This window comes from Sarcophilus harrisii, chromosome 1 (genome assembly GCF_902635505.1).
Source record: "Sarcophilus harrisii chromosome 1, mSarHar1.11, whole genome shotgun sequence".
Taxonomy (NCBI): Eukaryota; Metazoa; Chordata; class Mammalia; order Dasyuromorphia; family Dasyuridae; genus Sarcophilus; species Sarcophilus harrisii.
In genome coordinates, this window is record NC_045426.1 from 288,957,123 (window position 1) to 289,101,301 (window position 144,179).

Sequence of the window (144,179 nt, forward strand, 5' to 3'; positions counted from 1 at the left end):
CTACTATTATTCACTTATCCACAGTTCTGGAAACTGAGTCAGACAGATGTTTATGTGACTTGCCTGCAGTTATTTAGCTAGGAAGTGTTTGAGGTCATATTTAAATAAAGATTTCTTCATTCCCCATGCAGTTTTCTACCAACTGCACCACCTAACTGCCTCTTAAAATAGTGTTTTGAAAATCTTAGTAGGGAATCTTCACTTTAGGTTGGTGAACTTGTTTTTTGCTTTAAAGTACTCTAATATCTAGAAAAAGGGAAATTTAACCTGGAGAAAAGAATAATCATTGTTTACAAGTATCAGACAGGATTTTCATGTGGAAGAGGGATTAAATTATTTTGTTTGGTCACCGATTTAAAAAACTAGAAGAAGGAGGTTTAAGTTATAGAGAAACAAACTTTGATTTGATGCTTGGATTCAATTTTGCTTTGTTGCTTTTGCTATTTTCTGTAATCATTATGTATTGTATTATGTATGCCATACTTTTGGTGGTGTTTAGAAAAGGACTAAGCAGATTGTGTATTATTTCTGCATCATTTTAAATAAAGACAAAAAAGTCATGTATTTGTGTGTAATAGGAATTGAGAGTTACTGAAAACTATACTGTATACTACATTCTTTACCATGGAATATGTATACTCTTGCTACATACAACTTTATTCTTTTATTCATTCATTACCACAAGAAAAAAAGAATTGTGAGCATCTCTATAATTTTCTATTATGGGAAACAATTACCATACTAATTCTTTCAAATAATATGTTCTCCTGCATGTGGCTAATTAAGGTAGCAATATCACTAAATGTAAATGCTAGCACATATCCCTTTATATGGTAAATGCGTTCTTAAGTAGTTGTATGTCATCATATTTTTGAAAATTGATTTTTAAAAGTGCAATAGAGCATTCGATTACTTAAAAGAATTCTATGGTGAATCTTCTGTGAAAATTGAAGATTTCTTTTTTTAAGATTTAATTTTTTTCAATTAAGAAAAATCAGTGGTCTTTTTCTCTTGCATGGGAGTGCGGGTTGGGGAGGAGAAATCATTGTTAAAAAAAGAGAAAAATATGTGTAGTCAAGAAAAGCAGATTCCATCATTGACTATGTCAATATACATATATATGTATATGTATATACATATATATTTCAATCTGCACCTAGTGTATATTGCCTTTTTTAAAAAAGAGGAATACCTACCATGCTTTATTATACATCCTTTGAAAATGTCACTGGTAAAAACTCCTAAAGTGAGAAGATATATCCTTATCATTTTATGTTAGGATTAAAACAAATATGATGGATGTTTTCAAAATGGATTATATATTGCATAACAAATTAGGAGAATTCAAGTCTACCATGTGTAGGCCACATTAATTTTCTTAATAGTATTTTTTTCTAAATATATGGAAAGATAATTTTCAACATTCACCTCTGCAAAATCTTGTATTCCATTTTTTTTTTCTGTCCGTTCTCTCTCCTTCTTCCTCCAAACAGCAGGTTTAATCCAACAGGTTAAACACACATAGTTCTTCCATACAAATTTCCATGTTTGTCATTCTGTGCAAGAAAGATCAGATCAAAAGGGAAAAAAACATGACAATGAAAAAAATCAAACAACAACAAAAGGATGAAAATACTATGCTTTGATTCACATTGAGTCTCTATAGTTCTCTTTCTGGATATGAATGGCAATTTCCATAATGTTTATTGAAATTGTCTTGAATTACCTTATTGATGAAAAGAGCCATGTTCATCAAAATTGATCATTACATAATTTTGTTTTTATTGTGTACAATGTTTTCGTGGTTCTACTCACTTCACTTAACATCAGTTCATGTATGTCTTCCCAGGCTTTTCTGAAATCAGCTTGCTCATCATTTCTTATAGAACAATAATATTTCATTATATTCATATGATAAGGTTGAAGTAGCAATACCTAGTTCTAACTAAACATGTGACAAATTCACAATGTCTATTCTCTTTGCCAAAAGGCAGGTTTATTTAGGGGAAGAGTTTACAGACAAAAATAAGAGGTAAAATAGACACCAGGACAGACAAATATGAAATAATGTTGGGAGAGCATATAGTTAGCAAGGAAAAAGACAGGTACCCCTGGGGAACTCAAAATTAACCAGTGCAAAGGTACTCCTTGAGGTGGAAGAAAGATGCCGTTAAAGGGAAGGCACTATGAAGGAAAGAGAATTACCTCATACTTCAGGACTTAGTCCTGAAGAGAACTTAGCTGCCCACCTTAATTTTCAAGATGAATCACATGAGGAAAGGAAAGAGAATACCAAGCACCTTCCTTAATTTTTTAAAGTAATAAAGTAGGAAGAAAACTTCTGAGAAATAAAAAGAGCAAGAACATTTTCTCCAGCACGAATTTCAAGGTCATGATCCCTTTGGCATCCCTTATTTGTTTATTGTGTGGACATAATGAGATCACAAAAAGGTAATCCATATAAGTACCTTTCACAATAGTAGATGTTATTAAATTCAGGAGTTTATGTAGGTTTAACATAAAGGTTTAATAACCATTTGGGTTGGTGGGAATATGCAATATGCATTGTGATGCACTTTTAAGTTAAATCTTCATTAACATTTTCTCCATCAATTTCTTAAGTCACAATCAACAAAATAGTAAATCAATTGGTTCTCCCAAGAACTAAAGTGGCTTTAGCATCTTTGAGTCCCATGCTTCAAATGGTTCAGTTAGATTATGTTGCTACACAGTATGTATATATGTTAGAATTTGTTCAACAGTGAGCCAAACAACCAGAAATTTCTATTGTGTCAATGACATTGATTTAATTGATAAGAATTAAATATAACTTTAAAAAATATGACTATACTTATATAGTCATTGCATGAAAGCAATCTCATAAACAGTTTAATCAATTGTATACAAAAATGGATGATAGTAGACCTAACGCTATTTATTGATTGATTATGGTTAATTAATGCAATAGGAATTTAATTATTTAACAATCTAAATTCTCAAGAATTGGGAGAATTAGTCTGTAAAGGAACATTACAACTGGAACTTCTGCTTTTAGTTCAGCAAGCTCACAGATGATTTCTACCTTCCATTTCATCAGTTTAATGAAAGAGAATGTACTTTTACACTGGGGAAATGCAAACTACTTATTTTGCAATGCATTGCTTGGACCTAGAGTTTGACCGTGAAGTCAAAAATTTCATTCAGATGATTAGGGTGTCATGGCCTACTAGGGGATATGTTCTTGCTTACTGGGTAATGTTTTAAAATGTATGATAATAACAAATTGGGTGGGGGAGAGGGAGAGCAGGCTGAATAACTTCTGAGATCAGAAGTTATGCAGTACATTTAACAATCTTGAACTTCTCCCTGAAATAAACATTCACCTTTTTAATATCAGAATTATTCTTGTGATGCTATTTGACTATGAATAATGGGATATACAGCCTCCAGTGATCCAAAATTAGAGGTGTCTCATGGAGTAATGGAGAGATGTATGGAAGGTTTTAAGTGAGCTGCAACATACTTACCAGTGATAATTTATATGCAAGAAATGACATAAAAGATACCACTTAAGAGATGTATGATCAGAAAAGGAGGTGAATGACTCCTGTAATGAGCATGGCATAACAAATGGGTAACATATATACCTTGTTTTTATCTACATAAAATCACACCAGAAGGCCATCCACACTTTGCAGAATTTATGAAAATACATAAAGAGTCCCAAAGCAAGAGCAGATATAAATTGATTAGTAATATGCACCATTTGAAGAAGCACTCATAATCAATGAAATCAGAAATCCTGCTTTGTATTGAATAATAATCATCAAGACAACACTTCATGTTGATAAAACACATTTGGAACACTTTTTTTTTTAACACTTCAAGGTATATAAATTGCTTTCATGACAATTCTCTGAAGCTGAGGCTGGGAGGGGTAGGATTCACTCAAGACCACACAACAAATAGATGTCTGAACCTATACCTGACCACATACTGTCTGAATCTAAGTTCAGTGCCCGTATTATGCTAGGATGCTAAAAATCCCATGGAAGCCATACAGGTGGTTTAGCCAGGCAGCTTGCATGTAGTCCAGGGGAGTGTGCAACATTTCTATAGCCTTCACCGGTAGTTTGCCATCATTTTCACATCAGCATTATAGATATTTCTGAAGGTTGTGGAGAAGAGTAGCAATACTCACTCTTAATCTATTTATTTTCTCTAAAGTCAGATACCATGGGTAAGTTTGGTGTCCAGGAATGGCTCTGGGAAAGATTAAATAAATTCTCAGGAAGGATTATGTCTTCAGATTATTTTGTATTCCTCACAATATTTTATAAGATAATAGAGGACAATCATACAATCATAGTGCTAGATCTTAGAGTTCATAAAATTAATTCTCTAATTTTTTGAAGTTGTAGTGATGAGATTGAGGTCCAGCACCAAATGAGGTTTGGCACCAAATGATGAGGTTCAGTAGCAATTAATTCTTAGTGAGGTGCAAGGCACATATGAAAAACTCACAATGGCTTCCTCTTAGTCAAAAGCTACATTTAATTACAAGAAGAGATCACAGACAAAATAAAGAGGTAAAATAGACACAATATTGTGACTACAATACAAATAGTGACAAATATGAAATAATATTGGGAGAGCATATAGTTAGCAAGTAAAGGGGTTTAAACAATTAACAAGGGAAAAGACAACTTTCCTAGTGGAATTCACAATTAACCAGGAGAAAAGGAATATATCATGAGGTGAGAATATGCCACTGACTAGCAGGCTAAATATATTGAGTAGTTTAGCACTCTAAAAGATTAATTATAACAAGGAGAAAGCACCATGATGCTTGAGAGGGAAGGGGAAAGGAAAGACACTGCAAGACATGAGGGAAAGGATGAGAGGAAAGATACTATGAGACAGAATGTCATGGTGGGCTAACCCCAAAACAGATTTAGTAAAAATGGCTTAGGCTATAGGCAGATTTCTAGGGAAATTTAACCTCAGGGGTTTGACATCAAATTGGCTTTCTGATTGGATATAGTAAGATGGAGTTTCCTAAGATCTTCACAGGGATGAGATTATAAAGCTGATCTGATTCCCTTCAAGGCCCTTCCCTGCTTGTCTCGGAGTAATCTTACCAGTACTTTAGGTTTTCTCTGTCAACTCCATCTAGTGACTCATCATTTTTTGATATTATTTTTGTAATAGTGGAGATTAGTACAGGGTCAATTTGCTCTTTATTGGGGGCCCACTCAAATACTGGGTAGTATTTTGTTGGGGACTATTCACTCCAACAATCAGTCTCCCCCAAACAGAGTCCAAAGCCCTTTGACGTATGGAGTGATGGTCTTTTATTGTTTATATATTTTTATTTTTAGAATATATTTTTATATATTTATATTTTATACATATAATATATATTATATATATATATATATAATATATATATATTTTTAAAGAAACGTAAAAATAAAATAAAAAACCACACAGAACATTGTCATTGCTCAACAGAACATCATGGAAGATTCAAAATACATAATAATAAATTTCCAGGTCAAGAAAGGGATCCCTGAAGCTGCTTAATATAGCTGTTCAGTGCTGATCATTTGAAGGTGAACTGACCGAAGCCTAGAAGAAAACAAATTTAATAGAGAAAGTCTTGTTAGTTCTGTCAGAATCTAGTTTGGCCAAAAAGTTATTCCCCACTTGTGGAAGCCCATGAGGTTGGGCAGGGGGAGCTAGAGAAAGAGAGAATGCTTAGAAGCAGACTCCTCATTGGTTATGGTTAAAGGGAATATGATCAATATTTTCTACCATCTCTGAAGATAAAGTATGTCAGGCAGAGCAGATAGCTGTAAGGAAATGGATGGTCATCATTTCCTTTAAGAGAGACTACATTATCTACAAGAAGAGACCTTGCACTTAGTTGATAAAGAAAACCCAGAAGTAACAATTAAAAGGAAAGGGGTTGGGATGGAGTCTTCAGAGATCTTGGTTACCAGAGACCTCTACCTGGGTAGGACTGCAATCAAAAATCTATTAAACAAAAGGCCTACTTAAGAACAAAAGGTCTACTCCAGGAATCTTTTTCTTTTGTTATTCTTTTTTTCATAGTATTTTATTTTTTCAAATACATGAGAAGATAGTTTTCAGTATTCAACTTTGCAAAACCTTGTACAATAATCTTCTTCTTAACAGATCTTAGTTCATTCAGTGGCTATGGATACTAATTATCTGTCAAAAATCAGGGCATTTGAAATAGACATACCAGTTTACAAAGGAGTGGTTTGTATAAATAGAGTTGCTGGATGTGGATATACACTTAGTCTGTGACTACTACAAATAAGCTATTTGTAGACTGCTGTAGTTAAATTACCCAGAGGGTAAAAAGAGTATATTGCTCTTTTTGCCAGGGTCTGTTATAGGATGGATTTGAAGAAGCCAATATAAATTGCAACTTCTTTTATGGTTATATTAGCTTGGTCTGTGCATATAGACAATATACAAGCAGCTTAAATAAAATTGATTTCTACAATGATGTAACAAAAAACTCAATAAGTTACATCTTCTAAGAAAACTACGCTAAAATTCTCTTCTTTAGAATAGCAGCTAAGTCTCACAAGTAGTTAGAATCAAATAACTAATATTCTTACATTTTGAAAATTTTAATATTTCTAATAAGATATATGTAAATTTATCTAGTAATAGGCAGGTGACTAGGCTAAATATTCATTTACTCAATGATTTACACATTCCATATGGAAAAGTCATTTACTTGATGACTACATATTTTCAGATAGAAAACCACAAAATACTTGCCACTTGCTCTGAATGTAGAAATTTGCTACAACAGAAGAAAAAGGAAGGATGTGATTATAATAGGACAAAGCATCCTTATCTCTGTTTGACTTCAGGTATGAATCACAAATGATGATCACACATGTCATAACAACCCCCACTCTTCTACCCCCATTGCCAGGTCAGGAATAACTGGGTGGGGAATTATACAACTGGGAAATCAAGTTAGAAGAATCTGACTTTAAGGAGAGCTCAAGAATCATCCTTCAGGGGCAGAGCCAAGATGGCAGAGAAGACACATGTGTTATTCTAAGCTCCCTGCTACCCTTACTACTAATTACCAATTTCAGTCTCAGAAATAGTGCTTGACTGGTAAAATCCAGTAATACTGGGAGTACAACAAATTAACAGCTGAAGATAATGTGGAAGATCACCAGAAAAGGTTTGTCCTGATCAGAGGGAGCAGGCTAGTGGAGACAGGGAGACAGAACCAGAGTAGCCTCTGAATAGCACACTGAGCGGACCAGGGTGGAGGCCATCTCTGTGGCTGAAAAATTTTCAGGGAGGACTCTACCATAGGTTGGCTACTCTGCTTTGGTTGCAAAGCAATAGATGAGCAAAGAAGTTAAAGCCAATGATAGAGTGTATTCCAAAAAATGCCAGCATCTAATAGGATCTGACTACACCCAACCAACACTGGAAGTGAGTGACTCAGCACAGACCATAGCACATCTATGCAGCCACATTCTGCAGCACAGGGATTTTGCCTGAGGCAATCACACTTCTGCAAGGCAGGGGGACTCAACCTGGGACAATCACAAATCTGCACAGTGGAAGGCCTCTGCCTGGGGCAGACAAATCTGAACAGCAGGAGGGCTCTGCTTGGGACAATAGAATTTCCACATTGTGGTTACACTTCCCAGGGCAGAGACATTTCTGGTGTGGTGCTCTTCCCAGGGCAGCTGCTGATACCCACAGTAGGGTTCTGCCCAGGGCAGTGACACTTTCCCTTCTCAGCCACTAGTCCCAGGGCAGCTGTGGATCTGCACAGCCAGGGTCTTCCCAGGGCAGAGACACTTCCGGTGCGGGGCTCTTCTCAGAGCACTCTCACATCTCAGTCAGTCTTAGGACAGCTACTGTCCATATATCTATCCGTGCTCTGCAGAGGAAGCTGGTAACCTCCTTACTCTGAAGGCCCCTAAGGGCTTTAAAAAAATGAGTAAAAAAGCCAAGTGAACACTAACCATTGACAGCTTCTATATAGAAAGAGAGCAGGTTTTCAACCCCGAGGACAGTCTCCAGACAAAACCTCAAAGGGGGATGTAACCTGATCCCCATCACACAAGGCTCTTCTAGAAGAAATTATAAAAGAGCTTTAAAAAGAACTAGAAGAAAAATGGGGAAAGGAAAGAGAAGCTCTGCAAGAGAATATGGAAAAGGCATACAATTCACTTAAAGAAAAATTTGATAAAATGGAAAAAGAAAACAACTTCCTGAAATGTGAATTGGAAAAGGTAAAGAACTCCCAGGGAATGTAGGGAAACAGAATTTGTGACTTGGAAAAGATAAAGAACTTCCAGGAAAGCAGGATTTGTGAATTGGAAAAAAGAAAATAACTCAGTAAAAAAAATTTAATGGAATGGAAAAAAATTCCATAGAGCAAAACACCTCATTTAAAAACTCAATTGGACATATACAAAAAGAAGCAAAAAAAGCTAATGAAGAAAATAGGTCATTAAAAATCAGAACTGAACAAATAGAAATGAATGAGTCATTGAGACATCAGGAAACAGTCAAGCAAAACCAAAAGAAAAAAGGGAAAAAAATAGAAAAAAATATCAAATATCTTCTTGAAAAAACAACAGACCTGGAAAATCTAGGCGAGATAAGTTGAGCATTATTGGACTTACTGAAAATTATGATTGAAAAAAAAGAGCCTAGATACTATTTTACAGGAAATCATCAAAGAGAATTGCCCAGAGGTAATAGAATCAGAAGGTAAAATAGGCATTGAAAGAATTCATCGAACACCTTCTGAAAGAGACCCTAAAATAAAAACTCCAAGGAATATTGTGGCTAAATTTCAGAGTTATCAGACTAAGGAAAAAATATTACAAGCAGCCAGAAAAAAACAATTTAAATACTGAGGAGCCACAATAAGGATCACTCAGGATCTAGCTGCCTCCACATTAAAGGATCAAAGGGCCTGGAATCTAATATTCTGAAAAGCAAAAAAACTTGGAATGCAGCCAAGAATAAATTACCCAGCTAAGTGAGCATATTTTCTTCCAGGGAAGAAGATGGTAATTTAATGAAACAGGTGAATTCTATTTGTTTCTAATGAAAAAACCAGAGCTGAACAAAAAATTTGACCTCCAATTATAGGACTCAAGAGAAGCAGAAAAAGGTAAAAAGAACTCTTGAGAACTGTATTTCTGTTACAGTGTATAAAGAGTGCATGTATAATTGGATTTTACTTATATAATATTTTTTTAAAAGGGAAGTAGAAATGGAAAGGGGATAATATCAGAAAAAGGGAAAAGGGGAGATAAAAAGAGGGAAACTACATCCCATGAAGAAGCAAAGGAAACCTATCATATCTGAGGGAATTTAGGGAGGGGAAGGAACATTGTGTGAATCTTACTCTCATCATATTTGGCTCAAAGAGAAAATAATTGACATATTTGGTTTACAGAGAAACTTCTCTCACCTCATTAAAAAGTGGGAGAGGAAAAGGGAAAAGGAAAAAAGTAATAAGGGAAAGGTAAAAGGTATAAGAAAGGGGAAGAGATTCAAAGGGGGTGGGAGGGATTCTAAAGAGGAAGAGCTGCATGAGGCAAGTGGTGCCCATAAGTTTAATACTGGGGAGCGGGGTAAGTGGAGTAAGAAAAAGTAAAGCATAATCTGGGGATAATAGGATGGCAGGAAATACAGAATTAGTAATTTTAACCGTAAATGTGAATGGGATGAACTCTCCCATAAAGCAGAAGCAGATAGCAGACTGGATCAAAAGCCAGAACCCTACAAAATGTTGTTTACAGGAAACACATTTAAAGGAAGGTAATACATACAGAGTAAAGTTAAAAGGCTGGAGCAGAATCTTTAGAAACATGTTTCAGGTGAAGTAAAAAAAGTAAGAGTAGCCATCCTTATCTCAGATCAAGCAAAAGCAAAAATTGATCTAATTAAAAGAGATAAGGAAAGAAACTATATCTTGCTAAAGGTTAGCATAGACAATGAAGCAATATCAATACTAAACATATATGCACCAAGTAGTTTAGCATCCAACTTCCTAAAGGAGAAATTAAAAAGGTTGCAAGAAGAAATAGACAGCAAAACTATAATAGTGGGAGATCTCAACCTTGCACTCTCAGAGTTAGATAAATCAAACCACAAAACAAATAAGAAAGAAGTTAAGGAGGTAAATAGAATATTAGAAAAGTTAGGTATGATAGATCTTTGGAGAAAACTAAATGGAGACAGAAAGGAGTACACTTTCTTCTCAGCAGTTCATGGAACCTATATACAAATTGACCATATAAAGACCTCAAAATCAAATGCAGAAAGGCAGAAATGGTAAATGCATTCTTTTCAGATCATGATCAAAAACTACATTCAACAAAAAGCTAGGTGTAAATAGACCAAAAAGTAATTGGAAACTAAATAATCTCATCTTAAAGAATGATTGGGAGAAACAGCAAATCATAGACACAATAATTTCACCCAAGAAAATGACAACAATGAGACAAGAACACCAAAATTTGTGGGATGCAGCAAAGCAGTTATAAGGGGAAATATTATATCTTTAGAAGCTTCTTGAATAAAATAGAGAAAAGACAAGATCAATGAATTGGGCTTGCAACTTAAAAAGCTAGAAAAAGACCAAATTAAAACCCTCCAATAAAATACTAAACTTGAAATTCTAAAATTAAAAGGAGAAATTGATAAAATTGAAAGTTAAAAAATTTGAATTAATAAATAAAACTAAGAGTTGGTTTTATGAAAAAACCAATAAAATAGATAAACCTTTGGTAAATCTGATTAGAAAAAGGAAAAAGGAAAATCAAATTGTTAGACTTAAAAATGAAAAAGGAGAATTTTCTTTCTTTCTTTTTTTATTTAATAGCCTTTTATTTACAGGTTATATGCATGGGTAACTTTACAGCATTAACAATTGCCAAACCTCTTGTTCCAATTTTTCACCTCTTACCCTCCCACCCCCTCCCCCAGATGGCAGGATGACCAGTAAATGTTAAATATATTAAAATATAAATTAGATACACAATAAGTATACATGACCAAACCGTTATTTTGCTGTACAAAAAGAATCAGACTCTGAAATATTGTACAATTAGCTTGTGAAGGAAATAAAAAATGCAGGTGGGCATAAATATAGGGATTGGGAATTCAATGTAATGGTTTTTAGTCATCTCCCAGAGTTCTTTCTCTGGGCGTAGCTGGTTCAGTTCATTACTGCTCCATTGAAATGATTTGGTTGATCTCATTGCTGAGGATGGCCAGGTCCATCAGAAAAAGGAGAACTTTCAACCAACAAAGAGGAAATTAAAGCAATAATTAGGAGTTACTTTGCTGAACTTTATGCCAATAAATTTGATAATCTAAGTGAAATGGATGACTAGGTTCAAAAATATAGGCTTCCCAGATTAACAGAGGAGGAAATAAATTGCTTAAATAGCCCTTTTTAAAAAAAAGAAGTAGAATAAGATATTAATCAAGTCCCTAAGAAAAAAAATCCCCAGGGCCAGATGGATTTACATGTGAATTCTAACAAACCTTTAAAGAACAATTAACTCTAATACTATATAAATTATTTGAAAAAATAGGAAATGAAGGACCAAATTTCTTTTATGACCCAGATATGGTACTGATACCTAAACTAGGTACATTGAAAACAGAGAAAGAAAATTATAGACCAATCTCCTTAATGAATATTGATACAAAAATCTTAAATAAAATATTAGTAAAAAGATTACAGAAAATCATCCCTGGGTTAATACATCATGACCAAGAAGGATTTATACCATGAATGCAGGGTTGGTTCAATATTAGGAAAACTATTAGCATAATTGACTATATCAATAACCAAATTAATAAAAACCATATGATCATCTCAATAGATGCAAAAAAAGCATTTGATAAAATCCAACTATTAAAAAAGTTTGAGAGTATAGGAATAAATGGACTTTTTCTTAAAATAATCAGTAGCATCTATTTAAAACCATCAGTAAGCATCATATGTAATGGGGATAAACTGGAGCCATTCCCAATAAGATCAGGAGTAAAATAAGGTTGCCCACATCACCGTTATTATTCCATATTGTATTAGAAATGCTAGCCTCAGCAATAAGAATTGAGAAAGAGATTAAAGGAATTAGAGGTGGAGATTAGTCCAGAGACACTCATTCAATTCTAAGATTCACTATTCTGATTCCAGCTCAAACTGCACCCAGCCCCCATCAAGAGCTGTTAGCCTAGGCTTCTATTATGAAATGAGCTAACTTGGGACTCAGTCCATGCAAAGGATCTAATATGTCTTGCTATGCCAAGAAGCCTCTCTCTCCTTGGTATAAAGTGGCAACCCTCTGTCCACTGAAATGATATTCTCTTTCAGCATTATCTTCTCTTTATCTTTCTCACCTATTTTCCTAACAAGACTTTATACCTCTCTGTTGGGATTTCTCTGCTAGAAATTTTACTTCTCTGTCAGGACCTTGCCACCAAGGAATTCAGTCTTTCTATTCATGCATACTAAGGCTGACTTCCCAATGGCAATAATAAACTTCTTTTACCAGTCTAGCTTTTTGATTTCGTAAATTCCTTTATGGAGGACTTCTATGCCACCAGAAGGGGTTCCCACAATTCCCTGCCCTGGCCAAATCCTAGGAAAATCCAGGGGAGCCAAACCTCTTCATTTGGTTCCCTGAACCTCAAACCTGTCTCTAACCTTATCAGGAATCAGGAGACCTAAACCTCATCACTTGGGGATGACAGTCTCATTCAGCCCTAGTACCAAACCATGGATTCATTTGGTCCCAGCATAATCTCTCCCTCTCAAATAAAATATTAAAAATCTCTAATCTCTATCTTGCCTCAGTTTCTCCAACATTACAGCATGACGAACATGGAAATACAGTTAGAAAAATTACACATGTTTAAATTCTATTTAGATTGCTTGCTGTCTTGGAGAGAAGGGAAGGAGGGAAAAAAATTTGGAACACAGGGTTTTGCATGCGTGAATACTGAAAACATGTACATACATAATACATGTATTTGGAAAAATAAAATAAGATTAAAAAAAGAAAATCTACAAATATAGTCTTTTAAAAACTAAATTAATTTAAAATTAGCCTTTTAAAAATTTTAATATTGAGAAAAAATTTAGAACACAAAATTTTGCAAGGATAAATGTTGAAAACTATCTTTGCATATATCTTGAAAATAAAAAGCAATTTTAAAAATGATGCTTATGTAATTTCCTTTTTAATGTCACTTTCTTTATGTATCCCCCTTTGCCCTTGAGTAGTATTTCAGTTTCCTAGTTTCCCTAGCTTCCTTCAAATTCATAAATTTCTTTCCTACTTTCTGCAAAAAGTCTTCCCCAATTTTCCTTAACCTTTTTGCCCTTCCTCTGAGATTATCTACAATTTATCTTGTATTTATCCTATTTATACATTAGTGTTTGCATATTGTCTCTTCCGTTTGACTATAAATTCTTTAAGAACAGGGACAGTTATTTGTATACCTAGCCTTAGTATGAAGTCTAGTACATATCAGACAATAAATGCTACTTGACTCAAGAGAGCCATCTTTTGTAACAATAGGTTAACAGAAAAGGAATCTGATAGAAACGAAATATTTCACACCTATGGCCCTCCTCCTCTGAAATGGGAGAGGTGCAGTTCTCATTTCTTCTGTAATCAGCAGTCTTTAGAGTTGCCAGGTGACACAAGGTGAACACTAATTTGGTAATAAGGAAAACGAGTTCAAATTCGATTTAGACACTTACTAGTTTTGGGACAAGTCATTTGACCTCTGTTTGCCATAGTTTTCTCTTCTGTAAAATGGGGCTAATAATAGCCACCAACTTTCTAGGGATGTTGTGAAGGTCGAATGAAATAATAATTGTAAAGCACTCAGCACAGAATAAGTGCTAAATAAGTGCCTGTCATTATTATCATTATTATTAAACTTTAATTCAATTAAATAAACACATATGCTAAGTGCCTGGCAATATGCTAATCGCTGAGGATATAAAAGAAGTCAAAAGGCAGTTCCTGCCTTCAAGGAATTTACAATCTAATGGTGACTAAGCGATTTGTCTTTATACAGCTTGTATGTCAGAGGCAGGCATTTCTTGCTACAAGTAGAGTTCTGTATACCTGGAATCCTCTACGCATTTCCTCCTTGAGTGGCTCCATCTCAAAACAAATTTTCTCATCTGCCTTTGTTGGAGCTGGTATCAGACCGCAGTTTCCTACGGTAAAAGTTCCTGCTCTAATCTTGCCTAGCTAGCGCTGCTGCGAGGCTCTTTGGGATTTGTAATTCGGTGCCTTGGCGCACCAGCCACAGCAACCCCCCCTTTCCCCGCCCCCTTTCTGTTGCTATAGAGACGAAGAGACACTGCACTGAGACTAAGGGTTCCAAGCCGATCTATGAAGAGGGGAGATGGGGAGCGAAAGAACACTGTAATCAGAACCTCGCTCCTGGCCAGACACCAGTCATGGGGACCCCTAGCTGCCGCGGGTACTTGGAGCTGGGCCCCACCGATGTCTTGGAGCGCAAAGGTTCCCTAACCATGCGTTCCCACCACATGAAGTACTCGAAGCCGGTCTTAATGCATCGTTGGTAAGGGCCCCTTCTCCTACGCAGGGGATGGGTTACAGAGGGCTCTGCGCCCCATTCCCACAGTCCGCATGGACACCCCTTCTGTAGTTGCTTCATACCCTCTGCAGGCGTTTGTAGAATCGCAGAACCTCAGAATTAAAAAGGACCTTTAGGGTCAGTTCAATTCAGTTCCATTCCCTTCTTTTTTTTTCCTTCTCCATTTTTTCTTCTTCCTTACTAAAAGCTTCCCCTGTCCTTCAAAGGACAGATAGAATACAACAGAGAAAAGGGTTCTGGATATGGAGTCGAAGAACTTAGTTTTGCTGCACAGGTTCTCCTAATAATTACCTCTGTATTTGGGGCAAGTCAATTTCGTTTTCCATTTAATTTGTAAAATAAGGTGTAGTGGACTAGATTTATTCTTTAGGTCTGTTTCAGCTCTTATCCTAATTGCTTTCAGAGACTTTCAGCGTTGAAGGGAACCTTCATGGATTTCTTCAATGGTTCCATTCAACAAAGTTTAAGTTCCATTACAAATATAATAATAATAATAATAAATTTTATAGCCCTGTAAGATTATAGAACAAATTCCCGTGAGTTTTTTCTTAATATCCTTGTGTCCCAAGGCATATTCCTCTACTTCTCAGGCTCTAGACACTTTCTAGTCTCTGAGACTAATTTTCAAGAAGATGAATACCTGCATTAGTAGAAGGGGTTTCCTTACCCAAGAATTCTCCTGTACCAGTAAATCACATATCTAATACCTATCCTCTATTCATTCCTCATTCCTCCCCAATTTTGTCTAGGCAACTGACTTGAAGAAAAGGTGCTTAACTTTATTAGTAAAGACTGTTTCCTCTTAGGGGCTGGGGGGTTTCCTTCTATCTATGAAATCACTGATCCAGTCCTATGCCCTTTTCATTTCTCATGACAAGAATGAAGAAGGGGGTGGTGCTGTTATGCCTTAGTTTCCCTGCATTAGTTTTCCTGAATTGTTCAGCCTCAGTTTCCTTGAATTGTTCTGTTTCAGTTTCCCTGAATTGTTCTGCCTCAGACGTCCTAGTGGCAATTAGGAATGAGCTAATTAGGGCTGGGAGCCCTAACCACTAGCATTCCAAAGAGTCATAAACCTCCAGATGGCTTATCTCAACATTTGGCCATATCTTCAGACATTCTGGCTCTTAGCCTCTTTATCAGAATTCATGATCCTTTTTCATCCCCAATCTGTCAGAACCAAATTTATGGTCCTTTCCTGGAAGTTCCTGCTCACCAGTGCTCTACCCCCACCTTGTCTTTGTTTCCCTAATCACTGGGGCCCTATAAGAGTCTCTGGAATGCCTTGCTTCTTTCAGATACTTTGAGACAAGAGTCCAATCCAGCTGGCTGAGGTCAACATAGATCCTGTTTTGCCCCCTGTCCAAACTTTCCCTCTAATAAAATATTAAAAACTCTCTAATCTCTATCTTGCCTCAATTTCTCCAGCATTACAGTGCCAATATTAATATCTTTGTTTTGCTGGAAGAGGAACACGAAATTCATGAAGGCTTAAGTAATTTGCTTAAGAATATATAGCTAGTAAGTGACATTTCTGAGATTTGAATCCAGGTTTCTTGACTGTAGGTCCAGTATTATTTTTTTAAATAAAACTTTTTATTTTTGAAACATATGCATAGATAGTTTTCAACATTCACCCTTGCAAAACCTTGTGTTCCAATTTTTTTCTCCCTCACTTCCCCCATTTCCTCCCCTATAGTAATACAAAAATGTTAAACATGTGCAATTCTTCTGTACATATTTCCAGTTATCATGCTGCCCAAAAAATCAGATCAAAAAGGGAAAAAATGAGAAAGAAAACAAAATGCAAACAACAATAACAACAAATGTGAAAATACTATGTTGTGATTCACACTCAGTCCCCACAGTCCACTCTAGGTTCAGATGACTTTCTCTATCACAAGACCATTGAAACTGGCTTGAATTATTTTGCCGTTGAAAAGAGCCACGTCCATCAGAATTGATCATTGTATAATCTTGTTTTTGCTGTGACCATGTTCTCTTGGTTCTACTCACTTTACTTAGCATCAGTCCATGTAAGTCTCTCCAAGACTTTCTGAAATCATCCTGCTGATCATTTCTTATAGAACAATAATATTCTATAACATTTATAGACCATAATACCATAATTTATTCAGCCATTCTCCAACTGATGGGCATCCTCTCAGTTTCCAGTTCTTTGTCACTACAAAAATGTCTGCTACAAATATTTTGGTACATGTGGGTCCTTTTCTCTTTTTTATGATCTCTTTGGGATATAGGCCCAATAAAAACACTGCTGGATTAAAAAGTATACAGTTTGATAGCCCTTTGGGCATAGTTCCATATTGCTCTCCAGAATGGTTGGATCAGTTCACAACTCCATCAACAATGTATTAGTGTTCCAGTTTTCCCACATCCCCTCCAACATTCATCATTATCTTTTCCTGTCATCTTAAACAATTTGAGAGGTGTGTAGTAGTACTTCAGAGTTGTCTTAATTTGTATTTCTCTGATCAATAGTAATTTAGAGCATTTTTTCATGACTAGAAATAGTTTCAATTTCTTCATCTGAAAATTGTCTATTCATATCCTTTGACCATTTATCAACTGGAGAATAGTTTGTATTCTTATAAATTTGAATCAATTCTCTTTATATTTTAGGAATGAGGCTTTTATCAGAACCTTCGGATGTAAAATTTTTCCCAGTTTACTCATTCCCTTCTAATCTTGTCTTCATTGGTTTTGTTTGTACAAAAACTTTTTAGATTAATATAATAAAAATTATCCATTTTGTATTCAATAATGTACTCCAGTTTTTCTTTGGCAACAAATTCCTTCCTTCTCCATAGATCTGAAAGATAAACTATCCTTTGTTCTTCTAATTTGTTTATAATATCATTCTTTATGTCTAAATTATGAACCAATTTCGACCTTATCTTGGTATAGGTTATTAGGTGTGGGTCAATGCCTACTTTCTGTCATGTTAATTTCCAATTTTCTCAGCAGTTTTTGTCAAATAGTGAGTTCTTATCCCAAAAACTGAAGTCTTTGGGTTTTGTCAAACACTAGTCATTAACTATTTTGTCCTATGGACCTAACCTATTCTGCTGATCAACTACTATCTTTTTTTTAGCTAGTACCAAATGATTTTGATGTCCAGAACTATTGACATAATTCCTGTTCAGAAGGAGTTTACAGCCTTGGGGTGAGAGTGGGGAGATAAAATATATATACAAAGAAGCATGATAAAAAAAATCAATAGATTGTGATGAGGGCAAAAGAAGTGACCTAAGAAAATCTAAGAAAATAGTGATCCTTTCAGATGGGGATGGGGGAGAAGCAAGAGGGATCAGGGAAAGTGTCAAGGAGGAAGTAACTAATAATAATAGTGTTTCCATAGGATTTTAGGATCTGTAAAAAGCTTTTCACATATCTTATTTTATCCTCATGACAACGCCAACAAATAGGGGCTATCATTATTTTCATTTTAAAGACAAGGAAACCAAACCAATGTAAAGATTAAATGACTTGTCCAGATCTTACAGCTGGTATCTGAAGTTGAATTTGAACTCAGGTCTTTCTGAGGTACAACATTTCCCCTTAATCTTAGTGCCTTCCCTGGCTCTCTTCAATATTGAGATAATTCAAACCAGTTCCACTTGTGAAGTGATGAAGAGAGCCATCTACACCCAGAGAAAGAACTGTGGGAACAGAGTGTGGAACATAACATAGCATTCCCACTCTCTCTGTTGTTATTTGCTTGCATTGTGTTTTCTTTCTCAGTTTTTCTTTTTCTTCCTTCTTGATCTGATTTTTCTTGAACAACAAGATAACTGTTCAAATATGGATACATATATTGGATCTAACATGTATTTCAACATATTTAGCATATATTGGACTACCTGCCAGCTAGGGGAGGAGGTGGGAAGAAGGAGGGGAAAATTTGCAACAAAAGGTTATGCAAGGGTCAGTCCTGGAAAAATTACCCATGTATATGCTTTGTAAATAAAACGCTTCAATAAAAAAAATCTTAGTGCCTTCTCTCTAAGATTATCTCAAATTTATTTTGTACGTCTATTTTGTACATAATTAACTTGCATTTTATTTTTAAGACTCTTTTTTTGGGCCTTTCTTTTTTGCCTTTCTAGAACTTTACTCAGTGCCTGGCCCATAGTAGGTGCTTAATAAATTTTGACTTGACTTGGATGAACTATCTAATAACAAATGATTTTTAGATTTTTAAAAAAGAAGTGGAAAAAAGTAGTCCAGCACAATGAACCACCACCCCAATTGGGTCTGCCTAATGCCAGATTCATCTTTACTACTGAACCAATTGGCTAGTCCCTGAGGTAATCTTTAGAGGAAGAGAGGATGTCAACAGGCAGAAATCCTGAAGGGAATGGGTTCTTGTTATGGACATGCCAGAACTGATGTGCGATATTGCTACATATGTAGTCTAGTTTGCTTGAAATTATGGCATAGATGAAGAATAGGACAGAATGATATTAGAAAGATAGATTAGAGACAGATTATAGTCTTTGTTTTCAGTTTAAGTTCTAATATAATAGGGAAAAAAGACATGCAGATATAAATATAATGCAAGACAGAGCATTAGTTGCAGGAATAAAGACTTTTAGAGTTGATTGAAATAAGTGATCTCTAAAATCATTTAATTTAACACCCTAATTTTGCAGATGAAGAAATTAAACCCCTACTGTTTAAATGACCCAGCGCTGTGTGATTACTCTTAGAAGGAAGTGACTGTTTTCCTGAACCATATATTCTTTTCACAGTCACAGGATTTCAATATAGAACAGGTGAGGATAAGATAAATGACAGATGGACACATCTTTGAATGGTTAGGAATCATTTGAAGGACCAGGTAGGTGCTTCAAACATTTTCCATAGAAAATTATGTGTGCTGATCTGCCCTGAGGTCATTAGAGATCCCAGTCTAACCTTTTCATTTTTTCATTTTTTTATTATGGCTTTTTATTTACAAGATATATGCATGGGTAATTTTTCAGCATTGACAATTGTAAAACCTTTTGTTCCAATTTTTCTCCTCCTTTCCCCTACCCCCTCCCCCAGATGGCAGGTTGACCAATACATGTTGTATATGTTAAAGTATATGTTAAATACAATATATGTAAACATGTTAAATACATACATATATACATGTCTACACAATTATTTTGCTGTACAAAAAGAATCGGACTTTAAAATAGTGTACAATTAACCTATGAAGGAAATAAAAAATGCAGGTGAACAAAAATAGAGGGATTGGGAATTCTATGTAGTGGGTCATAGTCATCTCCCAGAGGTCTTTTGCTGGGTGTAGCTGATTCAATCCATTACTGCTCTATTGGAACTGATTTGGTTCATCTCATTGCTGAAGATGGCCAGGTCTATCAGAATTGATCATCATAATAGTATTGTTGTTGAAGTATATAATGATCTCCTGGTCCTGCTCATTTCACTCAGCATCAGTTCATGTAAGTCTCTTCAGGCCTTTTGAAATCACCCTGCTGGTCATTTCTTACAGAATAATAATATTCCATAATATTCATATACCACAATTTATTCAGCCATTCTCCAACTGATGGGCATCTACTCCGTTTCCAGTTTCTGGTCACTACAAAGAGGCTTGCCACAAACATTTTTGCACTTGTGGGTCCCTTTCCTTTCTTTAAGATCTTTTTTGGGATATAAACCCAATAGAAACACTGCTGGATCAAAAGGTATGCACAATTTGATAACTTTTTGAGCATAATTCCAGATTGCTCTCCAGAATGGCTGGATGGATTCACAATTCCAACAATAATGTATCAGTATACAAATTTTCCCACATCCCCTCCAACATTCCGCATTATCTTTCCCTGTCATTCTAGCCAATCTGACAGGTGTGTAGTGGTATCTCAAAGCTGTCTTAATTTGCAATTCTCTGATTAATAATGACTTGGAGCATCTTTTCCTTTTCAGCTTTTCTGAAGAGAAAATCAAGAAGGCTGAAGTGCAAGACTTGCCTAAGGTTCATCAAAATGGATCTCAGGATCTGAGACTTGAGATTCAATATTCTTTCAACTAATTAACATAATTAGTTATGACATAATCTTCCTACCATCCAGATGCCTTGTTACCCTCCTTCAGTTCTATCCTCCTTCACCCTACTCTTGCTTGCTAGAATAAAATATAAACTTCTTAGACTAGAGCTACAGTCTGACACCATTCTACCTTTCTAGCTTTGTTACTCTACTCTACTCTGCTTCTTGTATTTTATGTTCCAGTCAAACTAGACTATTAATTATTTCTAGATCTTGCCTTGCTTCTTCCTGCCTCTAGGCGTTCCACTACACCATAGCTAAACACAAAGCCCAGAGTTGCTGGGATGCTTTTGCTGATTCCCCCCCCCCTCCAATTGTGAGGGCTTTCCCCTTCCTCAGGGTATCTTCTGTATTATTTTACGAATGATTTATCCATCTCCCAAGTGAATGTAAACTCTTTTTAAAAAAAATTATTATTATTATTATTATAGCTTTTTTTTTCAAAACATATGGATAGCTAATTTTTCAACATTGATCCTTGCAAAATGTTCTGTTCCCACTTTTCCCCTCCTTCCCCCAACCCCTCCCCTAGATAGTAGGTATTCTAATACATGTTAAATATGTTAAAGTATATGTTAAATACAATACAACATATGTATACATATTTATACAGTTATTTTGTTGCACAAGAGAAATAGGATCTAGAAAGAAGGTTAAAAAAAACTGAGAAGGAAAACAAAAATGCAAGCAAACAATAACAGAAAGAGTAGAAATGCTATGTTATGGTCCACACTCATTTATCATGGTTCTCTCTCTGGGTATAGCTGATTCTCTTCATTACTGAACAATTGGAACTGGTTTGAATCATGTCATTGTTGAAGAGAGCCATGTCCATCAGTATTGATCATCATATAGTATTGTTGTTGAAGTGTATAATGATCTCTTGGTTCTGCTCATTTCACTCCTCCACAAAGCCTTCCCTGATGCTCCAAGTGAAAGTGATTTCTCTCATCTCTTATTTTCTTAATATATTTTCACTAGATCTTTTTTCTGCCTTTAGGGTGATAGGGTTTATCATTCAAGATCTTAGAAATTATCTTTGGTTTGTGACTAGGACTTTAGCGATCATTTGGTTCAATCTTTTCAATTTATAGATGAGAAACTGAACAGTGAATTTTGATCTAAAGTCCCACAGAACCGGTATTTCAACTCAAATCCAGTCATTTTTATTTTGCTTTGTGTCATTATTTGTGTGTGTATGCACTCATATTTATACAATGCATATATATAATTTATATACACACATTTATACACTACATATGTAAAATGTTTATATATATGTTTATATATGTATACAAATGTAAAAAATATTTATATCTATACTTACATTTATATGTAGATATGCTTTTTATTTATGTTGTAAACACCCTGAGTGCAAGGACTGTGCTTTTATCTTTGCATTTAGCATTTACCAAAACCCTTTGTGTTGGTTCGTTGGTTCGTGGTATTAATCAGAACTCAATTTCTTGAATTTGACATCTTTTCTCAATACTAACATCCTTCTTTATCCTGTAGGAGATTTAGCACTTTTCCTTTCTTAGTCTTCTCCCTATGAAAACATAATTCTAAAGGTAAGCAAAAAATAAAATATGATCATCATTTGTTTTCCTTCTTGTATTGAAGCAAATTTTAAAATTTGGGAATTCAACATATCATAAACAGAACTCAGAGACAGTTTATCCCCAATGTCTTGGCTTCTTCTTTCTTTTCTTTCCCCTGATTCACTTTATGTTCATTTCCCAGATGGAGCTTTCTTTCTTCTATCCAAGTCTGTACCAATAAAAGAATGTTTAAATTGATTTGACAGTTTTGACTGTCATGACAGTTTTGTATTACATATGTTACATATTTGCATATGTTTAATGTGGCAATGGGGCACTTATGTTTTAATAGGGGACAAATAAATCTCAAAATGTAAAATTTAAGACATCAGGAGTTTTGTGGAATAGGAAGTTTTATTTTTTTGGAGGTAATTAATTTGTTGTTATCCAGTCATTTTCAGGCATATCTGATTTTTCATAACCCCATTTTGGGATTTTCTTTACAAAGATACTGGAGTGATTTGCCATTTCATTTTCTAGCTCATTGTACAGATAAGGAATTGAGACAAGCCAGGTTAAGTGACTTGCTTAGGATTACACAGTGTAATTCAGTGTAATTCAAATCTGAGACCAGATTTGAACTCAGCTAGATGAGTCTTCTTGAACCTGGGTAGATGAGTGCAGCATGCTACTCACTGTTCTCCTTAGCAATCCTAGTACCCTCAAATTATACTGGGTAAGGTATTGTCACTTCATAAAATTGACCTTGGCAAGAGATTGGAAATTTAAGTATTTTGAAGAAGTTAAAAGCAGCTCAACTTCCAGGACTCCCATTACCTTTAGGTGGATTATGCCTTTGGGTACAATTTGAAAGATAATCCTCTAACTATTAATGGAATTATAGTACTTGAAGGTCCATTAGAAATTCCATTCTTTGGTTTAATGTTACTTTTAACAGTAAGATTGCTGTTACTTTAAAATAGATTTTTTTTCTTCTTTGATATCTAGAGAAAGTAGAAAAAAAAAAACAAACAACTCAGACAATTCAAAATACAAGGAGAAACTTTCTCTTATGCCTGAGTGTACTCCCATAGATGATTGCTATCTTTTGTTTTCTTTTTTTTAATTATAGCTTTTTATTTATAAAACATATGCATGTGTAACTTTTCAACACTGACCCTTGCAAATCCTTCTGTTCCAAATTTTCCCTTTCTTCCCCCCCCCCCCGCCCCAGATAGCAGTATTCTGAAACATGTTAAAAGATATGGTATACATATCCATACAGTAATCTTGCTGCACAAGAAAAATCAGATCTAGAAAGAAAAAAAAAACCTGAGAAGGAAAACAAAAGTGCAAGCAAACAACAGCAGAAAGAGTAAAAATGATATGTTGTGGTCCACACTCAATTCTCACAATCCTCTCCCTGGGTATAGATGGCTCTATTACTGAACAATTAGAACTGGTCTGAATCAATTCATTATTGAAGAGAATCACATGCATGAGAATTGATCATCATATGGTCTTGTTGTTGTCATGTATAATGATATTCTGGTTCTACTTGTGAAACAATCTTTGTTTAAGATTGATTCAACCTATCTTTGAAGAGGATTCCCCCCATTAAAACTCATAGGTAATCAAGTACTTCAGATGAGTGGACCATTTTTTAAGTCACCTCGTAAAGTGTCAGTACTATTAAAGGAGGGAGGGTTAACATTACTATCCAGTCTGAGAAGGGTGTGAGTAGAAAGAGAAATAAGAAAAATCAACATTGTAGAGGGCCACAGATAGTAGGGGAACTCTGAGTAAGGTATAAGACCCTTCAGCCCAGAGGGAAACTGCTGACAATGTCTGGATGCCTCTTATCTCCCCTTGGGGGCATCTCAGCCTTCTTGAGAAGTCAGGGGGTGTGATGACCTGTGTTCTACTTGAAGCAAAGAGGCATCTAAATAATAATAGCAAGATGCTTATGTGGCCCATGCACAGCATCCTATAGTTGGTGAATGCCTAGTATAGTTAGCACATGCGCAGTGTGTTGTAGTGATGTAATTGTACTAGGGTATTTAAGGCTGAGAGAACTTGAAATAAATGGCTTCCATGTTTGACCATTCACGTGGGTCCCATCTCTTCACTCTTCTCCTGAGATCAAGGACTCAGGCTGATACCAAGATCTTATAGAGAATTAGTCCGGACATTATATAACATGAAGCAATTAGGTCTCTGGAAAAGGGAAAAAGGAAAAATAGTGAAGAAAGGGGAGCTGAGAAGGCATAAAGGATCTATTTCATCTACTTTTAATTATTATGTAGCCCTAGGTCTGCTTACCTCTTAAAAATTTATTTAGTTAAAATTTTTCCAAATTTTCTAATTCTATTGTTTGTCAAACCACCTGTCTCCAAATTTTCATTTCTAGTTTGATAATATAAAATAAAACATTTATGTTTTTATTGTAGGAATATTGCTACCACTTTTGATTGGATTAATCTGCATTACTTAGATTATATCAATAAATGAAAAGTGAGGTGATCTAGTTATCTAGATTATTTGACCCATTATCAGTTTTATCATCTGGAAAATTTTAATTGAAAAACTATTGTTTTATCTAGATTTATCTGAATCACATTGCAACTACAGAGCTCAGATAAAGACCTGTTTACTCTCTGCCAAATTGTCTCTGACATCAATCTTATTTTTTTGTCAGCTTTTGTGGCCATTCCTTTTTTTTTCTCCTAGAAAGGAGAAGTCTCTCTTTTTGCAGGGGATTTTATATATGGTACATTATTAGCACATAACAGAAACATAAGTATTTGTTAATTGAAGCATGACTTGTTTATTGTATCTTTCATTTCACTCTATTGACTTTCTCCAGGGCACTAAGGATCACAGATTTAGAACTGGATTTGTATTATTGTATTGAAATATTAGTTTTCTTCTTACTAAATATTTATGTAGCTCTTTGAGATTTATAAAATTTCTTTTTCAAAATAACCTAGTGAGGGAAGCATCATATATATTAATGTTCTTATTTAGGAAACTGAGGTACACATAGGTTAAGTAATTTGTACATAGTTACATAGTTGGCAAGTAGCAAAGTCAGGATTCAAATTGTGGACCTTGATTCCTGTTCTCTTTTCACTAAATCAGGAACTGTGACATTTCATTTTTGTGTTCTCAGTGCTTAATATAGTAAATATATTGAGCATAGTAAGAATTCATAACTGTTGACTTTAATCAAATATGTTATTTCTCTGCATTCATTAAGCATATTTAAAAAACACATTTGAACATACATAACTAATGTATATAGAGCAACTAAGGAGTTGTTATTCTGGGATGATTATTTAGATTGTATTTAAACAAATGAAAAGACTTTTCTGGAGAGCTGACTGGTTACTAGGCTAGTAAAGAGGTTGCCACGCCATCAGATTTGAGCTACAGATTCTCACACAAATGTACTCTGTCTTGTAAAGTTCTTGTGAGAATCAAATGAGATATTTGTAAAATGCATTTAATTCAGTGCCATGTATATTGTAAGTACAGTGTAAATACCTATTCTCCTTCCAATATCTGATGACTTTACTAAGCATCTCCCACACAAACTATTTTTTATGGTAAATGTAATCATCAGCATGGTCTCTTTGTAGACTCAGTGAGAAAGAACCTTTCTTAAAGGCTTTTCTCCCTATTCATTCTGATCATGGAATGATAACATCCAGGAATATTTGAGTTTTCTCTCTTGAATTATCACATGTTCTTATTTTTCCTGTTCCTTCCCATAGTTAAACCTGTACTTGATTATGTGTGATTATAACTTTAAGTAGAAAGATCTCATATGAATTTCCATGGAGAGAATTCATATCCTAGCCTCCATAGTGACATTTACAGAGACTTACAAACCAAATTTAATTTTATGTATTTGAGATTTCATATAATTTTGTTTTTCTACCCAAGTTCATGTTCAATACTTTGAGCATCATAATATTTTCTATAATATATAGGAAATGGAAATATAAAGGGAAAGGAGGAAAATCTTTGAAATATTATGATCATTATATCATCCCTTTTACATTTCTTATTTTTTCACATGAAATTTTCCATAAAGTGGAAATGGATTAGAATCAAAGGAGAAAGGTTACATTTTTTATGTTGCTTCTAGACTTCTGTCATACCTTATTGCAAGTCATACTCATTTAGTATTACATTACATTCATAGTGAAATCAAAGATGTGTGGAATATATGCAAAATACTGATTCAGGTTATTAGGGAATTATTTATTGCTCTGCAGGATCTTGAATTTTTATACATGTAGCATCATGTAGTCTATATTAAGTCAAAGTTTTCTCTAGAGATTATGCTTTTTAATACTAAATGGAACTATTTAACAAGTAAATAAGAAAGTCCCTATCATCAAGGAGAAAGCATGACTGATGATCTTCCAGGAATCGTCCGAGTCATTAGTCAGGAGAATAGACCTTAAAGGATCTGGATTCTCCAGACCATAAGATAGTAGTGGAGGAAGAGATATAGTATATAATATAGTAATATCTGACTTTTAGAACTCAGATATCTGTATATTGAATCTTAACCTCAAAAGGCCTTTGTACTTTGTACATAGACAAGAACCTTAGAACCTGAGTCTTTTTATGTACACAAATATGGTTCTAAAAAGTCTGGTTATCTGATTTCCATGCCTATAACAGATTAGAAGCAACACAGTAAGAAGGAGTAATGATACACACACACACACACACACACACACACACACACGAAACAAACAAAAACAAAACATAATTGACAGTTAATTAGGTTAATAGTTCCACAGTAAAAGAAGGGATAAAAAACCTTATAAAAAACAGATTCAAGTATTGAAAATCAAAGTAGCCTGGGATGGATATGACTTAGTATATTCTGAATATATAGCATAGGAATGGATTAACTTCAATTAAAAAAATTCTTAATTACCTGCTGAATGTAGAGCTCTATATGAGGTTGGAAGAAATACAAACTTCAGATAAGATATAATTCTTGTTTTTTATATAATATAGGGGGTGAGAAGCTAGGCATAGAAAATCACAATAAGTATGACTCTGAAATCATTAGGAAATGAGAGGAAGAGAGAAAGGAAGGAAAGGAAAAAGAAAAGAAGGAATAACAGACTAAAAGAAGGAAGGAAGAAGGCAGGAAGGAAAGAAGGAAGGAAGAAGGAAGGAAGGAAAGAAAAAAGGAAGAAAAAAGTATTAAGTATCAACTATGTGCCAAGTACTTAACACATCTTGTTTACTCCTACAACCCTAGAAGGTAGGTGCTTTTTAATCCTTATTTTGTGATTGAGTGAAAGGAGGCAAAGAAAGCTTAAGATATATCTGATGCCACATATGAACTTACGTTTTCTATATTCCGGGTCTAGCTCTTATGTGCTAGTTGCTCTTAAGATAGAATCTGGGATTTTCTCCAGTACAGTACACTGGTCTATGTTTTGTTTTGTTTTGTTTTTTTAATCTAATTTTTTTATTCTTCATCATACATAATTTCACAAATGCATTTCACAGTCATTTTATTTTAAGGCCTTTAAGTTTTCATAAATAAATACAAGAGACTTTATGATCATTCTCCCATGACAATATTTTCCTCTCCATATGGTTTTCTTTTAGGACATAAACATCAAAAGCTTTTCTGAAAACCAGTGACAAAAAGATTCTTTGATCATTATATGTGAGTTTACTTAATTTAAATGAAATTAGCTGAAGTAAAATTCTCAGATTTATATTTGAGAACTGAGATAATTAAATATAAGAATGTACTATAAAAGTTAGTGACTTACAATCAAGTCATACATTCAAATAGATCTTTTTTCTTCCATCTCTTATTTTTAGAACTTTTTCCTACTTCTGATGTCATTTTTTAATTATGACATAGACTCCTACAGGATTCTCTACTGCTTCTCTTCTTTCCTGCAAACTTTCCACCTACCTTTCTGTGGTGAATAGTGGAAATCTTTGGTGCGTCCATCAGAGCCACTACCATACCTCCATGTCCCAAACTCAGTGCACCTTTTGGGTTAGACACTTATTATAAATAAGCTTTTGTGACCTTGCATGGGAAGTTAAGCATTCATTCCTTCCATAAACATTTATTAAGTCAGTGAAGTTTTACAAGTTTTCCCAACTTCTCAGGGTTATATGGTCAAGATTGGTGGAGAAACAAAGAGATAATTTGTTACTTCTCACAGGTCAGTGTTTTGTGTTCTCTGACCATTATTATTGTTGGAGGACTGAAGGAAGAAAAAGGTAAGTGGGAAGAGAACTTTATTCAACCATATTGCAATTTTATTGGACCTGTTTTCAGAGAAATAAGGAGCAGTTTTCATGACTTTGGCTGGATTCTGTGAAACAATAATCTGTAAAGTCTTCAGAGTTCAAGCTTCTTCACTATTGGTCATTAACTTATCATAAACATCATGAAAAAACAAAAAAACAAAAGTGCCATCAAGTTTATTCATGGTCTGAATTTGAGAAAAAAATGCACTTCTATTTTCTCTAATCTCTATCTGAAGTTTAGCATTTTTCCCATTATTTTAAAATAGCGTTCTGAAAAGTAGTTCACAAAAAAGGTTAAAATTATGGCTCTAAAGCATGCTGTGGGTGAATTCAATAGGTTAAAATTCATTCAGGACTTTTTATTAAATCTTTTCTATTGCAGGGCTTCTTAAATCTATATATGGGCCAGGAGGGAATTACCAGGAATGGGGGAAAGAGCTAGAATTGGCCTTAACACAACTTGTAGGAAAAATAATCAAGTAAAAAAAAAAAACTTTGAAGAGAATAAAAATCAAGCAAAAAAAATCAAACTAGAATTAAATGATGCTAACAATATAAATTAAGAAAAAAGTCAAAGTATGACCAATTTGGAGAATATAGTTAGAAAATCTGAAAGAATAGTCAACCAATAACAGGCTTAATATTATACAAAATAGAATTATAACCAACACAGAGTCATTAGAGAAAATATAGACCCAGAAAATTATTACCTCCCAAAATAGAATCCAATAGTGCTTCAGAGAATAGATCACAACACAACAATTGTAGTGTTGTCTACATCTTCTAAACAGGAAAAAAATAAAAAGAATATGAATATAATAACATTCCAGAAAATCAGCCAAGAAAATTTCTCAGACATAGCTAAATTAAGCTGTGATATACAAATAGAAAAAAATCTCCTGATAAGAAGGATGGTGAATACAAGATCAAGCACTCCTTAAACATATTACAATTAAATTCCAACATTGTAATGATATTAAAAAACGACCATGATATACAAATACTGGCTGAATGAACTATGGGTGTTTAGTCTGACAAAAAGATATGGGGTGGTGGCATGATAGTGATATTCACATATTTAAAGAAGTATAATAAAGGATTATGAAAAAGGAGGGATTTATAGCTGAAAATATCTAAGACAAAGGATGAAAATTGTAGAAAGGCATATGTCAGCACAATATAAGGGAAAAAAATCTGAACAATCAGAGGTGTCCGAAAGTGTACTGGTCAGTGGATTTCTTATTTTCAATGGAATTTGAATGGAAAACTCTCTTGCTTACTTTAGAGGAAATTCCATGGCTTGGACTAAAAACCTCTGAGGTCTTTTCTAACTTTGAGATTCTGTGATTCCATTATTCTGTTTGTGGTAAACACTGTTTGCATTTATGTCTCAAGGAAAATTATCTTTTCATACTGAATTAATGCAAAGTGATTTTGAAAGATGAGTGGGAATTAATTAGGTGAAGAAGAAAAAAAGAAAAGTCATATAAATGTAGGTAATAACCTTAAAAAAGGCAAAGAAATGAGTTAGCATGTTTTGGGAACAGATATTAGAAGACTTTGGCTAAAATGTGAAACGTGGAGGAGGATAGACAGGGGAGTAATTTGAGATAAGGCTAAAAAAAATAAGATAGTAGGTTGTTGTAATACAGGAGCCACCTCTCAGTGACTCCTGGAGAGCTAACTCAGACTTGTAGAATGGTTCTCTTCATGTGAGAGGATGATGATGATACAAGGAGACTGAGAGGCAGTTGCTGTTCTCTGACCTCTTCAGTGAGAGACTGTTGCATTGTCTGATCTCTCTCCTCTTCCCTCTGCCTCCAATTTATTTCATTCCTAGTCCACAAGCAACACCTGTGCCAGTAAAAGCTGCTTTGCAACTCCTTCAGATGTTATGATCCATGGCTGTGGAAGCTCTTGGAGAATTGACCTGCCCTTTTACTTAGGCATAGTCCTTAACAGTAGGGTAATATCAGGTTTTGGAAGATCTTGCAAAGAGTTTGAATTTACTTATAGGAAATAAGGAAGCATGGACAGCTCTGTATAAGCGGTATTCTCTTGGTAGTATAAAAGATGGGTTGTAGTGGGGAAAGGGTATTGATGGGAAGACTAGGAAGTTTTGTCAAGAGTACAAGCAGACGGTAATGAGGTTCTCCTTTAGGGTAATGGCAGTTGGACCAGAGAGGAGGTGATAAAGATATGAGAGATACTGTAGAGATATGTGATGGCAATGTGAGAAAGGAGAGAAGGACAGATCTGGAATTCTTTTGGCTATAGGGGTGATTAAAGAGTAAGAATGACACCTAGGTTGTCAACCTAGATGATTGGGAGGATAGTGTTGCCTTTGACAGCAACAGAGAAGTTAAAAAGTGGGGGGAATTAGTTCAGTTTTGGATATGTATGTTTAAAATACCTATGGGACATCCAGTTCTATATGCCACATAGGCAGTTGAAGATGCAAGACTAAAGGTCAGAGAGGTCAGGCTGGATAAATATATTTGTGTGAATCATCAACAAAGAGATGATCAAAGAAGTTCCAGGACAAAACCTTATAGAACATCCATATAATCTGGATAAATTCAGCAAAGGAGAGTGAAAAAAAGTGGTCAGATAAGTAGAAGAACTGCAAAACAGTAGTGTCATGAAAACCTAAAGAGTCAAGAAGAAGGCGGTGATCCACGGGTTTTAAATATGGGACACTGGATGAACAGTAGTGCCATGAAAATGCTAAAGTATGATTGAGAGACAGATAAAAGAGAAAAGATAATGAGTCTGTTTTTATGACATGTTGATTTTGACCTTTGCAAATGCTTGGAAGTGGGAGAATACAGGTAGTAAGGGAAAACTACATACATTTTGGCTGGAACACAGAGCTTGGGAGTAGCAGAGGCAATGACTAGACCACTCTTTTCTGGGATTTAAGAAAAGGAGAGATGATACTATTTTGAGAAATAAGCAGGAGAATAGGAAGAGTTGTGATTGTGTTTTTTTTTCCAGAGAGGAGAGAGACTTTAATATATAAATATATAGGCAGAAATGCCAGAACAAATAGAAATAGTAATAATAGCAGAAGCATTGCCACCAGTAGCAATAATGATGACAATAACATTTAATATATATTATATTACTCATATAATATATCCAGACATATCTCATTTTATTGCACTTTGTTTTTATTTTTTTATTTTATTTTTACAAATAGAGATAACCCTGCTTTAGGCAAATTTTTGGCACCAGATTTTCAACATGTGCTCACATCAGTCTCTTTGTCATATTTTGGCAATTCTTTCAATATTCCAAACTTTTTCATAATAATTAAATAAGTTATGGTGATCTATGATCAGTGAAATTTTATGTTGTTGTTGTAATTGTTTTGGGATGCCATGAACAGAACTCATGTAAGACAAATAGCTTAATCAACAAATTTTGTGTGTGTTGTGATTGTTCCACTGACTGGCCTTTCTCCTATCTCTCTCTTTTGAATCTCCCTATTCTCTGAGGCACAACAGTATTGAAGGATATTACATAAACTTAGTTGATAAAGCAGTTGTGGAACTTGAGAGGATTGCCTCTAATTTTGAAAGAAATTCTACAGTGAGTAAAATGCTATCAAACACAATCACAGGCCACAGAGAAATCTTTCATGAAGGGAAGGGTCAATTGATAAGGCAAACTTTGCTGTCGTCTTATTTTGAGAAATTAATACAACCACTCCAGCTTTCAGCAACTATCATTCTAATCAATTAGCAGCTATCAATACTGAGGCAGGACCCTCCACTGGCAAAAATATTACAACTTACTGAAGGCTCTCATAATGGTTAGCATTTCAAGCAATAAAATATTTTTAATTTGTGTACATACATTATCTTTTTAAAAAAATAATACTATTGCACACTTAATAGACTACACTATAGTATAAGCATAACTTTTATATGTATTGGGAAACTAAAAAAAAAATCATGTGATTCACTTTATTATGATATTCTCTTCATTGTGGTAGTCTAGAAGTGAACCCATAATATCTCTGAGGTATGCCTACACACACACAAATGATATGTATTACTTTAATAGCTGAAAAGTGCTTTACTTTTTTGAGCCTTTCAAAAATCCTTTGAGATAGGGATTACTGGTAATGTGATCCCCATTTTTGTTGTTCAGAACCATATGGGAAATTCTCAGTGTGGACATTTTTCTATAGATATACATATACAATTATTCTTGGAAGACTGCCAGGATACTGAGTGGTTAAATGACTTGGCCACAAACACACAATGTATGAAAGAGGAAGGACTTAAATTCAAATCTCCCATACTCAAGTGAATTATATCCATTCTCTCATGCTGCCTCTTCCCTCTCATTTTACTGAAGCTCAGAGAATTTAACTGACTTTTCTAAAGTCTCACAAGTGGTATATTTTTGAGTTGGAATTTGAGCTCAAATATTTCTGACTCTAAACCAACACTTTAATTAGCTATGTAATGCTATAGGAAAGGCATCAAAAGCCAATTACTTTTATACCAAAAAAATCTTGCATTTTGACTGCTGGCAATATAGTTTTTTTACCAAAGGAATTTATTACAATACAAAAACTGTTCAAATCAAATATAGAAGAGCAATCATATAGAAAAGATACCTCTGTTTAATTCTGGAATTGGTCCAAAAATCAGGCAGAACCTCATGAATTAAATACTATGAAATTCAATCTTAAAGAGATTCAATATGCCTGTTTCAGATCAAGGTATACATTTGAAAGATCCTTAAATCTTCAGATATTGGAAAACTTAATATTGCATGGTATTTTTACAGTATTGTAATTCCCAGTTGATCTAATGTGTTTGGAAGGTTTACATCTTTCCATCTTTTCCCATCAAACATTGTCACCTTTCTCCAAGTTAATTGAATGCCTGTGTAATATACAGATCTGACTCTTAAATAACAAATATATTACAGCTTGAAGAGACCTTGTTGGTCTATTAGTCTTTCATATAAATAACCATTATTATTTCTCTACAAGTGGTGCTTCTGCCATCAATGTCTTCAAGCTTTCACTTGCTAAAGCAGTGAAATCTTCATTCTAAGCATTTAATTTGTTAATCATCTAGATATTCCTTTGCTTCATAGTCTTCATTAGGTTAATGTGATATTGTATTTTCCATCAGTCTTTGAAGTTAATTGCTAAGATTCATTGCTTTCACAGTGATTTTGGCTTCTTGAATCAAAGTGGTCTTTCCTAATTCTTGAAGATGTGGTTTATAAATGTCTTTCATCTACCAAAACTATATTTGTAAATATTAGTGGATTTAAGCTCCATTGTTTTCTCTATGTGATCAATTATAGAATGTTCTTGCACATTTGTTTTACTATTTGTTGCACTGATAAATTAGAAAAATAGAAGGCATTCTTCACTCTGTGCTGAGAAATCTATGGCTATGCGATTTTATAGTGAAATCTAGCCATAGATTTCTCTCTAACACATCAATTCCAATTACACTTGGATTCATAGGATTTGAATATTTATACATATCAGCTATTGTAACTATTTCCCATGGGCATTCAAAAATGTTCTCTGATGTCCATAGTGCCAGCAACCAGCATAAAGTCCAAGTGGTGCAAAGGGACATTAGGGGAAAAAAGGCACATCACCCCTGTTACATTGTCAGTAATAGTGTGGGTGCTGAAAGGCTAAAAAAGAGATGAATGATGAAGCCTGGAGTAAAGTCCTAGAAGACAGAGTGGGAGGGATCAGCAATGCAAGTACAAGGTTAACCTTGACAAGGAGAAAGGTTGTTTATCCTTTGTTATTGGAAAAAAGAAAGAAAGAATGGGTGAAAAGACAGGGAAGTTTTGAAGTGACAAGGAGAAGTGATGAAGAGAGCAGCACCAATAGTCTCAGCTATTTTGTCTCTTATTTTTTCAAGTGGGTAATTTTCCATAATCATTTCAAATCAGCACCTTTCTATCTTGTGATTTTTCTTAATTTAAAATTTCAGATTTCTAATATATGAATTCTATGTATCTATAAAAGTGGAAATTTGTTCAATCTACTTCACAGGTGATTGCAAAATCAATAAAGTTCTGTATAAATTAGAGTTATTACAATGCTTTCACAGAATGTTTAAAACCAATGTTAACATTACATTGAACTCCCAATCCCTATATTTATGCCCACCTGCATTTTTGATTTCCTTCACAAGCTAACTGTACAATATTTCAGAGTCTGATTCTTTTTGTACAGCAAAATAACGGTTTGGTCATATATACTTATTGTGTATCTAATTTATATTTTAATATATTTAACATCTACTAGTCATCCTGCCATCTGGGGGAGGGGGTGGAGGGTAAGAGGTGAAAAATTGGAATAAGAGGTTTGGTAATTGTTAATGCTGTAAAGTTACCCATGCATATAACCTGTAAATAAAAGGCTATTAAAAAAAACAGTGTTAATTGGTTGAATTGAGTTTCTCTCAAAATTTTCACTTAAGTGTGAGAAGTTATTTAGTTATATGTAAAATAAATATGAAATTCAATTTATATGTTAACCCATCTTCATTCTTCATTAAAAGAGATTTTATTTTCAGTTTCCATTCATATAGAAAGAAATTTGCGTGTTTTTCTGAAAACAACTTATATGGATTATGAAAATTACTGATTGTTTAGAAACTGAAGGCCATTTCTTATTTAATGAATATGCAGAGGTCAAAGAACCAGAAAAGCAAGATTAGAAGAGACCATTAAACACAAAGTCTTATAAAACTGAATGTTGAAAACTATTTTTACATGTATTTGGAAAAATAAAAAAACTATTGAGAAAAAAGCATATATAGATGAAATAATCTGATTTATATTTCACTATTTCTGAGGATCCATAATCTAATCAGAATATTCCTCCATTAATTTTTTAAAAATTAGTTTTTTTTACATCTTAAACTTAAATAAAAATGGGAAAAAACTTTGCCTTGTACACAGCAAAACATGAAAGGATTCAAAAATAAAAAGCAATAATGTAATAAATACTAAACATTGTATTCAGTTGTTCATCTTTGCTTCTTTGTAGATTGTTTTTTGTTCTCTACTGTACACTTTTTACTTTATTTTTTCCCCCTTCTTTCTCTTCTCCCCCCCAAGAAGGCTACAATTAAGTGTGGATCTCTTTATATATACATTCACACAAACACTCATATATACACATACATATACATAGCTATCTATAGTCATACTCAAACATATATACATACACACATATATGTATATATTTATATACATATATATACACACACATTCATATGCCTCCATGAAAGAACATACCATGCTGTTTGTTCTCTATTTCTTTGAAGGTAGATAACGTCTTCCTTCATAAGTCCAAGTGTTTCCATATATTTCTAACTCATCATTTCCTACATTACAGAAATATTGTAATTATTAATTATGTTAAATAGTTTAAAACAATATTGATTAATATGACTGATATGTAGTGTAGTTTTCTTATTTTTTTCTTTTGATTAAATCTATTTTAGCTTTAACTTTCTCTGAGATCATTACTACCCCTGATTTTTTTTTACATAAATTCTACTCCTTATCCTTATTTTATGTTTGTGTATATCTTTTATTTCCTATCCTTCCTGACTTCTCTACTTTACTTCTACCCACTATTCCAGTTCTCCCATCTTGCTCTCCTATTATTTAACCTATCCACTTACAAGGATCTCTCCTTATCCAGATGAAGATCTGACCCTATACCTCTTTATCCCATTCTTGTTAATCTTCACACCTTATCATATTCCTGTTAATCTATACACTCTTCTATATCCCTATTTATCCTAGTTCCTTACCCTCTTATTTCTTTATAATTTTAGAAGAATTTTATTCCCTTCTAAATGCATATATTGCTTTCTCTTTAACCCTGATCCGATGTGAGTAGTGTTCTCTCTAACAATCCCCCCTAAACCTCTTTCATCCTTCCTATTCCCTTACCCTTTTATTTTTTTTTCTGATTTTAGGCTTTTATACATATATATGTATAAGTTTATATGTATGTATGCAGACACATACATATATACAAATATATATATATATACATATTTGCATGTGTGTATATGTTATATATACAGTTATAATGTCTTCTTTAACTCATTCCTGATATGAACAGGATTTCAGAACTACCAGCACTTCTCCTCATCTAATTCTCAGTTTTTCCTCTTGTACCTCATTTGTTTTAGATAATTTATCTTACCTTTTCCTATACAGTTTTTCTTTTTAAAATCACATCATATTCACTTCTATCCAATCTTTCTTTCAAACTACCTAATTACTAATGACTATCTTAGATATAAGGTTTATATTTCCATGTATAAAACAAACAGCTTTTCCTTTTTAAGTCCCTTGTAATTAGTCTTTGATGTTATTTAGCATATATTTTTCTTGGATCTTATATGTCAAATTTTCTATTAAATGTTGGTCTTTTTGCAACAAAATTGTGGAAGTCTGGCATTTTGTTGAATGCTCTTTTTTTATTCAGGATATGCTTAACTTTTCTGGGTGTGATATTTTTGGCCATAATCCCGCTCTATGATATATAATGTTCCAAGACCTATTGTCTTTTAATGTAGCCTCTGCTATGAGTTGTGGCTCAGTCATATTTGATTTTTTTTCTTGTTTTTTGTAATATTTTCTCCTAGATCTATTTTTTCTTTTCTTTTCAGAATTTAGCTTTAATGTTCCTGTAGGTTTTTATTATAAGATCTCTTTAAGGTGATGATCAGTGGATTTTTTCTATTTCTGTTTTTCCCTTTTGTCCTAATACTTCAGCACAATTTTCTTTAATTATTTCTTATATTTTCTGTATTTAGGTGGTTCTTCTTTTTTTTTTTTGATCATAGATTTTATTTAGTCTGGTTATTCTTATATTTTATTTGCTTGATCTGTTCTCCAGGCCAGTTATTTTTCTTATGAGTTGTCTTATACCCTCCATTATTTTTTCATTCTTTATATTTTATCTTATTATTTCTTGTTCTCTAATAATTCCACTGATCACCCCTTGCCCAAAAGAAGTCTATTTTCATAAGATTCTGGATCTTCTTTTCTACTTAGGTGACTTTCTTTTCATAATGTTCTTTTTTTCCTTTGGATTATTTTTAAAAAAGTTTTTCTCAGTCTCATTTGATTTTTAAAGTCCTTTTTGAGTTCTTCTATAAATTCTTTGCAGAAGGTGAGACATTTTTTGCTTCAATATCCTTCTTTGAAGATGAACCCCTGTTCTTTCTCCTTTGAGTGCTTTAAAAAAATTATAGCAGTTTGTGGGTGTAATCATCTGTAGTTTTGGGGTGTAGGGGATGATATGTACTTTTTTCAATTTTCCCTTATGGCCTAGAACCAAAACCACGAACTCCACCCACTTATAAGTGCCTAAAGCCAGTAGCATCCCTGACCCAGAGCCCTGCCTCAGTAACACAGCTTAGTCTGGTGTCACTTATCACCAGGACTGCTGGATTTAGATGTCTGACTCCCCACACTATCTAGGAGATGAAAATTTCTGTGACTGGTCCAAGATTACTTCCCAAACCAGTTTAGCTACAGGGCTCACAGCTTGTTGTTTCAATGAAGCTAGCCTGGAGTTGTATATATTTCACACAGACAGAACCTCCATTCTTTGATTTTTTTCTTCAAATCTTCAATTATACCAGAAGAATCACTGCTTTTCCCCTGATCTTACTTATTTTTAGTGCTCTACATGCACCCTGAGGTGCTTTTTTGTCTTGTTTGTTGGAGAGATCTAGAAAGTATGAGATTTTCTGACCTTTGTCATCTTCCCAAAATCTTCCTATTCCCTCCATTAGTACAAATCAGACTTATCTATATATTCTCATCTTGTGTGATTCTTCCCTGTATCCTCCCATAAAATCTCCAAAGAAGATTAGTGTATTGGAAGCTTTCATCTAGCTCTCTTCACATTTCGTGAATACCACTGAAGCATATTATCCCTAAAATAGAGGGATAACATCTGGTGTATTCTCCAGATATACTAAAATATTAAAATGATTTAAACCAGTAGTTTTAAACTTTAGGGTCAAGGAATCCATGAAAATATCAGTGAGTTTCTATGATGGACAGATCTCCATGTCTAGAATGAATGCTATTGGGACCCTACTGGCTAGTCACTCTTGACATGTATGTGCCCTAGAGGAAAGAGCAATTGTTTTGGGAAAGACAATTGAGATCTAGAATGATCAGAGCAGTTATGGGATTTAAAAATAACAGCAACAAAACAGTTCAAATGCATTAACCTTTGTCTGTCCTTTCCAATTCAATTTATTGTCTCCTATGTGGCAAGCACTGTGTTAAGAGCTGGGAATAAAATTAATAAAGAGATAGTGTCTGCCCTGAAAGAGCTAAAGGGAGAAACAATATACAAAATGGGGCAGGAAAGCAGAGCAGGGGAAATAACATATACCTAGCAAGGAGGTATCTTGTTCTGTGGAGCTGAGACTAGATAAAGCAACAGATGCAAAATAAATTCATATATTCTTTTGAGTATGTATCTAAGCAGGTTGACCACTTGTTGTAGGTGGGATATACAGGGTATTAAGGAAAGACTTAAAGGAAATACCTCTGGTATGAGAAGTGCTATAAGGTCTGGAATTCCTGCACAAAGAATTTCTGAGCCTCCTTCAAGCCAAGGGACAAATTTGATACTGAAGAAAGAGACTAGGAGTTTCATTATGATTACATAAGTAGTTTAATAATCATACGGACATTTATATTGGGGGCAACTGCCAGGTAATCCAGTGGACCAGAATCCTTACAAAGACTCTGAAAAAGCCCTATGGTAATCAGAGAAATCAAACAAAGGGAGAAGACACCATCATTGCATGCATTATAACAGTTTGGCTGATGTATTGATTTACTACTGGGTACTGGGCTTGATTCCCAAGACATGTCATACTGGTGCAGTTGGTTAAATGTCTGGATATTCAAGTCTGTTATGGTTAACTGGGTAAGGTTTTCAGGCATTGAAGATTATGTGCTGGATATTGTGTCCTTGCTATGATTTTCACTTCCTTATTTTGGCTTTCACTGATCTGGACCCCACATTCTACCCCTGAAAAATACCCACACAATCTTTCCAAATATCTTATATAAAGTCCCTGGGTGGCTTTATACTAAGGATTTTAAGGTCTTTTAAGTACAGCTAGGAGAGATGGTCCCATTTGTAGGCACAAACTATGTAAGCAATATAAGCATAGATAGGAATCCTAACAACATGACCCATAGGAAAATGACCACAATTGTTACAATTTTCTTCCATGCCATCCCTAATGGTATTTGGTGACTAGTGGGAGAGCTGAATTTCTGAAATTAACTTAATGCAGGTCAGCTGATTTTCTAACTAGTTGCAGAGACAAACAAACATATTGAGGTGATAGAAAGTTAATAGAATTAGATAGAGTGATAGAGAGTTAATAGAGTTAGAGTTTAATAGAGTTAATTACAGAATGAGATTAGAATCATTCACTTTTCTTAATTTCTCCTTTTTGTCAAAGTATTTAACTTCAGTTTGTAGGATTCCCTACATTCTAATTTCAATAAAACCCAATTTCCTATGGTTATTTACCAAAATCTTTTCTCTTTTGGTGAGCCAGGAAAGGGTTAAGTGCCAGTTCTATTCCTTTTTTACCTTGAAGCTTTCATTAATAAAGCCCCAAACTTGTGGCTCTTTTGGGGAGCTGCCAGGTGATTCAGTAGATCAGGAACTTTGCCAAGACTCTGAAAAAGTCTCATGGTAATTACAGAAATGAAACAAAGGGAGCAATATATAGAGTATCATTGCATAACAGTTTGGCTAACATTTTGATTTATTGCTGGGTGCTGGGCTTGATACCTAATATTTGAGCAACAGGTCAGTGCAGGTGGTTAGATATCTAGACAGGCAAGGTCAATTGGATAAAGTTCCCAGGCATACAAGGCTATTTGTGATTCTTGCTTTTGGCTTTCACCCCTGTGTGCTTTTCCCCAACTGAGACCCCACAGCTGCTGACCCTTTTTCAGAGTTGCTTTCCATCTCTGGTGTCCATCTGCCAACCAACTTTCACTTGTAGCTCCTAGAAGCTGTAGCATGTATAGTTAAAGAGAGCGAGAACGCTGGAGAAGTATATTTGAAACAAGGTGTTAACTCAGAGGAATTGATGAGACAATGGTTATCTAGTTTACATATATACTTAGTACTTAGCATGGTGATGTAATGGTTCTCCAAATTCACACATAATCAGTCTGCTGTAATGATGTAATTACAATAAGGTATATAAGAGCCAACAAGGACTGAAAGAGAAGACATTCCATCTCCCACTATCCTGGTGGCTCTCCTGCCTTCTGCATTCCTCCACTAAGACCAAGGCCTGTCTGAAGGTCCCCCAGGTGAAGGAGACAGCAGTGAAAGAGATAATAAAGACTTTGGACTTTATTCCTGACTATTCTCATGGTGATTATTCTGCTGAGGTCAAGGCTGATCCCAAGATCCTCCAGAAAGCTAGCCTAAACATCACATATAATGGCCACATTGGTCTACTGAGTTGGGTAGATGGGTAACCTTATAGGTTTCAAACGTGTCTGTGAGTTAGGGGGATGTCTACCCCAAGCATGTGAAGTAACTTCTAGTTAATTCATGGTAACTCTCTTTCATCAGCAGTTCTGCTTGGTTTGACTTCACAGATCATCATGGTTTCTGGTTTCCCTTTCCAACTCTCCTCTCCTTAGCCTTTGTCTTTGAAGCTTCTTTTTGCAGATTCTGTATTCCCTTATTATATTGCAAGCTCTTTGAGGGCAAAAACTATCTTTCTTATTGATATCCTCAGTGCTAAGTACAGTTCTTGACACTTAACAAATGCTTATTTAAATTAGATTGAATTGAATGGCTTTGAAATTGCTACTTGAAAACTTTCAATGAAAAATTCACAGCAGACAGAATATTAGGAAGGAGCATCCAGTAATTTTAAAAAAATAATTACTTTTCAACATTTGTTGTTTATAATATTTTGATTTCCATTTTTTCTCCCACCTTTCTTCTTTCCCTACCCCAAAATAGCAATCAATGTGATATAAGTTGTACATGTACAATCATATTTTTTAACAAAGATTTTCCATTTCAAAAAAGAATATATAATGGTAGAAGAGATTGTATAGTCATGAATGTCTGTTTGCTTCCTTATACTTTGTTCTTTTGTTGGTTGTTGTCCCTTTTTAAATTTTTCTCCTTTCATTCCCCTCCCCACCCTTCCCAAACAGGCTATAGTTAAGCAAAGATATATTTAATAGATACACACACATACACACACACAGAACAAAACCTACACACATATACATATGCATTCACACCTATTCACCTACTTGCACACATATACAAATATTTATATATACACATACATAAAGCAACATACATACATATATGTAAATTCTCAGACATACACATTTGCTCATATGTAAATATGCATCTAAAATAATATTAGTATGGCTAACATATAATGTAAATTTCTTTCTTGATTGAATCCTTAAGTTAGACTGTATCTAAGATCAACTAGCCATACTTTTTTTTCTAATAAATTCAACTCCTAATCCTTGTTGTACTGTTTATGTATACCTCTTCTAATTTAATTCTGCTCCTTAACTTGCCTTGCTCCCTTCACCCATGGATTCCTCCCTTATTTTCTTTCCCCATACTTTACTTCCCCCTCCACCTATATCTCCTTCTTATTTCTTTATAGATTTTGGAAGGTGCTATAACCTTCCTGATATATCCATAACATTCATATACCATAACTTATTCAGTCATTCTCCAACCGATGGGCATCCACTCAGTTTCCAGTTTCTTGCCACTACAGAAAGGGTTGCCACAAACATTTTTGCACATGTGGGACCCTTTCCCTCCTTTAAGATCTCTTTGGAATATAATCTAAGTAGAAACACTGCTGGATCAAAGGATATGCACAGTTTGGTAGCTCTTTGGACATAGTTCCAAATTGTTCTCCAGAATGGCTGGATGCATTCACAACTCCATCAACAATGTATTAGTGTTCCAGGTTTCCCACATCTCCTCCAACATTCATCATTATCTTTTCCTGTCATCTTAATCTGAGAGGTGTGAAATGGTATCTCAGAGTTGTCTTAATTTGCATTTCTCTGATCAATAGTGATTTAGAGCACCTTTGATTAGAATGGTTATAACTAGAAATGGTTTTAATTTCTTGATCTGAAAATTGTCTGTTCATATCTTTGGCCCATTTATCAATTGGAAAATGGCTTGAATTTTTATAAATTTGAGTCAGTTCTCTATATATTTTAGAAATGAAGCCTTTATCAGAACCCTTAAATATAAATGTTTTCCCAATTTATTGCTTCCCTCCTAATCATCTCTGCATTAGTTTTGTTTGTACAAAACCTTTTTAATTTCATATAATCAAAATTATCTATTTGGTGTTCATTTATGAGTTCCACTTCTTCTTTGGACACAAATTGCTTTCTTCTCCACAGATCTGAGAGGTAAACTATCCTATGTTCCTCTAATTTCCTTATGATATCACTCTTTATGTCATGAATTCATGAATCATGATCCCATTTTGACCTTAGCTTGGTATATGGTGTTAGATGTGGATCAATGCCTAGTTTCTGCCATATTAATTTCCAAATTCCCAGCAGTTTTTGTCAAATAGTGTGTTTTTATCTCAAAAGCTGAGGTCTTTGAGTGTGTCAAACATTAGCTTGCTATAGTTATAGACTATTTTGTTCTGTGAATCTAGCCTATTAATTGACTACTGTATTTCTTAGTCAGTAGCAAATGATTTTGGTATACTGCTTTATAATATAGTTTTAGATCTGGCACAGTTAAGTCACTTTCACTGGCATTTTTTTCATTAATTCCCTTGAAATTCTTGACCGATAGTTCTTCCAGATGAACTTTGTTATTATTCTTTCTAGATCTGTAAAATAATTTCTTGGGAGTTTGATTGGTATGGCACTAAATAAGTCGATTAATTTAGGTAGTGTTGTGTATGGCCTACCCATGAGAACTTGATATTTTTCCAACTTATTAGATCTGACTTTATTTTTGTGGAAAGTGTTTTGTAGTTACATTCATATAGTTCCTGACTTTCCCTTGACAATATTTTATACTTTTTAACAGTTATTTTGAACGCTGATGATTTATGTGGATTTATTTTGTATCTTCAATTTTGTTAAAGTTGTGCAGTTTCTAGTAGTTTTTAGTTGATTCTCTAGGGTTCTCTAAGAATACCATCATATCAACTGCAAAAGAGTGATAATTTGGTTTCCCCATTACCTACTCTAACGACTTTAATCTGTTTTTTTTTCTCTTATTGCCAAAGTTAACATTTTTAATACAATATTAAGATTGCCTACAATAGTAGGCAATCTTATTTCATTCCTGATCTTATTGGGAATGGTTCTATTTTGTCCCCATTACAACATGATGCTTATTGATGGTTTTAAATAGATGGCACTGATCATTTTAAGAAAATGTCCATCTGTTCCTGTACACTCTAGAGTTTTTGATAGGAATGGGTGTTGGATTCTATCATAATGATTTTTGTTAGTTTGGATATTGATATAGTCTATTATGCTAATAGTTTTTCTAATATTGAACCAGCTCTGCATTCCTGGTATAAATACTACTTGGTTATAGTGTATTATCCTGGGGATGATTTTCAGTAATCTTTTTGCTAATAGTTTAATTAAGATTTTTGCATCAATATTTATTAGGGAAATTTCTTTCTCTGTTTTCACTTTACCTAGTTTAAGTATCAGCACCATATCTGTGTCATAAAAGAAATTTGGTAGGAGTCCTTCTTTCCCTATTTTTTCAAATAGCTTATATAGTATTGGAATTAATTGTTGTTTAAGTGTTTGGTAGAGTTCACATGTAAATCCATCTGGTCTTGGAGGTTTTTTCTTAGGGAGTTAGTTGATTAATAGCTTTTTCTATTTCTTTTTCTAAAATGGGACTATTTAAATAATTTATTTCCTTTTCTGTTAACCTGGGAAATCTATATTTTGTAGAGATTCATCTATTTCACTTAGATTATCAAATTTATTGACATATAGTTGGGCAAAATAACTCATAATTATTGTTCTCCTCTTCATTGGTGGAAAGTTCTCCCTTTTCATTTTTGAGACTATCAATTTGCTTTTCTTCTTTCCTTTTTCTAATCAAATTAGTTAAAGGTTTATCTATTTTGTTGGTTTTTTTCATAAAACTAACTCAATATTATTTATTAATTAAATGATTTTCTTAGGACTCAAGAGAAGCATAAAAAGATAAAAGGAACTCTTGAGAACTGTATTTCTGTTACAGCATACATAAAGAGAGCATATATAATTTGATTTTACTGTTATAATATAAAAAAAGGGAATTAGAAGTGGAAAGGGGATTGTATCAGAAAAAGGGAAAAGTGGAGGTAAAAAGAGGGAAATTACATCCACAAAGCGGCAGAGGAAATTTCTCAGCAGTTAATGGAACCTATACAAAAATTGATCATATATTAGCACATAAAGACCTCAAAATTAAATGCAAAAAGACAGAAATAGTAAATGTGTTCTTTTCAGATCACAATGCAATAAAAACTACATTCAACAAAAAGCTAGGGGTAAATAGATCAGAAAGTAATTGGAAACTAAACAATCTCATCCTAAAGAATGAAGGGTGAAACAGCAAATCATAGACACAATTAATAATTTCACCCAAGAGAATGACAATAATGAGACAACATACCAAAATTTGTGGGATGCAGCCAAAGTGGTAATAAGGGGAAATTTTATATCTTTAGAGGCCTACTTGCATAAAATAGAGAAAGAGAAAATCAATATATTGTGCTTGTAACTTAAAAAGCTAAAAAAAGAGCAAATTAAAACCCCCAATCAAATACTGAACTTGGAATTCTAAAATTAAAAGGAGAAATTAAAACTTCTCCTGGTGAAATGTGTAGATGAATTAATGTGTTTCAACAACAATGAAGAAGACTGAAGTAGATGGGTGGTCCTCTTAGAAGTTGGTCATCCACTTGCATCCCAGACCATCACTAATCATCCTGACTTTTGTATTTGCTGCTGAATTTTGATGACTTGGGAAGAGAAAGTGACACTGATGACTTGGTGCAGCTCTGCCTCACTTAAATTCAATTCACAGACAAGTCAAATTATCATCCTATGATGTCATCGTTCTACTTCAGAACAAAAGACAACAATCCTGATTCCCCACTGAAGACACCTTTCATACAATTTTTCACTGATGATAATGTTAGTGGTTGCCCCAGATGCAAAAATTCCTGATTACAGTTCTGTTTCCCTGTTGCAATATATAACATCATTTGACTCGGTGAGATTTATTTTTGCTTTAAAATAATTTGTAAGTCAGATGAATTTTCCTTTTAGTTTGACCTATACTGCTTTCATTATTTGAGCTCAGTTTAGAGTTTTTGATACTGACTTTTCTGGCTTGTTTTGTGATTTCAGTCATAGGATGTAATTCATATTTATTGCAGGGAACACATAGAAAAATAAGGTCTTTTTTAAAAGTTTGAAAATGAGAAGACACACTCCCCATATAGTTTTTAATTTATTTTTTTTGCAGCAGAGCTTTTGTTTGTTGCCTCAATGAATCTGTCATTGAAATAAAAGTCTTGACATCTGCTTCATTTGTGATATCTTTAAAAGATGATAATCAAAAGTGTATTATGCTTCTTTGGTTCTATTTGTTTTGAGTTTCTAATATGTTAGGGAATTGTTCACTCTCCAGAGTAATTTTTCTGAAGCCTTGGATAGCAGATTTACTGGAGCCTAGAAAACACATCATTCTCATCTCATTTGGAGGCAGTTTACAATAAAAAGTGAAATATAGATGACAAGTCTTAATCTCAATTAATAATTCTAAAATGTGAACTCATAGCTATTGCAATGTCAGACCATAAATTGCAACACATTTAAAAAACCTGCTTAGAAAAACTAGAGATGCTAATGCTCAGTTTTCCCATTGATCAAGATGATTTAAATTCCTTTGGAAGAAAAAAAAACCCTTGTATTATAAAGAACTAAGATATAAATATATGAATATGTATTTCATCCTTGTTTCTCCTTTCTTTGACATTGAACAGAGTTATTCTTTAAGGTTATAGGTAAATTTGAAAACTTCAGTTTTCAGCATTTGAACTGTTAAGATGACATTGGGAAAATAAATACATTTTTACCATGTGAATTGTGAAGGCAAGATTAAGACATGTGACCTGTCGTCTGGGAGAATGCCATGACAGTCTTATCATCCACTGTTCCTTAATTGTGAAACTCTCATTTCAGGTCAAATTTAAATCAACAAATATTTATTAAGCTCCTACTGTATATAGCAAGGCACTTTCCTAGGTGCTAGGATACAAGGCTTTAAAGAACATATATTGAAATAGGTATTATAACTTGTGTATAAAGTAAATACAAAGTACATTCAGTATAATGCAAAGTAATTTCCAAGAGAGAGAAGACTAAAACGTTGTGAGTGGGGGAGGGGGGTTAAGAAATCAGAAAGATCTTTATATAGAAAATGATAGGGAAGGGCTTATGTGGTGTTCAGGGAAGACTAACATTTCAGTGTGAGGGCTTGTCAAACCTTTTTCAGGGTTGCTTATCCACCTTTGATGTCTACTTGCCACCCAAATCTTATTTGTAGCTTCAAGAAGCTGTTGCATGTGCAGCAACCATACCCCAGTAAAACAAACTTGGCAGATAGGCTAAATCAGGTTAAGGATAAACCAGTCTCAAACTGGTAGGTGCTTGTCCCAAGAATGTAAAGACTTCCCATGGTGAAATTGGCAGATAAGAATAATTCGTTCTAATGGCCATGAAGGTGACTGAAGTAAGTGTTGTGGAGTTCTTAGAGCTTGGTTATACAAAAGAGATGCCAAACTTATCTAGTGCATGCTAGGCTATCATCTATTTTCCTGTCTTTTGTTTTCTTACTGGATTTCAATGACTCTGGAAGAGAAAGTGATGCTAATGACTGTGCAATTCTGCCTCCCTTGAATCTAATTCATGTATAAGTCAAGACAATTTGGACCTCTCCTCCTTTTTTAAAAAAAGATTATATGTATACATTCATTTTTCACATATGAGTCATGTTAGGAGAGAAAAAACCAAAAAAGGTAAAAACTACAAGAAAAAAATAAAAATGGCATATGTTGATCCTTATTCAGTTTCCATAGTTCTCTCTCTCTGGATGTAGATGGCATTTTTCATCCAAAGTTTATTGAAAATGCCTTGGATCACTAAATTCCCTGAGAAGATCCAATGTGTCATATTTGATTATCACACAATCTAATTGCTGTGTGCAATGTTTTTCTAATTCTGCATGCTTTACTCAACATTAGTTCATGTAAATCTTTCCAGACTTTTCTAAAATCAGCCTGTTCAATCTTTTTTATAGTACAACAATATTCCATTATTTCCACATATCATGTTATTCAGAAATTCTCCAAATGATGGGTATCTACTCATTTTTGGACCTTTTCTTTAAAATAAGATGAACAGCAATATTATGGAAAAAGTAGAAGTGAAAAAGCATTTATTAATTCATATAACAATATTTACATACAATATATACACAAATGTTTTATATTTTCTTATTGTAAAAAATTCCCTATTTTTTATATGTAATGTGTATCTATCTATCTATCTATATATATATACATGTGTGTACATATATATAATTACATGTATAATTTCTCAATGTATTTGTGTAGCACATGTTCATCAAAAAGTATAGTGTTATATATTATATATATTATATACATGCAAATTGGCTTAAACTAAACATAGAAAATTATATGTGCTGACATTTCACAAATCATATGTTTACTTTTTCTCATATATGCATATAAGTATATACAGTTTGGTATATTGTTTATAACCTGCTGTTTTATATTCCTATATAGAAAACAATCCATATAATTTTCTTTACTTTTTATATAATCATATGTATATATTAATATATAATTTTATATAATATTTGAGTGTAAAAAGTGAATGAGAGAAATGTAACTTGGCAACTAATTGGACACAGAGGATTGAGGAAGAGAAGAGAGTGAAGAATACTTTTAAGGTTATGAATCTGTATGCCTGGGATAATGGAGGTCCTATCAAAATAAAAATAGTTTAGAAGAAGAGATGGTTTTTGAGTGAAATATAAAAGTCTCTAGAGTCTCCCTCTCTTGTCATAGGCTCCCCAGAAAATCTACTCCAAATTTAAGGAACCCTGTGAATAAATACACACTCAAAACCTTGCTCATAGATCCTCACCAATATGTTTGCTTTTATAAATCTACCAGAGGAAACTTTAGTTTGAAATAAAATAATCAAACTATAATTTATATCTGTGTATATATAAAATCATAGTAAGTTACACTCAAATAAAATATTTTTCCTTCAGTATTTGAAATCTCTTGCAATCTAGTTTTTGATCCCATCCAACTGAAACTGTTTTCTCTAAGATTGCCAATTAAATTTAATGACTTTGACTTACTATTATCTGCTCTAGGGCATTTCACTCTCTTTCCCTCCTAGGCATTCTGTTTATTCTTGACTTTACTGACATTTTTTTTTATTGTTCTCCTTTTTCCTTTAAATTATTCTTTTATAGATTGATAGATAGATGCACAGATATCCCAGCTTCAGAAGTCATCCATAGTATGTATACATGCATGTTTGTGTATGTATATATAAATAAAAAACAATATACACATGTGTGTTTATGTTTGTACGTGTAGCTTTTCTATATATGTTCTGCTTCAGGGGCCAAAAGGTTTTTGAAGAGGAGGCATTAACAAGATAATCATGGAAGATAATGGAGACAACACCAATTAAAAGGCTACTGCAAATACCCAACTTAGAGGTGATGAGAGATTTCCAACTAAGTGGGTGCAGAGAAAATGGAAGTCTAGAGACCTAGGCATGAAAGGAACCAATAGATGAGGAGAGAAGAAGAAAGAGAAAGGGAATGATCACATTTACAAATTCTCAGAGGATAAGAGAAGGGATGAGATCAGAAATACAAGAATAAGGGGATAGTCAATGTAAAGAGGATGGCCTCTCCATTATTAAAGTAAGTGAGAGCAAAATCTCTCATCATTCCCATTAATTTCTCTCTTGCTTCAGTATCTGATGGAGAAGTTATTTTCCTTACTGTGAATATGTGTGTGGAGATGGTTGTGGAGTGAAGAGAGAACTCAGAACTCATAATGCCTTCTATTTTCTTTTTTTTTTAATAATAGCTTTTTATTTTCAAAATATATGCAAAGATAGTTTTCAACATTCACCCTTGCAAAACTTTGTGTTCCAAATTTTCCTCCCTTCCTTCCCCCACCCATATCCTAGACAGCAAATAATCCAATATATGTTAAACGTGCAATTCTTCTATACATATTTCCACATTTATCATGCTGCACAAGAAAAATCAAATCAAAAAGGGAAAAATGAGAAAGAAAAAAGCAAGCAAACAATAATAAAAAAGGTGAAAATACTATGTTGTGATCCATATTCAGCCCCCACAGTCCTCTTTCTGGATGTAGATGACTTTCTCCATCACAAATCTGTTGTAATTCATTATATAATCTTTTTGTTGCCTATAATGATCTCCTGGTTCTGTTCATTTCACTTTGCATCAGTTCATATAAATCTCTCCAGGCTCTCTGAAATCATTCTGCTAATCAATTTTTATAAAACAATAATATTCCACAAAACATTCATATACCATAACTTATTCAGCCATTCTCCAATTGATGGGTGTTCACTCAGTTTGTTCTTTGCCACTATAAAAAGGACTATTACAAACATAAAAGACACAGTACTTTGTACTCTATGCCCTCATAGAGATTATAGATGGTAGATTATAGAGATGGAAGGTGCAAGCTTTAAAGAATTGTCCACAAAGTGCTATGTACAATTTGAAAAAGATAAGGTCATTATTGATTAATGGCTTTCTGAGAAGACTACTCTGGAGCAACTGACAGTTGAGGTGGAATATAAGGCTGAAGAGAAATTCAGTGGTCAAAGAATTGAATTAAAGGCATTCTAAGGTAGGGAAAAATAAAGGCTTGGAAAGAGGGTTGCATGGTGCATTTGAAGGCAAAAAATAGACCATATTAGTCAGGGGAAGGGACAGAGACAGAGATGAGAGGGAGAGAAGGAGAGACAGAGGGAGGGAAGAAGGGTTATGAAGAGAATGTGTATGTGTGTGTGTGTGTGTGTGTGTGTGTGTGAGAGAGAGAGAGAGAGAGAGAGAGAGAGAGAGAGAGAGAGAGAGAGAGAAGAGAGTCTATTAGGAAGGAAATAATGCGATTAGGTTGGAAAGATAGGTTATATTATAGAGGGCTTTGTATGCTAAAAAGAGGAATAGGTTTTTCACTCAGTAAACAATATTGTTGAGCAGAATAGTCCCATCTATACACATGTGCTTCAGCTCTCTGAAATAATCTAATTGATTTGGATACACTTTCCAGTGTTGCAGATTGGATTCTTTCCATAATTTCTTATCTTATGTAACTCTTATCTAGCCTGCCTTATAAATCTTACACAGGGGATTTTCCCAAAGGGTTGGGGACTTTTCTCTGGAGTTCTTAAAATTGAGTAGAACACATAATACTCTACATTAGTTACCACCATTTTTCTGATATCTCTGATGATATTCTTTATGCATTTTTCTTTATATAATTTTTGTTGATTTTTATGTGCAGCTTACCCAGAGTTCCCAAACCTTTCTGTTTCCCTTTGGATGACCTGAAATTTTAATTCTTTAAAAATAGCATTATTTCATTACTTATAGTTATATTTGAAAAATATAATTAAATAAAAATATAACAACACTATTTAAACAAATATAAAAAGATGAGCCTTTGGTTCTGAGAGAAACTTGGTATTTTTTTAAAAAGAACTTGACTAGAACCAGGAAAACAATCTATATAATCACTACAGCTATGTGAATGAAAAGAAAAACAAACAAAATGAAAGCTATACATTTATAAAAGTTGAGAAATATAGCTATGTAGAAGAGTTGACAAAATGCACATCCTTCCCATCTTTGCTGAGGTGGAGGGCTTTTGGTGTGGAATATTGCATATGACCATCAATGTAGTTGGTCATTTTCTGCAATCCTTGTTTTCCTTTCAAATTATTTTTTTAAACAAAGTCTGACTTTGTTGATAAGGGCCTAAGTGAACAGCTTACTTCATGATTCGCTGTGAATGACTAATTCCTTTACTTCCAATCACCACCAAAAAGTCAGTTACTGTGTCTTATGAGAGTAGCTTTAAAGACACAACCTTTTCTGGATGCCCAGCTAGTGAATTGAGGTTGCTCCCTCCCATGTTGTTGGTCTTCACAGAGCATCTCTGCCCCAAGGTAGGTCTCTAATGTATTCCCTAACAGTGCCTCAATTTAGGCAGTCTGGACATGTGCCAAATTACTGTTTTTTTTAGCACTAGAAATGACATTTAAAAAAGAAATATTGCCTTTCTGTTTTTGCTGTTGCACCTTGGGCCCTTTCCATATAATTTAAAACTGAAACATTCCATATGTGTTGTCAACTCCATTAGAATGGGAATAATTTAAGAACAAGGACTGTTTTTCCTATTTGTGTATTCCACACTTAGCACAGTGCTTTGTACATAGTTAATGTTTAATAAAAGCTCTTTTTATTGATTCATTCATATTCTCATTTCACTCACAGAACAGGAACTACTATTATATACATTGATAGATGTGAGAACTGAGACGAAAAGTTTAAATGACTTGTCCACAATTGTGTGGCTGGTAAATATATAAGATGAGATTTGAATCCAGTTCTTCCCAACTCCAAGTCCAACACTGTACTGTGCTTCATTTTAACTCAATTTTCTGTAATTCCTCCTATGCTACTGTTTCTATTCTTAATTAATGAAACTGTGCCACTGATCTACTTTTATATATTTATCCAGTACCATATAGTTTTGATGATTACTGTTTAATACTATATTAATTCTAATACTTCATTTATTTCCCTTGAGACCCTTAACTTTACACTACTCCATATAAATTATTTTATGTAGCTCTATAAGATAACCTCATTGGTGATTTGGTTGGTATGGTTATAAATCTGAAATTAATTTAAGTGATATCAATATTTTTATTATATTGGCATGGTCCAAGCATGAACAATTAAAGAGCTCTTCAATTATTTAAGTTTTCCTTTATTTTATAAAGAGCATTTTTGTAGTGATATTCATACAAGTTCTAAATATTGCTGATTGATAAGTTAACTCCCACACCCTTGCTAGAAAAATATAAAATGTGGGCAGGTCCTCTATAAGTAGGAAATCTGAATATGTGATTTTCATTTAAGGATCAGCCTAATTAACTAGAGAGGTTCATCACCAGGTTGGAATGGAGCAATTAAATTTTTTGGCTACAGAAAATTATGAATCACATCTATTAAGCCATAGAAGTATTGTGATATGTATTGATAGCAGAAGTACCTTCCATTGATTTTTGAAGTATTTTTAAAATTATTAAATTCTTATCTAATTCCTTAAAAAGGGAAATAGTATTTTTAGAATTAAAATGATAGTTAAAGTGTTAAATACTTTGAGTAAGTGTAAAACACTTCAGAAGGGAGAATAATGCACTGAATTTGTCTCTTAACAAATACTTATCCTTTTTTCTAAAGGGACATAGATAGAGAAGGAAATCCTAAAGCTGGTGATACAGATGAATATCCTGTGGACTCAAAAAATCTGTGTAATTCAAGTTACCGTAGGTTTGGAACAAAGGATGCTATGGTAAATATTTGTATTTTTTTAAAGTTTTATGTAAATATTTCATTATCAACCTTTTAAAAAAATCTTTTTTTATTTCCATTCCCTTTCATTATTATATTTTTCAAGACATCTTGAATTATTTTGAGGTATGGATGGCAAATACTTTGTTGGAAGAAAAATTATGAGACAGAATACTATTTCACTGAATGAGATACTTTTTCATAATCAACAAAACTATTATTTATTTTATTCATTCACTTATTTATTTAGCTTTCCAAATTCTTTCCCCCACCCAACTGAGAAGGCAAATAATGTCATATCCATTTTATATATATATATATATATATATATATATATATATATATTAGATAGATAGATAGAAAGATAGATAGGTATGTCTTCCAAATCTTTTCTTTTGCACTGCATATTTCTTAACTTTTTTTTTCAGTTATTGTATTATTTGCCACATTGATAGCTGTTTTTATACCTCAGATAGTGTTTTGAAGCTCCTCTACTTATTGCTTTCTCTTTTATTATTTTTTAAAAACTGCTTCCAACTTTTGCTTTAACTTATTTTAATATGCTTATTTTCCAGTTTAATTTCTCCATGGGAATGTCTTCCAGCCTGAAATTAATGGTTCAATTTGAGCTTTACTACAGATGTTCTTTACTGAGTCATAGATTTTCTTGCATTTACTCTCAATTTTTCTTTTCTGGAGTAGAAGCAGCGAAAATGGTCTTGGTGTGAATTGAAGATGTTCTGCCAGGAGGAAACCTTTTGTCCAACTTAGGGATGGGTGAGCTAGGCTCTATTCTCCGAATGGTCTGGTCGGTAAATGGGAGGAGGGAGCATAGAGGTCTCAGATTTTTTTTTTTTGAAAAAAGTATTGAATTTTTTTGTCTTTTTTTGTAATTTCAAATCCCTTTATCCTCTAAAGTGAACTCTCCTCTATGATAAAGAAAAACATTTGAGCAAAAACATCGTGAATGTTTTCTGTATTTGACAAGATAGGCATTATTCTGCTGTAGTAATCTTCCAACTTTCTGCCATGAGAAAGAAGAAATATATTTGATTTCTGTTCTTTGGTCCTTTATTTGTTTTCCCATACTTAGCATTTGGATTTCTTTTAGTGACTTTTTCATTTACTGTGATGCATTATGTATATTCTTGGTTCCACTTATTTTGTTTTACAATCATTTCATGTCTTACTATGTTTTCCTGAATTCTTCATATTTGTGATTGCTTGCTGCACTATAATATTTCATTACATTCATAACACCATTGGCTTTAGGGAGTTAAGGAACTTGGCTCTCCTGTTTCTTGCTTATGGTACTTTGGACAGATAGCTTAGCCACCTTTAGCTTCAGTTTTCTCATTTGTAAATGTATATTTGTAAATAGAAAATTTTGAACTAGATAGCCTCTAAGATTTCTTGCATCTTTAGATCTATCATCTATTCATCTCTGAATGTGTAATAATCTTTAAAGGATTATTCTCAATCTATGGGCCTTCCAGTTCTTTGCTACCACAGAGTGTTGCTTTAAAAATTTTGGTATATATTCACTTTTTGTTTCTATCTTTTAATTCTTAGGGGAATAATCATAATAGGACTTCTGAATCAAATGATATGAATGATTCAAAAACTTTTGTTACATAATTCCAAAATCCAGAAATGCTGGGCCATTTCCCAACTCTTTTAGCAATAAGTCTTTGTTATTGTTTTACTACAGTACCTCCAACGTTGTTTATTCATTCTTTTGTCTTGTGAGACAGAACCTCAAATGTGTTTTAATTTGTGTTTCTCTCATAATTAACAATTTGAAGTATGTTTCATATGGTCATTTCTAATTTGCAGTTCTTTTGAGAATTTAGACTGTATTGGATGATAGCTTTAGGCACACACTTTTTTGTCAATGTTTTGATTATTTCTCCTCAGTTTTGAGGATAAGTAAAAATAACTAATAACTAGCATTCATATAACACTTTAAGAGTTGCAAAATATTTTGCAAATATTCATTCTCATTTTATCCTCAAAACAACCCTTGAGACTACTGTTATCTCCATTTGATACCTGGTTTGTACAGGCTAATATGACAACTGATAAGTATCTGAAGCTATATCTGAAATCTAGATCCAACCTGATATTTATTTCTCTACCTATATATTTTTAAAGACTGCTGGGGAGTTGTTTTTTGTTTGTTTGTTTGTTTTTGTTTTTTGAGGATGTGGGCATGGACTGTAATGGAACCAAATCAAGGATTGCCTGAGCTCCTTCATATCTCCATGGAATGCACATTTGGGCCAGAGGTTAGGTTTTAGCCCTTAAGTACTTCTCTTCTCCTAGACTGTGGAATAGCTTTCTTCTCCCCTTTTCTCTTCTGAATTTTCTTTAGTGTCTTGTTTTTATTTGCTGATCTTTTCTTTTCAATTGATTTCAATTCTGTCTCTAGAAATGTCATATATCCTTTATTTTATCATATTAAGTTGCTCTGAAGATTCTTGAAAAAGATACATTTTGAATTTAGGGTTTTTTATTCTTTTTAATGACTTTTACAATACAATACTTATTCATCATGGTGGAATTTTTTGACTTATTTATTTCTTCAAGTTGACTTACTTTCGCTGAGATAATTTTTCTTGTGATCATCTTTCAAAAGTAAAATTTAGTTGCACTTTTATTTTGTTTACAGGCATCTAGTTTTTCCTCATTAAAGAGGAGTTATCTAAATAGGAATAGTACTTTTCTGAAATATGATTCCTATGAAAGATGCTTCACTGGAAGATAGTCATTGCCAATGCTTCTATGTGGCTGTAATTGATCAAAATGAAATCCACCTTATCTGCATTTTATATTTGTATTTTCCCTTTGCAAAGTAACTTGAACAAATAGTTTGCTAATGTTGAGCATCAATATACACTTAACTTTAATTTGTGGGACAATCTGCTATCTGAAAATGTCAGCTAGTAAATTTTTTCAAGAGGGTCTTTTCTTTTCCTATTTGAGAGTTGAATAAAAAAACTAATACCATATCCCCTAATATTAGGATAAAGATTCAGATAGTCAGTGTCTGGACAACTAGAGATGAAAAAGGCTAGATAAGCTGAGAAGAAGGATCAGAAAACCTGGACTTCAAGAAGTATCAGATCTAAGGGAACTAAAGCTTAAAGAAAACCTCATGGGTCCAGCCTTTAGAATTGAATACAAAGAACTGAGATATAAGAAAATGATGTCACAGAACTAAATGATGTCACAGAATCAAGGACAGAATCCAAGAGAATGTCTAAGGCAGGGGAGATTGACCTCCAGTGGAGCCATAAATGCTGAGTGTTGCCTGATCTTGAGCAAAGGGGAGGCTTTTGCAATTTTACTGTGATCCTGGGCAAGTAATTTAACTCTGATAGCTTTTTTGATAGCAAAAAATATAAGTAGATACCTTCTTTTTTAGTCAGAAACATTGACAATAGTGGGCATACAGGTGTTCATCCAGTGGTTCAAAGCTATGTCTAGTTCTTAAGATTTGGGGAAGTACCCTTGGAGATGGAGGGTAGGGTTCTGTATTACATATATGTACATCTCAGGATTATGGTTTTCTAGGATCTTTTAGGGGGCCAGTATTGGGTTCTAAGGGTCATCTTCTTTAACTTTGCTATTTCATAAATAAGTAAAATGAATAAAATTTAATTTCCTTTTGAGAAAAGAAAAAGAAAATAAAACTGGCAAAAAAACCCATTATTTTTCAATGTAATTAAAATAACATTTTCTATTGTTATTAAAAATAAATTTGTTTTTCTCCTTTCTCAGCCATACATTGGATATAAATTTAATAGTGTCAGGGTGGTCAGAGGATATTTTCTAACTGTTAGAAAGAAATAAGTGTAGTGCATACTTTAATAGAAGTGTTTAATAACACTGTTGTTACGTCATTTATTTTTCTTATGTATAACTTTTGTTTTTCCAGCCTTGGAAATCAGAAACACATGAACAGATGGAGCAACGTCATGTAAATAAAGAATTTGTGGAAAGACGCAGTTTGCTCCTGCTGAATAATGATACATTTGACTCTGGGATTGTTGAACGGTATTTTTAACATTTGTATTTATTTGCATAGATTATGGATTTTAAAAGTAGGACTTATTCAAGAGGTCAGTAAACCTATAGTCAAGTCTTTTCTTTTGTACACACTTGTGATTTCAACAATGGAGGAAGATATACAATTCAAAACTATCTCCAAACCATAATGAAACATCAGAAGAGAATTTTTGAATGGAGATGAAAAGGAAATAATAGAAAAATGTTATGTTTATGGCACATACTATGTAAATATCACAGTAATTTGCATGACATCTTCATAACAACAACAAAAACATAATATATCGAGTGTGTACCGAATACAGGGCACTATGTCTTTGTAGAGAGAAACACATTTAGTTAATATGAGGACCCATCCCTCATGGACTTTATAGTTTACTTAAGGAGACACAGCACATAGGTAACTATAATATGTGACAAACATATTAGAAGGGAGACATAATGTAGCCAGAATCAAAAGGACTTTGCAAACTTTTTGAGTATGAAACTATTTTCCTCTATGTTATTCATTTCAGTTATGGTCAATTATTGGTCACTCTTCGTGACCAATTTAGGTTTTTTTTGTTTTTGTTTTTGTTTTTGTTTTGGCAAAGATTCTGGAATGATTTGCCATTTTCTTTTCCAGCTCTTTTTACAGGAGGAACTAAGGCAAACAGACTAGCCCAGGGTGAAACAACTAGTGTCTGAGGGCAGATTTGGATTCAGATTGTCCTGACTCCAGGGCCCAGTGCTCTATCCACTGCACGACTTAATTGCTTTATTTTCCTCTCTAGGAAGATATAAATTTTTTCCCCCTCCAAACTAGTTATTTAAAAATAGCTTTTGAAATTCTCCTTCAATTGAGTTTTTGATGTTTTGAATTTTAAAAGTGTCAGGCTGACTTGTTTTCTGGAAACTGTCACTTTGTGTTTCAGGGATCTTGGACTGCCTAGAAAAGGTTTTGGAGCTCTCTTTCCCCGACACCCACAAGATCGCCGTAAAATGTTAGTAATTTACTAAAAATACCACCAGTCATAGAAAATGTCATGGATAAGGATAGCGAAGGATATTTGATTTTTTGAAGTGTGTATAATGGGTCAAAGAATGTAGAAAATTCTCAAGTACTATTTGTATATCTGTCAGTTTTATGTTCTTTAATATAATGCTACTTTACCCATAAATAAATGACACCTAGTCTAACATAGTTAATAGTACATGAAATAAATTGACTAAATTAATGTTTTCCCCCCTATTTTTAAAGGAAATAAATTGTGAAAATATTGTGCCTTTGGTGACTAAAGGTATTGAGATAATCTAATTTAGTGAGTGTAGTCCAAATGAAGTTTTTTAACAATCCATAATGAAGGATATGTAGAAGAAATGAAAAACATCAGAAATTAAGGTACCCAGAGCAGTTTGTGCATTATGAAAGACCATCATAAACATGCATAAAGTTTTTACTTTTAAGGGCAGTAGGGATCTGTGAACTAAGCAGGTAATATAGAGTTGATCTGACTGAGACTTTATCTCATAATATTTACTGAGAGATCAATAACAAGGCATTTAATCTCTCATTAGTTTCCATATCTATAAAAGGAAGGTAATAATGTCTGGGTTATGTAAAGCGCTATTTTTGAATGAAGCACTGTTTAAGTACTTTATGGATTTATGAGTTATAAAGAGCAAACTTACTAATAAGTATTTGAGGCTGGATTTGAACTCATGAGGATGAGTTTTCCTGAACCAAAACTGAGTGTTTGATCCATTACACAATCTAGCTGCTCTTTCATAAATATAATACCTATCTTAACATTATTACATAATGACACATTGACTAAATTAATATATTTTTTCAAGTACAGTTCTGATTGTGCCATTCAGAGTCCAAATAAACCAAACTAAATCACTAAGAGATAATTCATGATGCCCTCAAATATGAATCAAAAACCATACCAGTTTTTTTTTTTTTTTATCTCCAATTGATATTCTAGAATAATTTCATTTCCCCTTGGATGTCCTATAGTCAGATAAGGATTACCTAAGGGAATTGGGGGTGTTTATTAAAAACAAAAGGAGTCTCACTGGAGACATGATAGCTAACTTCAAATATTTGAAAGTCTGTCACTTAGGATTAACTTTGTTCTGCTTAGTTTCAGAAGGGTAGACATGGAAAACTGATATTGGGGGAAAAAATAAGTTCCTAAACATTACTTAAAAATAGAGCAAGCTGTTTTCTTCAGGTCCCCTAAACCACATAATTTTAAGAACTGAAATAACTACTTCTTAGGTATATTACAATGAATATGGGTTGAATTAGATAACCTGTGAAGTCCCTTTCTGCTCTGAAATTCTGTGATTCTGTCTATAATTCTAGTATAAAAATACTTCAGATAATGGCTAAGTGGTATCATTCATTTTTATATTTGACAGCAAATTGAAAGCACATAGTTATAAAAGTTCTTTCTTATTCCATCTTGTTGGATAAATGTGGAGAATATATGATCCATCAGGAAATAAGACATTAATTTAAATGGTTAGAACTATTTGTTTCTTTTACTTAATTCATCAATGTAAACAAGGTATTAAAAACATAAACACTCTTTTTTAAAATTTAAAAATATATTCTTTTTTTTAAATAACTTTTTATTGACAAAACCCATGCCAGGGTAATTTTTTACAACATTATCCCTTGCACTCACTTCTGTTCTGATTTTTCCCCTTCCTCCCTCCACCCTTTCCCTCAGATGACAAGCAGTCCTATATGTGTTAAATAGGTTACAGTAGATCTTAGATACAATATATGTATGCAGAACTGAACAGTTCTCTTGTTGCCATCTCCATAAAGATAACATGAACCCCTGATAAGTGCTTTATTGAAATATGAGTAGTAAAATTAGTTCAATTTGGATGAAGCTGTCAATGCTGATCCACTGACTTCTCTAAAAGCTTGTGTATCTTCCCTGTAATATATATTCCAGATCTTCACTAGGATTTGAAGTCAAGCTTTTATTTTTTCCTTTCTTGAAAACTGAGATGTTTTTCCATTTCCAACTTTCTTGCACCTCTAATTATTCAGTGATTACTGACTAGCTCAACAATCACATCCATCAATCAATTACTTTGGTAGCCAAGGATGTAATGCTTCCTGGATTAGTACCTTAAATTTGTCTAGGATACTTAGAGGCTTTTTTGTCACTTCTTCACTTATCCTTTTACAGCTCCCTGACAAACCATTTTTGTTCTGTCTTTTCTAGTCTAGAGTTCATTTTCTTTATTAAAATACCAAAAAAAGCAAATTAAAAGCTGAGTAGTTCTGCCTTCTCACCATAATCTGTTATTATCATCCATCTATCTAGATCAATGATGATAGAAAAAAATGACACATAGAATACTTTAAAGTTTTCAAATGGCACTCCTCACATTTTTGTAAAGATAAATAGTGCAGGTTTCACTATTTACGTATTACAGATGATTACAGCTAGTAAGTACCTGATGAAGGATTTATCATTAACGTTTAAGTTGGTCATTGAATTTCTTGTATATTCATATGAGTCTATTTAGGCAGCGCCCTGTTCTTTTCTTCTTTGATGTTGTAATACCTAAATATTATTCTTCATAGCTTCCCACCTCTCATGTATTTTATGTCTCAGTGAATCACATGAGAAAATATTATAATATGCTTATGATACTTAGGAGACTATTTGTGTAAGAATGAGAACTTTCTAGAACTGAAGATTTCTATGTCATTACCTTTTCAATATCATACAATATATCTAGTTGGCATTTATAGCTAAAATATCATCAAAACACCTATATCTCACATCAATCAGTCTTTCTGATAGTTTGAAGAGATCATTATCTATGATGTAGTCAGTCTCATTTGGCCAGTATACTGTTGTTTTCTCTTCCCCTGGTTATTCTACCATAATGAACAAAAAAGAACACTAGAATTGGATTTGCTTAAATCTCTGTTTCAAATTCCAATTCAACCTGTAACTAGCTATGTGGACATAGGCAAATCATAGACTTCTTGAGTTTTAGTTTCTTCTTCTCTAAAACAGCACTAATAATATTTGTAATAACTAATTCACAAGGTTATCACAAGGACATGAGATCATATGTGGAAAATACTTTGCAAATCTGTATATGTTCCATAGTTATTAGTTATTGAGTACAGACATAAAAACCAGTTTATGTTTTCAGAATATTTTAGATTATTCAAAGTTCCTTCATATACATTATATTTTCTCATCCTCACAATGGTGAAATAGAGCATGTACTATTTCCTTCATTTTAACATATAAAGAAACTGAGACACAGATATAGATACCAACTCCTCCTACCCAAAAGTATTGAAGTATTACATGAGCACAGACGATTTATTAAACCAATTAACTGGATATTAGAAAGTGAATGTGGAAGGGTGCAATACAGGATAGATAAGTTTTAATAGAGGAAAAGGTATCAAAACTTTGGAATAGATGGCATTTCAACCTTGGGGGCAGCAAAAGCTTGAATGAGCATGCTAACAGTAATTAAGTGGGTTCTTAGTTAAGTTCCTATTTGAACTATAATAAGGGCTTCAGTATAGGGGTAGAATAAGTAGATTCATACAGTATAAGAGATTCTTATTGGGGAGATAGAAATTAAGATAAATTATTCCTATTTCATAGTTTTGTTCATTGCCAGCCCTTGGTACTGCTGCTGCTGCTGTTTTTATGGCTGTTGCTGCTGCTGCTATGGTATTATTGGATTAGGGAACTCTTATTGAGAAAACTCAACCATTGCAGATCAGCAATCATTCTTTGCCTTATTAGTCTTGAAGAGCATAATTTGTGCAGTCATAGTTTAATGAGCTCATCTCAAAATGATATTAAAACAAAATGAAAAAAATCTATTTTTTTGTGTATTGTGTTTTTTCATGAATATTGGTTTATACTTTGTAGGGAATATATGACAACATATCGTGAAGACTATGTTCCTCCCTATGATTACTCGAAAGTTGTAAGTATGAGAGAAAAGAGCTCCATTAAATGGCTATATATATATATATATATATATATACATATATAAAATATATTTTCCTGTCTAGAACATCAAGTTTTGAAGGTAAGAAGAATCTGCTAGAAAAATATTTACATAGAGCTATTAGCAACGTGTCTGTGGAAGTTGTTAGTAATGCTACAATTTTGAGTAATTTGTAGATTGCAAGGGGAGAAAAAAATCTAATTTTAAATGTACTAGCCACTTTCTTTCTTGTTTTGCTGCTATTCAGAACTTAATATTTAATGGTAAATATATTTTTTTAGATTTCTTTTCATTTTTGCTACTATACATGTGTACTACATCAAAAAAGTGATATATATAGTTATAGATATATACATATATCTATCTATATATGTATGTATATATTTTGGGCAAATATGAATTTTAAAGACTATCTTAATGCTTGAATATACTTTTGTATTTTGAAAATAAATATTATGGAAAGTATTCAGTATTTGTCATTTAAACTTACAACAGGAATAATAGTGTTTCTCATTCTCATGATCTTTAAAGGAAGGGTGTGATACAGAATAGATAAGTTTTAATAGTCTATATTTAAGTATTATAGATTAAGCTTATTCCCGTGGCACTTTATCTCTCTGTGTCATAAGCTACCTTGTAATGATTGAGGTAATAGCAAGCTCAGCTGAGAAGTAGAGATCACACAAGTAGTATGTAGATCCAAGGCTGGCGATTTAAGGTTTGATTAGGCAGGTTAGGATTTGGACAATCATGTCTGCTTTTAGGACTTAGGCAAAACTTATTCTGATGGGCAAAAAGTAAGACATATTACTCAGACGAGAGATTTCAACCAGCGATAGATGAACACCAGAGGGAGCTCCCAGTGAATTTGTTACTCTAACTAGGCATGAAGACATTTGCTGCTCATAATTTTATCCCTAGCATATTATTAAAAACTGATCTCCCTGGAGTTAAACCATTTAGACTGTGAAAGGACCAAGTACTTAAGGGAGTTGGGTCTAGCCCCTTGGTGGAGAGAAGATATAGAAAGCTGGAATGGAAAAGTTTTGGAAGAATCTCTAGGGAATGGAGTAGAGAATCAATTTGAAGGGGGTAAAAGAATTGTGTTACTATAAATTTACAGTGATTGGTTATATGATTTCCTCTAATTTCATTTAGCAGTCAAAGCCATATGAGTATGAGCTGCTGGAATCTCTGTCTTCTAAAAGAATGAGCTAATGATTTTGTGTTCTATATCCTTTTAAAATTCAATTTTATTTTATTTTGAGTTCCAAATTGTCTCCCTTCCTCACTCTCTCTAGTACTCATTGAGAAAGCAAGAAAAACAAAACCCATTACAGAAATGTATATTCGTGCAAAATAACTTTCTGTATTAACTATGTAAAAACCCCAAATCAACCCAAGTAAAAAAAAAAGAGAGGAAAAAAAAAACACATTTTGGTTTGCAATGAGTTAATCAGTTCTCTATATGGAGGTGGATAGCATGTTTTACCATGAGTTCTTTGGAACTGTGATTGCTCAGACTCACTATGTCTTTCAGAGTTGATTAGCTTTAAAACAGTTTTTAATGTATAAATTGTTCTCCTGGTTCTGCTCTCTTTATTGATTCATTTAAAATTTTCCAGGTTTTTCTGAAACCATCTCCTTCATCATACACCATAACTTACTCAGCCATTCCTCAGATTGATGAGCATCTCTTGAGTTACTGATTCTTTACCATTATAAAAAGAGTTGTTATAAGTATTTTTGTTCTTACGGTTCTGTTTACTCTTTCTTGGATCTCTTTAGTATATAGACCCAATAGCATTGTTCATATGTCAAAAGGTAAACATAGTTTTATAGCCTTAGGGTCATATTTCTGAATTACTTTCCAGAATAGCTGGAGTAGTTCATAGCCGGAGAAGGCATGAGAGAATGCACTATACTGGATCCAATTCTAACCACCAAAGATGGGTTGAATACTGGTATAAAAATAAGGGGAAGCTTAGGGAAAGTGGCAACTTGATTTCAGAACTTTGAGAGGAGTGAATTAGAGAGACAGAGAGAGAACTTTAAATTTTACAAAGTACAGTTTATATATATCAACTTCTTTGAACTTTATACCAATTCTGTGTAGTCATTGCTATTAATATTATCCTCATTTTCTAGATGAGGAAACTGGGATTTCTAAAAGTTAAATTACTTGCGCAGGGTTATATAATATACAATAATTATCAGATGTAAGATTTAGATCTGGATCCCACTGACTCTTTTTTTAAAAATAATTTTTTGAATTTTGTTTTATTCTGAACTTAGAAATAAAAGAGCATTTCCATAGAAGAATAAAATAGGGGGGGAAAGGTGATTGTACATGAAATATCAAATCTATTATGTACAACTTACTATTCTTCTTAAATATGTAAAAATTTATCATGTATTTTTTTCCTTCCTCCTTTTACAATGTGTAATATATTATAGACCTATAATAGCATAATAATGTGTCAGGAGTGCTCAGAATGAACTGAGAATAATAAAGAATTTTAAGGAAAATAACCAAAAAAGTCTTTATGGGTGTTTTCAAAGCAATTGGGGGAAATTAGAATTAAAAAAGGATAGTAGTGGTGCTTAAGGTAGATAGGATGAAGAGAATGGATGATGAAGAGGATGATGAACTATTCAACACTTACCTTAGTTCTGTTTTCTTTGCCAAATGAATGGCTATTTTTTTCAGACATGTGTTGCACTAAACAACCTCTGAACTTTCCTAGTTCACCCCTCTCCCTCATCTCTGCTAGTCTGATTTATTGCCTTCAAATTAGTATCTCTGTCTTCAGTCTTTTCCAGTTTTTTCCCTTTTCAATTTCTCTTCCATGTGACTGCCATATTGATTTTCTAAAGAACACAGGTCTGACCACATCCCTCTTCTGTTTAAGAAGCTTCAGTAGCTTTCAACTGAAATAGCTCAAAAGAAATATAAGATATCCAAATTTCAAGAATCCATTCCAAATATTCACATGGATCATTTGGTCTCATATTGGATTCATTTGGATCCATATTGGTCTGATCAGTCATAGTCAGACAAACTATAACTTGATTCTGATGTCATTTTGGCCCTCTTTTACAGTAAAGGACAACAATTAGCTTCCAATTACCTCTAGAATAAAATATATACTCCTCTGTTTGACCTTTAAAGCGTGTCACAATCTGGTTCCAACCTCTCTTTTGAGACTGAATTAATTTTACTCTTTATTACATGTTAAGCCCCAGCTAAATCAGCTGACTTGCTATTCACTATATACAATATTCCCTCTCACCTTTGCCTCTTATGCTTAAAATGCTAGTCTTTTATGTTGGTCTTTTTCATCTTTGACTCCAAATTTCTATTTCTCTTGAAGTTCCACCACATGGGGCCTTTTCTGATTCCCCCTCTCCCATTTGTCAATGTTCCTCCATGAAATCCCTTTATATATATTTATGTACATGTTGTTTCCCCTTAGAATGTAAAATCGTGGGAAGCAAGTACTATTTCATTTTTCTCTTTGTATTCTCAGCACCTAGGACAGTGTCTGGCTTGTATTAGATATTTAATAAAATGCTCATCAGAATGAAGTTCACTTCTGAGATAGATGATCTGTGAGACTAGATGTTGGAATCCTAGTGTCAACTCAACTTGAAACAAGGTGAAAATTCAAGGGTGATGTCAGAATCCTGGTGTTAACTCAATAGAATTGATACAGTGCTTATTGGTTCACACCTTAGAGCTAATCCTTACAAGGTGATAAGTTGCTAATACTGATGGAAACAATGCTTGTGTTCATACCTTTAGAGAGCTCATAAGTATCTAAGTACTCAATGGAGTTCACACGTTTGGGAGAGTTCAGGGTTTAGAAAGAAACACTGAATTCACACTTTCCTTAGGGCCAGAGAGCACTCTGGGAGATAACCCAGAATCCCTCTCCCTCCAGAAGGCGGAGTTAACCTTTGGGAGATCATATATAACAGGACGCTCTTAGAGCTTGGAGTTAGTTACTTGAGGGAGTTACTTGAGTTAGTTACTTGAGTTTTTCTTGAGAGAGTTTCTTGGGAGCATTCTGGGAGGAGTGCTCTATCTTCGAGGCAAGAGATTCATTGCATCTTCCAACTTGATGCTGGCTGGAGGCTGAAGAAAGCAGAGGCAGAAGCCAAGGACAAAGCTGCAAGAGGTCAAGCAGAGAGATAGGTCTCTGAGCTAACCGGGCTATATTGTAGGACACAATAAAAGTTCAGATCTTTTATCAGCTGGCTGCGATTTTGGAATAATTATTTATTTCAACTGAGACTAAGGCTGCCTCCAGAAAACCTTCACAGCTAGACTTGCTAATTCTTTCCTTTAGTCCAAATCAACAACTGTAATATAGTAATTTAGAGTGGAACACTAGCTGCTTTTGTGAAGGCATGAATATGTATGGGAAAATGAGTCCATTCTTTCCTTTTACCTACATGATTATTTCAACTCCGAGTGTTATGAATACACAGATTACTAGAAACCCAGAGTCCATTGTTAATAGTCTTAGTTGTTAGCAATGAATGTGATAAAAGACCTAAGGGATAAGATTGCATATAAAAGATGTGTGATAAGGGTTCTGTCTATCCCTAGTAGGAGAATAATATTTGTGTCTGTTTTATATAAGTTGCATTTAAATTATTGGGGTACCTTTTTCAAGTCATTTCCAGATTGGTAGAGTTACAGTTCAGTTCAGCATGTAAGGGGACAGAGTGGTAAGTAGATGTTGGATAAGTCTCAGAAAAGCTTGTAGCAGCTCAGATGTGATAATCCTGTTTTTTCCTACCAACTCCTTCAATGATAATGTATTGAGCTCTAGCTGCTGTGCCTCCATAGAAGACAGGCAGAAACACTAGAAGAGAATTGATTCTTCTTATCCTGCTCCAACTCCAATGTTTTGTCTTATTTCATGGTTAAATCTGCTATTGCCAGTCAGAGCACAGTGTGCATCAGAGAGGGGGCTGAGGCACGGGCAAATATAGCCTTCGGTAAGTCTAATTCATCAACTTGAGCTCAGTCTGTCATCAGAGGCAGTTGTCAACAGAGTAGTAGGCAGTTTTTTATGACAGATTGTTATATCAACTGAGTTAGTCAAGTATGATTTCTGAATGCCACTACCAAACCATCTCTCATAAAAATTATAATCCCTACCTTGCCAGAGTCACCAACACTATTCAATTCACATCAACAATCATAAAGTACATACTATAGATCAGGTACTGCATTAGGTACTTAGATAACAAGGGAAAAAAATGAGATACTCTTCAAAGATTGTCTTCAAGGATTTTATATTCATTAATCTTTTCTCTCTTTTGTTTCTTCCCACTAGGAAAAGACTACTTATCAGTAGCATGTTACTGCTACTTTTGAAGGGTTACCCATACCTTTCCTAACCTTTGCCTGTCTTTTTGGCAAGATGAAAGTTTAAGGGTCAGGGACCTTCCTATTATAATCCCTACTCTGGGGTAAACTGGATTATGGAGGGAGAATATTTGCATGAAAATAGAGGACAACATTTTCTTTCTTTGGTTGTTGGGGCAATATGCTCACTGAGATCTATTAGGGAGACTTTTTTCTTTTTTAATTTTATACTTGCATTCTTTAACAGTGAGCTTCCTCCCATCTTTTATATACATTGTAAGATTTTTCATCTTTTGTAGTTTTTTCTTGTTAGATCATACCCAGTAGTTCACAGTCTTAGGTGTCCGTTGAAAACACAGAACTAAATCATACATTACTCACATAGGGGAAATTTTAGCTCAAAGATAAATACAATTGTTCAAAATAGCAATTAGTTCAATTAGAGAACTTCTTTACATAGGGAACTTAAATAAACAACTTCTAATAGGGATTCAGAATTAGAATGGAGATAAATAAGGTTAAAGTTCATAAGTGGGAGAAAATATATGTGTCCACATTTAATATTGAGAATGGAAATCTCCCTCATTATATTGCTGAGGACAAGGACAGTTTGCCTTTTGTTATATTTCCCTTACATAGTAGGTGCTCAATAAATTCTTGTTGACTGGGCAGGGAGGCCACTAGCTGCAGGAATGACATGATAAAATAGAATAGAGTAGTAAACATACTATTCCTGAGTCCTTTTGGGTTATTCTTGCTGCACAACCTTGAAGTGTCTAGGCAGAAAAAGCAAGAGAATCTTTGAAGCTACTAGCTCTCAGAAAGAATAAAAATTGTGGAGAAAATTGAGTGGAGAGAGAAAAATGACCGTTATAATCTTTTATCCAAGCTAGACTCAAGTCCCCCAAATGTGACTCTGCCTCATATTTTTCAAACTATAAAAATAAGAAAACTTATAGGAATGTCCAAAGATCTTCTGATATTTGAATCTACTATCTACTTTGAATCTATTATTCAGATCTACTGATCTGAATCTACTATCCAGGAAATAAAGGAAAAGTCTTTGTTGGAGACCCTACCAGATGCTGATCTGAGAATTTCAGACTGATATCAGTTAACAAGTATTTATTAAACACATCAATGCCAGAAATTATGATAAGTTCCAGAGATACAAAGAAAAAAATACTCCCTGCCCTCAAAGAACATATATTTCATTAGAAGAGACTTTTGTATATAAAGAGGTATACACAAGATACACGCAGATTATTTATATGGCGACCTTAAAGTAGAAAGCCCTTGTAATCTGGAAATACCTCCCTCAAAAGGTGGTTTTGTTTTAAATCATCATTAATCCTAGGTAGAATCTCATCCTAGAATTTTTAGTTCATGCAGTATGTCTTTATGCTATCCAAAAGGGATCAGATCTGAGGTCAACCATGTAGTAATTTGTTCTCCTCTTAGGGGAGGAAAATCTGGCACTACTAATTCTTCAATCATTGCCATTGCTTCTAGGTGTCCACTTAGGATTGATTTATTGATCAGATGAATTCCTTAGAACTAGAAAATTAGCTTCAATCTATTTTTCATGAGCACTTCCTTACATCTATGACATTGATCCCTTTCTATGCTGCTTAGATCCTAACCTAAATCTCCCTTCTGTATTGATTGGCATGATTTTGTCTTCAGACTATCTGTCCCTTTCTTAACTTCTTTCCATAACCCTGGCCTGCTTTGAATTCTATCATCTGCCCAGACTGCTGAATCTACACTTCATTTAAATATCATCTCTTCCCCTAATGCCCTTGTTTTGAATCAGTTAAGGGTGATGTATATAGCCTCAGTTGTATTTTTCTGTCCCCATGTCTAATGGCAGATCAAAGATAGGACCTGAAAAGTGCAGAACTAAATGGAATTTTTATGCTTAAATTTAAATTTAAAGCATCTATAGCTTTTCACTTAAGATGCCCATTCTGTGAGAATCTCTAACATTGCTCTCAATTTTTTTTAAAGCAGGTTTCTTGGGGTAGCTAAGTGGTGCAGTGGATAAAGCACCAGCCCTGAAATCAGGAGGACCTGAGTTCAAATGTGACCTCAGACACTTAACAATTCCTAACTTGACTTAGCAAAAACAAACAAAAAATAAAAAAGAAGGTTTCTTTAGTACTACTATAGCATTATCAGAGAATTATATACCAATGTGCCACTATTTATTGATACAAAAGTAAGACCTAATGTTCAAAGGAGTGCATAAGCAGTGGGACACAAAATTGTACCATAATTTTCTTTTGTATGAAATCTTACAAAGTTGACCTATTCTTTAATTAGAGAGAAATATATTACACTATAATCTTTGAATTGTGCCTAACTAAACAAACACTTAAGGACACAGATTTATTTATTTATTAAATAACTTTTTATTGACAGAACCCATGCCAAGATAATTTTTTACAACATTATCCCTTGCACTCACTTCTGTTCCGATTTTTCCCCTCCCTCCCTCCACCCTCTCCCCAAGATGGCAAGCAGTCCTATACATGTTAGATAGGTTACAGTAGATCTTGGATACAATATATGTGTGCAGAACCGAACAGTTTTCTTGTTGCTCAGGGAGAATTGGATATAGAAGGTATAAAAAACCTGGGAAGAAGAACAAAAATGCAAGCAGTTTACATTCATTTCCTAGTGTTCTTTCTTTGGGTGTAGCTGCTTCTGTCCATCCTTGATCAATTGAAACTGAATTAGGTCTCTTTGTCAAAGAAATCCACTTCCATCAAAATACATCCTCATACAGTATCGTTGTTGACATATATAATGATCTCCTGGTTCTGCTCATTTCGCTCAGCATCAGTTCATGTAAGTCTCGCCAATCCTCTCTGTATTCGTCCTGCTGGTCATTTCTTACAGAACAATAATATTCCATAACATTCATATACCACAATTTACTCAACCATTCTCCAATTGATGGGCATCCATTCATTTTCCAGCTTCTGGCCACTACTAACAGGGCTGCAACAAACACAGTTTGATAACTTTTTGGGCATAGTTCCAAATTGCTCTCCAGAATGGCTGGACGTATGCACAATTCCACCAACAATGTATCAGTGTCCCTGTTTTCCCACATCCCCTCCAACATTCTGCATTATCTTTTCCTGTCATTCTGGCCAGTCTGACAGGTGTATAGTGGTATCTCAGAGTTGTCTTAATTTGCATTTCTCTGATCAATAGTGATTTGGAACACTCTTTCATATGAGTAGTAATAGTTTTAATTTCATCATCTGAAAATTGTCTGTTCATATCCTTTGACCATTTATCAATTGGAGAATGGCTTGATTTCTTATAAATTAGAGTCAACTCTCTATATATTTTGGAAATGAGTCCTTTATCAGAACCTTTGACTGTAAAAATGTTTTCTCGGTTTATTGTTTCCCTTCTAATCTTTCCTGCATTAGTTTTGTTTGTACAAAAACTTTTCAATTTGAAACAATCAAAATTTTCAATTTTGTAGTCAATAGTGATCTCTAGTTCTTCTTTGGTCATAAATTCCTTCCTCTTCCACAGGTTTGAGAGGTAAACTATCCTATGCTCTTCCAATTTATTTATGATCTCATTCTTTATGCCTAGATCATGGACCCATTTTGACCTTATCTTGGTGTACAGTGTTAAATGTGGGTCAATGCCTAGTTTCTGCCATACTAATTTCCAATTTTCTCAGCAATTTTTGTCAAATAATGCATTCTTATCCCCAAAACTGGGGTCTTTGGGTTTGTCAAATACTAGATAATTAAAGTTATTGTCTGTTTTGTCCTTTGAACCTAATCTGTTCCATTGATTAACTAGTCTATTTCTTAGCCAATACCAGATAGTTTTAGTAACTGCTGCTTTATAATATAATTTTAGATCTGGTACAGCTAGGCCACCTTCATTTGATTTTTTTTTCATTAATTCCCTTGAACTTCTTGACCTTTTGTTTTTCCATATGAACTTTGTTATTATTTTTTCTAGGTCATCAAAATAGTTTTTGGGAAGTCTGATTGGTATAGCGCTAAATAGATAGTTTAGTTTAGGTAGTATTGTCATCTTTATTATATTTGCTCGCCCAATCCAAGAGCATTTAATATTTTTCCAGTTAGTTAGATCAGACTTAATTTGTGTGGAAAGTGTGTTTTGTAGTTTTGCTCATAAAGTTTCTGATTTTCCCTTGGCAGATAGATTACTAAATATTTTATACTATCAGTAGTAACTTTAAATGGGATTTCTCTTTGTAACTCTGACTGTTGGATTTTGTTAGTGATATATAAGAATGCTGATGATTTATGTGGGTTTATTTTATAACCAGCAACTTTGCTAAAATTGTGGATTATTTCTAATAACTTTTTAGTAGAATCTCTGGGGTTCTCTAAGTATACCATCATATCATCAGCAAAGAGTGATAATTTGGTTTCCTCATTGCCTATTCTTATTCCTTTAATATCTTTCTCAGCTCTTATTGCCATAGCTAGCATTTCTAATACAATATTAAATAGTAACGGTGATAGTGGGCAACCTTGTTTCACTCCTGATCTTATTGGGAATGGTGGCAGTTTGTCCCTATTACATATGATGCTTACTACTGGTTTTAAATAGATGCTACTGATTATTTTAAGGAAAAAGGGACACAGATTTAAAGCTAGATGGGAAAGCAAGTCTAGCATTATACCCCCATTTTATAGATGGTGGAAATAATTCCCAGAAATATATTATATTGCCAAGGTAACACTGGGCAAGAGCCAGTCTTTGATATCAGAAGTACTATTTGAACTCAGATACTTTGGCTTCAGAGCCAATGAACTTTCCATCATATATTTAATCTTTTCTTATGCACTTCCTTTTATTAATTTGAATACAGGTATCTGGAAAAAAATGCTTTTCACTTGACTATATTTTATCCATTATTGGGACAGTGGATAAAAATGCATCTAAAAAAGGAATGCATTCTCATAACTTCTGCTATATCTATTTTTACATTTCTGATGAACCAATTTAAAATAGATCTTTGACAGGACAAAAATGTATATAAAATTTTGATGGAGGGATATTTTATGCTTATTGGACACAATCAAAAATTTATGACAAGAATGTGATCTATACAATTTTCTTCTATTCTACTTTCCATTACCAAGTGTCATTCTAAAAGTTCATCCACTGCAGCTCAAAAATTTTTCTAGACAGTAAGCATAGAAACTAGTGGTAAGTGCCTACCTCACTCATAGAGGAGAAAAAACATTAGTACTTCTAAAGAAAATTGAGCATGGAAAATTGAGCAATATCTGACTCTAACTTATAATTTAGTGGTTTATCTTGATATCATAGGCTCAACTTGGAGAATGCCTTTCTACTCAACTCTTTTTCCATTGCTTAACTCCCAGCACCCTCTTCTGGGCTTTTTGTGTTCGGCATTCTATAAGTTAGTCACAAACTCTGTATTATCACACAATGCTTCTGGCTCTAAAGTACATGGGAACTTTCCAGCTGTGGCTGGAAACCAAAGTAGCCTCAACATTCTAATCATGGAATTGGTTTGGTTTCAACCTATCATGAGTACTACCCATAGCCCTGGGAAGCAGCATATCAAAAAATTAGGAAAACTTATCTTGACTAGATTATTAGGAAGAGAAAAGTTGGCTTGAAACTTGAATACAAATATTAGTGACCTAACATTTGATATATATTGAGGGATATCCCATAGAGGCTTATGTTGCTATTGATCATCCAGTCAGCAGACATTTTTAAAATACTTACTATGTATCAGGTAGACAGCAAGGAAAAAACAGTCTTTGCCTTTAGTGAACTCAGATTCTAATGAGGAGATAACATACAATTAACTATGTGCATACAAGAAATATACAGTGTAAATGGAAGGTAATCTTGTAAGTGAAAGCACTAGCAAGAAGGGAAAATTGTTCCAAAATCAGATTTGAGCTCTATTGGAAAAATCCAAGACAGGCAAGAGGTGGGAATAAGGAGGGAGAGCTTCCCAAGATTGATGGGATAAGCAGTAAAGAATTGGGAGATGGTGTCATGTTCTAGGAATAGCAAGAAGACTTCAGTGTCTCTGAATTGCAGTATATTTGTCAAGCAAAGAGTAAAGACAGAAACATAGAAAGGAATCAGGCTATGAAAGATTTTACATGCCAAATAGAGGATTTTATGTTTTGTCCTGGAGATAATGAGAAACCCCTGGAGTTTATTGATGTGGGCCATGACATGCAACCCTATTTTTAGGAAGATTATTTTGGCCCCTAAATGGAGGACAGACTAAAGTTGGAAGAGATTTGAGGCAGGGAGGTCACCCAGAAGGGTTTAGCATTTATTATTGTATTCTCTTGTTGGCAACCTTCTTACTAAGTGTCTATTGTAGCTATGAAATAAAGTAGTATTACAATGTATTCCAGATACATAGTAATGGATAAAATAAACCAATTAAGGCTCTTTCCTTCATTCACAACTACTCTATTATTTGTTTCTGCCTGTAGAACCCACATTAGCTAAGCTAGGATTGAGATCAAATGTATAACTGATAGAACTCTAGAAACTCTATAGCCCAAGCAGGAAAACTACCTCAGCTACTAAAGTCTGTCTTATTTGTGTTTTCATATATATGTCAACATATGGCTATTACTTTAAAAATACATTTAATTTTAACTTTATTTTATTCTCAATTTCATGTTAAAAAATTTAGCACTTGTTTTTGAAAAAACAAGTTCTCTCTCTCATTCTTTCTTCCCCTCTTTTTGATAAGGGAAACAATTTGATTTAGATTATACATGTCTAATCATGCAAAATATATTTCATCATTCCCATGTTGGGAAAAAGAACAGACAAAAAACTCACACCAAGAATAAGAATTAAAGGAAAAAAGTAGACTTCAATTTGCATTCATTCTCTATCAGTTCTTTTTCTGAAGGTAGATATCATTTTTTTATTATGAGTCCTTAGGAATTTTAACTATTTGTTTAGACTTTGACCACTGGTCTTACTCTGTCCACCAGTGATCTTACCCTCTAGAGTTTTGTTTTTTTTTTTTGCTGTAAATTTGGTCTTGTCATTTATCTTATTTTGAACTCTGCTCTTGCCTCTTCCTACTTTGTTTCTAACTATTAAATAGTATTTGACCTGCTGTATGTCTTTATTCCAACTTGTCTACCTGTCTCTAACCTTTAATCTGAACTACATGAATGTTTCCATTCTAGTTTATTATAGAAGTCCAACTTTATTTTGGTCACTTATTATCTAGATGGTGCAGTATATCCATAAGAAAGAATTTAAAATCTGGCCTCAGACATTTACAAGTTTTATGGCCTTAAGTAAGTTCCTTAATTCTGTTTGCCTCAGTTTCCTTATCTGTAAAATAAGCTGGAGACAGAAATAGCAAATCATTCTAATATCTTTGCCAACAATATATTAAGTGGGATCATGAAGAGTTGGGCATAACTGAAAAAAGACTAAACAACATTACAGAATCACCCTGTTCTAGACTATTTCTCTGCCTATTGTATTTTCTATTTTACAATGTCCTTATTCCAAATTTCATAATCCTGATTCCCTATCCTATAATTCGAGCTATCATCTACAGTCCTAATATCTCCAGTACCTTCTCACTTTGTTTGTGATGTAATTTTAATAAAACACTAATGGATAGAGTATAAGACTTGGGAAGACCTGGATTCAAATCCTACCTGATCACTGAATAGCTATGAGATCCCTAGGAAAGTCATAGCTTCCTTCCACCTCCATTTCCTCATCTTTAAAATGATGGAATTGGAGTCAGGCTCCAAGACTCCCTCAAGTCCTAGTTTTGTAATCCTATGATCCTGTGTTCTGATCATATCTTATAAATAATAATGGTTTTTTATTTTTACACTGACAACTTCCTTAGTCTAATACTCCAACTCCATCTATTTTTCCAATCTCTTATCCCAAACCAAATCTATTTGTGTCTATATCTGTTCCTTGCCTAGGTCATTCTTACCTCTATACCTAAACATATATTTCCTATCTTTCTTGGCATGAATTCAAAGAATCTTTTTCTATGAATTATTTACTTCCCAATATAATCTATAATGATTGTGTTTTTCTTATGTCTCTCAGCTGAAATAAACTCATGTATGGGAAGCTTTTGAAAACCTTAAAATGCCACATAAATCAATCAGCAAGGATTTATTAGGTTCTTACTATGTGCCAAGCATTAGAAGACTGGGGGATACAAAAGAAAAGGGAAAAAAAAAACAATCAGTCCCTATCCTCAAGGTGCTATTATCTTTATTTTACTCAACACATATGTTGCTAATGCACCAAAATTTTAGCCCAAAGATCAGTGGGGTTGTGGTATAAATAGACACGAGGGGTCAGGTGTGGTACAAATTAATGTGCATTATAATACAAGCCAGTTGTCCAGCCTGAGGATAGGACTGGACAGACTTCAAATTCAGTTCTAATTTATTTAACTCATAGGCAGCATAAAATTGAAATCCTTGGGGCAGAAGAACATATTGTGCTAAATAAATTGTGACAGAAATCAAGGAATGGAAGAAGCCATTAGGTAACTCCAGTTCTTCTGAGCTTTCCCTTCTCTATGTCTAGCAAACTAAAAGCAAATGCAGCTAGCAAATTAAGATAATGATGACGTGGTGATGATGATGAAGAAAACCAAATGTTTCATATTTAGATGAAGTTTTGAGGTCCTCATGGAGACTAGAACTGACCATAACTCCCATCATCACTTGCTTCCACAACATTGCAAGTTGTATGTGTAGATGTGTGTGTGTGGGGGGGGGGTCTGTAGAAGCAGGGAGGAGGACGTGAGAGGGGAAAGAGCACCAGGAGCTCCACACTTTGTTCTATTCAGCTCAGTACCACAATGATGGCACAAGAAAATAAGAACCCAAACCCCCAAACAGGAATCATTTTATCCTATGCCTCTTAGCTTCTACTGTTTACTCCTTAAATATTTAGCTACATATATTTTCTTATTAGATTTGGGCTATTTTTTGCTCACTATAAAATTCATATGTAAAAATGTCTTCCTACCTTCTAAAATCTCTAAACATTCTCATGGAAATGCCAGTGCAGTCAACCACTCCCTAGAGTAGGGAAAAAAGTATACCTCCCTCAGTAATACAAATAAACTTTGTATTGGTTTCTCTCTGTAGCTTTCTCTATGTTTGTCTTTGTCTTTCCTTTATCTGTCTCTCTCTCTTACATATAACTGCAAGCTGTAGGTAATAAACTAAGCTAAATCAGATTCTTTAGACAGTTTCCTATAGGAAAGAGGTCTAGACTAAATGCCATTTTAAAACCCTTCTTATACAATCTCCCATGATGCTATAAAAATGCAATCAAGTGAGTAGATAAGGGAATGAACTGCAATTTAAAAACGAGACTATAATTCAGTCAGATTGCTGAGCTTCTCAAGAGATTTCTTTCGTAAAAGAAAACATAGGTGAATCTCCCAGCCCCTTATTTCCCCAAACCAAAAACAAACAAACAAAAAAAAGCAAAAAAAAAAAAAAGTATGCTTTGATTTTTCATTTAGCCTCTTTCTCTGGTGGTGGATAACATTTTTTATCAGAAGTCCTTCAGAATTGTCTTGTATTAATGTGTCCAGGTTTTTCTGAAATCCTTCTTGCTTATCATTTCTTATAGCACAATAGTATTGCATCACAATCATAAACCTCAGTTTGTTCAGCCATTTCCCAATTGGTGAGCGTCTTCTCGGTTTTTAATTCTTTACTACCACAAAAAGTACTGCTAGAAATATTTTTGTACATATAGGTCCTTTTCCTTTTCTTTTGATCTGTATAACATACAGACCTAGTAGATTGTTGGATCAAAGAGTATGTACAGTTTTATCCTTCTTTGGGCATAGTTCCAAATTGCTATCCAAAATGTTTGGATCACTTCACACCTCTATGAACAATGAACAAATTGGCCCAATTTTCCATATTTCCTTCAACATTTGACATTTTCCTTTTTTGTTTTTTTTGTTAGCCAGTGTGATAGATGTAAATTGATACTTCAGAGTTGTTTTAATTTTTATTTCTCTAAATCAATGAGAAATCAATTAGAAATGTCTAATCAATGGTATTTTAAAGATATTAATTTTAAAAATATGAGTACACAGTTTTAATTTCTTTTGAAAACTGCTTGTTAATATTTTAAACAATTTGTTTATTGGAAATGGCTCACATTTTTATAGATTTAACTCAGTTCTCTACATATTTAAGAAATCAGACTTTTATTAAAGAAAGTTATAAAAAACTTTCCCAGTTTTCTGCTTTCCTTCTAATTTTTAGTCATAAATTTAAAAAAATTTACTCTTCCCCAGTTATATGTAAAAATTATCTTTTATTTCAAATTTTGAGTTCTAGATTCTCCCTTTTCCTTGACTTCCTCCTCAAAGAGAAGACAAGCAATTTGAAAAAGATTGCTGTCACATGCTGTCATGCAAAACATATTTCCATGTAAGCCATGTTGTGAAAGAAAACAGACAAAAAAAGAAACCTCAAGAAAAATTTAAAAAGAATGTTTCAAACTGCATTAACAGGCTCTATCAGTTCTTTCTTTGGATTAGGATTTTTTATCTTAAGCTCTTCAGAATTGTTTTACATCATTGCATTGCTAAATTATTATCATTTTTTTATCATCATCAACACAGTTGACCATCATACATTATTGCTGGAACTGTATACAATGTTCTTTTCTTGTTGTTTTAAAATTTTTTTTACTGTGTATCAGTTTATATAAGTTTTTTCCATGTTTTTGTGAGTGCATCCTGCTTGTCATAGCATAAAAATTTCTTGGGCAAAAAAGAATCAGTAGTAGAAAAAATTTTAAGAAACCCTGATAAGAAACTGAAATTGTACCATAGAAGGGAAATCAGTACATGAAGCAACCTTATATATTGAGGGGCAACCCAAACTTGGCACTTCCCTGACGCTGGGAGTAATGTGGATTGTAGCAGATCCAGAAGCTTCAGAAAAGCATATTTTCATTATATTCAGGGAAAAACTTCATAACAGTCATAGTTACTTCTAATGACCACATTAAGTAATTGGAGAAGGAATTTTTGTTCAGGTTCAGACTAGATGACCTCTGAAATCTCATCCAACTCTGAAATTCTCTGATTTTCTAAAGATTTGTTTGACAAACGCTGAAAAATATAGGGTAGTTTTCCTAATGGTCAAGAATAATAGTATTTCATCACAGTTATATCCCAAATCTTGTTTAGCCATTTCCCAATTAATGGACATCTCAAAAATTCCAGTTATTTGCTTCCAGAAAAGATCTTATGTGTGTGTATATATATATATATATATACACACACATATACACATACACAAAAAGATCTATGTGTACTATATATATATGTTTATATATATAGTACACATAGATTTTTTTTCCTTTTTGTTTTTTATTTCATTGGGATATAGATCTAGTAGTGGTATTGCTTGATCAAAGGTTATGCATAGTTTTATAGCCTTTTGGGCACATTTCCAAATTGTTTCACAAAATAGTTAAATCAATATAATTTTAGCCATAAATTTCAAATAGTCATTTTTTTACTCTAAAATTGTTTAAGAATATTCCACATGAAAAAATTATCTCTGCATAATATTGACAACTGTGAATGAGATCAGTTTTCCACATTTAAAAGCATTAGTGAATCTACTAGCTATAGATTTGTCAGCCAAGAATTTTATCTGGAGATACAATATTTTAATTATTTGGAAATGAACTGTTGTCTATAACACCAATATCTTAAAGAGTATTAATGTGGCAAATGACCTATGTTCACTTCAAAATTGTTTCTCTTATTCCCATAGCTTCAGCCCCTCCAGGATATTTACTCGACAGTTCACAGAAAATGCTGCTCTCAATTCACTGATGTTGAAGGTTATAAAAGAATAGGTATCCATTCATGGCAGGATGAGAGTGGGATTTACTCCAATGCAAATGTAAAACAAATAATCTTCCCCTCAGTTAATCCTATTCCCCCTATTCTGAAATAATGCCCTTTATCTTCTGTGCAAAGATACTTCTTTAGTTCCATTTCTGATGAGAGACAAACAATTAATGGTTTATTATATGTTTTAATAAATATGTTTACTCATACAATAGGTTTTCTTCTAGTATATGACTTTAAAGATCGATAAACAGCAGCAGCAGCATTTCTAGTATATACATTGTAGTTTAGGTTTGCTAAGAGTTCCACAAATGTGAATTTATTTAAGAGAAATCATTTTATAAATTATGTGTGTGTGTGTGTGTGTGTCACCAAATGTAAAAACTATCTGGTGTGGGAGTTCTTAACCTGGCATGGATGAATGTGTTTTTAAAATATTGTGATAGTTACATTTTAATAGGATTGATTTCCTTTGCAAACTTGAATATTTCATTTTATGCATTTAAAACATTATTCTTAGAAGCCACTAGGCTTCACCAGAGTGCTGAGGAAGGTACAGCTCCTTCAGTTTACATGAGGAAACTAAGTCATATAGAGATGAATCAAGAAATTTGTTCAGGAACACTTAGGAAGTATAGAGCTAAGCAGATTCTTGAATCCAAGCTTGATATTCTATTTTTTCTGGCATTCAGAGAAGCTCCTCCCCCTTGTTTGGTAAATTCTTTTCCCCTCATGAGAAGAGGATTACAAGCGCACTTACCCAAATACTTCAGTATTTAGAGGGAACACTCATTAGAAAAGGAGTAAAATCATATACTGAATTATATATGGTACCTAGAAAGGTTTAAAAATTCACTTTGCTCTACAGAAAAGTATGTGCTCTAAGACAAAGCTTCTTAAACTATGGGTCATGACAACATATGGAATTACATAACTGAATGTGGGGGGGTTGTAAAAAATTCAGCAACAGTAAAAGATTTCTGAATGCTTTGCATTCTGCAATATCAAATATTCCACCAAAATTTAATTCTGTACGTAAAAACAATCATATTTATCTCATTAGTATATAAATTTGCTTTCATTTTTAATAAATGGTAAAATTTTAGATATACCCATTTTTGGTATATTCCTTTATGATTGATTTGTATATTTATTTTATATGTCTATTTACTTGGGATTGCCTAAAAATTTCTTGGGCAAAAAAGTCACAAGTAGAAAAATTTTAAGAACCCTAATAAGAAACTGATAAGGTGGTGATGCTGAAATTTTACCATAAAAAGGAAATCAATATATGAAGCAACTACATATGCTAAGGGGCAACTCAAAGCCCTGACATTGGGAGTAATATGGATTGTAGCAAAGCCAGAAGCTTCAGAGAAGCATATTTTCATTATATTCAGAGGAAAACTTCATAACAATTATAGCTATTTCCAATGACCACATTAAATAATTGGAGAAGGAATTTTTGTTCAGGTTTAATTTAGACTAGATGATCTCTGAAATCTCATCCCACTCTGAAATTCCCTGATTCTCTAGAACACAACTGGAAGGGAGATTTGTCTGACAAACTGAAAAATGGAGAGTAGTTTTTCTAATTGTCAAGAGCCTTGAGTGTGAGTCCAAATTTTTTTAAAATTAAATGAAATACTTTCAGAGGAGCTGAAGAACCTTTAAGAAGAGAATAAACTGAGTCAACAGCATTTACTTATGGGGGCCTTAATCCAGGAAAACCTCCACAAAAATATGTCTGTGTCTATTGTGTCAGGAGGTAGGGGCTTCTTATATTTACATAGATGAGCATATGTGTGTATATATGACATATATATAGCTAGACTTAGAATTGAATAGGATTTAGAAGGAATAAACTATGTTTATTGATCTAAAGCTACTCATTGCAACAAATACCCCTTATTAGCATCTTTCAAGAAATTATCAAGGAAAACTGTCCTGATATCCTAAACCAGAGGATATTGTCATCAAAAGAAGCTACTGATCACTTCCTGAAAGAGATCCCAAAATGAAAACTCCAAGAGATATTGTTGCTAAATTCCAGAATTACAGGTCAGGGAAAAAATACTGCAAGCAGCCAGAAACAATTCAAATATTGAGGAGCTTCAGTCCGATTTAGCAGTTCCTACATAAAAGGATTGGAGGGCCTGAAATATGAAATTCCAGAAGGCAAAGGAGTTTGGATTACAATCAAGAATCAACTGTCCAGCAAAACTGAGCATAATCTTTCAGGGGGAAAATGAATATTCAATGAAATAGGGAACTTTTATGACCACAACTAAAAGGATAATTAGATCTTCAAATGTAAGACTAATAAAAGTAAAAAAGGCAAACAGAAAGAAAAAAAATCATGCTATTGAAAGGTTAAACTATTTACATTCCTACAATGAAAAATACTTCTCATAAGAACTCTTGTCTCTATTAGAGCAGTTAAAAAAGGTATACATAGAGAATTTGGGCCTAAGTTGACCTTGATGTCATGAGATAAAAGAAGAAATTGAGAGGTGGAAAAGGATTGTGCTTGGAGAAGAGAAAAGAGATAAAATGGGATAAATTATATCATTCAGAGAGAGACAAAAGACCTATTACAGTAGAGGGAAAGAAGGGAAGGGAAATTAGCATTGTTTGAATCTTAATCTCATTGGATTTGGCTCAAAAAGGGAATAGCACATACTCATTTGGATAGAGGCATTTTTTCTTACCCTATAGGTGATGAGGTTATTGTCAGTCAGAGAGTTGTGGAAATCCCCTTTTGGTTGGGGCACAGATTCCATGTGAAAGAATTCACTAACCTGAAGAGTTTTAGGTGGCAAAAATGGAAGTTTATTGTTGAATAGGAAGCCAGCTTTACTAAGATTGACTTCTTTAGTGGCAAAGTCCTATTAGGGAAATGGAGGTTGGCACTGAAAAAAGAATGCCTTCTCAGCGGGCAGGATCCTACTTTGGACATTATTCAAAGAATGAGTTCAGAAATTGCCCTTTAAAAAGGAATTTTGAGGCTCAGATATCAGGTCAAAAAGAAAGCCAAAGTCCCCAGGCCTAAATGTTTATCAATATTCAGCCCAGATTTCCAACTGGAATCCCCAAAAGATCAATAGGGTAATTTTTGACCAAGATTTATAATTGAATAACGACACAACTTATTTGGGGGAGATATGCTTTCCCATGAGGGCCTGAGACTCCAAGATCAAAAGGGAATACAGTTTCAGAGTGATAATTTTAGAAGGAACACAGTTTCACTCCTGCTTCATAGGGAAGTAGGAAGAGAAAGGGAAAGAAAAGGAAAAGGTGGATAGAAGAGGGGGCAGAAGCTGTAGGAAAAAAGGGGAATAAATGGGAAGAGTGATAGAAGGAAAAGCATATTGAGGAAGGCAATGGACAGAAGCAAAACACTGATTGGGAGGGAAAGGAGGAAAAGAGAAAAAAGTATAAATGCAGGAAAATAAGATGAAGGGACTTATAGTTGGTAATGATCATTGTAAAAGTGAATGGGATGAACTCTCCTTTAAAATGGAAGCAGAGTAGATTAAAAACCAGAATCCTATAACATGTTTACAAGAAACACATTTGGAGCAGAAAGATACACTCAAAAAGACAGGAGAAAAATAAAATGAAATGAAAAAAAATATCAGTAATAAACATATATGCATTAAATGGTATAGAATATAAATCCTTAGAGAAGTGAGTTACAGGAAGAAACAGAGCAAAACTTTAGTAGTGGGGACTTCAACTGTTAAATCCAGCTTCAAAATAAACAAGAAGTTAAAGAAGTGAATGGAATTTGAGAAAAGTTAGATATCATAGACTTTTGGAGAAAAGTGAATGAAAATACAAAGAAATTTACCTTTTTCTCAGCAGTAGATTGCACCTACACAGAAATTGACCATGTATTAGGACAATTTTTCAGTCAAATGCAGAGAGACATATTAAATACATCCTTTTCAGATTATGATGCATTAAAGGGTCATGGGATGATAGACTAAAAACTAATTGGAAATTAAACAATTTAATCTAAAAGAATGAGTGGGTCAAACAAATCATAGAAGCAATTTTATCCAAGAGAATGACAATGAATCAATATACCAAAACTTATGAAAGGCACAATTTTCAGGAAGTCCAATCATCCTCAGATTATCTCTCCTAGATCTATTTTCCAGGTCTGTAGTTTTTCCAAGTAAATATTTAATGCTTTTTTCTAATTTTTTATTTTTTGGTTTTGCTTGACTGATTCTTGATGTCTCATGAATCACTGATTTCTATTTGTTCAGTTCTGATTTTTAATGAGTTATTTTCTTCATTAGCTTTTTTTTTTAACTTCTTTTTGTTTATGTCCAATTGAGTTTTTAAATGAATTGCTTTGCTCTATGGATTTTTTTTCCATTTCACTAATTTTTTTAGTGAGTTATTTTCTAACCTAAGTGAAATGGATGACTACCTCCAAAAATATAGGCTTCCCAAATTAACCAAGGAGGAAGTAAATTGCTTAAGTAGTCCCATTTCAGAAAAAGAAATAGAACAAGCTATTAATCAACTCCCTAAGAAAAATCCCCAGGACCAGATGGATTTACATGTGAATTCTACCAAACATTTAAAGAACAATTAGCCCCAATGTTATATAAACTATTTGAAAAAATAGGGAATGAAGGAGTCCTACCCAATTACTTTTATGACACAGACATGGTACTGATATCTAAACCAGGTAGGTTGAAAACAGAGAAAGAAAATTATAGATCAATCTCCCTAATGAATATTGATGCTAAAATCTTAAATAAGATATTAGCAAAAAGACTACAGAAAATCATCCCCAGGATAGTACACCATGATCAAGTAGGATTTATACCAGGAATGCAGGGCTAGTTTAATATTAGGAAAACTACCAGTATAATTGGCCATATTAATAACCAAATTAACAAAAACCATATGATCATCTCAATAGATGAAGAAAAAGCATTTGATAAAATCCAACATCTATTCCTATTAAAAGACACTTGAGAGTATAGGAATAAATGGATTTTTCCTTAAAATAACCAGTAGCATCTATTTAAAACCATCAGTTAAGCATCATATGTAATGGGGACAAACTGCAACCATTCCCAATAAGATCAGGAGTGAAACAAGGTTGGCCACTATCACCATTACTATTCAATATTGTATTAGAAATGCTAGCTTTGGCAATAAGAGTTGAGAAAGAGATTAAAAAAATTAGAGTAGGTAATGAGGAAACTAAATTATCACTCTTTGATGATGATATGATGGTATACTTAGAGAATCCCAGAGATTCTACTAAAAAGTTATTAGAAATAATCCACAACTTTAGCAAAGTTGCTGGTTATAAAATAAACCCACATAAGTCATCAGCATTCTTATATATCACTAACAAGATCCAAAAGAGTTACAAAGAGAAATTCCATTTAAAGTAACTACTGATAGTATAAAATATTTAGGAATCTATCTGCCAAGGGAAAATCAGAAATTTTATGAGCAAAACTACAAAACACTTTCCATACAAATTAAATCTGATCTAATCAATTAGAAAAATATTAAATGCTCTTGGATAGGTCAAGCAAATATAATAAAGATGACAATACTACCTAAACTAATCTATTTATTTAGCGCTATATCAATCAGACTCCCAAAACATTATTTTAATGACCTAGAAAAAAATAACAAAGTTCATATGGAAAAACAAAAAGTCAAGAAATTCAAGGAAATTAATGAAAAAAAATCAAATGAAGGTGGCCTAGATGTACCAGATCTAAAATTATAAACAAGCAGTTACCAAAACCATTTGGTATTGGCTAAGAAAGTTGATCAGTGGAATAGGTTAGGTTCAAAGGACAAAACAGTTAATAACTTTAATACTCTTGTGTTTGACAAACCCAAAGATCCCAGCTTTTGGGATAAGAACTCGGTGTTTGACAAAAATTGCTGGGAAAATTGGAAACAAGTTTGGCAGAAACTAGACATTGACCTACACTTAACACTGTACACCAAGATAAGGCCAAAATGGGTTCATGACCTAGGCATAAAGAATGAGATTATAAATAAATTAGAGGAACATAGTTTATCTCCCAGACCTGTGGAAGAGGAAGGAATTTATGACCAAAGAAGAACTAGAGATCATTATTGATCACAAAATAGAAAATTTTGATTATATCAAATTGAAAAGCTTTTGTATAAACAAAACTAATTTCAGACAAGATTAGAAGGGAAGCAATAAACTGGGAAAACATTTTCACAGTCAAAGGTTCTGATAAAGGCCCCATTTCCAAAATATATAGAGAACTGACTCAATAAGAAATCAAGCCATTCTCCAATTGATAAATGGTGGGAAAGGATATGAACAGACAATGCTCAGATGAAGAAATTGAAACTATTTCTAGCCATATGAAAAGATGCTCCAAGTCATTATTAATCAGAGAAATACAAATTAAGACAATTCTGAAATATTATTACACAGATTGGCTAGAATGATAGGGAAAGATAATGTGGAATGTTGGAGGAGATGTGGGAAAACTGGGACATTGTTGGTGGAATTGTGAATACATTCAGCCATTCTGAAGAGCAATTTGGAACTATACTCAAAAAGTTATTAAACTGTGCATATCCTTTGATCCAGCAGTATTACTACTGGGCTTATATCCCAAAGAGATTTTAAAGAAGGAAAAGGGACCTGTATGTGCAAGAATGTTTGTACAAGGCAGCCCTCTTTGTAGTGGCCAGAAACTGGAAATGGAATGGATGCTCATCAATTGGAGAATGGTTGAATATGAATGTTATGGAATATTATTTTTCTGTAAGAAATGACCAACAGGATGATTTCAGAAAGGCCTTGAGAGACTTACATGAACTGATGCTGAGTGAAAGGAGCAGGACCAGGAGATCATTACATACTTCAACAACAATACTATATGATGATCAATTCTGATGGACATGGCCATCGTCAGCAATGAGATGAACCAAATCAGTTCCAATAGAGCAGTAATGAATTGAACCAGATATACCCTGTGAAAGAACTCTGGGAGATGACTATGAACCATTACATAGAATTCCCAATCCTGATATTTTTGTCTGCCTGCATTTTTCATTTCCTTCATAGGCTAATTGTACACTATTTCAAAGTCTGATTCTTTTTGTACAAGAAAATAACTGTTTGGACATGTATACTTATATTGTATTTAATTTATAGTTTAACATATTTAACATGTATTGGTCAGGGCAGGGGGTGGGGGCAAGGAGGGGAAAAATTGGAACAAAAGGTTTGGCAATTGTCAATGCTGTAAAATTACCCATGCATATAACTTGTAAATAAAAAGCTATATATAAAAAACAAAACAAAAAAACCCAGAAAAGTAATCAATGTAGGAAAGTGGAGAAGCAAAAACAGAAGAAGCAATCAAAAATAGTAAATTGTGTTGATAATCTCCAGATCATATTTAGGGAAATTCTCTCTTTTTGACAAAAGCTTTTGGGAAAATTAAAAAGTCATTTGGCTGGAAGTAGGCTTAAAATAAAGTCACATACTCTACACAACAATAAACTAAAAATAGTTACTTGACCCAAATTATAGGAAAAATATTTTTAAAAAAGAAATTAAGAGGGCAAGATCAGATATGTTTCAAAACTTTGATTAAATGGATAATTCTTAACTAAAAAAATAACAGAAGAGATGATTAAAAATAAAATTGATACTTTTGACCACATGAAACTAAACAAATTTTACATGAATAAAATCAAAGATAAGAAGAGAAATTATAGAGTGAGAGAATATTTCTGCAAAATGTTATGAATAAATGTTTGATGTACAAGCTACATGAGGAATTCATACACCAATGGATATTCTCCATTGACCATAAGTGGTCAAAATATATAAACCAAATTTTCAAAAGAATTGTAAATTGTAAATGCCTAAATGAAAACTTGATAAAATTCACTAAAAGTAGATTAACTTTGAGGTTTCATTTCACACCATGTTATTTAGCAAAGGTGCCAAAAATAGGAGCAGTTTAATGTACATGGAGAAAGGAGAAGACATGTGAATTAGTAAAAAAGTTGGAAATATGAATTGATTCAGTCCTTCTGGATATCATTTTGGAAATATGCAAGGAAAATGACTGAATTACCTGGATATTTCATTTGTTATAATGATCCTACTCAACTTATACCCCAAGGAATAATATGAAAAGATATTTAGAAGAGAGCCTTCTAGTCCAGATCCCTCTATTTACAGATAAGGAAACTGAATTTTAAAGAGGTTAAGCAACATGACCAGAATCATACAATTTATAAGTATCTGATATAGCATTTGAATTGGGGCCTTCCTGACTCTTAAGCCTAATATCTAATCCACTGTGGCACTTTACTGCCTAATAAGATCAAAGACAATATATGTTAAAAGATTCATGTCATTATGAATAGTGATAGAAAAGAAGAAGCTAAGCAGATATCTTTCTTTGGGGAGTAGGTAGGAAAAAACTATGGAATGTAAATGTAATAGAATAGAATATTTTGAAATGAGAAGTGATGAATATAACAATTTCAGAGAAATAAAAGGGAGATTAGTATGAACTGATGAATAGTGAAATAATCAGAATAAAAAAAATACAATGACCATAATGTAAATAAACTTATGTAAAGAAAAAACTCAGCTAAAGCAAGTTGAAATTGTGTGATGATCAACTAAGGTAGATGTAACTCTTCTCAGCACCACAATGATCCAGGACAGTTCCAAAAGTCTCATAATCCAAGTCCAAATCTAGAGAAATAACTATGGAATCTGAATGCAGATTGAAGCATACTATTTTCTGTAAAGTACAGACTAACTTCCTGGAGGGCTTCAGGGTCAACCAGAGTCAGGATAAATCAAAGTCCTTGATCTTTAGGGGGAGAATGAAAAAGGCAGACAAATTGCTACGTGGCTTGCCAAAGATCTTTCCTGGATTCTGGAGTCCACCAGCCTCTCTCCTCCTCATCCTGCAGCCAAATGCTTCTCACTCTCTCCCTCCCCCTCCAGTTCTTGCCTATGATTATCTCACTAAAAAATATTCAGCATGCCATTGTCTCACATCAAATAGGTAGCCTTAAGTGCTCTCTTGTCTCTTTCAGAGTTTCACCCCTCTACATCTCCCACTTTCTTTTGTTTTAGAACACAGGTAGTCACTCCCTCCCTGACTTCTCAGGGAGGTGAGAACCCCAAAAGGGGGTGATGACGCTCCCCCCCCCCCACTTCTCAGGAAGGGAGGTGAAAAACACCAAAGGGAAGTGGAGAGTCAAGCCAGATATTGTTAGCGTGTTTCTGGGCTGAAGGGTCTTACTAGAAAACAGGTATACACAAATCCATCAACATGGGAGATATTACATAAGCACATAGCAATAAAGCACAGGCTAGTGATGATTCTCCCCATGGCTGGTGCAGGCTCAGTATGGTATAATAAACATGAATTGTCCATGCAAGTAGTACTATAACAAACAATATGAATCAACATGGTATTGTAAAAGATTTCCAGAAGTCCTGGAAGGAGAGTATGTAAATAACAATCACAAATACGCCTCGTTCAGCAGCCAAGAGATAGTCTAAAACCAATCTATTGTCCATTTCTTCACGTGTCAGGGAATCTAATGATTCCTACAAGTTTCTGAAGTCCTGCAACAGTTTTTTAATGTGTTAGGGAATTCAATGATTCCTACAAATTTTGAAGTCCTGAGACACTTTTATCATGTCTCAGGGAATCCAATGATTCCTGAGTGTTTTCAAGTCCTACAACAATCTTATCATGTCTTAGGGAATCCAATGATTCCTGAGGTTTTTTAAGTCCTATAACAATCTTTTCATGTCTCAGGGATTCCAATGATTCCTGAGGGTTTTGAAATGCTGCATCAGTCTTATTAAAAATTTTTGATGTCCATGAGTCAATTGCCATAACTGCCATGCTCTTTCAGTGGTGGGCACAATCAATGATGGAACCACCCGATGTTTCTTGGGTCTTCTCCTTTGTTTCAAGGGTTTGCTCCATCTCTCTCCAATGGACAAGGTGAATATGGCTTGTTGGCACCCATCTGATTCCTTCTACATCTGTAGAGATACAATCAAACCCTCTCCCCCAAGAAATGAACTTATCTGGTCCCTTCCATTCACCATTTTCTGGATCACTCCACATCACATGGCAATTACCAAATATAGTGGAGCTACTCACACAGGACACTGCCCTTCCATGGGTTAAAAAACCTGTCTGCTAGAGCCAGTGCATGTTTATCAAAAATCAAGAAGTTAATTGTATAAAGAGCTAAATTTAGGAGTTCTCTAGGGTTACCTGTGGCTTTCCCTTGCTTTTGTTTTTGGAGGAACATCTTAATGTCTCTGTTTCTCCTCTCTACTATTGCCTAATCTTGAGGATTGAAAGAAATGCCAGTGGAGGACTTCTAGCCAAGATGGCAGCGAGGAGGCACACAGCTGTGTAAGCTCCATGTTTTCTCTCAGAATCCATCTCATGACAAGCCTCTGAATTAATGCCTGACTGAAAAAAACCCACAAATAGTTACCAAGAGAAGACATCCTTGAGATTCGACAGGAAAAGTCTGTTTTTGCTCGAGGGCAGGGATGGTTTTAGATCGGGCACAGGCTGAGGGCAGCAGCAGTAGGACCTTGGCAGGCAGCTCACAGCCAAGCAGACTGGAGGGGGGTGGGATGTGATCTCAGCCATCTCTGTGGGGAGAGCTTTGCTACAGGATTGGATGCTTTGCCCTGGCAGCAAGTCAGTAGGTCAGCAGAGAAGCTAAAAACACAGGGGGTGAAGAATACAACCCCAAACAGCTGGGGTTTCCCGAGACCTGGCCAACCCTCCCCCACAGTGACTCAGCACGCTCTCAGAGTCTTGGAGCGGAGGTGCAGCACAGTCCTGTTAGTGTCTCGCTGCTGCCCCACCCCAGTCTGTGGAGGAAGCTCAGTAACACTACCCAGACCCTCCCCCCAAAAAAGCAGATTCCATTTGGTTTTTTTTTTCTTTTTTTCTTTGCTAGTTTGTCTCAGATTCTTCTCTGACAAAATGAGCAAAAAATTGAAAAGGACCTTAACGATTGACAGCTTTTATATGGACAGAAAGCAGACCCTAAACCCTGAGGAGACTAAAAACAGACTGTCTCCAGCTGAATCCCCACAGGTTGAGATCATCTGTTCCTCAGCAGAGATGAATCTCATACAAGAAATTAAAAAGGCTCTCACAGGAGAGCTAGAAGAAAAATGGGAAAAGGAGACGGAGGCTTAGCAAGAGAGTCTGGAGAAGTCAGCCCATTCACTTAAAGAAAGAATGGATAAAGAAATCAAATCCTTGAAAAATAGGATTAGTGAACTGGATACAGAAAATAGCTCTCTAAAAAATAAAATTGTGAAATGGAAAAAAATTCCATAGAACAAAACAACACAATTGGACAATTAGAAAAAGATATAAAAAAAGTGAGTGAAGAAAACACTTCTTTGAAAATCAGAATAGAACAAATGGAAATGAATGACTTGAGGAGACAACAAGAATCAGTCAAGTAAAACCAAAAAAAATCAAACAATGGAGAAAAATGTGAAATACCTTCTGGGGAAAACAACAGACCTGCAAAATAGGTCTAGGCGAGACAATCTGAGAATTATTGGACTCCCAGAAAAATATGATGAACAAAAGAGCCTGGACACTATTTTCCAGGAAATTGTCAAAAGAACTGCCCAGAAGTCATAGAAACAGAGGGTAAAATAGACATTGAAAGAATTCATCAATCACTTACTGAAAGGGATCCTAAAATCAAAACACCAAGAAATATAGTGGCCAAATGCCAGAACTATCAAACAAAGGAAAAAATACTCCAAGCGCCTAGAAAAACCCAATTCAAATATAGAGGAGCCACAATAAGGATCACCCAGGATCTAGCAGGATCCACATTAAAAGATCAAAGGGCCTGGAATATGATATTCCGAAAGGCTAAGGAACTCGGTATGCAACCCAGAATAACTTACCCAGCCAGAATGAACATCTTTTTCCAGGGAAGAAGTTGGACATTGAACAAAATAAGCGAATTTCACCTATTTTTGACAAAAAAAAAACAGAACTTAACAAAAAGTTCCATCTACAAACATAGAACTCAAGAGAAACCTAAAAAGGTAAAAAAAATCTTGGGAACTATATTTCTGCTATAAAGATGTATAAAGAATACATGTATACCTTGTTCCAGAAACTAGAGGTGGAAAGGACATTGTACCAGAAAAAAGGGTAAAATGGGGGTACTACATCTCACAAAGATGCATATGGTGAGTATCTTACTGCCATCAGAATTGGCTTTAAGAGAAAAATTGTAGACATATTCAATTTATGGTGAAACTTCTCTCACCTCATTGAAAAGTGAGAAGGGAAAAGTGAAAAGGGAAGGAATAAGTTAAGCAGAAGGGAATACAGAAACTGTGAGGAAAAGGAAGATAGGGGGAGGAAATCTAAGGCGGGGAGGGGAGAGATACTGAAAATGGAGGACTGTGAGAAGCAAGTGATGCTCACAAGTTTAATACTGGGAAGGGGAGTAAGGGGGAAAGAAGGGAGAAAAGCATAAACAGAGGTTAACAAGGTGGCAAGCTATTAGAAATAATTCATAACTTTAGCAAAGTTGCAGGGTATAAAATAAATCCCCATAAATCCTCAGCATTTTTATACATCACCAACAAAATCCAACAGCAAGAGATAGAAAGAGAAATTCCATTCAAAATAACTGTCAACAGCATAAAATATTTGGGAATCTATCTACCAAAGGAAAGTCAGGAATTATATGAGCAAAATTACAAAAAATTTTCCACACAAATAAAGTCAGATTTAAATAATTGGAAAAATATTAAGTGCTCCTGGATAGGCCAAACGAATGTAATAAAGATGACAACAGTCCCTAAACTAATCTATTTATTTAGTGCTATACCAATCAGACTTCCAAGAAAATATTTTAATGATCTAGAAAAATAACAACAAAATTCATATGGAATAATAAAAGGTCGAGAATCTCAAGGAAATTAATGAAAAAAATCAAATGAAGGTGGCCTAGCTGTACCTGATCTAAAACTATATTATAAAGCAGCAGTCACCAAAACCATTTGGTATTGGCTAAGAAATACATTAGTTGATCAGTGGAACGGGTTAGGTTCACAAGACAGAATAGTCAACCATAGTAAACTAGTATTGACAAACCCAACTTTTGGGATAAGAATTCATTATTTGACAAAAACTGCTGGGATAACTGGAAACTAGTATGGCAGAAATTAGGCATGCACCCACATTTAATACCATATACCAAGATAAGATCAAAATGGGTCCATGATTTAGGAATAAAGAACGAGATTATAAATAAATTAGAGGAATATAGGATAGTTTATCTCTCAGACCTGTGGAGGAAGAAGAAATTGTGACTAGAGAACTAGATGACCATTATTGATCACATGAATGAACATGAACTAGACAATGAACTAGAGACCATTATTGATCACAAAATAAAAAATTTTGATTACATAAAATTAAAAAGCTTCTGTACAAACAAAACTAATGCAAACAAGGTTAGAAGGGAAGCAACAAACTGGGAAAACATCTTCACAATTAAAAGTTCTGATAAAGGCCTCATTTCCAAAATATATAGAGAATTGACTCTAATTTATAAGAAACCAAGCCATTCTCCAATTGATAAATGGTCCAAGGATATGAACAGACAATTTTCAGATGATGAAATTGAAATCATTACAACTCATATGAAAGAGTGTTCCAAATCATTATTAATCAGAGAAATGCAAATTAAGACAACTCTGAGATACCACTACACACCTGTCAGATTGGCTAAGATGACAGGAAAAAATAATGACGAATGTTGGAGGTGATGCGGGAAAACTGGGACACTGATACATTGTTGGTGGAGTTGTGAATGAATCCAACCATTCTGGAGAGCAATTATGCCCAAAAAGTTATCAAACTGTGCATACCCTTTGACCCAGCAGTGCTACTACTGGGCTTATACCCCAAGGAGATACTAAAGAAGGGAAAGAGACCTTTATGTGTTAAAATGTTTGTGGCAGCCCTGTTTGTAGTGGCTAGAAACTGGAAAATGAATGGATGCCCTTCACTTGGAGAATGGTTGGGTAAATTGTGGTATATGAATGTTATGGAATATTATTGTTCTGTAAGAAATGACCAGCAGGATAAATACAGAGAGGCTTGGAGAGACGTACATGAACTGATGCTAAGTGAAATGAACAGAACCAGGAGATCATTATATACTTCAACAACGACAGTGTATGAAGATGTATTTTGATGGAAGTGGATTTCTTTGACAAAGAGACCTAATTCAGTTTCAATTGATCAATGATGGACAGAAGCAGCTACACCCAAAGAAAGAACACTGGGAAATGAATGTAAACTGTTTACATTTCTGTTTTTCTTCCCGGGTTATTTCTACCTTCTGAATCCAATTCTCCCTGTGCAACAAGAGAACTGTTTGGTTCTGCACACATATATTGTATCTAGGATATGCTGTGACCTATTTAACATGTATAGGACTGCTTGCCATCTAGGGTAGGGGGTGGAGGGAGGGAGGGGAAAAATCAGAACAGAAGTGAGTGCAAGGGGATAATGTTGTAAAAAAATTACTCTGGCATGGGTTCTGTCAATAAAAAGTTATTATAATAAAAATTATTTTACATGTAATTGGGGAAAATAAAATATTAAATAAAAAAAAAGAAATGCCAGTGGAGTGTAAAATCTTATACTGTGCACAAAACAAAAATGTTTAGAGGTATATGCAGGTTCATTATCTGTTTTTCTTTCTTGTGGCACACCCATAATTGCAAATTCTTGTATAAGGAATTCAGTGACTACTTGGGCTGTCTCTTTTGCTGCTGGTATTGCAAAAGTGAATCCTGAAAAGGTGTCTACTAGAACATGATAAAAAACAGACTACCAAAAGAGTTATAATGAGTCACATCCATTTCCCAAATTTCACTGGGTCTCAAACCACGAGAGTTCTTCCCTGGAGGGAGTATAAGAGCGTTTAAAGAAAGGGAAGCTATACAGGCTTTTACTGTGCTCCTAACTTCCTCTTTTGTTATTCCAAATTGCAAATGTAAAGCTTGAGCAGCCTGATGATATTTAGAATGAGATTCTTGGACTATCTGAAATAAAAGAATGTTGGCCAACATGGTTAGAAGGCAATCTGCCTTTGAATTTCCATGAAAAATAGGACCTGGAAGCCCACTATGTGAGTGGCTGTGCAAATTATAAATCTTACCTGGAAGTTTTCTCACTTGCTCTTGAAGTTCCTTAAAGAGCTGATATATATTAGAAGCTACAAATTTTATTTGGGCTGTGGCAATTCTTTGTACCACACCTACTGAATAGGCCGAATCAGATATTTTTATATCTCCTGGATAAGTAAGAACTAGCATGATTGCATATAAATCATTCTGCTGAATGGACTGAAAAGGAGTTCTGCCAACTCTATGGTTAAATCATGAGAGTATATAGCACAAATGTTATGTCTGCATGCATCTATAAAGATAGTTTGCCCTTTAAGAGGAACTTTAGAAACCTTTTCTTCAACAATCCATTTCCAATTGTGCAATAGTCGGGTTATCTTTAATAGAGACCCGTGTGTAAAATTTGGAGCCATGGCCAATAAAATTTGCCACTCCGGGATGGTTTCACAGCATACATTAATTTGTGCATTAGTATAACAGATGTATATCTTGTCACGTCTTATCCCAGATAATTTATTGCTTGCTTAATGGCCTTTAATAAAATTCTAGCTACAAGCACTGGGTAAAGAATAAGGCTTTGTTCTGGTTGTGCTGGGAGGTTCACCCATTCTATCACATTCTGTCCTTGATGAAGGACTGCTGTGGGTGCCTCTTTTGTAGCAAAAACTGATATTTCCAAGGGTTTTTGAGAGACTCTTTAACCACTTTGGATAAAGCCATTTCAACTTCTCTCAAAGCCTCTTGAGTTTCTTTTGTAAGCTTGTGGTCTCCCCTTAAAATGTCATATAACGGTTGTAACTGATAGGTAGTCAAGCCTAATGTTAGACCCGTATGGACTACTCTAACCTGGTAGCTCCTCTGAGCTACTCTTAATGCCGGTCCATCGACGGCACAACTAGGCCACACTTACCTGTCTTCAGGCACCAACCTGGATCCCATAGAGACAAACCACCAGGAGGTAAGGGTGAAGCAAAAGAGAACTTTATTCTTAGATAGCACATATTTATACCCCCCTGAAGATCTGGGGGAAGGGGAGATCCTCTAGGTACCTGGCATAATGGGATTGGCCAGAGAAGAGGGAGGGAGGTGCGTTAGGCTCTGAGAGCACTAAGGAGGGAGACGTGGTACCTGGGGTCAGACACTGCCTCCTGGGGCTATGCCCTACCTCCAAGTAGGAATCACCTATGCCTCCGTACCTCTCATCCCTCAGGTCCTCCCACATGCCTTGAACTACATTCCTTGCTTCTAGAGGCTTTTTAACCCTTACATCTCCCCCTCTTTTATTAATAAGATCAAATGTTCTCATGCTGATGAATGAGAAGCTCTTCCATAAGCACTTCTAAAGACATTTTTAAAGACTTTGTATTAAAGCATCCTAGCAAAGTAGGCAAAAGCAAAAGAAGCAACAATACAAAAATGGCTACATAGAGCCCATGGGATACAATAGAAGGCAATGGGAAAGGAAGTATGTTGGATCCAATCACTAAGCTGGTCCGGCAAGGGAAGTCATCTCTCTGCCATGGTGCTGTTTCAGGTGTCTCTTGGGTCATCTCCTTCTCTTCTTTCTCGACCCCTGTTTTAATAGGGACAACTTTCCTTCTTCTTTCTGGAATCTAGTGGCCTTCCTTATCAGGACCTGCAAGACATAAATATCCTGGCCCTCTCCAAAGTACCAAGCATGGACCTTGCCAATGTCCTTCCATGTCCTTCCAAAGGACCTTTTGAATGTTCTCTGGCACTTGAAGCTTAGTTTTCATGGAGCTTAGTTTTCGGTCCTGTCTATAAGATTGTGCCAAATGTATCATTCCTGGAGAGAGGCTGGTATCCCTATCCAGGCACAAAAAATTATAAGTATGTAAGGTCTTATCCATATCCACCTGGGTGGGGCATGAGGGGTTCTACTTCCTTCCCCTTTCTGTTTAATAAGGGTGGCCTTGAGAGTATGATGGGTCCATTCCACTAGGGTCTGACCCTGTAGATTATAGGGAATCCTTGTAACATGTTTAATGGTAAATGTGGCAAAGAAGGTGGCCATCTGCTTAGAGGTATAAGCTGGCCCATTTTTGGTCTTTATGGTATTAGGAACTCTGTGAGAGGAGAAGCAACTATACAAATGTTTAATGACTGAAGGAATGTTCTCATGGGAGGCCACTGTGTCCCAAAGAAATATACAAAAGGTGTCAATATAAACCTGGATGACCACACAGCCCACATGTGTCACATCCATTTGCCACAGATCACTGGGGAATAAACCCTGGGATTAATTACTTTACTAGGTGGAAGAGAGAGAAACTGAGCACACTGCTTCCCTATCTGTTGGACTTGTTCCCAGGTGAGGCCATAAAGGCAATATAAAGAATTAATGGGTAAGTGGACAAAATCATAGGCATGTTCAGGGGGTGTAGCGACCGTGAGAAGGGAGCATTGTAAAGCACGATCCACCTCCTCATTGCCCCCAAATATGCCTCCTGCACAGCATTGGTGGGATGTTTCTTAGTCTGTAAAATCAGCTGCAAGTCAGCAAGGAAGTCAGCAATTGAAGGATTCTGCGGCTGTAGGACAGCATCCTCAATGCCTCTGAGCACTTGGACAGCATATAAGCTATCTGATATGATGTTAATGGGCTCTGGGTATTCCTTTCATCCTTTTAAGATGTCATATAAAGATTACATCAAAGAAATAGGAATAAGGGCAGGAACCCTTAACTACTGAATTTGTCCAATCAGTTTCTGAAATAGGTTCAGAGTATTTACCTTGTCTAATTGTAAGTTAGGTATCTGATTAGTCACTGCAGAAGTCCCCATGCGGAGTCCCACATAAATGATGGGATAGTTATGTTGCATCTTTTCTGGGGCTACCACCAGTCCATGTGGAGCAAGAATGCTCATGATCTCTTTGAGCAGGGCAGAGAGATCTTTCCCACTGCTTCTTGATAACAGTATATCATCCATATAGTGCAGTATCATGGCACGAAGCCATACCTTCCTAGTTGGTTCTGCATTGGCGCTATGTACACCTGACATAAAGTGGGACTACAACACATCCCTTGGGGGAGAACTTTCCATTGGCAGAGCAGATCAGGTCCTGCATTGTTTATAGAGGAAATGGTAAAAGCAAATCTTTTCTTTTCCCCTGGGGCCAGAGGGATGGAGAAGAAACTGTCTTGTATGTCTATTACTGTACCTGGCCAGCCGGTGGGTACTAGGTTAGGAGATGGTGTGCCAGACTGTAGGGCTCCCATAGCTTCAATAGTAGCATCAACGACCCTAAGGTCCATTAGTATTCTGAATTTTCCAGATTTTTTCTTTATAATAAATACAAGGCTATTCCATGGGCTGGACGTTGGTTCTATATGTCTGGCCTTCAACTGTTGTTGTATATTTTCACATAAGGTTTGGGCTTTATAAACTGAGAAAGGTCATTGGGGCACCCAAACCGGGTATTAGATTTCCATGTTGATGGTTTGGGCTTGATATGAAAGGTGGTGTCCAAAGCCCCAATAACCCCAATTAAAAATCCTGTGGAGGTGGTATATAAACTGAGGCCCTACAAGCCTTCAATATGCTTCTGCCCCATAGATTGTACCTGAGACCTGCAACCACCAGGGGTTGGAATATCCCCTATTTGTCCACAAATTGCCAGGGCCAGTCTTCTGCTGCAACCTCTTTAGATATAGCAGCTGTGAGGGCATCCATTTGAAAGGCACTGGAGCCCACATTCTCACATCTCTTTATCATCTCTTCTAGGCCAGGCTCCCCATCTAAAGTAAGCATGGCCTTCTGGCAGTTAGTATTAGCATTCCCCCATGTCAATTTCTGTATAAAGAGGCTGGAGGCTTCTCTACCCACTGACCTCTCAACAGCCGCCTAGGTGGGCCCCAAATCAGGAAAAGGTTCATCTGGGTCCTGGACCCTGTTTAATTCTAGCCATTGAGGGCCTCTGCTTTTCAGAAGTCTGAATTTTGCTAAATGCTTTTTGGGCACACTGGGACACAGCTGCATATCCTGCTGCATCATATTGCATTTGATCCTCGTTTCTTTTATATTTTCCAGCTTTCTGTATTATTTGTCCTAAACTTGTCTGGGAATCTCCAAAGCCTTCACAAGCAGGTGCAGAGGGAGCGGACGGGAGACATATCTCCTCAGGGAGGGCAGGGGAAGAGGGAGAAGGCCATGCCTCACAGACAGAGGTGACCTTCCCTCTGTTCGCTTTCTCCTCCCTCTTCTTATCACCGTCCTTTACTTCAAGGTCATATGTCTCTCTATTTACATTTTCATTACTCATCTCATCCCTGCGCCCTCCTGTTCGGTCATATCTATTTCCTGCTTCTTCCTCACTACCTCTTCCTTCTTTCACGTCAGATCCACTTCCTTCTTCTTCCTGTTTACTTCCTGATTCTTTACCAGAGCTAACTTCCACCTGCTCCATTTTATGGGCATGGCTGGTCCCAGTGAGTGCTGGTTTACGACCCTCATTTGTTTTATGACTCTCATTTGTTTTATGATTCTCCGTTTGCACTTCATTATCTACTTTTAATGGATTGCAGCTTGCACCTCTTCAAGTGCCCCCAATCACTTGATGCCATTCCAGGATGGCTCCCAGAGCTTCCTTATCATAGGAAGCCATCTGACTACCTACTACCTCCCACGTTTTTAAATTCATTTCCAATCCTGCTTGTTTTACTATTCTATAAGCTTCTTTCCCTGGTACTGCCTGGTCTGGGACCCTCACAACAAACTGTCCCATTTTCCTAACTTTCTACTCACTCTAGGGCAGAATTCTGTCTCTTTTCCCACCTGTAGGCCTGCTACAAGGTGAGGTCCTAGCCAAAATTATCCCTGTCAGGTGCCCCTATGGACTACTCTAACCTGATAGCTCCTCTTTGAGCTACTCTTAATGCCTATCCATCGACGGCATGGCTAGGCCACACTTACCCATCTTCAGGCACCAACCTGGATCCCACAGAGACAGACCACCAGTAGGTAGGGGTGAAGCAAAAGAGAACTTTATTCTTAGATAGCACATATTTATACCCCCCTGAGGATCTGGGGGAAGGAGAGGTCCTCTAGGAACCTGGCATAATGGGATTGGCCTGAGAAGAGGGAGGGAGACTTGCTAGGCTTTAAGAGCACTAAAGAGGGAGATGTGGTACCTGGGGTCAGACACTGCCTCTTGGGGCTATGCCCCAACTCCAAGTAGGAATCGCCTACTCCTCGGTACCTCTCATCCCTCAGGTCCTCCCACATGCCTTGAACTGTATTCCTTGCTTGTAGAGGCTTTTTAACCCTAGCACCTAACACTGGAGGCATCCATTGGATATCTCCTATCAATTTCTGAAAGTCATTTAAGGTGTTCAACTTCCCTGTTCTTAAGGAAAGTTTTTGTACAGTGAGAACCTTAGGGTACACTTCATATCCTAAATATTGAAAAGGAGTGTGCCTTTGAATTTTTTCTGGAGCTGTATGCAATTTGTAGTTCCTTAGTGTTTCTATGGTCTTTTGTAGAAATGCTTCTAACATTTGTTCTTCAGGTGCATGTGAAGATCGTGTATTTTTAAATCAGCAGCAGTCAGGAATTCAGGTTAGGGGAAAATCGTCAGTCTTTATTCTCAGTGAAGGAGGATCGGAGGTGGAAGAGAATCGGCGATAGCAATGTGTGCAGCTGAGTCAAGAAGCTAGCTCGACCAGCAGCCACACAACCAGCAGCTCGGAGTCTTGAACCCAGGCCCAATCTCTCTCAGCTTCTCTTCCTGTCTCCCTCTCTGCCTCCACCCACCAAAATCGTCATTTCCTATACAACACATCAGGACTTGCAGGGAGAATGGGCAGGGACCATTCTTTATCCAATCCTGTATATTAATAGAGTATAGCCCAATTATTATTTAGCCTCACGTACTTGGGACCTCAGTGCATCAACTCAAACCTCAGCCCATTACATCTCCCGCTTTCTTTTATTTTAGAACACAGGTGGTCATGCCATCCTGACTCCTCAGGGAGGTCAGAGCCCCCAAGGGGAGGTGATCACAGCCTCCCTAACTTCTCAGGGAAGGAGGTGAAAGCACCAAAAAGGAGGTGATCACAGCCTCCCTGACTTCTCAGGAAAGGCGGTGAAAGCACTAAAAAGGAGATGATCACGCCCTACCTGACATCTCAGGAAGGGAGATGAAAAGCACCAAAGGGAAATGGGGGTTGCTAGTGGGTTTCTGGGCTGAAGGGTCTTATTATGCACAAACCCATCAGCATGGGAGGTATTACACAAGCACATAGCAATAACGCAGAAGCTATTAGGGATGACCCTCCCCTCATCATGCAGGCTCGATGTGGTGTAACAAACATGAATTGTACACACAAAGTAAGCGGAATACAAACAATATAAATCAACATGGTGTTGGAAAAAATCACCAGGAGTCCTAGAAGGGGGTATGTAAACAACAGTCACACATACACCTTCTGGCAGCCAAGAGATAATCCAAAACCAATCTATTGTCCATTGTTTCACATGTCAGAATCCAATGATCCCCTGAGTTTTGAAGTCCTGCAAAAGTCTTTTTATGTGTTAGGGAATCCAATGATTCCAGCAGATTTTGAAGTCCTGTAACAGTCTTATCATTTCTCAGAGAATCCAATGATTCCTGAGAGTTTTCAAGTCCTATATCTCAGAGAATCCAATGATTCCTGAGGAGTTTGAAGTCCAACAATCTTTGATGTCCATGAGTCAAACGCCATAACTGCCACGCTCTTTCAATGGTGAGCACAATAAGCAACAGAACCACCCGATATTTCTTGGGTCTTCTCCTTTGTTTAGGGTCTGCTCTGTCTCTCTCGATGGACAAAGCGAATATGGCTCGTTGGCACCCATCTGATTCCTTCCTCCACCTGTAGAGATACAAGCAAACCCTCTCCCCAAAGCAGTTAGCCTATCGGTCCTTCCATTCACCACTTTCTGGGTCTCTCCACATCACCTGGCGATTATCTAAAGATAGTGGAGCTGCTCGCACTGGACACTGACCTTCTGGTGGGTTATAAAACCTGTCTGCCGAGCCAGTGCATCTTTTCAAAAATCAAAGAAGTTAATAGTATAAAGAGCTAGATTTAGAAGTTCTCTAGGGTTACCTGTGGCTCCCCCTTTCTTTTGTTTTTGGAGGAGCATCTTAATATCTCTGTTTCTCCTCTCCACTATTGCCTGTCCTAGGATTAAAGGTATGCCCTGGTGTGTAAAATCTTATATTGTGCACAAAGTGTGCAAAATTTTTGGAAATATAAGCAGGACCGTTGTCTGTTTTTATTGCTTTGGCACACCATAATGGCAAATGCTTGTATGAGGAATTCAGTGACCACTCGGGCTGTCTCTTTTGCTGCTGGCATTGCAAAAGTGAATCCCAAAAAGGTGTCTACCACAACATGGATGAAAGACAGACGACCAAAAGATTTATAATGGGTCACATCCATTTGCCAGATTTTATTGGGTCTCAAACCACGAGGGTTCTTCCCTGGGGGCAGTGTAGGAGCGTGGAAAGGAAGGCAAGCCGTACAGGCTTTTACTATGCTCCTAGCTTCCTCTCTTGTTATTCCAAATTGTAAACGTAAAGCTCACAGCCTGATGATATTTAGAATGAGATGCCTGAGCTTCTTGGAACAAAGGGTATTGACCAACATAGTTAGAAGGCTATCTGCCTTTGAATTGCCATCAAATATGGGACCTGGACGTCCACTATGAGAATGGACATGTAATATATAGATCTTACCTGGATGCTTTCTTACTTGCTCTTGAAGTTTCTTAAAGAGCTGATATATATTAGAGGCAGCAAATTTTATTTGGGCTGTGGCAATTCTTTGTACCACACCTACTGAATAGGCCCGAATCAGATATTATATTTATGTCTCCTGGATAATAAGTAAGGGCTAGAATGATCATACAATTCATTCGCTGGAGTGGACTGAAAAGGAGTTTTGACTACTCTCTTTATAGTTAGATCATGAGAGTACAAAGCACAAATATTATGTTTGGATTGCATCTGTGAAGATGGCTGGTTCCTTTAAGAGGAACTTTAGAAACTTTTTCTTCAAGAATCCATCGCCAATTATGTAATAGTTAGTTATCTTTAATGGAGACCCATGTATAAAATTTGGAGTGGCTAATAAAATTTGCCACTCTGGGATGGTCTCACAACACACAATGGTATTGTATTGGTATAAAAGTGTTATCTTGTCAGGTCTTGTCCCAGATAATTGTACTGCTCGGTTAGTGGTCTTTAATAAAATTCTAGCACAAGCACTGGGTAGGTGTAAGGCTTTGTTCTGGTTTGCCAGGAGGTTCCACCCACTCTATCACACTGTGTCCTTGATGAAGGACTGCTGTGGTGCCTCTTGTGTGGCAAAAACTGATATCTCCAAGGGTTTTGGTGACTCTTTCAACCACATTGGATAAAGCCAGTTCAACTTCTATCAAAGCCTCTTGGCTTCTTTTGTAAGCTGGCGTGGTAAATTTAAAGCACTGTCTCCCCTTAAAATGTCATATAACGTTTGTAACTGATTAGGTAGTCAAACCTAACACTAGTTGCATCCATTGGAACTCCTGTCCAATTTCTGAAAATCATTCAATGTGTTTAGCTTTTCTGTTCTTAAGGAGGTTTTTGAACTGTAAGCACCTTAGGGTATACTTCATATCCTAAACATTGAAAAGGACATGTCTTTAATTTTCTGGTGCTATGTATAATTTGTAATTCCTTAGTGTTTCTATGGTCTTTTGTAGACATGATTCTAACATTTGTTCCTCAGGTGCACATCCCAAAATGTCATCCATGTAATGTAATAGCATAACTTTTGGGAATGCTTTCTTACTGGAGCAAAACAGCAACAACATACATTTGGACACATAGTAGGGCTGTTTTCATTCCCTGTGGCAAAACTGTCCATTCATATCTTTTAAAGCTCAGCTAAGTTAACTCCTGGGCACTGAAAAGGCAAATCTTTTCATATCCTTCTTATCCAGAGGGATAGAATAGAAACAATCCTTAATATCTATGACCCAAGAGGCCATTCTCTAGGCAACTGAGTAGGAGATGGAAATCCAGGATGAAGAGTTCCCATAGTTTCCATCTGTTCATTCACTTTTCTTAAATCCGTTAACATCCTCCATTTTTCCAGATTTCTTTTCACAACAAACACTGGGAATTCAAGGACTTAAAGAAGGTTTAAGTGTCCTTGGTCAAGCTGTTCCTGTACTATATCTAATAAGGCCTGAATTTTATCTTTACTTAAGGGCCACTGCTCTATCCACACTGGTGTATCAGTTTCCATTGGATAGGAACAGGTAAAGTGTTGGCAGGCCTTCAACAGACCCTGCTTAAAAACCAAAGTACTCATTTTAACCCTAATTGCTGTAAAACCGTCTCTTCCCCACAGATTGATGGGGATTTTTCAACTATAAAAGGAGTAAAAACTCCTGTTTTGCCTTCAAAAGTCCATCTCATAGGGGCAGCACTAACTTCAGCTGCTATTGATCCTCCTACACCAGACATGTAGGTGTCTGCTTTAATCTTTGGCCAGTGACTGGGCCAGCTGGCACCTCTAATGACTGCCCTATCTGCACCAGTGTCTCCCAGTCCTTCCAATGGAAGGCCATTTATATAGATCGTGAGCATAGGTCAGTCAGTCGTTACAGCTGCTGTCCAGTAAATTGCTGGATTTTGTGATCTAAAATCAGAATCTGGGTGACTATCACCAGGTTGCTTATTAGGATTCTGTATGAGTAAACCTGATGCTACTATTTCTCCTGGGTGATGTCACACATTGTCTGCCTGTATTGGTGACTGGGATATTATTTACACATTCCCCAGTTTCCCACATCAGTATGTGGATGGACACTGTTTTGTACGTACTCTCAGGAGGTAAAATGGTCAAGCCTACTGTGCCTGGAGGCAAGGGATCCATAGGCTGGAGAGGAACAGATTTCACCTCTCCAGGGGGTATCTCAGTTGTCTCAGCAGCATACAACTCTATTCTCCCTAATTGTAATCCCTTTCTTCCATCAGGTTGCTTCCTGGCTGATTGATTGTGTAATCCCTTTCTCCCATCATATGGCTTCCTGGCTGATTGGTCATATTGGGGTATTGGCCGTCTAGGCACTCTCTGGGTGCACCATTGGCTGCCATCATGCCCCAAGTGTTTTTTGCCTGGGGCCCTGGGGTTGGGCCCCTCATCCTGTTTCCCTGAACCTGTCTACATTCTGAGGCCCAATGGAAGCCTATGTTGCATTTTGGACATGGGGTGCTGGGTCTTGTTCTCCCACCCTGTCCTCTCACTCTGCCTCTATACCAACACTGATCTTTCAGATGCCCTACTTTACCACACTGAAAGCATTGACGTGTCTATCTAGAAGTCCCTTGCCAGAAGGGACCCTGTCTACCCATGTTGGGATCTTGGGAAGTCTGCATCATAGTCTGGCTATAAAGGCATTTGTACCCACTGTGGCACAGTGTCTTATGAACTCCTCTAAAGGAGCATCCTTGTGCAGTCCTAGTATAATCCTTCTGCACACCTCATTAGCATTTTCCTTAGCAAGTTGCCTTATTAAAACATCTGTTGATGGATTTTCCCCATTAGTTCTTGTGATAGCAGTCTGCAAACGTCCCACAAAGTCAGCAAAGGGCTCATCTGGCCCTTGCATTATTTTTGTGAAGGCCTCACCTTTGTCATTTTTATTGTGAATCGAAGCCCACACTTTGATAGCATTAGCAGCAATTTGCTCATATGCTGCTACTGAATAATTAATCTGTGCTGTGACGTCTGCATATGGACCTATACCTTGTAGTAGGTCATAGGTGATCGCAGCATGAACAGCATTTTGACTATTTTGTTGGGCTTGTATCCTACAGAACTCACTATATTCAGAAAGCCACATGTAATTTTGTCCAGGTTCTAGGCATACCCTTGCTATAGATTTCCAGTCATCAGGAGTCAAGATTTCAAAAGCCAAATTCTGTAATAGCATCTTAACATAAGCTGATGTAGCCCCATAAAGAGTGCAAGCCTTTTTAAGATCTTTAATGATTTCTATGTTAAAAGGGGCGTATCTTTGATTTTGTTGACCGGAGGCATTAAACTGGGAAATTACAGGAAACATAAGTGGCTGGAGCTCCCGGATGTCCACGCCTTTTTCTTTGGCCTTCATTAAGCCCTCTTGCAGTCTACTCAAAATTGGTGCTGTCACTCCCCCCCCACCCCCCACTGCCCTTCCTCCCTTCATCCCGGAGGGTGGAGTTGGTGGAGGAGAGTCAATCACTTGCTCCTGAGGTTGGGATGAAGCTGCCTCCTGAGATGGAAAGTCACTACACCCTTGCTCACTTAAGTCTCCATGCTCTGTGGGGATATGGTCATTAATCTCTTCATTGTCTTCCTCCTTAATATCATGGCTACTCTGAGAAGGAGTAGAAGGAGCCACGGGTTTTTTCCTTCTTCTAGGGATAGGGTTTCTTAGTGCTAACTGAATTATATTGTATAAATAAAATGCCTCGATGGAAATTGAATGAGGACCATTTTCTCTGAAATACGTGGACATCTCTTGTCCAACCAGGGACCAGTTATCTCGAGAGATCTGCTCCTCCTCTACGAACCAAGGGGAGATGCAGTTTAATGAACCCACAAGTCTCGCTACCTGTTCCCAAGTTATAAGTAGCCCATGTCTTTCTATCAGCTTAAGCATGCTTTCTATAGCACCACTCTTGGGTGGCGTTGGGGGCGGGGATGGAGAGTCTTTAGCTAGCATTTGTCCCATTTTAGCCAAAAAAAGATTACTGGTTTAGTTTTTAAGAAAATAAGTTCCTTATTTGTCTATTAACAATACTCACCCAAGTTCCTGGTCACGGAGACTTCTTCAGTCCTTGTTTCCCACGTTGGCGCAAATGTGAAGATCGTGTATTTTTAAATCAGCAGGAGTCAGGAATTCAGGTTAGGGGAAAATCGTCAGTCTTTATTCTCAGTGAAGGAGGATCGGAGGTGGAAGAGAATCGGTGATAGCAATGTGTGCAGCTGAGTCAAGAAGCTAGCTCGACCAGCAGCCACACAACCAACACATCGAGTCTCAGACCAGGCCCAATCTCTCTCAGCTTCTCTTCCTGTCTCCCTCTCTGCCTCCACCCACCAAAATCGTCATTTCCTATACAACCCATCAGGACTTGCACGGAGAGTGGGCAGGGACCATTCTTTATCCAATCCTGTATATTAATAGAGTATAGCCCAATTACTATTTAGCCTCACGTACTTGGGACCTCATTGCATCAACTCAAACCTCAGCCCATTACAGGTGCACATCCCAATAGATCATCCATGTAATGTAATAACATTACTGTTGGAAATGCTTTTCTTACTGGAGTAAGAGCAATGGCAACATTAATTTGACAAATAGTAGGGCTATTTTTCATTCCCTGTGGCAAACTTGTCCATTCGTATCTTTTATAAGGCTCAGCTAAGTTAATGCTAGGCATTGAAAAGGCAAATCTTTTCATATCCTCTTTATCTAGAGGGATAGAATAAAAACAATTCTTAATGTCTATAACCCAAAGAGGCCATTCTCTAGGCAATTGGAGATGGAAATCCAGACTGAAGAGTTCCCACTCTATCTGTTCATTTACTTTTCTTAAATCAGTCCGCATCTTCCATTTTCCAGATTTCTTTCTTACAACAAATACAGGGGAATTCCAAGGATTTAGAGAAGGTTGTAGAGAAGGACACTTGTCCTTGGTCAAATTGCTCCTGTACTATATCTATTATGGCCTGAATTTTATCACTAGTTAAGTGCCACTATTCTACCCACACTGGTGTATCAGTTTTCCATTGACTAGGAACAGGTGAAAGTGTTGGCAGGCCTTCAACAGCAACCCTGTCTAAAAACCAAAGAACTGATTTGTAATCCTAACTGTTGTAAAATGTCTCTTCCCCCCAGATTGATGAGGATTTTTCAACTATAAAAGGAATAAAAACTCCTGTTTCACCTTCAAATGTCCATCTCAAAGGGCTAGCACTAACTTCAGCTGCTATTGATCCTCCTTAATCTTTGGCCAGTGAGTGGGCCAGTTGGCACCTCTAATGACTATCTGATCTGCACCTGTGTCTACCAATCCTTCTAATGGTATGACATTTGATAGTGAGCATGGGTCTGTTGGCTGTAACTGCTGCAGTACAGAATATTCCTGGATTCTGTTAGTTGGAGTCAGAATCTGGGCAACTATCACCAGATTGCCTATTAGGAGTTTGTATCAGTAAACCTGATGCTACTACTTCTCCTGGTTGATAAGTCACACATTGTCTGCCTGTATTAGTAACTGGGATATTATCTACACATTCCCCAGTTTCCCACATCATTGTGTGGATGGACACTGTTTTGTTCGTACAAAAAGGAGGTGAAATGGTCAGGCCTATTGTGCCTGGAGGCAAGGGATTCATAAGCTGGAGAGAAACAGATTTCATCTCTCCAGGGGGTGTCTCAGTAGTCACAGCTGCATACAACTCTATTCTCCCCAATTGTAATCCCTTTCTCCCATCAGGTTGCTTCTTGGCTGATTAGTCATGTCTGAGTACTGAACTTCTAAAGACTCTCTAGGTGCCATCATGCCCTAAGTATTTTTTGTTTTGGGCCCTGGGACTGGGCCCCCCTGCCCCCATTCCATTTCCCTGAATGAATCTACATTCTGATGTCCAATGGAAGCCTCTGTGGCATTTTGGTCATGGGGTTTTGGGTCTTGTTCTTCCAGCCTATTTTCTCACTCTGTCTTATGCCAACATTGAGCTTTCAGATGCCCTATTTTACCACATTGAAAACATTGATGAGTCTTTCTGGAAGTCCCTTGCCAAAAGGGATCCCATGCTCGGATCTTGGGAAGTCTGCATCATAGCCTGGGTATAAAAGGTATTTGTGCCTACTGTGGCACAGCATCTTGTGATCTCCTCTAAAGGAGCATCTTTGTGTAGTCCTAGTATAATTCTTTTACAAACCTCATTAGCATGTTCTTTAGCAAGTTGCCTTATCATAATTTCTGTTGTTGCATTTTCTGTCTGCAGATGTCCCAAGAAATCAGCAAAGTTTTCATTTGGACCTTGTGCTCTTTTTGTGAAGGCTTCCCCTCTATCTTGTCTTCCTGGGAATGTGCCCCATGCTTTGATAGCAGCAGCAGCAGCAGCAGCAGCAATTTTCTCATATGCTATATGGGATAAGTAATCTGTGCTGAAGTGGCTGTATAAGAACCTACACCTGTTAGTTGGTCACAGGTGATTGGTGTATTACCTCCTTTTTGCCTATTTAATTGAGCTTGTATCCTACAGAGTTCACTATATTCAGAAAGCCACAACAAGTTTTGTCCAGGTTCTAAACATGTCCTTGCTATAGATTTCCAATCACTAAGGGTTAAAATTTCATAAGCCACATTCTGTAATAACATCTTAACATAAAATGATGTAGCCCCATAAAGAGTACAAGCCTTTTTTAGGTCTTTGATAACTTCTAAATTAAAAAGAGTGCATTTTCTCCTTTCTTGAACTGAAGAGTTAAATTGTTCAATCACAGGATGCATTTTTATTCTTAAACCAGCTGTATTCTGCCCTTCCTCTTTGGCTTTAAGTAGTGCCTTTTGTAATTGAGTCATAGGAGGGGGTGATTGCTGGAGGGGGGAGGTGCTGGTAATATCACTGCCCTTCCCACTCTTCCTCCTCCCTTCACCCAGGAAAGTGAAGTTGATAGGAGAGGGTCAAGACCCTGCTTGGGTGTAGGTAGGGTTGAAGCTGGTCTGTGAGACTGAGAATCACCATGCCCTTTAAGTTCACTTAACTCCTCATGCCCTCCCGGTGATATTTCCATTACACTCCAGTCTCTTCTTCTTTCTCCACAAGCTTCCTTGTTTGACTGTTCTGCTTAGAGCTTTTTTTTCCCCTAGAACTTGTGAGGTTCTTTAAAACCAATTGTATTATATTGTATGTATAGAATATTTCCTTAGAAATTGAATCAGGATCATTATCATTATAATATTCACATAGTTGATCTACTAGCTTCCAATTATCTGCCTCTATTTCTTCTTCCTTGAAGAACCAAGGGGACATGAATTCTAATGTTTCTAAGAGTCCACCAATCTGTTCCCAAGTTACAAGCAAACCTTGCCTCTTTATTAACCTAAGTATGCTTTCCCTGGAGCTCCCTTGAGGCGGGGGTGGGGGAGAATCTTTGCCTAATATCTGCCCCATTTCAGCTAGAAAAGGAAAGTTACTAGTTTATTCCTTAACAAAGTAAGTTCCCTGTTTTTCTATTTCAATACTTACCCTATTTCCTGGTCACAGGGACTTCTTCAGTGAAATTAGAGTTCTTAGTCCACATGGTGGGCACCCAATATAAAGTATGGGTTAGGTCCCTGGAGGGCTTCAAGATCAGCCAGAGTCAGGATAAATCAAAGTCCTTGGTCTTTAGGGGGAGAAGTGAAGTAGGCAGGCAAGCTGCCACATGATTTGCCAAAAGATCTCTCCTGGATTCTGGAGTCCTGAGTCACCAGTCTCTCTCCTCCTCTTCCTGCAGCCAAGTGCTTCTCACTCTCTCTGTCCCCTTTTAATTCTTGCCTATGATTATCTCACTAACAAACATCTAGCAAGCATCAATGGTGAGGAGAGTAATTATCCAAATATATGCTAATAGAGCCATTGTCTCACATCAAATATGTAGCCTTTAGGGCTCTCTTATCTGATTCAGAGTTTTAGCCATCTACAATTTTCACTATTTTTTTATTCATGGTTTTTCTCTTTTGTTCTATTTCTTCTAATTTGAAAATATGTTTAACATGATTGCAGATATAACCTATATCAGATACTATTTATTTTTATAGCTATGATGATGAGTCAAGGAAAAAAATACATCAAAAAATGTACTGTAAAAAAGCAGAACAAAATAAAAAATTAAAAACAAATCCACACATGTGTAGTAATCAATAACACTGCTGGCTTAGATAGGGCTAGTATGCTCACCTTCTCCTATTAACAAGCTTGCTACCTTGAGGGTTGAGGGAAAAGAGGGAAGGGGGAGGGGGAGGGACAGGGGGAAAGAAACATTTGTAACTCAAAATCTTATTTTAAAATGAATGTTCAAAACTATATTTGCATATAATTGGAAAAAAATGAAATTCAATTTTATTTAAAAAATATTTTTGAAATTCAATTTTAGAAAACAAAGAGAAGGAAAAAATAAAACAAATTCTGAGTATATGAAAAATCAGTGAATTTTTATCACTAATTAAATCACCTTTTTTCATAACAGAAATATGAGTGAATACTAGGAAAGAATGTTGAATACATTAAATGCAGTTATTATACTGTCTTGGACAAAAATTTTTGCTCTTTTCTCATTCTTTGCATAGTAAGACCCTAGCGTGTTAAGAGAAAGAAAGTTGTGGTGCAGACTTTGGCACAGTTTGGGTTAATTTTGCCCTCAAGTGGAATGATCTGAGATAAAGTTGTGGACCCATTGGGCAAGAAAAATATAGAAACAGTTTTAGCAATTTGGTGGGTAACTCCTTAGATTCCAGAGAATTTCCTTAACAATTACTTTTAATCTTCATTATTTTATCTGCTTTTCCCCTCTGTATTGCTTTTAACTGTCTAAAGACTTGCTTTTCCCTGAGAATATAATTGTTTTAAAAGTCCTAATTGTTTGAACCCTGTGAGCTCTGAGTAATATGTTCACAAGTCACTGAACTATGACCCTGACGTTTTTCATAGAAAGTTCATTGCTTTTGTGTCTGAGGTTGAGCAAAGGACCTGGCAGGTATTAGGTACTTTAATTGATGAGGAGACTGTTTATTTTCACAGAGATGAGTCAAGAAAAAAATACATCAATAAGTGCAAAAACCATAACAAAGCAAAAAATAAAAACAAGCCCAGGCATTTGTAATAATCAAATAACAACTGCTGGCTTCCTTCTCCCACTAAAGTGTTTGGATTCTAGGCTCATGAATTGTACTGAAACTAATCCTGAGAGGAGTCTGACTTCATAAGGAGGGTCATGATCGTTTTTCTCCAACTCCCTATTTCTATCATTCCCCCTCCAGGAATGTCTAAGTTTTCTTTAAAATGAGTAAAATAAGTAAGATACTCAATATACAATGTAGAAAAAGGTACAGGCAAACATCAAAAACATTAAAAAACTCAATAAGAACCAACTATTTATAAGTGGAAATATAAACTATAAGATTGCCATTAATATTTGGGTAGTTTGAAAGAAAGTTTAAGGCAGAGCTGAGTATGATGTGATTCTAAAAAACAAAATATGGGGGAAAAGGTAAAAAGAGTAATTATGTTATATGAATGGGGTTCCAAGAATAAGAAGTGATACAGAGGTATTCGCACTTCTGGAATTCTCCTCACACCAGGAATGGGTTAAAGAGGGAACAATACATTCATATATAAATGTGTGTGTACATACACATACATATGTATAAAGGCATAAAAGTCTAAGTTTATAAAGAAATAAGGAGGGAGAGAATAAGATAAGGGAATATAAAAAAGTGTGCAGATAAACTAGAATTAGATAAAATATATGAATTAATGGGAATGAAATAAAGAGAGTTGGAAAGGGTGGGGGGGAGAAAATAAGAGGGATACTTGGGGGAGGGGGAGGTTAATTAATAGCAAGGCAAAGTAGTAGGTTGAAGTAAAACAGAGGAGTCAGCAGGAATAGAAAATAAGAGATACACACAAACATAATAATAATCAATCATTGATTTCAGACAAAGTTAAAGCTTAAGTACAATTAATCAAAAGAGAAAAATAGGGAAGCTACACTATGTCAGGTATATTATTCAATATTGTTTTAGACTATTTGAGATAACTCAATAATATTGAAGAGGGAGGGAAACTTCCCTTTATCGAAACTGTGTTCTCTTTAAGATTATCACTCTGAATCTGTGTTCCCTTTAAGATTATCAATAAACTGTGTTGTGTCCCCTTTCTGATTTCAGAGATAAGGATTTCTCAGGCTCCAAGGAGTCTAGAGAAGGCCCATCTCCCAGGATAAAACAAACAATACTATACAAGGACAAATCAACCCCCATAGACCTTTTTGAAATTCTAAATTCTCATTCAATTCTGGTCTGATCATCTCAGGCTGTCCCAGTCCCCCACCAGATGCCCATAATAGTAGACTTCCTTTGTCTCAGCTCCTTGTAGAAGGCCCAAGCAATTTTCTAGGACCCTACCTGCTTCTCTCAGCACCAAATTCCATTTCCCCAATAAGTCTTTGCCACTATTAGAAGTCAGTCTCTAGCAGTGATTTCTATCCAACAATAAACTTTCATTTTGCAATTAATAATTCGGGAATAAGTGAATTCTTTCACTTTAAATCTGCGACTGATTAAAAGGGGATTTTAACAACTCTCTTATTGCCACTAATCTCATTACCACCAGGAATTGAGGGGATTCAAACCTTATTAATATAAGATTGGAATATTACTGTGGTGTGGGAAATGATGAGTTGGCAGATTTTGAAAATTATGGAAAGACTTTGTCTTATGAAGGATGACATTAACTACATTTAGAGATAGGGCAAACAAGCATAGTACTGCCCTACAAGGATGTATAGGAATATATATATATATGTGTGTGTGTGTGTGTGTGTATTTATATATGTATGATTATAGATATATGTATGTATGTATATGTGTATTGTGTATATATGTTTGCATATGCATGTGTGTATATATATATATATATATATATATATATATATATATACTTAATTGTAGCCTTCTTGGGGAAAATGGGATTGGGGAGGAATGGGAAAAAAGAATAAAGTAAAACGTTCACAGCAAAGAACAAAAGAAAACTTACAAACAAACAAAAAAGATGGCTACCTCTGACCACAATATGTAGCTTTCTTGAAATGGAAATTTATTGTCTCATATTTTGAATCCCCTCTTATGTTTTGATATGCACATGCAATATTTCCTCACTTTGTTTTGTTTTCTGTTTTGAATTTGTTTTAAATAAATAAAATTTTAAAAATAAAGTCAAATTTTCTCTCTCTTTTTCTGAGGTGAGGCAATTGGGGTTAAGTCTCTTGTCCAGAGTCATGTAGATAATGTGTATTAAGTGTCTGAGGTCAGATTTGAACTCAGGTCCTCCTGACTTTGGGACTAGTACTCTATCCACTTCACCCCTAGCAACCCCTAAAAGTCAAATTAAAAAAAAAAGGTACAGGACAGCGATTCATTTAATCCAGACCAAAAAGAAATGCTTGTATCATAAAATATTCTTAAATACTCATTTAAAATACTTAAAATATGACACATTAATCTATAATTTATTTTTTATTCTCTCAGGAGAACATGAGACATTTAGTGGGAGTATTGAATAGACATTTTATCTTCACCTTAGCTCTGCAGTGTCTTAATTCTTTTAAGGACTATGTCTTCTGGCAATCCAGGACAAGTTTAGACTTATACTCTTGTAAATGGTCATCTTTTTTTGAGAAATAATATAGTCCTGTGGAATGTTACTTAACCCTGGAACTCACCTCCCAAGTTGGAAATATCCATCACAGAACTATTATTTTGTCAGCTAAACTCATTAAAGGAAACCCAACACATGGGAGAGTGTGTGTGTGTGTGTGTGTGTGTGTGTGTGTATAATATATATATATATATATATATATATATATATATATATATATATATATATATACCAAAGTCCCCAAAAGCCTATCAGAATGGACTCTTCTAATTGGTAGAGGTGAATGTCTTTGCCTTTTATATCTTCCTCCTTCTTCCTCTCCCTTCCTTCTATGATCTCATTAACTTGAAAAGTTTACCTATATAATACTTAATTCATGAACTTAGCATGGCATTAATGAAGACAGAACAGCATTTTCAGGATAAATTGTGGAATTTTCTTAGTACTGACAGGGACTTGGCAAGGACCAATATTCAAAGCAGGATGCTAGGATTTTAAAGTAGGCTCAAGAGATGCATGTTGCACTGGTGCCATTAAGGATGTAAGATAAGTTGTGAAAAATGTGAATCAACAGAGTAGTACATGTTGTCCTTGAGCTTTAAAGCATCAGGACCTTTGTTCTGTCATTTGTCTGCTTCTCTGTGGCTGTTTCATTTGGTCTTCTTTCCAGAGTAATAAGTAGCTTACTAGCCTATCCCTTTCCAATTTTAGCCTCTGACCCTGTGGCCCTCCTCTCCCATTGATGAGTTCATCACCTGAAACCTCCATTTTGAGAAAGGAGTCAGGCCAGCTGTCTATTGTTCACGCTCCTAACTTTGCCACTTTGTTACAGTATTCCCTCTCTTTTTAAGTGCCCTTCAGATATTGGCTTCCTTCATTAGAATGTAACATCCTTGAGGCTAGGACTATAAGTCATTTTATTTACACCTAAGCACTTAATAAATACTTGCTCACTGACTTGCTGACTAACTGGTTCTCACAATTAACTTGTTGGATAGTCAGTGTTTATATAATTATAGCATTTTACAAAGATAAAACTATGGCACAAGAAGGAAGAGTGCTTTGCCCAACACCATGCAAGAAGACAGAGTACTCAAGCATGAACTCAAATCTTTTGACTCTAAATATAGTGCCCTTTCTTTTGCACCATGCTTATAATTAAATTGATAGAGTACTTTAGATTTTATAAATCTTTCTATCTGATCTTATTTGATCTTATTGGAATTTTCAATTGTTTCATTCTCTGTGACCCCAATTGGGATTTTCTTGGCAAAGATACAGGAGTGGATTGCTATTTCCTTCTCCAGTTCATTTTATTGATGAGAAAACTGAGGTAAAAAATAGCTTGTTCGGGTCATGGTTAAAAAGTATCTGAGGCCAAATTAAATTTAACAAGTCTATTGGAATTGCCTTGAATCTCGTCATTGTTGTAAAGAGTCAAGTTCATCACAGTTGATCATCACATAATCACAACATCCTATAATGGGCTGAAGCTTGAGTTGATGCATTGAGATCTCAAACACATGAGGCTAAATAGTAATTGGACCATACTCTATTAGTATATATGCTTAGAGAAAGAATGGCCCCCTCCCACTCTTTGTGCAAGTCCTGATGTGTTGTATAGGAAATGACGATTTTGGTAGATGGAGGCAGAGGGGCGGGGAGAGAAGCAGAAAGAGAAGGCTGGCTGGCTTCTTGACTCAGCTGGACATATTGCTATCACAATCCCTCCTTCACCTCCAATCCCCCTTCACCTCCGATCCTTCTTCCCTTCTACTAAGAATAAAGATTGAAGATTTTCCCTTAACCTGAATTCCTGACTCTGGCTGATTTTAAAATACGCGGTTATCACATTTGGCGCCCAACATGCACCAATGTGGGGCAAGGACCTTGGGTGAGTATTGTAATAGACAAACAGGGAACTTATTTTCTTAAAGACTAAACTAGTAACCTTTTTTGGATGAAATGGGACAGATGCTAGCTAAAGATTCTCCATCCCCTCCTCCAACCCCCGCCCCACCCAGGAGTGGTGCTATAGAAAGCTTGCTTAAGCTGATAGAAGACCAAGGGCTACTTATAACTTGGGAACAGATAGCTAGATTTCAGGGTCATTAAAAAGTACCTCCCCTTGGTTCTTAGAGGAAGAGCAAATCTCTCGAGATAATTGGACATTAATTGGGCAATAGCTCTCTGCATATTACAATGAAAATGGTCCTCATTCAATTTCCATTGAGGCATTCTATTTATACAATAGAATACAGTTGGCCTTAAAAAACCCTTTGATTCCTAGAAGAAAGAAAAAAAGCTCTAGAAATAGCCAAATGGGGAAGCCTGAGATAAAGGAGGAAGACAATGAAGAGATTAATGACCATATCCCACAGGGCATGGAGACTTAAGTGAGGCTCAAGGGTGTGGTGAATCTGGGGCAGCTTCAGCCCCACCTAAGGAGCAGGTAATTGACTGTCCTCCATCAACTCCACTTTCCAGGATGGAGGAAGGAAGGGTAGTGGGGGCGGGGGGCAGTGACAGCACCAGCACCTCCCCCCCCAGCATCCAGCCTTTCCTATGACTAGATTGCAAAAGGGGCTAATTAAGGCCAAAACGGAAGGGAGAGATGTAATGGAACTTCAACATCACATTTTTCCTGTAATTCAACAGTTTAATTCTTCAGGTAAAGAAAGTAGAAAATACGCTCCTTTTCATCTAGAAATCCTCAAAGACCTGAAAAAGGCTTGCACTCTTTATGGGGCTACATCAGTTTATGTTAAGATGTTATTACAGAATTTGCCTTTTGAAATCTTGACCCCCTAATGACTGGAAATCTATAGCAAGAGTATACCTAGAACCTGGACAAAACTACTTGTGGCTTTCTGAATACAGTGAGCTCTGTAGGATACAAGCCCAACAAAATAGTCAAAGTGCAGTTCATGCTGCAATCACCTGTGACCTACTAACAGGTGTAGGTTCCTATGCAAATATGGCAGTACAGATTAATTATTCCATAGCAGCATGTGAGCAAATTGCTATTAATGCTATCAAAGCATGGGCTTCTCTGCACAATAAAGATGACAAGGGTAAGGCCTTCACAAAAATAACACAAGGACCAAATGAACCCTTTGCTGACTTTGTGGGACGTTTGCAAACAGCTATCACAAGAACTAATAGGGGAAAATGCAGTAACAGACATTTTGATAAGGCAACTTGCTAAAAAAAATGCTAATGAGGTTTGTAGAAGAATTATACTAGGACTGAGCAAGGATGCTCCTTTAGAGGAGCTCATAAGACGCTGTGTCACAGTGAGCACAAATGCCTTTTATAGCCAGGCTATGATGCAGACTTCCCAAGATCCCAACATGGGAAGACAGGGTCCCTTCTGGTAAGGGACGTCCAGAGAGACTCGTCAGTGCTTTCAGTGTGGTAAAAAGTAGGGCATCTGAAAACTCAATGTTGCTATGGAGACAGAGTGAGAAAACAGGGTGGGAGGACAAGACCCAAAACCCCATGTCCAAAATGCAACAGAGGCCTCAGAATGTAGACAGATTCAGGGAAACGGGATGAGGGGCCCAGACCTAGGGCCCCAGGCAAAAAACACTTGGGACATGATGGCAGCCAATGGTGCACCCAGAGAGTGTCTAGAAGTTCAATACCCAGACATGACCAATCAACCAGGAAGCCATATGATGGGAGAAAGGGATTACACAATCAATCAGCCAGGAAGCAACCTGATGGGAGAAAGGGATTACAATTAGGGAGAATAGAGTTGTATTATGCAGTTGTCCCAGCCTCACCCTGAGATACCCCCTGGAGAGGTGAAATCTGTTCCTCTCCAACCTATGGATCCCTTGCCTCCAGGCACTGTAGGCTTGACCATTTCACCTCCTTTTTATACGTACAAAACAGTGTTCATCCACACACTGATGTGGGAAACTGGGGAATGTGTAGATAATATCCCAGTCACTAATACAGGGAGACAATGTGTGACTTATCACCCAGGAGAAGTAGTAGCATCAGGTTTACTCATACAGAATCCTAATAAGCAGTCTGGTGATAGTCACCCAGATTCTGACTCCAAACCACAAAATCCAGGAATATACTGGACAGCAGCTGTAACAGCTGACCGACCTATGCTCACAATCTATATAATGGCCTACCATTAGAAGGATTGGTCGACACAGGTGCAGATCATACAGTCATTGGAGGTGCCAATTGGCCTAGTCACTGGCCAAAGATTAAAGCAGACACCTACATGTCTGACGTAGGAGGATCAATAGCAGCTGAAGTTAGTGCTGCCCCTATGAGATGGACTTTTGAAGGCAAAACAGGAGTTTTTACTACTTTTATAGTTGAAAAAATCCCCATCAATCTATAGGGAAGAGATGTTTTACAGCAATTAGCAAACCCCACTTCCCTTTGGTGCTTTTCATCTCCCTTCCTGAGATATCAGGGAGGGCGTGATCATCTCCTTTTTCGTGCTTTCACCTCCCTTCCTGAGAAGTCAGGGGGGTCGTGATCACCTCCTTTTCGGTGCTTTCACCTCCTTTCCTGAGAAGTCAGGGAGGGTGTGATCACCTCCCCTTGGGGGCTCTGACCACCCTGAGAAGTCAGGGATGGCATGACCACCTGTGTTCTAAAACAAAAAAAGGCAGAAGATGTAATGGGCTGAAGCTCAAGTTGATGCACTGAGGTCCCAAGCACATGAGGCTAAATAGTAATTGGACCATATTCTATTAATATATATGCTTGGAGAAAGAATGGTCCCTGCCCACTCTTTGTGCAAGTCCTGATGTGTTGTATAGGAAATGACGATTTTGGTGGATGGAGGCAGAGAGGTGGGGAGAGAAGCAGAAAGAGACAGCTGGCTGGCTTCTTGTCTGGCTGGCTTCTTGACTCAGCTGCACACATTGCTATCGTGATCCCCCCTTAACTTCCGATCCCCCTTCACCTCCGATCCTTCTTCACTTCTACTGACAATAAAGATTGAAGATTTTCCCTTAACTTGAATTCCTGACTCTGGCTGATTTTAAAATACGTGATCATCACAACATCCCATATTTAATGCTAACATATATATAAGAATAATAAAATCATAGATTCAAAGCTGGAATGGATTTTAGGGACCATGTACTCCAACCCCTCATTTTATGGAAGGGGAAAATGAAACCCAAAGAGATTCACTTTGTTCACTTTAAAATGCACAATTTAGTAATACTGCTAGCCCCTGTCACAGACTCTTCATATCTAATTAATTGCCAAATATTTTTGATTTTATGTTCACAATGTCTATCGTAACTATCTTCTCCTTTCCAGTTACACCCCAACTACCTGAGCCTCAAACTTCTCTTCCTTGGGCTGTTGAAATGGCTTCCTCACTAACCTCTTTGCCTCGAAGCTTCTCACCTGTCTGCTTGACCAGCTAGATGTCTCTCAAATTGTTAAAGCACATGTTTGACAATGTCATTAACTCTCCTGCAAAAAAGAACCTTGAAGGAACTCCTTATTGCTTCTAGGTAAAATACAAATTCCTCTTTTGGTCATTTAGAGCCTTTAATCTGACTACAATCTACTTTTCCAGTCTTCTTACACATTATTCTCTTACACATACTTTACATTGCAGCCAAACTAGACTAATTGCAGTCCCCCATATTCAAGGGGAAACTCTCCAAAAACAACCACCACCACCACCACCACAAAAATCCATAATGTATCCAGGGACAAATTTTTAAGTTTAACCTGAATTATCAACATTTTCTCCATACTAGACAATAAATCATCAACAAAACAATGTTCCAAGGAGGATGCTACAGAGATATGTGTGTGTGTGTGTGTGTGTGTGTGTGTGTGTGTGTGTGTGCTTATGTGTTTTATCTAGGGATAATAAGAAACAAAACAGTTCCTGTTTTTGATGAGCTTATTTTTTACATGAAATTGCCATGCTCCCACTCTTCAGCCTCCACTTCTGACCCAGAACTTAAGCTCCATGCTGGACCCCTAAGCTTCTGCTTAGTGAATGTCTAATCTTATATTGTTCAACTCTAGCAATGTATGCTACATTTGGTCTATGCCATCATTTCCCAACTTATCAAATCAAATTTGTTATTCAGTCATTTTCAGTTCCTAATCCAGTTTGGGGTTTTCTTGGCAAAGATATGGAGTGATTTTTTATTTCCGTATCCAGCTCATTTTACAGATGAGGAAACTGAGGCAAATAAGGTCAAGTGATTTGCCTAGCATCACACTGCTAGTAAGTGTCTGAGGTCAGATTTGCATTTAGAAAGATGAGTTTTCCTGACTCCAGGCCAGGTATTTTATTTTACAACCTAGCAATTCAAATCAATACTGGAAATTAATCAATAATCAAAATAATTATTAAGTACTTATGATATGCCAGGCATTGTGCTAAGCAATGGATGTTACATCAGTCAATTGTTCTTTATTTTTCTGACTTCTTGATGAAAAATGTTCCTCCCTAATTTTCCCTCCACTATTAACCCAAATATGTTCTTTTCCTGCTAGAATGCAAGCTCCTTGAGTAGAGGATCTTCTTTGCTTTTCTTTGCAAAGTTTAGCACAGGCTCTGCCCCTTAATAAATGCTTTTTTGTTCATTTATTCATTCTAAAAGAAACCCTTATGGTATAGTGCAGATAAGCTTAGTTCTAGAATAAGGAAACCTTGGAGAGAAGAAGCCCTGCTTTGGATACATGCTAGTTATGTGACCATAGGCAATAGCTTCATTTTTAAGTGCTGTATGAAACTTCCTAAGCTTTTAAGTTATAGAGGAGCTGCCAGATGAAGATGAAGGGACCTCCCTTTATCAAGAATCAAGTTACTCAGCCAGTCTAAAAACGCATATAATTTTTTAAAATGATCAGCTTCATTTTGGGGATTCCTAATATATAAAATGGAATGGAAAAACATTTAAGTGTTTACTATGTGTTAAGCACCATGCTAAGTGCTAGAGATATAAATATAAAATTGAGACTGTCCCTGCTTTCGAGAAGTTCACATTCTAAGTAGGGGAGACTACTTCTCTCTGGTCCAGAGGAGATTCCAAATTTATATTCAGATCCTGGCAGCTGGACAATCCAGCTAGACCTAGGAAGGCAGATTTGTAGAACTGATAAGAAGGCTTAGAAAATCTTGGGGAGCAATGGCAGAAGAAATAGTTAGAAGATAGAGGATCAAGGATTAGAGTGAAATAATCATTAATAATAATAACTAGCATTTATATCATATTCTAAGGTTTGAAAAGTACATTTGAAATATTATGTAATTTTATCCTCATAACAACCCTGGAAGGTAGATGTTATTATTGTCCTCAATTTATAGATGAGAAAAATGAGGCAGAGAGTTGTGTTACAAATCAGAAAGCTAGTTAAGTGTCAGAAGCTGGACATGAACTCAGGTCTTCCTGATTCCAGATTCAGTGTTCTATTTAGTGTGCCACTTAGAGACTTTGGGATATCTGATTCAGAGGTAGGAATCTGAGGGATGGAGGTCAGCATCCATTTGGCAGTGAGCCAAATGGTAGGAAGTTGATAGTTGAGCAATGAGTGTTGGTTGGTGAAGGGAAAAGTCAGTAGCTTTCCTTAGAAGCAACAAATGTTGCTTGTTAATTTTTGTGCTACTTAATGGTGTGGGTTGAGGGGCAGAGAGGGGAAGGCCTCTTGTTCCCTATCATAGTTTGGGTACAGGTGACTGGTCCTTCTTGATTGGTCTGAGGGTTGTTTACTTTTGGCCAAAGACTATACTTCTGTTTTCCTCTAACACTATTTCCAGGTTCGTGTTGCCCCTGAAATGTGAGTATGATTAGCTTTCTCTATCTGTAGGCTGTATCTGAAATATGGTTATGAAGTTTTAAGCTTACTTGTTGTGGGCTTTCCAAATATTTCATTGCCTTCCAAATATTTCTTTTTTCAAAGAAGCCATTTAGTTAAGATTTGAGAATGACACATTTAAAAATGTGACACTGACTACTCAGTTTTGAGGCAGCTGGTACCATGGTTACAGTTAAAAACATCAGATACATAATTCCTCACATTCACAGCAACTGTTGTGTTATACACAGAACAAAGACTATCTTAGAATCTCAGAATCTGAAGGCATCTTAGAGGTCATCTTGTCCAACACATATTTGAATAGAAATCTTCTCTAAGCCTAAGAGGTTTGGTTTAATGACTCTTAGAATGAGAAAGCCATTGCTTCCCCTGGCAATCCATCTAGTTGATGGACAGCTAATGTTAGGGATTCTATTGAGCCTAAATCTGCTTCTTTTCCATTTCATGCTTTTTTCCACTGGCTATGCCCCATGCATGGACAGCTCTCCCTGAACACTTTCTGGCTGCTCTTTTCTTCAATACTCAACACACATCTCACCTTCTTTTCCATTCCTTCAAATATGAATGCAATGGCATTCCTTCTGAGATTACTTTCCCATTATACTATATATAACTTATGTGTATGTACTTGTTTGCATGTTGTCTCTCCCTTTAGAATCTCAGGCTTTCAAGGACAGGGACTTTGTTTCTGCCTTTCTTTGGCTCTCCAGAACTTAAAATAAAAAATTTTAATAAGCATTTCATAAATGCTTCTTGATCCTACATTTTCTTTCTGGAATCAAGAACAAAAAGTCTAATGACTCCTCTATATTCTACATTCTATATTTTATTTGTAATTTTTGTAATTTGTATTATTTGTGAATATTTATAATATAGTCTATATTTTATAATATTCTATATTTATTATTTAAATTATTATATAAATATTTCCTATATGTATAATATTTAAAATATTCTATATTTTACAAATACATATTATGCACTTCAGGACAGCTAGATAGTATATAGCGCATGGAGTCAGGAAGACTCATTTTTGCGATTTCAATCCAGTGTTTGGCACTTATTACCTATGTGAACCTGAGCAAGTCGCAATCCTTTTTGCCTCACTTCCCTTATTTATAAAATGAGTTGAAGAAGGAAATGATAAACCATTCTGGTGTCTTTACCAAGAAAACCCCAAATAAGGACCTGCAGACTCAAACACTGCTGAGCAATGACAAGTCTTCTCTTCTCCAAGCTAAAATATTCAAGTTCATCTGGTAAGTCTCTAGTTCATATCACCATTCTAATAAATGTTTTCTGGGTACTTACCAGCTTTTTCATGTCTTTAACAAAATATAGAGGTCAGAGTTAAACAGAATATCCTAGATGCAATGTGATTACGGCAGACCAGAAAGCAAGTTTCAAGGACCTGGTTCTTTCTCCCTTGCCCCATTTGGGTAAGGAGAGGGACATTAAAAACTTGAGTGCCTCTATTGAAATGTGAGAAGGACACCTAATTTAAACTAACTTTCAGATTCCAAAGCAATTCTGTATCCATTGTGCATTGCTACCTCTCTTAATGTAGTCTATTAACATTTGGGAGTTATATCACACATTTCACTTCTACAGAGTACTAGACCTGGATGAAGAAGACTTGAATTCAGATCTAGCATCTTATTAGGAACTTAACTAGCTGTGTGACTCTGGGCAAGTAACTTAACCTCTGTTTACTTCAATTTCCTCATCTGTAAAATAGAATAAAAATCTGTAAAATGGAGATGACAATGATAGCACCTACCTCCCAGAGTTGTTGTGATGACCTAAGAGATAATAATTGTAAAGTGCTTGGCAGAGTATCTAGCACATAGTAAGTGCTATATTAAAAAAATTATCATTATTAAACCCCACAAATTAAACCCCACAAATCTATCTCATCAATTCCACTTAGTATTTTGTAAGAATCCTTGTTTCAAGTTCTGAGGTTGGGCCCATAGTAGATGATATTTATAAAGTGTTTAGTACAGTGACTAGAATATATTAGGCTCTATATAATTTCTATTATTGATATGGTGGCTATTGTAGTAGTTGTTAATAAATGCAGGTTGACTTGGCTTGACTTGAAATACTACCCAACATTTAGGAGCAATTTCAAATATTCGCTCTTCAAGAAGCCTTTTCTAATTCTCCTAGCTTTAACTGATCTCTCTTCAAAACTTTCATAGAAATTTGTTGGGATCTCTTGTCATGCACTGTTGGGACCAATCACACTGTTTTCATGACAGCTTTGCATATCTCTAACTTATTTCCACAGCTAGTTTCTAAGCTGTCTAAAATCAGGCAAGATGTCTCATTTATCATTGTGTCTTTCTCTTTACATAGTACTGCCTTGCACATAGCAGGTGTCAGATAAGTGAATCCCAAAGGACCAAAATTACTAAAAGTCACCTTTAACACTTTCATTTTATGGGTGAGAAAACTAAATGACTCATCCAAAGTTTTGAGGTCAATTAGTACCAGAATGGGGGCTAAAATGTAGGTCTCTTGATTTCCAGTTCATCGCTCATTTCATGAAATCAAACCAAGTATGAAATTGGGTTGCTTAAAAATGTAGGTTAAAGGTGGGAGACTATGGGAATGGATATTATTCACTATGTATAACATCAGACTTAGATTAGTTTTTACCAAATAGTTGTTGTTGTTGTTTTTTAACCCTCTTTTATTCTTTGCTATAAAGGTTAGTTCTCTGGGAAATAAGGGAATCATTGAGAATGCAATCTATGTAAAAACAAAAGATACCAATAAATTATTTTTTAAAAGAGTACAGAAGGGGATGAAATGAATATTTTTCTAAACATATAATATATATTGTGTGTATACATACATGTATTGTCTATGTTTACATATACGGGCAAATATGGCTGTATATACACATACATGTATGTATGTATCTACACAGTGTATGCAATGCATATATTATATTCATGTACACATATGTATGCACATACATGCTTGTCAAGATATACATGTGTATATGTGTTTATACACATAAATGTTTATGGTATTTTTAAAATCATGATTTTAAAATAAGAAAGCAACTATCAAATTTAATAATAATGATCTGTTAAGACTTGGCCAGATTACTAAAATGAATTAAATAAAGTATGTATAGGAGAAACTTCAACAAATTTCTAAAGAAAATGATCTGAGACATAATAAGTGTTTGGGGTAAACTTATCCATAAATTATTTCTCTATTATTAAGTATATCCACAAGCTTACTCTGTATTTGTTTGACATTTAGATGAATTAACAAATTAACAAAGAGTTTCAAATGTTTATTATTAAGCATAACACTGGAAACCAAAATAGTAAAGGCCAAAAAAGATAAGGGTCAGTGGATTCTAGATGAAATTGAACAAAGAGATACACATTTTTGGATGGTAGATATTATTAAATAATACCAAGAAGTAAAAAAAAAAAAAGGAAACATTGAAAAGTTCTGGATAAGAGTGTGATTGTAGCTGTAGGAGCCAATCAAGTTCTAAATTTGGATTTTAGGGAAGAACCAATATAGAAGCTTCTCTCGTAGATGAAGAGAAGGTAACATTGATAAGAGTAATAACCCAGGCAAGTCTCATTGAGGAAGGATGCTGGAATATGGCCTGCAGTGGATCTTGTTTACTCCACCTCCATACACACACAGGAACAAACATACATGTACAACAACTAATGCAGGCTACCTATCCATCCTATATTGGCTTTTCAGAATCAACAGGATGAATACACTATTTTTGATGGAATACCATTAAATTGATATTAACTAGTTTGTGTTAACATATTGTTTCAGAACAGTTTTCTTTTCATTGATACAGCAACTTACTGATAAAGGAGATGCCCCTACCAATGTAAGTCATGTCAGGCAGTCTACCAGAAAATATTAAAATTATATAAATATAAATATAAAATATATATCTTCTAATCAATATGTAAGAATATATTAATATTATGTTTAAAATATAATAAAAATTAAATAATTTATCCAGTTCCATATTTATTACTCAAGAAACAAAAATAAATTCATATACCATCTTCTACCTTTACTTCCGTAGTCTTAGATAACTTACTGAAGTAATGAGAAGTATCCCTTTTGATTTTTATTACCTTATATTTGTTTGTGAAAACAAAACTAAACTAAACTCTTTAATTTTATATGATAAAAATTATATATTTTATCTTATGTGAGCATTTATTCCTTGCTTACTCATGAAGTCTTTTCTATCCACACATCTGAATGGTTATTTCTCCTTTATTCTTCTAATGGTTATGTTGTGGCCTTTTATATCTCGGTGACGTATTCATTTGAAGCTTATTTTTGCATATGATGTAAGTTGTTGTCCTAAACCTAATATCTGCCAGACTTTTGTCCAGTTTTCCCAGCAGTTTCGGTCAAATAGTACTTCTCCTATAAACTAAGGTGTTTGGGTTTATCAAACATCATGCTACTAAATGTTTTGGCCTCTGCATTGTCTGAATCTGATTTGTTTCATGTATTTATTGATCTCTCTCTGTCTTTCTCTGTTCCTGTCTCTTTTTCTTTCTTTCTTTTTTCTTCCTTCCTTCCTTCCTTCCTTCCTTTCTTTCTTTCTTTCTTTCTTTCTTTCTTTCTTTCTTTCTTTCTTTCATTCTTTCTCTCTCTCTCTCTCTCTCTCTCTCTCTCTCTCTCTCTCTCTGTTTCTCTCTCTCTCTTTCTCACCTTCTTCTCAAAGAAGGGACAGATAGTGTGGAATTTAGAGAAAAGATAATATTTGATGAGAGTTTTGAAGATTGGATAGGCTCTGCAGAGGCAGAGAGGATATTAATAATGATGCCACTTATATAGTATTTACTGTGTGCCAAACACTGTGCTAAGTGCTTTTCAATTATCATCTCATTTGATTCTCACAATTACCCCAGGGAGAAGATACTATTATTATCCTCATTTTTCCAATGAGGAAATTGAGGCAAACAGTGTTTAAATCCAGGTCAGAAAACTAGTAAGTTTCTGAATCTGAATTTGAACTCAGGACTTCCAGACTTTGGTCTACCACTCAATTAGACAGACAGCAAGAAAAAAAGCAGGGAGATGAAAATAAGTTTGGCAATGTAAGAGGGAAAGAAGATTGCTATTGTTGAAGTGAAGGGACACTACTAGAAAATTGGGAGAATGAAGGGTTAGAGAAGGTTATGGAGGCCTTTGAAAATCATACAAAGAAACTTAACTGGAAAAAAATGCAATAGAAAGGAATTAGAGTAGGTAATGAGAAATCCAAATTATCACTTTTTGCAAATAGGATGGTATACTTACAGAACCCTAGAGAATCAACTAAAAATTTATTAGAAGCAATCCACAACTTCAGCAAAATAAATACACATAAATCATCAGTATTTTTATACATCACTAACAAAATTCAACAGCAAGAGATACAAAGAGAAATTCCATTTAAAATAGCTTGATAATATAAAATATTTGGGAATCTATCTGCCAAGGGAAAGTCAGGAACTATATAAGCAAAACAACAAAAGCCTTTCCACACAAATAAAGTCAGATTTAAGCAATTGGAAAAATATCAAGTGCTTGTGGATAGACGGGGCAAATATAATAATGACAACAATCCCTAAACTAATCTATTTTTTTCTTGCTATACCAAACTCCCAAGAAACTATCTTACTGACCTAGAAAAAATAATAACAAAATTCATACGGAAGAACAAAAGGTCAAGAATTTCAAAGGAATTAATGAAGAGAAATTATACTTATACCAGATCTAAAACTATATTATAAAGCAGCAGTTATCAAAACTATTTGGTACTGGCTAAGAAATAAAGAATTTGATCAGTGCAATAGGTTAGGTTCACAGAACAAAATAGTTAATGACTAGTATTTGACAAATCCAATGATTCTACCTTTTGGGATAAGAATTCACTATTTGACAAAAACTGCTGGGAAAATTGGAAACTAATATGGCAGAAAGTAGGCATAGACCCACATCTAATACCATATACCAAGATAACGTTGAAATGGGTTGATGATCTAGATATAAAGAATGATAATATAAACAAATTAGAAGAACATAGGATAGTTTGCCTTTCAGATTTGTGGAGGAGCAAGGAATTTGTGACCAAAGAAGAACTAGAGATCATTATTGATCATAAAATAGATTTAGATTATATTAAGTTAAAAAGGTTTTGTACAAACAAAAGTAATGCAGACAAGATTGGAAGGGAAGCAGTATACTGGGAAAATATTTTTACAGCCAAGGGATATGATGAAGGCCTCATTTCTAAAACATATAGAGAATTGACTCAAATTTATAATAATTCAAGTCATTCTCCAATTGATAAATAGTCAAAGGAGATGAATAGATAATTTTCAGATAAAGAAATTGAAACTATTTTTAGCCACATGAAAAAGTGCTCCAAATCACTATTGATCAGAGAAATGCAAATTAAGACAATTCTGAGATACCAATACACACCGGTCTGATTGGCTAAGATGACAGGAAATCATAATGACCAATGTTGGAGGGGATGTGGGAAAAGTGGGACACTGATACATTGTTGGTGGAAATGTGAACAAATCCGACCATTCTGGAGAGCATTTTGGAACTATGCTCAAAAAGTTATCAAACTGTGCATACCTTTTGACCCAGCAGTGTTTCTACTGGGATTATATTCCAAAGAGATCTTAAAGGAGGGATAGGGACCCACATGTGCAAACATGTTTGTGGCACCCTTTTTGTAGTGGCAAGAAACTGGAAACTGAGTGGATGCCTATCAATTGGAGAATGGCTGAATAAATTATGGTATATGAATGTAATGGAATATTATTGTTCTGTAAGAAATGACCAGTAGGATGATTTTAGAGAGTCTTGGGGAGACCTATGTGAATTGGTGCTAAGTGAAACGAGCAAAACCAGGAGATCATTATACATGGCAAAAACAAGACTATGTGACAGTCAATTCTGATGGAAGTGGCTCTCTTCAACATTGAGATGATTCCAACCAGTTCCACTTTTTTAGTGATGAAGAGAGCCATCTACATCCAGAGAGAGAACCACGGGAACAGAGTGTGGAACACAACATAGCATTCTCACTCTCTCTGTTGTTATTTTCTTGCATTTTGTTTTCATTCTCAGTTTTTCTTTTTCTTCCTTCTTGATCTGATTTTTCTTGTCCAACAAGATAACTATATAAATAGGTATACATACATTGGATTTAACATGTATTGGACTACCTACCAGCTAGGAGGGTTGAGGGGAAGGAGGGAAAATTTGGAACAAAAGGTTTTGCAAGGCTCAATGTTGGAAAAATTACCCATGTATATGCTTTGTAAATACAAAAATGCAACAGGGAGCTGTTATAAATTTTTGGAGTAAGAAAGTGGTATAATTAAAATAGTGATCTGTGCAACAACATCAGAATAATCCCAATTGTTAATCAGGATTAAATCATTATAATTATTTTGATGTTGTACTTGTTTGATTGGCAGTAGGGAAAACTGGAACAAAGAGACCAGTTAGGAAGCTTTATGGAAATCTAAACATGAGAATTATTGTAATATTCTTTTCTAAAATGTAATATTTTCTTGTTGGGGTTTTCTTGTGGTCTCTGGAAACAGCCTTTGTTTTAGTTCAGCAATCACTACACTGTTGGAATCTTTACAAAGTGTTAAGATATTTCTTTACAAAGTGTTAAGACATTGGAGTTGATTTGATCTTAGAAGAAGATATTTTGGGCTAGAACTTGAAACTAGGTACTAAGTACAACTGATGGAAACAATGCTTGTGTTCACACCTCTAGAGAGCTCATAAATATCTAAGTACTCAATAGAGTTCACAGTTTGGGAGATTCAGGGTCTAGAAAGAGATATCTGAATTCACACCTTCCTTAGGGCCAGAGAGCATGCTGGGAGATATCCCACAATCCCACTCTCGAAGTAGCATAAATAGAGCACTCTGGGAGATACAGGAGGGTACTTGCCTCAGTTGGAGATTGAGAAGCCATGAGATGGAGTTGAGCTGGAGGCTGAAGAAAGCAGAGGCAGGAGCCAAGGACAAAGCTGCAAGAGCTCAGGCAGAGAGATAGGCCTCAACTAACTGGGCTAATTTGGAAGGAGAAATAAACGTTTGCATTTTTACCAGCTGGCTGCGATTTTGGACTAATTATTTATTTCAACTGAAACTAAGGCTGCCTCCAGGAAAACCACCACACTACACCAGTAGCCAGGGGTTAAAGTCCAAATCTTTTATTGTCTCTTTCCAAGTCTTGTCTCCTTTCCTGCGGCCCAGTTAGCTTTCTTATAGTCCAGATCCTTTATTATCTCCTTCCTGAGGCTGTGCAGCTTTCTGGAGAGCCTTTCGGTCTGGCCTTGGTTCTGAGAGTTTGCGCTCCTGCCTGCCTTCTCTGGCTTCTGAATCTCCCCAACTGAATCCTGGCTGAGGTTCTGAGAGCTTCTGTTACACTTGTCTTTCTGGCCCTGAGAGCTTCTTGCTTATATGCCCCACACTGAGTATACAGCAATCATTATATCACTAGGTAACCATTATTTGTTGTAGGATTAAATCAATGCTAAACTAGATTTAACCATTATGTCCTCAGTTCCACTTAGTACCTTATTTCAAGTTCTGGCCCATAACATCTCCTTGTAGGATTAAATCAACCATGCAGAACTATGCTAAATTAGCTAACTATTTTCTCTATCAATTCTACTGACTTAGTACCTTGTAAGAATCCTTTGTTTCAAGTTCAGAGTTCTGGCCCATAACAAATTATGTTAGTGTAAATCTTAGTAGTAGATTTCAGAGAGGAAATGAATAGAAGTAAAAGATATCTAGGCTGGGAGATTAGAATTATAGTTCCATTGATAGAATGGGAAAGTTGGGAATGTGTATTGTTGTGGGTGGTTGTGAACAGTATGTTTGGGTCCCACCAACTTTTAACTCCACTGCAAAACATCCAAATGGAAATGTTCTATTGTCAATTGAACATGTGGGACCAAAATGCATACAAAGTGTCAGGGACCGCAGAGATTTAGATGTTATCAAAATGGAATTTTTAAACTTATAGAAACTGAAGGGGATTTCCAAGGAATAGTATAGAGAAGAAAACACAGATTAAATTATGTTAGGAATATTTGGAAGGTTTTCTGGAAATCAAGACCAAAGGGATAGCCAAGGAAAAAGGCCAAACCAGCAAAAGTAAGAAAAATAGAATGATCAGAAAGACAATGATGGTTGTTTGTTTGGTCAGTTGTTGTCCTTTGTTCTCAGAGAGGGCCAATATAATATCATTATGTTGGAGTCAAGGTTCAGTGTGTCCAACTGTGGTTAATCAGACCAATGTAAGGTCTTACAAAGGCTTATATTATATAAATGTCATGGTCAGGCAATGAATAGTCCACATGAACATTTGGAGTAAAGATGTCTCCAAATTTGTTCATCTCATGTTTCTTTTGAGCTACTGCAATTCTACTTCATCCATATAACACAGTACCTTCTTTGATGCAGAAATGGTATGCTGGGTGACCACTTTATGGTCTGCAAATTATAAGAATCAAATATAACAGATGCTAAGAGCAGAAGCAAGAATTGATTAATAGTGTCAAATGGCTTAGAGAGAGGGAAAACCAAGTGAAATAACATTTGTAAAGCATTTTGTAAATGTCAGAATGTGGTATAGATATTGTTGGAGACTCATATCATGATTTCACTATTATAGGGAGTTCTTTCCTCTCATTCTCATTGATCCAGGAAGCTTGGAGCTTTCTAAAATTAAAAATAGTTGCCCATATGCTACAGTGGAAATAATTTCCATACCAGGAATTTTCTTTGCTATTAAAATCAAGACTCAAAACATGTTAATCAACATTAATGTTAATGGGGTAAAGGCAATTGGATTTGGCTAATAGATCATTATGGTATAATGTTGGTGATTATTAAATCCCAGCACTTTCAAATAAGCAGACAAGTGCTCTTCAGAGATAGGAAGCTACTGTAGGATCAGGAGTTCTGATGAGATTATCCTTAAATATAAAGTTAACTTCTGGAATTCAGATGATTTTGTGTGTTAATTAATAGGTGTTACTTATCTAATGGAAGAGGCCTGGCAAAGAAATTTTCCTAGTCCTTTGAATTATTGTATCCTCAGAAAGCCTTAATGCTTTCAATTCAGAAGCTCTGAATTGTAGTTTACAATGTGCTACTCATTAGTAAAATATTTCCCAAAAAGGAAAAAAAAATTAGCAGCGATTGAATATTGTCAAAGGTTTATTATATGCTTTGTGATCTAAAACAAAAGGAAACCAGTTTCTTTCTAAGAATTTATATATTTAATATGAATATATACAAAGGAGTTACAATTTTATTATCATGAGGAATTCCCTCAATCAAAGATTATCTGAAAAAAAAGAAAAAAGTTAAGTGATATGCTAGGTGTTGGAGATACATGGATCCAAATTATCCTGATTCTATGCTAGCTTTCTATCTACTATGCCATGCAGTCTTTTTACATTCTAAATCTATATACATATATATACATGGATATATATATATGTGTATATATGATTTCATATACATACACATTTGCACTCATACATATATGCGTGCATATACATTTAATGCAATGTAATACACTGATATAATATGATATCACACACATATACACCAAAAAGAAAAAAGAAAAAAAAAAGATTTTTGTCAGATTTTTTTTGAAGTAGAGAGAATGAAGTTGGTATGATTTCATCAGCATAGAGAAGTCCTGGTATGAAAAGTGTTACTACTTTGTGGAGACATTGAGGGTTACATTAATTTTGCATGATCATAAAACCAGCAGATGTCAGACGTGCACTTGAACCATGGATTAAGAGACTTTTACCTTGGACACTAAGCAGTAAGCCATTCTACTATAGACACAAAGCCAGAATGTGTTGGAAGGTTATCTTGAGCTCAGGTCTTCCCTAATTCCAAAGCTATCTATTCTATCATATAATCACTCTTATGCATTGCTATATTCTTTTGAAAATAAATAAAACAGATGGAATAACTATAGCCTGAGTTCCAAACTTCTGTTATTGATTGTAAAGTCTCATGAAATGCTATGTTTCTGATCACCAAAATTATAGAGTAGGTAGATCAATTGTTGTAATTCTTTGTCTGCTGGAAACATGATTTTTGTGTATGTGTGCGTGGATAAAAGGATATGCCAAATGGTCAGTTTTGAACTCAATGACCTGGCTGAGTATGCCATACAGTCTAAAATCTGTCACAAATATCATCTTTTATTTCAGCATCCAGACTGTGACAAAAATCATGTTAAAACTGATTTGAATAGTAAAAGGCTACCCACTAGTGCTATTTTGGAAATGATAAAATTTTAATTTCCCTCTTTTACATGTTAATTTCTTTTGGAACAGATATGTGAATGAGAATGGGTGTGGGCATCTTAGAATTTTCTCTATACCATATCCATGAACAGACAGACATCATATAATTACATAATAAGAGAACCAAATTCTCTTCTGAGCCTAAACTAGGATCATTTTCAGACTAAATAAATTAGAAACTTATCATTTTTGAATATGTGAAACCATATATCTCCTTTAACTCTAAAACCAAGTATCTTTTCTTTTGCATGCAGTGGATAAAGTAATTATTTGCCTTTTTTTCCCCCTAGTATTTTTGCATTGATATTGTCATTCTTCTTTCTTAAAGTTACATTTATGATTTAGCAGATTTGGAAAGTTGAATGGCAGGCCCAACCCAAAAAGTATGGCCTGTATTACAAAATAGACTTTGTAAACATGGAAAAATTTGGAAAAGAAAAGAATTTCTTCAAATCTCAATAACTTCAAAAAAATATCCTGAGCAATTTCATTATATTTTTTTCAGCAGACATCTCTCTGACTCTACTCAGCATTTTATTCAATCAAAAATCATTTAAGTGTTTTCTATGTACCAGTCACTGTGCTAAGTGTGGGAGAGACAAAGAAACAGTTAAAAATCCTTACCCCTGAGCTTTTGTTCTAACAGGAAGAGAAAACAGGTATTTTAATAAGTATAATCAACATTCATATAGAATAGATGGGAAGTAGCCTTAAAAGAGAGATACTAGCAATTATTGCCATTTAGGAAAGATCCTCTCCCTTTCTCTACAAGATAGCATTTAAGGTAGAGGAACTAAGAAAAAACTGTGTCAGGAGGACCTAATATTCACAGGAAGGTAATTAATAGTCTAAACTGTTACGGAGGTAAAAAGAAAAGAGAATTGAGAAAAGGCCATTCAATTGGGCAGTGAAGAGATAGTTGGCAGCCTTGGAAGGAGCAATTTTAGTTGATGAGGTTGGAAGATAGACTAAAAAGAATGAGAGGCAAAGAAGTATAGGCACTAATATGGAAAGCTTTTCCAAAGTTGGTCGAAAAAGTGAGAAATAAAGGACAATTGTTAAGGTGAACAGCACTAATGAGACAGGTGAACAGCACTCTGGGCCTATAATCCCAAAACACTTGAATTCAAATCTGGCCTCAGAAATTTATTAGTTATGTGATCCTGGGCAAGTCACTTAACTTCTGTCTACCTCAGTTTCCTTAACTGTAAAATGGAGATAATCTCTTAGGATTGTTGAAATACTATTTATAAAGTGCTTAATATAATGTGGCACACATTAGGCTCTTCTCCTTTGGTGAGGGTTTTGTCTTTTTAAAGAATGGTGAAGTTATGGGAATATTTGATAAGTAGCATGAAAAGAAACAATTTGCCAGGGAGAGATTGAAAATGAAAGAGAGAGAGAGAGAGAGAGAGAGAGAGAGTGTGTGTGTGTATGTGTGTGTGTGTGAGAGAGAGAGAGAGCGTGCCCGTGCATGCACACACATGTGCTTGTTGGAAAGAGGGAATGAGAACAAGAAAGCAAGATAAATTTTTTTCACAGTAAAGTAATATAGCTGGAGTGAATCTGATTGTTGGAGTGTTTTTCCTTGTATTGAGTATGGTTCCATTAAAAACCTTTTGTGGCAGATTGCGTTTCAAGCTGCCTGAGGTCTTAGACACAGAGAGCCACTTAAGATGATTCTGTAACATAAGGTCAGTAAAAGATTCGTCCTTGATAGAACCTTGGATTTTAAAAAAAATTATTTATTTTTTTAACACATCTATATAAGAAGACCTGACATTTAAATAAATAATAGAACAAAAATCACTCAGGAGATTATGTTTTTTAAAGCATTAAGGCAACATTTATCATAACTCAGTTTTACAAATTGTACAACCTGGACCAATTTTATGCCAATACACCCCTCTCTTCTAGGGTCAAATCCTTGAAAAACAACAACAAAAACAATATTGGGCAGGCTAATTTGTCATGCCTCAGGAGAAAGATATTCATTAGATAATCTGCAAAAACCTAGAGATGAACCACAATATAAGGGCTACTGCTGCTACTTAGGTAGCAGCTATCTATCAAGTTTGTAATTGACAAGAGTGCTAACTACATGATAACACTTTTTTTGTTTTGGGAACATTTGATCATATATCACCGTCAACAGTGCCATCTTTAAGCACTTATGAAAACAATGTGTGTTACTATCCTTAATGTATAAAGATGATAGTGTTTAGTCATATCTTAGGTACCCTGTAAATACTTTACTGATAAATGGACCTATAATTTTTTCATCAGTGGTGATGTACTTACACAAGGTGTTCTTATCATATTTTTATATATAGTCATATAGTGAAACCTTAGACTCCTTCTCAGAATAATGTTTTCGATTCAAAAAATAAAATTCATAGGATTACAAAGGAAATGAAAATATAATGAAAATAAAAATAAAATTTTTTTGTATCCAAGTTCATGGACATTCATCTTTGCCCAATGGCACACATTTGTAAATAGGCTGGATGGAATGATGATGATGATTTTTAATCCACAAAAACAAACAAAAATGTCTTTCCATATCCATTTTTCTATTTCAGCTATGTAATTATCCAATGTAATGAAATTTACCCAGAGTTGGAGGGAAAGTTGAGGGAGGCAATAGAGAGAATATATTTAGGAAATATTAGGGAGGTAACTTGATCTGTCAGAATCATCTTTAGCCCTTTCCAAATCTAAGAACAATGGGAGTAGATGGGAATAAATTGGCACAAGTGGGAGAGTGGAAGTACATAGAGTTCCTCGAACTCACCTGTACTTTCTTGAAGTGGATCAATGGCAAAGGAGAGTAGGAAAAGAAGGAAAATACTATACTATATTCCCAATGCCAAGATAGAACCAGAAGCATCAGGAATAGAGAAGCTAACATGGTTATCTTGTTCACATTCCTCTCTGTGAAGCAATCAATTGCTGGGATTTTTAGAACTGAAAAGAATTAGTGAACTTCATGTTGCAGTTGAGAAAAGCAATGATCAGTTGTTCATCTAAAGTTGTTCATCAAAGTTGTTCATCTAGCTAGTGACAGAGATAAAGTTTTTCCCTTTTTTGTCATGGTCTCTCAAAAATGCACACTAGGCAAATGGCAGTCATGTTATTCACATTACTTTAGCTGGCACACACATATTCATTCCAGTTACCCATCTTAATTTAGTATGTTTTATCTCCACTTTTCAATAGAAGTAGAAAAACATAATTCACTCCAGTTTCTTTGGTCATTAGGAAAATCCTATTCTTTCTCTCTGAGCCCTAAATGTAGCTTTATCCTCAGGTTAAAAGTACTTCTTGGAATCTACTTGCAGAATAATCCTGAAATAGGATTTGTATTTCTCTGGGATCATCATCCAGAAGAATATAAGCATCGAAGGCAGGAATTATTTTGGATGTCACCTTTGTATTACCAGCTTCTGACACATAGTCAATATTTTTAAAATGTTTATTGAACCCTAGCAGTTAACTCTATTACACTGCTTCTGCTCAAGAAACTTCCTAAAAATATCTTGTTTCCTGTGTTTTTTATCACCCCATATTGATTTTTCTAAAAGTAACAAGTTTCCCCAATATCATAATTTCATGGCTTCTATTTTCTTGGCCCTAGTTCTGATATCTCAGTGGTGCCATTTATTCTACAAATAATCTCTAATTTATTCTCTTTCCTCAGAAGGATCTGAGGATGAGGTTAGGGATGGTCATCAAAGTCTTCTAATCCAATTCATTTATTTTAAAGTTGAGGAAACTGAAGAAGCACAGAGCTAGGGAAGTTAAGTGATTTATCAAAGGTCACACAGGTCAGGATTTGAACCCAAGTACTCTACTTATAAATCTAGTACTTATTTCATTGCATCATCTTTATTCTTAAACTTACAATTTGATTATAGTCTGATTGCTCTAAAGAGCAAATGAGTTATGAATATTAGAAAGGGAATTTTTACAAAAATTTTGCAGTAATTCTATTTTTTAAAACTAAAAAGAAATTACTTTATTTTTTCAATTAATAAAAATTGTTTTCTCTCTCTCACTTCCTCTAGTATAGAAACAAAAACAAAGCTCTTGAGACAAATATACATAGTGGGGAGGAGCTAAAATGTCACCTAGCAGAAAAAAAGTAGAGCAAACTCCTGGGCCCAAAATACCTCCAAGAAGATCTAGAATGGATCAGATTGGATCCTGATCAGGAAATCCAAGGAAAAGCCATAGTAGATTATTTTTTCCAGCCTAGGTTAGCATAGACAGAGAGACAGGAGGAGTCTGTGGATAGTGGGTCCTGGGCCTGTCCATGAGCAGGAAAGAAAAGGGGATTGGGATGGGATGATGAAGTGCTCCAGCTTAGGGAGACACTGAGCACCAGGATAAGGAGAGTCCAAAGATCAACTCAGCACCAAGGAATATAGATCGATATAGGCTTCAGGAACAGAAGCCAGCTGGAAGCTTTGATATCTCCTGGGTTGTGTCTGACCAAAGAGGAAGTGCAGAAATAAGTCAGAAATAATTCCTGGTTACAGATGGTCTCAGTTCTACATTCAAATCCAGTCTAAAAATTGTAGAGAAATTACCAGAGCAAGCATCTCAGACCAAAGGGAAGCCAATGATTTGGTTGCTTAAGCAGCAGAGCTTTCCAGTTGGCTAATAAGGGCTGAGTCCAGCTGCAGTCTCTTGTTCCTCAGATCTAAAACCAGGTCTGACACTTGCGAAGCTCAAGCCAAGAGGGCCAAAGATTGGATTTTGCTCAGGATCAGCTTGCTTTGAAAGCATTGAAAGTATGCAGCTCTGTAACCTGAGTTGTCCCTGAGATTCTGGAAAAATAGAAAATTTAGTCCCCAAGAAAGTAGCAGAAGGACCAGCCCAATCCTTGCCTCCAGAAGCATACAAAATCTGACTGTAGGAACAAGTTCAAAGTTAGGAAGAATGCTGGAAAAATGAGCAAACTTTTAAAAACTCACCATATATAATAATTATGGGAACAAGCATACTTTTAAGTATTAAGAATTTATTATTAATAAATACTATTAATTTTAAGTTTATATTATAATTAAAAATCAACAATAATAGAATAATAATTGATAATTATTATTAACTATTAAGTTTATTTCTTAACACAAATTCAGAAGGACAATAACTCAACAATATATATAAACAAAACCTCAAAAGAAAACACTTATTGGGCACAAATTCAACTTGAATTCCTGGAAGAGATGAAGCAAGAGCTAAAAAAAAAACCCAAAAAACAAAAAAATTAATTAATTAATTAATTGAAATGTTTCTGTCAATGAAATGAGAGCACTAATGGAAAAAAATGGAAAAGAAGTGAATTAAAGAATTGGCACATTAAATATACAATCTTGTCCAAGCAATAAATTCCCTGAAAATTAAAGTGAACCAAAATTAATGACATTCATAAAACAACAAGAAATATGAAAATAAAGTCAAAAGACTGAGGGACAAAAAAACCCCAATATATCCCATAGCAAAAACAGTGGTTTTGAAAAGCAGATTGAGGAGAAATAAATTTGAGAATAATTAGACTATCTGAAAATGATGAACAAAAAAGAAATTAGACATTATTTTAAAAAAAATTAAAAAACAATTGCTGGGACCTCTTACAACCAGAAGACAAAGTAGAAGTAGAAGGAATATAATGATCGTCTCCTGAAAAAACTCCAAAATAAAAACTGCCAGCAACATTATAAACAAAATTCTGAGCTTCCAGCTCAAAGAAAGAATAGATATATTTTGCCAGTACCCAGAAAGAAATCATGACATACAATCTCCAGGGCCATATGAATTTACATATTAATTCTACCAAACATTTAAAAAATAATTAATTCCAATACTATATAAACTATTTGAAAAAATAGGGAAAAGGTCTTGTTCAATATTAGTAAAACTATTATTATTATTATTATTATATTGACTATATCAATAACCAAACTAACAAAAATCATATGATTATCTCAGAAAAAGCATTGATAAAATCCAACACCCATTCCTTTTTAAAAACACTAGAGAGCATAGAAATAAATGGACTTTTCCTTAAAATGAATAGTAGCATTTATTTAAAACCATCAGCAATCATCATATGTAATGGGGACAAACTAGAACCATTCCCAATAAGATCAAGGTTTCCCACTATTATCATTATTATTCAATTTTGTATTAGAAATGTTAGTTTTGGCAATAAGAGAAGAAAAAGATTAAAGGAATTAAGAATGGGTAATGAGGAAACCAAATTATCACTCTTTACAGGTGATATGATGGTATACTTAGAAAATCCCAGAGAATTAACTAAAAATTACTAGAAACAATTCACAACTTTAGCAAAGTTACAGGATACAAAATAAACACACATTTATGTGATTTATCATCACATGATACACATTTATGATGATTTATCATCAATGTTTTTATATATTACCAACAAAGTCTAACAGCAAGAGATATAAAAAGAAATTCCATTTAAAATAACTGTCTATAATGTAAAATATTTGGAAGTCTACTTGCCAAGGCAAATCAGAAACTATATGAGCAAAACTACAAAATACTTTCCACACAAGTATCATATCTAAACAATTGGAAAAATATCAAATACTCATGGATAGACCAAACGATATAATAAAAATGACAATACTACCTAATTAATCTACATATTCAGTGCCATACAAATCCCAAGAAATTATTTTACAGATCTAGAAAAAATAATAAAAAAGTTCATCTAGAAGAACAAAAAGTCAAGAATTTCAAGGGAATTAATGAAAAAAAAATGCAAATGCAAATGGCCTAGCTGTGCCAGACCTAAAACTATATTATAAAGCAGCAGTCATCAAAACCATTTGGTATTGGCTAAGAAATAGAGTAGTCCATCTGTGGAATAAGTTAGATTTATAGGACAAAATAGTCAATGACTATAGTAATCCAATGTTTGACAAACCCAAAGACCCCAGCTTTGGGGATAAAACTCACTATTTGACAAAAGCTGCTGGGAAAATTGGAAACTAGTATGGCAAAAACTAGACATTGACCCACACCTAACACCTTATATCAAGATAAGGTCGAAATGGTTTCATGAATGATTTAGACATAAAGAGTGATATTATAAGCAAATTAGAAGAACAAAAAATACCTCTCAGATCTGTGGAGAAGGAAGGAATTTGTGGCCAAAGAAGGACTTGAGTTCTTTACTGAACACCAAATAGATAATTTTGATTATATTAAATTTAAAAGTTTTTGTATAAACAAAACTAATGCAGAAAGATTAGAAGGGAAGCAATAAACTAGGAAAACATTTTTACATTCAAAGGTTCTGATAAAGACCTCTTTTCTAAAATTTATAGAGAATTGGTGGGGGAGGGGGCTAGGGGGGGCAGAGCCAAGATAGGAGAGAGCAGACACAACTTTCTATGATCTCCTTTGACATTTTCTCAAACCAAGAGTAGATTAAAACTCTAAAATGATTTTGGAGCGATAGAATCCACAAATATCTGGAGTACACATCCCTAGAGGAAGATACCTTGGAAGAGCTTCAGAACAGTCTGTTCAAATGGTCAGGGGGACAGTTTGCTGAGCCTAGATCCCAGTATAGGGAGCCTGGGGCAAGGAGGTGGGGCAGGGATTCAGAGCATTGTAGCTTTCACACAGGGGAATTCTTCTGTAAGGCTCTTAGGCTACTCTGTCTTGGTTGCAAGAAGTATCAGCAGATTTGCTATTAAAAAAAAGCAAATAAAAAAGGCAAATTGTAAGCTGCTGAGCCCCTAAAGAAGTCAGAAGCCCTGGAAATCAGTAGAAACACTGGCTCCAGGGCAAACTAAAGCAGCTGTTCCCCTTTGCCTTAAGAGCAGATCTCAACCCTTAAAAAATAAAAAACTCTGACCATAGACAACTTTAATGGAGAGAAAGAACAGACCTCAAATCCTGATGTTCCTTTAGGAATCAATTCCAGATGAAGTCCCAAAGGAGATATGAGCTGGTCCCTATTTCACAAGGTTTTCTTTAAAAATTTCAAAACAGATCTTAAAAGAGAGTTAGAAGAAAAATGATTAAAGGAAATGAGGTTTTTACAAGAGGGTACAGAAAAGGAAAAACAAATTATCTGAAGAAAACTTCTTAAAAAAGGATTTGACAAAATGGGAAAAGCATATTCCCTATAAAATGGATTTGATGAAATGGGAAAAGCATATAACTCTTTACAAAATAGATATAAAAAGATATCAACTCATTGAAAAACAGAATTTGTGAAATGGAAAAAAATTCAATTAACAAAACAATTCAGTTGGTCAAATACAAAAGGAGTTAAAAAAGGTAATGGAAGAAAATAATATACTAAAAATTAGAATTGAACAAAAGGAAGCAAATGGCTCAATAAGACTTCAAAAATCAGTCAGTCAAAACCAAAAAATGAAAAAATAGTAGAAAATTTAAAATACCTCCTAGGAAAACCAACTTATCTGGAAAATAGATCTAGGAGACACAACCTAAGGATTATTGGACTTCCTGAAAGCCATGATGAAAAAACAAAACAAAATAAAACAAACAAACAAAAAACCCTAGACATTATCTTACAGGAAACCGTAAAGGAATATTGCCCTGGTGTCCTAGAATCTGAAGATAAAATAAGCATTGAGAGAATTCACCAATCACACCCTGAAAGAGACCCCAAAATTAAATCCCCAAGGAATATTGTGACTAAATTTGGAACTATCGCACCAAGGAAAAGATATTACAAGAAGTCAGAAAGAAACAATTTAAATACCGAGGAGCCACAATCAGGATTTAGTAGCTTCTACTTTAAAGGTTCAAAATTCTGGAATCTGATATTCTGTAAGGCAAAGAAATTTGGGTTACAGCCAAGAATAAGCTATCCACCTAAAATGAGCATTATCTTTCAGGGAAGATGGACATTCAATGATACAAGTGAATTTCATCTATTTCTGATGAAAAGAGCAGAGCTGAACAAAAAATTTGATCTCTATAAAAGGAAAGCATAAAAAAGTAAAAAGGAAAGAACTCTTGAGAACTATATTTCTGTTATAGATATACTTAGAGAGTGTGGGTATAATTTGATTTTATTATGATAATATGAAAAAGAAACTAGAGGTAGAAAGAGGATTGTACTGGAAAAAAGAGGGGAAAAAAAGGTAAAATATGGGAAATTACATCTCACAAAGAGGCAAAGAAGACCTATTATAATTGAGGGAAAGAAGGGAGGGGATGAACCTTGTGTGATGAGAGCAATCTCATCAGATTTGGCTCAAAGAGAGAATATCAGAAATATTTGATTTCACAGAAAAACTTGTCTTCCCTTATAGAAAAATGGGAAGGAAAGGGGAAGAGAAAGGGGAAGGCTAACAGAAGAAAAAACAAAAGTAGTAGGGGAAAGGTGTTAGAAAGGGGGAGGGTCTCTAAAAAGGGAGGGGTGTTTGAGGGAAGTAGTGAACAGAAGGAAAATATTGAGAAGGAGGTAAAGGGGAAAGGAAAGAGAAAAAGCATAACTTAGGGTAAATAAGATGGCAGGTAATACAGAATTAGTTATTTTAACTGTGAATGTGAATGGGATGAACTCTCCTCTAAAATGGAAGCAGATAGCAGACTGGATTAAAAGCGAGAATGCTACAATATGTTGTTTACAAGAAACACATTTAGAACAGAATGATACATATAAAGTAAAGGTAAAGGGCTAGAGCAGAATCTATTATGCTTAAGGTGGAGTAAAAAAAAGCAGGAGTAGCAATCCTGATCTCAGAATAAGTAAAAGTAAAGACAGATCTAATTAAAAGAGACAAGGAAGGAAACTATATCTTGCTAAAGGGTACCATAAATAATGAACCAATATCAATACTAAATATATATGCACCAAGTAGTATAGCATACAATTCCTAGAGGAGAAGTTAAGAAAGGTGCAAGAAGAAATAGACAGCAAATATAGATTGGTGAGGGATCTCAACCTTGCTCTCTCAGAACCAAATAAATCAAACCACAAAATAAATAAGAAAGAAGTTAAGGATGTAAATAGAACGTTAGAAAAGTTTGGTATGATAGATCTTTGGAGAAAATTTAATGGAGAAGAAAAAAGCTTACTTTTTTCTTGATGGTTCATGGAACCTATATAAAAACTGACCATGTATTAGGGCAGAAAGGCAGAAATAGTAAATGCATTTTTTTTCAGATCATGATACAATAAACATCAGATGCAATAAAAGGCAAGGGGAAAATAGATCAAAAATTAATTGGAAAATAATTAATAAATAAAACTAAGAGTTGGTTTTATGAAAGAACCCACCAAAATAGAT

At 35.2% G+C, this 144,179-nt stretch overlaps 1 protein-coding gene and 1 long non-coding RNA gene across 3 annotated transcripts; one reads left to right on the top strand and one right to left on the bottom strand.

Annotated features, from left to right (window-relative positions):
* Positions 1-1,426: 1,426 nt before the first annotated feature.
* On the bottom strand, positions 1,427-14,409 carry LOC116421109. The gene is made up of 2 exons (XR_004231427.1): positions 14,202-14,409; positions 1,427-1,556 (listed from the first exon to the last, which is right to left on the bottom strand). It is a non-coding gene; the product is annotated as an uncharacterized LOC116421109 (long non-coding RNA).
* A 52-nt stretch (positions 14,410-14,461) lies between these two features.
* C1H9orf135 (chromosome 1 C9orf135 homolog) lies at positions 14,462-80,100 on the top strand. 2 transcript variants are annotated; one of them, XM_031943600.1, is made up of 6 exons: positions 14,462-14,667; positions 53,379-53,490; positions 57,430-57,548; positions 58,475-58,543; positions 62,486-62,543; positions 64,193-64,295. In XM_031943600.1, the coding sequence occupies exons 1-6, from the start codon at positions 14,543-14,545 to the stop codon at positions 64,274-64,276; spliced, it is 567 nt and encodes a 188-aa protein (XP_031799460.1). In that variant the 5' UTR covers positions 14,462-14,542; the 3' UTR covers positions 64,277-64,295. The 2 variants fall into 2 exon arrangements, with proteins under 2 accessions (XP_031799460.1, XP_003761699.1); XM_003761651.2 differs by lacking the exon at positions 64,193-64,295 and adding an exon at positions 79,812-80,100 and having other exon boundaries at positions 14,465-14,667.
* Positions 80,101-144,179: the final 64,079 nt, after the last annotated feature.

What these genes read in the sequence shown, in the direction of transcription:
- C1H9orf135 (XM_003761651.2), top strand. Translation starts at nt 14,543, where the DNA reads ATGGGGACCCCTAGCTGCCGCGGGTACTTGGAGCTGGGCCCCACCGAT. An exon ending in GACTCTGGGATTGTTGAACG is followed by an intron (nt 57,549 to 58,474) that starts GTATTTTTAACA and finishes TTTGTGTTTCAG; the next exon opens with GGATCTTGGACTGCCTAGAA. An exon ending in CCTATGATTACTCGAAAGTT is followed by an intron (nt 62,544 to 79,811) that starts GTAAGTATGAGA and finishes TTATTCCCATAG; the next exon opens with CTTCAGCCCCTCCAGGATAT.